General features: G+C 39.0%; 2 protein-coding genes and 1 long non-coding RNA gene across 17 annotated transcripts; 2 read left to right on the top strand and 1 right to left on the bottom strand.

Annotated features, from left to right (window-relative positions):
- The first annotated feature begins 13,163 nt into the window (after window positions 1–13,163).
- Window positions 13,164–31,512, top strand: SAMD9L (sterile alpha motif domain containing 9 like). Of its 14 annotated transcripts, none has more exons than XM_063814737.1 (7): window positions 13,164–13,386; window positions 14,434–14,697; window positions 15,547–15,678; window positions 16,056–16,203; window positions 16,750–16,857; window positions 24,575–24,770; window positions 25,590–31,512. In XM_063814737.1, exon 7 carries the CDS (start codon window positions 25,610–25,612, stop codon window positions 30,362–30,364), a length of 4,755 nt encoding a protein of 1,584 aa, XP_063670807.1. In that variant the 5' UTR covers window positions 13,164–13,386; window positions 14,434–14,697; window positions 15,547–15,678; window positions 16,056–16,203; window positions 16,750–16,857; window positions 24,575–24,770; window positions 25,590–25,609; the 3' UTR covers window positions 30,365–31,512. The 14 variants fall into 14 exon arrangements, with proteins under 14 accessions (XP_063670807.1, XP_063670806.1, XP_009451890.1 ...); XM_063814736.1 differs by having other exon boundaries at window positions 24,572–24,770; XM_063814742.1 differs by having other exon boundaries at window positions 13,189–13,386; window positions 14,434–14,492.
- Window positions 31,513–43,541: 12,029 nt separating this feature from the next.
- SAMD9 (sterile alpha motif domain containing 9) lies at window positions 43,542–62,078 on the top strand. Of its 2 annotated transcripts, XM_009453613.5 has the most exons (3): window positions 43,542–43,715; window positions 46,718–46,797; window positions 55,491–62,078. In XM_009453613.5, the coding sequence occupies exon 3, from the start codon at window positions 55,499–55,501 to the stop codon at window positions 60,266–60,268; it is 4,770 nt and encodes a 1,589-aa protein (XP_009451888.1). In that variant the 5' UTR covers window positions 43,542–43,715; window positions 46,718–46,797; window positions 55,491–55,498; the 3' UTR covers window positions 60,269–62,078. The 2 variants fall into 2 exon arrangements, with proteins under 2 accessions (XP_009451888.1, XP_001167273.1); XM_001167273.7 differs by lacking the exon at window positions 46,718–46,797 and having other exon boundaries at window positions 43,546–43,715.
- Window positions 50,432–119,742, bottom strand: LOC134810468 (uncharacterized). Its single transcript, XR_010158592.1, has 3 exons — window positions 119,585–119,742; window positions 118,618–118,698; window positions 50,432–54,780 (listed from the first exon to the last, which is right to left on the bottom strand). It is a non-coding gene; the product is annotated as an uncharacterized LOC134810468 (long non-coding RNA).
- Window positions 119,743–144,179: the final 24,437 nt, after the last annotated feature.

Here is a 144,179-nt window from a genome sequence, read left to right as displayed (position 1 = left end):
GAGATATCTTGCTTCACTTCCAGGATAATAAAGCTTTCTTTATCTTGAAATGGATCTGATGCATTTTTGTGTGGAATGCCATATCAGTAAATCACACATTCTGTAGTCACTCAGATGGTATGAGCTCTGGAGGTACTCAAGGCAGGGAAGACAAACACATATGCAGAGAGAGTATCAATTGTAGTAAGGATAAATTAGTCGAGGGTGGAAGAGGTCTGATATAATCAACCTACAGTTAAGTGCCTGGCTGTTATCCCTGAAAGATGGTGTCATATGCAGGCTCAGCTCTGGTCTATGCTATGCAGGTGGGCCAATAAACAGTGGCAGTGGCAGGGCCAATAAGCCAATTTTGTGAGACAGAGTCCCTGATATTGGGCACATAAATAACCTCCAAATCTATTATCATGGCCATCCATTCCAAGGCTTATTGTGCAGACACTGCAGTAGCTAAAGAGAGAAGCTGTTAACATCTGTGTGATGAGTTTCTCTTTGTGGTTGTCTGGTGTCTTCTCTTCAGTAGATGCTCTCCGGTACACATAATGTAAGACAAAGGGATCCACAAGGTGTGTAATCACTTCCAAAGATCCATTCATATGCCTCTTCCCCAGACTTACTTGTTTTCAATATTACATTTTGCTCCCTCCATGCCTCCTCTGCTCAAGGTTTTATTTATATCCATATTTCAGATTATTTCCCCCTCCATAAAAATCATGACCAACTGCACTGCTTGTAGCTCTGCCTGCTGGAGGGCTTGCCCTTCACCATTTGTTGTCAGGGTATCTGATGAGTGTGACTGTGATATGGCAACTGTCCATTTTTTTGTTAGCACCAACATATCGAACTGACCTACCTGTGAACCAAGCCTTTAGTTTCTACTTCTCTCAGTTAGTCATGAGGAATTCCTATTACACCACAAATATAATTTGAAGGAGAGGCAATAGTAAAACTGAGATAAGTGATGTGGAGTTCTGTGTCACCTCTTTATGTATTACTTGTGACCCCTGGACCTGCTCAGATATGATCTGAATGTGTCATTCCACCATTTGACAGATGGCTGTTGCATTTGCTTGACATCATGGCTCCTACAATCTGATAATATCCAACTCATGTTGGAAAACTCTAGTCACATAATCACTTGTGTTAGTTTGTTCTCACACTGCTAATAAAGACATACCAGAGACTGGGTAATTTATAAAGGAAAGAGGTTTAATTGACTCAAAGTTCAGCATGGCAGAGGAGACCTCAGAAAACTTACAATCATGGTGGGAGGGGGAGCAAATACATCCTTCTTCTCATGGTGGCAGGAAGGTGACATGCTGAGCAAAAGGGGGAAAAGCCCCTCATAAAACCATCAGTTCTCATGAGAACTCACTCACTATCACAAGAACAGCATGAGGGTAACTGCCCCCATGATTAAATTACCTTCCACCAGGTCCCTCCCACAACACATGGGGATTATGAGAACTACAATCCAAGATGAGATTTGGGTGGGGACACAGCCAAACTATACCATTTGTTATCTCATAGTCAGGCACTCCATCTCTTTTACAGCTCTTTTTTAAACATCAACTTGTTTTCTGCACAAAAGTCCTGCCATTACTCCAGAATCCTGGAGAATCTGCAATGTATTTCTCATATTAGGCCTTCCAAGGGACTCTGAACAGCATTTTAATCCACAATAAATACTTTGAGCATTATGGGATCTGCTGGGCCACATGGCCTGAATAGCAGAGCAGCTTACATCATGTTTTGAATTTTCTACAAACCTCTTTATTTTTCTGGACTCCACAGACCATAAGATCCCTAAAAACTTCATTGCTGTGATAAATTCCCAGACTCGTTTGGTATATCTTCTAACCCTTTCGCATGTGTTTATCCAAAGAATTCCGAGTACTTGCCACTTCCTGTCCTCTAGTCCAATTAGCATGATGTCATCAACATAGAGGACAGATAGGATGTTCAGTGGAATATCAACATGATTAAGGTCCTTGCAGACTATATTAACAGACTTAAGGTAGCCATGGATTGCCTGTATGAATATAGACTGCTCTCCTTCCAATGTAGATGCAAACTGTTTTTGATTGTCATTACTGATAGAGATTAAAATAAGTCCATTAACTACATCAATAGCTACACAATTAAGTGATAGCATTGATCTACTGCAGTGAAGACACCAAATCTGGCAGAGCATCTATGATTGGGACTACCACTTGGTTAAGTATGTGGTAGCCCACTGCCAATACGCTTGATTCATCTACTTTTGTTGGGGGAATACAGATGATTTGAACAGAGATTTATTAAAAGGATCATTACTTATTGCTTCTTTAACTTTTTGATAGTAATTCTCATTTCTGAAATTCTCAGGATGAAGCATTGCATCTGATTTACTGTCTTGACAGGAGGATATGGGGGCAATTCAGGAATTTCTACTTGGCCCTTTCTACTGTAATGGCTCTCATTCTGTATGTCATGGAATCAGTGTGAGAGTTGGCAAGCTGATAAGAATTTCACAATTACGTACTCGAGGACTAGAGAAATAACCATTGTGAGTTTGAAAATGCATTGGACCCACTTATGAGATAGACTTGTGTTAGAATTCTATTTATCTTCTTACTCTAAGCACCCCACTACTCTAACCAGAGGACTACAATAGTGTTTTAGATCTTAGGCATCAGAGTCAGCTTGTAACCTATATATAACAGCCCTCAAAAGGTATAGGTAATCCTGTACTTTTGCAGACTGAGGCAAATAAGTGCATGTCCCTTTGGGGAAAGATTGGGAAATTATTTATTATATTTACTTGCTGTGACATTGCAGAGGCCTTCCTCAAGAGAAAGCTCTCTTCAATCAATGGACTCTAGATCTATAAACTGGTTGAGATCTTCAAAACTGACTGCAGTATCATAATTTTCTAATATGTTGGCTGAAATCTGCTCTCCAGCTCTTTGTCTTTTTGATTATGCAAGTTTGGCTATACTTGTCATACTGTTTTGGCTGCCTGTGCATCTTATTCCTAGAAACGAACTGTGACCTCTTGAACATAACCACAGACCCCGGTCACCATTCTGGTCTTGCTGCTCACTATTATTGTTTCCATCTTGCTTCTTTATTTAAATGCTTCCCTTGGGAAATTGCATTTCCAGAATACATTCTCTAATGCAAATATCCATTTGTATGGATCCCAGTTCTTGCGTGTATCTCCTACTCTCTTTTTTATTTTATCATTTCTAATGTTTTTAGAGATGTGGTCTTGCTATGTTGTCCAGGATTATCTCAAACTCTTGGCCTCAAGCAAGCCTCTTGCCTCAGCCTCCCAAAGTGCTGGGATTACAGGCATGAGCTATTGCATCCAGCCATACCTCCTACTCTCAACCCTGGCCCTCAGCATATAGCCAGCACTGAGCTTGTCAAAGAGTCCAAGACCCTCTGCATCAGTACATTCCATATAGCCTTAAAGAAAGGAGTGCCCTCTTATCCTTAAAATAAGGAGTGTTTTATTTCTGGGAAAAATATGGAAATAGTGGGTTATCTGGGATCATGTAATAAATTTATTCTAAATTACTCTCTTTCCTGAGCTCTGTGACATTCTTCCAAGGCAGTTCCAGCATTTATTTTATTTTAAGATATTATATCTGGGCCAGGATATTAAATCCAGAGTCATGAAAAAGTGTCCACTTAGAAATAAATTTCCCCATTCATATATTCTGCCCATTTTCACATCACTATCCACTATTACATATGTTACCCTGGTTTCTGATGGTAAATATAAGACAAGTCTTGCACTTTGTAGGGTATGTTTTCTCAAGCTCTATTTTCCTGCTGAATCTATCCTGAAAGCTGGCCCCAGTTATTGGTCTGCAGGCAACGAGAGAAGATTGAGGCAAATCTCACAAATAAAAATAAGTATTGTCTTGTTCCAAGTGAAATCTCTACCAGTTCTCTTTGCAAGGAGAGGCCACTATCCTCTGATATGGGAAGAAGCTTATTCTACCAGCCCATAGGATTCAAGGCAGTACAGGTATTCCAGATTCAGACCTTCCTACTCATATATCTCCATCCCAGGTTCTAGGGCTCCACTGTTTTCCTATCACAGCCCTGAATGACATCAAATACTTACAGAGGTGTTACACTCATATAAAGTTGACTATGTAGCTCTTCTACCATTAAAATTAGATTCTGTGCCTGATTTTCAGTACAGTCTTGTCCAGGAGCTTCAGAATTTTTTTTTTATTTTAAAATACTACCATGTAGGACTTCTGATTTCACAGACAGTCTTGAGTTTATAGTTAGCTAATATAAACCTGTCATTTGATTTTTCAAGGCTGCTATAATCCAGTCCAATTTAGAATTCTTACACTGCTTTTTTAACACCATCTAAGTGCTGAAACTACAGCATAAGCCAATGTTTCACTTTCCTTCTGTGCCTCATGCTGATTGCATGTCAGGAATTTTCACCACCAAATTTACCATCACTACTATAGTCCTTACCACTTCCTGACCAGTTCCAGAATCCCATGTTGTGAATTTGCTTTCTGGGCCCATTTTGGTGCCAACTGTATTAGCCTCAGTTTCCTCCCCACCCCATCCCTACACTCCAGGAAACAGAGCTTGTATGCAGATAGTTTATTTTGGATTTGAGCCCAAGGAAAAGTAGTGGGGCCCTGGGGAAAGTGAAACAGGGAGGGGTGGAAAACCAATACAAGAAATGTGTTATTGCTCTGGGCCCAATCTTGCCAGGACCTACTGAGGAGGTGGACAGAATGCAACTAAGAATTTTTCTGAGCTGTGAAAAGGAGAAAAATTTTCCACCAGCTTCTGTCCTCTATTAGTCAACTGTTGGTTACCCCTGTGACTTTTTATGCTCCTCACATTTCCCAGATGCTCCTACATGAATACCACAGGGTTCCAGCAGTTGTCACCTATTGTTCCTGGTGCCCAAGAAGCCTGGAACATAAAGTGAGATGTACGCAGTCACTGAAGTAAGGTACTGTCAGGTCATATTTGCACAAAACTTGTTGTCACAGCAATGTTTATGATAAAAGATAGACAAAAAGAAGGTAAAGTGGGGCATAAAATGTCTTTGATACATATAATGTGCATACTGAGAAATGTTTTTCCATGCCTGGTCCTTCATCTGAATATTCAATGTCTTTCTGACTGTGGTTTATATTAGTTGCTGATTTCTGCCACACACAACCCGTATTTCCAACATGGTCCCAAGACAACAAATTTTACTGGAAGCTCTAGGTAATCTATACTTTTGTTTACTCAGCTAGCTAATGACATATTTTTAAAATACTACGGTGGCTCACACCTGTAATCCCAGCACTTTGGGAGGCTGAGGTGGGCAGATCACCTGAGGTCAGCACCACACCAGCCTGGCCAACATGGTAAAACCCCGTCTTTACTAAAAATACAAAAATTAGCCAGGCCTGGTGGCACACACCTATAATCCCAGCTACTCAGGAGGCTGAGGCAAGAGAATCGCTTGAACCTGGGAAGCAGAGGTTGCTGTGAGTCCAGATCATACCATTGCACTCCAGCCTGGGCAAGAGAGTGAGACTCTGTCTCAAAAAGTAAAATAAAATAATACAATTTCCTAGTGTTACTGTATTATTTGGTGTGAGTTTGGTCCATGATAATATCAAACTTAAAGATATTCTGTCTAAACTTCCCTCTTCCCAGAAGTCATTGGCATATTTACTTTCCTATATTTTCCCATATTTTAAGAAGTTTCATTGTATAAGCCTCAATTTCTTCGGCATCACTTTTTCCTCCTTTCTCTTCTTGCTTTTACTATGCCAGAAAAGTAAGTATATTGAGCCAGAAAACTTTAAGACATTAAGAAGTTAATTTTCACAGATTCCAATTTCACTTAAGAGAATCTATGCTTTTTAGGAGTCTTTGAATTGCAAATAGACATCTGTAGAAGAAATGGCTAATTGTCTCCCAGTTTCTGTTCTCCTGTGATATACAGCCATAAAATATTTAGCTGCACTGCTATATGTAACTGTGTGACTCCCAAATTTTTTGTGTCAATTTGAGTGGGCCATACAGTGTCCACATTAAACATTGTCTCTAGGTGTGTCTGTGATGGTATTTTAGCATCCAGAACTGGTGGACTAAATAAAGTTGATTGCCCTCCCCAAAAGGGTTGGATATCATCCAGCCTGTTGAGATAATGAATAGAACTAAAAGGAGCAGAAAGAGGAATTCACACCTTTTTTCCTTCCTCACTGTGGGTCTCTGGTTCTCAGGCCTTCAGACTTGCACTGAATTACACCACTAGCTTTCCTGGGTCTCCAGCTTACAGACAGCAGACTGTGGGATTTCTCAGCCTTCATAATCACATGAGCCAATATAATAAATCTCCTTATAGATAGATAATAGAAAAAATATATATCTAAGATTTCATATATAGATATATACAATATAGCTATAGATACAGATATAGATACATCCTATTGGTTCTGTTTCTCTGGAGAACCTGAAGTAATATAGATTTTGGTACTGAGAGTGGTTCTAGAGGAGTAGAATTTTAAGGATAAGTTTTCTGAATTGGTTCTTGGGTTTTAGGACGGAATTGTGTGAAAATGGAAGAGAAGTTTGGAAAAGAAAGAGGAAAAGTCATTCATTTTATTCCAGACATTCTTGCCCTGGTTGTACACAAGAACTACTCAAGGAGCTTTTAAAGATTATTGATGCTTGGCCCTATCCCTAGAGATAATTGATTGTCCAATAGAGTTCCTGAGCATCTGCTTTTTTGAGAGCTCCCCAGAGGTCAATGCACAATGTGGTTTAAGAATCACTGCTCTATTGTGGGGGGAAAAATGAGATTATAGAGGTAAAGATTAAGAATCACTGCTCTATTGTGGGAAAAAATGAGTTTGAGGATCTTGAGAATGGAGCATGTGAGAAAACCCATCTGATGGCTTCCATTTTGTCCATTACATAGGAAGACATTTCATCACATGAGAGTGATGGAGGTCAAAATTGACAGGGGATGCACAGTTGAGAATCTCCGAAATATGCTTATTGAGAGAGAAAAACAAAGCTAAATAAAACCTGGATTACTGGGCATTGTACATTGCCTATTTGAAGTTACATGCTTTCTGGCCTGGGAAATTTCTCAAATATTAAATTTATATATTTTTAAATACATATAGAAAAAAAAGAAAGGCAGTAAACAACAGGAAATAGATATTGTATTTGGATAACATAGGTTTTCTCCCTTCTTTGTATATTCTGTATTTTTTAAGTTTGAAAATAAACTTTTATTATAGTCACAATTGAAGAAATAATGATATTTAGCTTTACTGAGGTATAATTGATTCAGAAAAACATTGTACACATTTAATATATACATCCTGATATCTATAACCTCCAAAAAAAAGTTGTAGTTTTCAAAAGAAAATGAAATCAATGGTAAATCAGCAAGCAGAAATTTATTGGCACTGTATTAATTTGCCAAGGCTGCCATAACAAAGTACCACAGACTGAGTAGCTTAAGCCACAGAAGATTAAGTGAAGATTAGTAAGTGTTCAGTTTAAGAAAGCATTGAGTGAGCTTGTCTTGCATTCCTACACAAAAAGTACAACTGCAATATATTCCACAACAGCAAAGCAAAATAAGTAAAATCATTCCAAGTAAACTAAACAGGGAAGCTTTCCAAAAACTGGGAAGTTGTTGGAACCAAGTCGATATAGGGTCAACTGATAGTACATCGATGGCAGAGATATGAGTGTCTAAAGCTTTCACAGGCTAGGTAATAGTCTGGAACATAATAAAATCCGCCACAAACTTAAGCTGGCCCATTGAATATGTCAGAGCAACCCAGAAGTGGAGGAAAGTGGCAATTCTCCACCTACCCAACAGTTTGACTGATTATGTAGAGGCTAAAGTCTGTGCCCACTCAGTAAATAAGTTACTCTCTGCATGACTCCAACTTACACCCAAAAGTCGATTGTCAATCTATATTTTTCTGTAACCCTTCCCTTTCATTTCTTCCAAACAGGAGTCAGAGGTCACTGATTCACTCACAGGAATAAACAGGATCAGTCTCTTGTGTTCCACAGGTCTGTGGGACTTCGTAAGAGTCAGATTTAATTTGAGGTAAGTGGACCCAGCTGTTTATTCCCAGGAGTTTAGCTGCAGTTGGGCTACTAAGGAATTCATAGGGCTGAAGATGTGTTTTGGGTAATTGTTGCTGTGAAAGATGGGCCATTATCATTCTGTAAGCTCTTAGGCAGCACAAATCTGGGAATTATTTTCTTTAGTAAGAGCTTAGAAACTTCAATTGCCTTTTCAGACCAGATAGAAAAAGCCTCAATTCAACCAGTAAAGGTGTCAACGAATACTAATAAATAGTTAAACCCTTTACATTGGACTATCTGAGTACAGTCTATTTGCCAATCTTCACCAAGGTACATTCCTCTGTGCCGAACAGGCCTTACTAGAGGAGGAGGTAAAGATTGGTTATTTGGGTTATTCTGGGCACATAGTTCACAGGCCTGAGTCACCTGCTTTGCTGTTTTAAGTAAGTCTTTTCCTACAAAAAGCTGTGACATTGATTGATACAGGGAATCGCTTCCCAAATGAGTAGAGTCATGCAAATGCTTAACTATTTTCCAGTGATTAGCACCTGGTGTCAACAGTTTGTTGTCATTGATAAGCCAGCCAGAATGATCTTCAATTAAACCCTGACCTTCAATGGACCTTCAGTCCATTCTTCTTCCTCTTTAATATATCTTGGTTCTGTTATTATCATGGCTGGGGGCTCCTTTAACACTGTGGCCTTAGCAGCTGCATCTGCAAAGGAGTTTCCCTTAGTCACACTAAGGGAAGAGCCTCTTTTCTCAGCTCACTGCAACCTCCACCTGCCAAGCTTAAGCAATTCTTCTGCCTCAGCCCCCTGAGGAGCTGGGATTACAGGCACCTGCCACCATGCCTGGCTAATTTTTTTTGTATTTTCAGTAGAGACGGGGGTTTCACCATGTTAGCCAGGCTGGTCTCGAACTCCTGACCTCAAGTGATCCACCCCCCCCCCCAACTCCTAAGCCTCCCAAAGTGCTGGGATTACAGGCATGAGCCACCGTGCCTGGCCCAGAATTTCTAAGTGATGTTTTATAGGGGAACCCTTAGCAGTTAGGAGTCCCTATTCCTTCCAGATAGCAGCATGAGCATGAAGTATCAGGAAGGCATACTTAGAATCAGTGAAATGTTAATTCTTAAGTCCTTTCCCAAATGCAGGGCTCTAATAAGAGCTATTAATTCTGCCTTTTGAGCTGAGGTAGAAGCTGGTAAGGCCTGAGATTCGATTACCTGGTGTTGACTGTCAACGGCATACCCAGCTTTCCCATCTCCCTGGTGCACAAAGCTACTTCCATCTGTAAACCATACTACCTCAAGATTATCTAGAGGCTTATCCTTTAAATCTGGACAGCTGGAGTAAACTTGCAGCATAACTTATATACAAGAATAATGTACGATACTTGTGGGTTCAGGCAAATAGGTAGCTGGATTCAACATATGGCATACTTTAAGTGTTATATCAGGATGTTTAGCAACAAAGCCTGATATTTACTAACAGGAAAGAAGAAGGAGCAATTTCAGTCTGCCTTATGATTTCCAAAAGATAGTACTCTTCGCAGCTGAGTTAACAAATCCCTTCCCAACAAGGGGTGGGGTATTCAGGAGAAAAGCAAGGTCCCTGAAGAGCAGCTTAAAGGATAGGTAAAATGGCATCTATGGGCTTGTCATCTATCCCCATGGCCATACAGTTCTGGGGTGACAGAGACTCATTATAATGGGTCAAAACAGAATAAGCAACCCAGAAGGAAGTTAATGTTCTTACCTGCCACGTCAAGGGTTACCCAAGGCTTCTCCAGAGATAATAGCTAGTTGTCTGATGGGAGCTGTGCTGGAAGGTCTCAGACCCCGTCACTCTTGGGTTTGCCTGGCTATTTCAGCCATCGTTGCTTCAGGTGCCAATGGCTCCCTTCAGAGCACTGGGCAATCCCTCTTCCAAAGGCCAGTTTTCTTACAGTGTGCACACTGATTAATGCCCAAGGCACGGTGACTCTGACTTCCCACCTTTCAGCTTCCCTTGTTCAGGCCAAGAACCAGGAGGGCAACCCCATGTGGGAGGTAAGCTTAAGTCTGCAGCCAAGAGCTGCACCTTGTGGGAGGTCCTTCTTACTCCTTCTGCTTCCTCTGCTTTGTCCCTGTTATTGAAAACTAAAAATACCATATCCAAAAGCTGTTCCATATGGGAGTTTGGGGACCCATAGCTGCTTTTTCTAGTTTCCTATGGATATCAAGGGCAGACTGGGTTATAAAATGTACTCTCAAAAGGGTTTGTCCTTCCCTTGAAGCAGGATCAGTGTTAGTATATTTCCTAATTGCCTCAACTAAATGCCCTTGAAACAAAGCTGGATTCTCTTCTTTGTCCTGAGAAACTTCCTTAACTTTTTCATAGTTAACAGGCTTTTTCATACATTTCTTCATCCCTTCCAACAAACAAGTGACCATATGATCGCTCCTCCCCAAGTTGTCACTGCCCCTTTGATAGTTCCACTCTGGATCTTGATCTGGAACTGCTCTACCTCCTGCCTGATATGTATTATGGTTTGGGTTGTTAGCCAATGCTTCATCTGCATGAGCCCTAGCTGTCCCCAAAATGCATTGTTTCTCTTCCACTGTACAACACAGAGACAACAAAACATGCAGATCCTGCCAAGTTAACTATAGGTCAGAATTAATTTCTCAAATTCATCTATGAATCTTCCTGGGTCTTCAGAGAAATCACCAAACTTCTCTTTACATAGAGTCAAATCAGACAAAAAAAAAAAAGGGAACATGTACTCTCACAGTGCCTTCTTCCCCATTTGCCACCTCTCTAAGTGGACAAAGGTTTCCCTTTGGAGGTTGATAGGAGGCTCCACTAGGGGTAGTACTCACCAGGCTAAGTTCCTCAGGGAGTGGTGGGTATAGAGTGGGGCTAGACGGGTAAGGAGGAGGGGACAAAGGGTTCTCAAGGGGGATAGAGGGAGAAAGGACAGACACATCTGAACCTTCAGAGCTGACAGAAGGAGGTTCTGCTCCACCCAAAACTGCCTGCTGAACCAAGGGTGCTTGCATTAAAGGATCATCTAGTATGTCTAGCTTTTTTTCCTCTTTTCCTCTCATCAAACATGATTCACATTATCCAAATAACATAAGTGAGCTGAGTCATGAATCTTAGATAAACCACAACATGGACTTTGACAAAAATGTTGAATAAGGCAAGGGAAATGAAGAGGATTTAGATGGGAATGACCAGAGCAAGCAGGTTCTGGGCAATAGAGACAGTGTGGATTGAACAAGCAAAGCCAGTTTGCCTGAATGCAAGAAAGGAAAGAAGTGTTTTTAGTGTGCAAAATGAAACAAAACATCAAAGAGTCCCCTGATTTCCAACCTAGTGCTTCTCGATCACACCTAGTCGGCATAGCAGCAACAAAACATAACCTAATTTTATTGCTCATAGCTGTTGAATACCAAATCTCAATCAGCAATTTTAAAGACGGAGCCGTCAATGCTTTTTGTTCCCAATGTTTCAAGAGCAGACACATGGAAATCAGGAGGCACATAGGAAAAGAGTAAGTTAAAATCCCTAAGACCATTTAGATAAAGTCTCCTGAAAATGACAGTGAAACACAGACAGCAACCAAGAAATTGATTTATGCAGCAAGGAGGACAAGGCAGATTAATACAAAGTGCATAGCCTGCAGTGCCAAACCCTTTTTTAGCAGAGAGGGACTTTACTGAGAGGGCCCTCTAACCCCCTAAATCTGAGAAGGAACTCTAAACCTTTTAAATTGGTCCTCTAATCCGAGGTCAGTCAAGCATCTTTGCCTTTTATTAACAGGGGTCTCTAACTCACCCTGTCTTCGGAGAGACTCTAATTCCCCTAAGTTGGGCCTCTAACCCAATCCTATTCTTTACCCGGGTACCCCACCACTTACCCAAAGTCATCCAATCAGTGCTGTAGTCCATTTCCTTTGGGTTGGTGGGGAGGTTCTTCAGTATCGGTCCCTCATGGTTGCCAGAAATGTTACAGGATCAGGGTTCCAATCCAGACCCCTAGAGAGGGTTCTTGGAGCTCACGCAAGAAAGAATTCAGGGCGAGTCCACAATGCAAAGTAAAAGCAAGTTTATTAAGAAAGTACAGTGGTAAAAGGACAGCTACTCCACAGACAGAGTAGGACGTTCCCGAAAGTAAGAGGAGGAACACATCCACCCTAGGTACAATGCTTGTATATATGGGGAGATGTGTTTTGCTACAAGGGTTTCTGATAAAGAATTAATTTTCTTAATTAGTGTATTTTGCAAGAATCAATATTATTTTCTTTAAAGCAAAATTAAGAATGCCTTTGTTCTCCAGATATTGGGATATCTGGACACTCCCAAGTCAGGGTCTGCTTAGTAAATATTATTAATTTGCTCCCTTAATCATAAACATCTAGAGGCTAGGAATGCCTACCTTTCTGAGAAGGCAGCCCAGCAAGTCTCAGCCTCATTTTCGTAGCCCTCATTCAAAATGGAGTCACTCTGGTTCGAATGTCTCTGACATTATCAGGGTTGGTTTCTTCTGATGTCTCTCTCCTTGGCTTGTAGATGGCCATCTTTTCTTTGTGTCTTCACATGGTCTTCCGTCTGTATGTGTCTGTGTCCCAATCTCGTCTTCTTACAAGGACACAGTCAGATTCAATTACAGTCACTCTAATGACCTCATTTTAACTTAATTACCTCCTGAAAGACCTTATCTCCAAATACAGTTACATTTGGAGGGAGTGAGGATTAGGACTTTAACATATGAATGTTTGGGGGACACAATTCAACCAGTAACAGGAACTTAGATTGCACTGACATATTAATTTTCTCCCTGGTATTTCCATTCTCTTTGTCCTGTAGGTAGTTTTTTGGGTCACTGGGTTTTTTTGTTTGTTTGTTTGTTGTTTCCTTATTCCTTAACTCTTATAACTTAAAAATCTGCCTGGTAAACAGTTTCTAAGCAGTGGTTCAAATTTATTGATATTTTTGGTAATGTTATTGATTAAAAAACATTTCAGATCCTTCTAAACTCAAGAAAAAAGAATGTTCTAAAGCAAAACTGAAACTGTCTATACTTCAACTTCCTCCTGCTTCTCAACTGGCACTCTGACACACCCTCAGAAAGTCAGAGTACTGGGAGAACAGAAGACTTCACAATTTAATGCCTTAGTTTTTAAAAAAGGATCCTTACACTCATGTCTCCTAGCCATCAGAAGAGGAATGAGACAGCAAAAGTTCAAATGGCCTGTTTCAAGTTTCTGATATAAAACGATGACGTTTTCAGGAAAATCCTGGTAAGTAAACTGAATGATTAAACCTTTATTGGTTATGCTTTTGAGGTGACAGCTATTTTTTAAAACTTCAGCTGTACTTTTTATATAAATATATGTTTGTACATAAACGATTACTTATAAAAATACTAGAGTAATTAGAAAAATCAATGGATTAAATACATGTCAGTATATTTAACTGATAATAACTTTGTAAGTGCTCTTCTAAAAAGAAACATACCATTAAGTGTAATTAGGATAGTGGGAGGGTTTCTGATTGTGGCAGGCAGGCTTTGGAAAAGAGGATAGAGAAACGATGCAAACAGGGTCAGGAATTTAAGCACTGAAGATTCTAAAGGAACGTGTGATCTTGTGTAATTACACAAAATTCTGTCTTCATAACGTAAGATGTTATTAAAACTTTTACATTTTATCAAAGGTAATACTCTGCAGAGGCTAAATATTATTCTATTAAAGTATTTCATTCACATACATCTTATCCAGCAATCTGGTTGAAAACTAAGAAAAAAAATGCAAAGTGTTCTTCAGGAAAACGAAACTAACTTGCTTGTGTGGCTTCTGTCTGCCAGACTATGCGAGGAGGGTGTGGGTAGCTCTCCTGGGCTACAGCCAGATTCTGAAGTGTGTTTCCCCTACATCAGTTCTAAGAATCCTGCAGAGCAGAACACCTCCCTAGGGCATGGATATCAGCGGTGTTGCTGAGGGTCTCTCAAAGATGGGGTGGGCTTGTCCCTGAGAGTTTGCTGACTTGGAAATTCTTGCTGAACATCAAAGAGAGAAAACTGAAGTGTTGAGGATGCCAACCTGCAACTCCTTTGTCAATAACCAACGTTGCTAAAGATAAGATTTGTGTTCACAATAGTTTCAAAACAGGACACTGAGGGCCCCTAGAAAGCCAAGACTTAAGTCAAAGCAATCACAAAATTTGTCCACACTAATCATGGTCATTTTGATTGTTACTTAGTTCCAACAGCATACATCCAGATGCTCTTAAAATTGTACTGGCTAAAACAAAAGAAAAAATCTGGAGTCTGTTTTTTCCATCTTTAGCATTTCCAGAGAGAGACTGGCTGGTTAAATATCTGAAAGAGGACACTGGCTAAAAGAAGGTATTGCATCTCACCTGAGCAGATTGTGTCTGTGGAAAGTGTAAGCCCCTTGCCAGAAGAGCAGCTTCCCAGCAAAGGCAGAGGGTGAAAACAGCAAAGGTCTTAAGACACTGGGGACCTAGAGTCAAAAGGGACCTCCTCCAGGGAAAACGCTGTGTGAGAAATGGCCTCATTCGGTGACTGTGAGTGACACAGCAGAAAGTTGGTAAGGTGTATTCTGTAACTAGGGTATCTACAAAAACTGCAGGAGAAAATATATTCATTCGTTTTGCTTTCCTTTTGAAAAAAAAACTTCCTTTTCATTATTTGTGACCAGATGATAGAAGCTGGAGTTAGTTCTGGCCTAACGGGTAGCACAGTAAAGAGATTTCCCCAGATTTCTACCTGGAGTTCCAGCCAAGCGAAATAATTTCCCTAGGAAAATGAGGAAGTCCTTTGACCCACAGACATTGGTAGCTCAAGGCCTTTCAAATATTCATTACTTTTAACTACTCTAAGAAAATGTGTTACTCATTTAACAGATTTTTGTTAAGAAGCTATTATGTGCTAGGCAATGCCAGATAATGAACAAAATGTAAAGAAATTTGTCCTTATGGAGTGCATAGAATAATGGGTTGGACAGAAAATAAATAAATAGGTTAAAATATATAAAATATTTGCTGCTTGTAAGTCCTAAGTAGATAAAAAATGAAGCCAGAAGACGGATAGGAAATGTTGGGAGGTGGGATAAAGTTTTCAGTAGGCTGGCCAAACAGTGCCTTGCTGAGAAGGTGACATTTCACAAAAGATCTCAACAAAGTGAAAGAGTGAGCCCTGATGGTATCCAAGGACATTCCAGGAAGGGAAAACAAGTGTAGTGGCTGGAAACAGGGGCAGGTGCTTCCTTCAGGAAGCAACGAGGAGGTCAGGGGACTGGGCCAGATTTAGAGGGAAAAATAAAAGACCTAATATCAGAGGATTAGCAGGGTACCAGATTGTGTGAGGCCTTGTCAGATGGAAAGCCACAGACAGGGTTGGACACAACATTGATATAATGTTATTTACATTTTAACAGGGTCATTCTGGCTGCTTTTTTGAGAAGTCCCTGAAGAGATCAATAACAGCAAGAGGGAACCTGGCAAGGAAGCTATTCCTATAATCCAGGAAAGAGAAGAGGAAGGCTTGGACCAGCTGGTAGTGGTGTCAGGTAGTCAAATGCTGGGTATATTTTGAAGATACACCCCATAGGATTTGCTCTACATTGAATGTGGAATGCTGGAAGAGAGATAAAGTGTACCTGCCACATACTTTTTGAGGTTTATTTATTTTCTTAGAAGTAAGTACACAAAGAGATGCTACCTAGGAGAAGGGTATTCTTTTCACTATTCTTTCAAATTTTCTGTATGTTCGAACATTTTCATAGTAGAAAGTTAGGGGGGAAAATCTGTTTCATAAACATTTCCTCAGCAGCAGTCCAGTCTATTGCATTTTAATCGGTTGTGATATCATTGTTTTATGCAATACGTTCTCAACAAGTATATCCTCTGGCAAACTGAACAAGGACCAAGTCTGTTCTGCCTACAGCTCTGCTTCCTCATAGCTGCTTTCCAGAACGTGACTCTTGCAAATTATCAAGAAAGGGGAACTAATCTAAGGGATCCAGATCAAACAGCCTCATGAAGACTTATTTTATGTTTCTAATATAAAGATAGAAGTTTTCAGAAAAGCCCTGGTAAGTTTCTAATCATTAAAGTCTTGTTTAATCAACTCTCTTTAAAAGCTATCTTTAAAAACTAATTATAAAAAGTAAAACAGAACTTTGAAAATGAACATACTTGCAAGTGTGCATAAGCTATTTCTTATGAAACCATTTTAAAAGGAATGAGAAATATCACTATTTTTATATGAGAATCAATAGATGTAACTTGTGCTGATTGCAGAATTTTTAAAAAAGAAACTTTCCAGCAAGCATGGCGATGGTGCAGCATATTTCCAGAGGTGGAAAGCTCTGGGGGTGAGGCTAAAATACCTGGGTAAAACGTAGACCAGGAGATCAGGAATCCAAGCATACAAAACCGTGTAGAAAATTGTAGCCATGTGCAGCTATGCCATACTCTGTCCTATAAGTTACATTTAATTAAAGAATAAAATCCTCCAAGGTTTAGCCACCATTTTATGTAAGACTTTTATGCACAACTAGCTTGTATAGAGACTATGGGAAGAAATACATAATTTGAACTTGCACTTCAAGAAAATAAAACTAACTTTTGCTTTGCAGTTTCAGCTACACAGAGGATCAGAGCAGGGGTGGGCCTGCTGGGCTGCAGCTGGGATTCTGAGCATCCTTTCCTGGAGGCACGGAAAGTGAGTGAGTGAGCCCAGTGAGGTGAGTGAGCCCAGTGAGGCCCAGCCTCCTAAACATGAGGGTGAGCACCAGAGCTTGCCAAGGGCAGGCCAGTTTGATCCTTCCTCCTTAGTCCCTAAAGAGAGAAAAATAATAGTCCTTAGGCAGTAGATCCTAAAATTTATTATCTGTAGGAGATCCATTCCAGGACCTGCGCAGATACCAAAACCTGTACATGCTCAAATCCCTAATGTGAAATGGCAAGGTATTTGCATATAACCTATACACATCCTCCCGTGTACTTTGAGTCATCTCTAGATTAGTTATAATGCCTAATACAATGTAATATTATATAGTTGTTATACCGTATTTATTGTTTAGGGAATAGTGACAATGAAAACAAGTCTGTACATTTTCAGTACAGATGCAATTTTTTTTTCAAATATTTTCAATCTGTGGTTGATTGAACCCACAGATGTGGTACCCACTGATAGGGAGGGCCCGGTGTACAAATAAAGAGAACTCTGTGTTTCAAAATTATCCCAGAACAGAATAGAGTTAAGGTGAAGGTCTTCTGCCCAGCTCCAACCAGAGCAGCTACACCTTTATCCATGTTAGATACAGCGGTTTCAGGTGCATTTATTTGAAGAAGCAGAACAAAAACAAGCAATAGCTAAGACAACACTAGTTCTGGTCCAATTTTCCTATATTATAAGTGGGAAAACAGGCTCACTGAGAGGAGACATAATTTAATCGTGACATCATTTTTCTGATCACAACTCCTCCACCTTTATACACACTGTGTAGCTTCTCGCTAAACATGAAAGCCCTCATGTTTAAAATTATGCCTGCAGTCTAGGGTGTAAGGCTTAAGTCACAGAAAGAGCCAAAGGGTTATGTCAAAGCATTATTAAAGACTTTCGCCCAAATCATCGTCACCTGAATTAAATAACAGCTCCAACTACCTATGGATTATAGATCATATAAGATGCTTATAATTGACAGAGGGCAAAATTCACATGAATGTAATATTGAATACATAATAGCTTCAAGTTGTTAAATATATTCTCAGCTACCAACATAGGGGTGGGAAATGGTGGAATTCTGGCTGAGAAATATTTTTATGTTATACGTTATCATACTAACACATGATGTAGTAACAGAAGAAAAGTGAAGAAGCAGGTCGGTAGGTAGATGTGGTTTCAGGAGTTTGGAGAAGCTCTCTTTGGATTCCTTCAATTCTGCTGGTTTAAACAGGAAGCAAGGTGACCGTGGTGAGGAGGTGTTGTAGGTTTGATGAGAGAGGAGAAACGATGAAATGATCATTTAGGAGAATAAAAGAGTGATTAACGCAGAGAAATAGAGCATGGTAGCTGAGAGCATTAAGGTGGGACCAGTTATGGTATGGAGGGCCACTGTCCAGCCATGTTCCAGTCAGGGTGTGAAGGGCCATTGTCCAGTATACTCCAGTCAGGGTGTGGAGGGCCATTGTCCAGCCATGTTCCAGTCAGGGTGTGGAGTCTTTATCTTTGAACCATTGGGAAACCTCTAAGACAAGGTAAAGATAAAAAGACTCCAGGCTTGAGGAGCACAGATGCCAGTCACCCTATTTGAGAAGGGTGTTTCTATCTCCATGGTAGTTCCTGACAGAAGTCAATCAATAAAGAAGAAAGTGAGGGAAAGCTGTCATGCTGTCAGGTAACACAAAGACACAAAGACAATCCCTCTGCTATCCCCCATGCAACCACCCGGCAAACACAGTGTCTCTGGGCATGTAATGGTTGCTAAGCAGGAAATTCCTAAAACGCTGCTTCTTGTAGAGTGCTGGGGTCTATAAGAATTGCTGTAGCCACAGAAGAGAAAAATCTAGAGTTCTTCCTTACAGTATTTGGGGTGACCCAAAGAAAGGATGGGTAGCTTGAATTACTGAGAGAGGACACTGGCTAGGAGAAGATACTGCCTCACACCTAAACAGAGCCACTCTATGGTGACAGTAAGAGCATCTCCAGAGGAGGGTTTGTTGCCTAAAGCAGCAACAGCAGTTAAAACAGTGGAGGGTGACCCTGAAGCCCTGGGGTTCTGGCTTACTGAGGACCTAGGGTAGAAAGAGATCTCCTCCAGGGAAAACCCTATCTGAGAAAAATGCTCACTCAGGGACTGTGAGACACCAAAACCTGAGGAGAAGTGTTAGAAAACTGGAGCTTACAATAGGACGTCAAGTCTCTGTAATTTGCCTGTTAGATGAAGAATAAAATGTTTACTGCCTTTTCTTTCTGAAAAGTAAACTCTTTTCTTACTAATTATGACCGGCTAATCCAGATGCTGGAGTTGGTTTTGGTCTCATCGATGACAACATGAAGATATTTCGCAAATACAATTCAATTGTTTCACTAATCTAAAAATGTTAATTTCCTCATTCAACAAATATTTATTGAGTGCTTATTTTATGTCAGGCCCTGGTGATTCATGCATGAATGACAGGCAAAAATGCCTGTTCTCATGGAGGTTATATTCCAGTTGCTGACACAGAATGAGAAATATAATTAAGTGAAATGTATAGTACATAAATCTAAAGTGAAAACTTGAAGCAGGGAAGAGCAATGGAAAGTGCTGGAGGAAGGACTGAAATTTTAAGAAAGATGAGCAAGAAAGGCCTTATTGAATTTGAGTAAAGAGCTAAAAAGGTGAGGGTGTGAGCTGTGTTGGCATCTGGAGGAAGAGCATTCCAAGCAGAGGGAACAGGTAGTGCAAAGGCCTCGTGTAGCTGCATGGCTGGCATGTTTGAGGAACAGTAAGACAACTGGGCAGCTGGAAGGAAGTGAGCAGAAGTAATGAGGTCAAAAAGACAGTGGGGTGGACATATCATGTCAGACCTTATTTAAGGACTTTGCCTTTTACTCCATGCGAGATGAGAAGTCAGATAAAAGTTTTGAGCAGAGGACACTGACTAAGAGTCAGTGACATGATCACACTTACACTTTTGAACAGGACCAGGTTGGCTGTTGTGTTGAAAATAGAGTGAATGTCATGGTGGTGGGGCAAAGCCAGAGTCAGAGAGACTAGGTAACAAAAATAATCCAGGAAAGAGATGATGGCCTAGAACAGGGTGGTAGCAGTAGGGATAGTGGGAAAGGGTGGAATTATGGATATACTGTGAAGATGTGATTGAAAGTATTTGCTAATACAATGAGTGAAAAAAAAAGCAGTAAAAAATGCTGCCAAGGTTTTTGCCTTGAACAATTGACAAGTTCCATTAACTGATAAGACTGTAGGAGGAGCAAGTTTGGAGTGGGAGGGGCATATATCAGGAGATCAATTTTGGCGATGTTCATTTTAGGACTGTCATATATCTAGGTGAACATAGAGAAGGCAGATATATGGACATCATGGCAGAAGCCAGGGCCGATCATGTTAATTTGGAAGTCACAGGCATACAGATTGCGTTTAAATGCAAGATAGATGAGATTCACAGGGAGAAACTCTAGATAAAACTCTAGATAGAAAAGAGGCTAGGTCTGAGAGGCACGTCAACATTTAGAGGTGGAGAGTTAAGGAAGAACCAGCAGAGGAAACTGAGAAGGACTAGCCAGAAAAGGAGGAGGAAAAATCAGGGAAGGTAGTGTCCCAAAAGCCTGCAAGGGGAGTGATCCAAGGAAAAGAGAGCAATCACTTGTTTCAAGTGCTGCTGCTCTGTCAAGAACTGTCTGTAGCAATACCAAGTGCAATTTTAGTGGAGGACTGAGGCCAAAGCCTGATTGGAGTGCCTTCTAAAGTGAGTGGAAGAAGAGAAACAGGAAACGGAAAGTGTAGACAGATCTACTGTAAAGAAAAGCACAAATGTGGGGAAGAGTAGTTTCCAAAGAGTCTTGCTTAACATGAAAAAAATAAACATGCTTGATTGCTGAAGGAGATCTAGTAGATGAGGAAAGACTGAAGAAGCCAAATAGAGTGGGGACACTTTCTGGAGCAACTTCCTGAATAGGTGAGAGGGATGCAAGGGCTACTGCAAGTGGAGAGGTTGACCTCACTAGGCATGTGGGCAGAACATGCAGAGAACAGAAACTAACATATCATGTAGTAACAGAAGAAAAGTGAAGATGCACGTTGATGGGTAGATGTGGTTTCAGGAGTTTGGAGAAGCTCTCTTTGGATTCCTTCAATTCTGCCAGTTTAAATGGGAAACAAGGTGACCGTGGTGAGGAGGTGTTGTAAGTTTGATGAGAGAGGAGAGACAGTGAAATGATTGTTTAGGAGAATAAGAGAGTGACTACTGCAAGTGAAGAGGTTGACTAAAGCAGAGAAATAAAGCATGGTAGCTGACGGCATTAAGGTGAGACCAGTCATGGTATGGAGGGCCATTGTCCAGCCATGTTCCAGTCAGGGTGTGGAGGGCCATTGTCCAGCATTCTCCAGTCAGGGTGTGGAGGGCCATTGTCCAGCATGCTCCAGTTAGGGTGTGGAGGGTCATTGTCCAGCCATGTTCCAGTCAGGGTGTGGAGGGCCATTGTCCAGCATGCTCCAGTCAGAGTATGAAGGGCCATTGTTCAGCATGCTCCAGTCAGTGTGGAGGCCCATTGTCCAACCATGTTCCAGTCAGGGTGTGGAGGGCCATTGTCCAGCATGCTCCAGTCAGGGTGCAGAGGGCCATTGTCCAGCCATGTTCCAGTCAGGGTATGGAGGGCCATTCTCCAGCCATGCTCTGACAAGCTGTTGGGGACTGAGTGGGGACTGAGTGGGGACTGAGTGGTGGATGTAACTAGCATTGTAGTTTAACTATAGGAGTGTACCAGAGAGGAGAAAAATAAGTCATGATAATGAATAATCAAAGAAATATTAAGTCAGTAAAAGAGGAAAAGTGAAATATGAATGGAGTGAGGAAAAGTGAGACAGTAGTAGAATCAATAGATCGAAGGTGTTGGTGGTAAAGAAATACTTACTAGTGTTTGAGCACTAAAGGCAGTGGGCCTGAGGGGCAGGAGATGGTGGGGACAGGGAAGTGTTTGAAACAGAGAGGACGGAGGGCTTGTAGTTCTCAGTAACCGTATTTGTTGGCTAGAGCTGCCATAACAAAGTAGCACAGAGTCACTTCAACAACAGAAATGTATTATCTCAGAACCCTTGCAACTAGAAGTCCAAGATCGAGCTATTGGCAGGGAGGGTTCCTTCTGAGGGCTGCAAGGGAGAATTTCTTCCATGCCTCTCACAGTAGCATGCTGGCAATCTTTGGTGATTCTTGGCTTGTAGAAACATCACACTAACCTCTGCCTTCGTCTTCACATACTGTTCTCCCGGTGTGTAAGCAAGCCTCTGTGCCCAAGTTTCCCCTTTTCGCAAAAACCTCAGTCATATTGGATTAGGGTCCACTATAACTTCATGTCAACTAATTACATCTACAACAATCCTGTCTCCAAATAAAGTCACATTCTAAGGTGCTGGAGGTTAGGACTTCAGCGCCTGAACTTTGGCGTGATATAATTCAATCCATAATAGTAATGATAAGGTCAAGTATATGACCGTGGGAATAGAGGTGGGTTGATGTCAAGATAAAAGTCGATCGGGTGAGAGGCCATTGTATTGGAAGGATCAATGACATATCTATTGAGCCACCAATAATTATGACAGAAATGGTATCTGAGGACACAAGTGTCCTCTTCCCTTCAGCTTCCTACATTTTAATACAAAATGTATTTAATACAAAATGTATTAAAATGTCTAAAAACTGTATAAAATATATAAAAAGTAAGTATTCAGCAAATTTTCAAAGTATGAAATACCTTAAGACTAAGATTTAAAATACTATGGTAGTTATCTCTAATGACTTCAAAAAAGTTTTCATTAAGGATATGTTTATTAATAACTGCTTATACTATTGGTTTTATATAATGCTTGTGAAAAGGTGAGGCAGGGCCCCTCTGTCGGTCTTACCTGAGATGACACTTAGGGCCTCGGCAGGGGAGATGGGAAGATCAGGGGTGAGCCTACCGGGCTCCCAAGCTCCATCTGCCCTGGAGTACTCTATAGCAGGCCCAGTGCCCTGGCTCTGGGTGCAAGAGTAGGAGCTGCCCACTGCTGGAACAGCGCTATGTCATACCCCTTAGACCCACTAAAGGGGCCTTTGGCAGGTCCACCAAGTAGACTATTTCTTATTCCCTAACTCTGTCCCCCAGGCTTTCTCCCTCAATTGCCTCCCACGTGACTCCAGCAGTTCCCTTAACTTCACCTGCCCAATGTTCCCACTCTCTTCTTCCTCATATATCCTAGGCCTAGACTCCTTCTTGTGTCTGACTTCGTCAGTATAAACTTTTTTGAGTGTGTGTGTGTGTGTGTGTGTGTGTGTGACTTATTTCATTTTTTTATCTTCTCCAATGGACAATAAATGTCATGAACGAGCTTCACATCTGTTTTGATTATCACTGTTTTTCCTGAGCATGATGCCTGGTACATAATTGGTGCTCATTAAATATGTATAGAATGAATGAACAGATGACACTATTTAAGATAAATAACACATCGCTAGTTACAATATATGGGCTAATTTTTGTGGGACCCCCTAAGACCCACAAGTGACTTCTGTCTACGCTACAGATGAACTGAATTGATCATCTAAAATACGTTTATAGCGTTCATTGTGCCAGTTGCTCATGGTTCTGCTAATTGGCCCAGGACTAGTTGTGATCTGCAGACTGAAGCCAGAGTAAGTAAGAGAATTCGAGGCACTAAGACAACCAGGAACAGTTTTACCAAGGCAAGTGTAAGCTGCTAGGCTCAGTGGTTGCATGCCTATAGATGGGGTAAATCATCCTGGTGCAAATATGGTATTCACATCATAAATGTGTAGTGCAAGTTTCCTCTGTGGCCAATCACAGGGCTGCAAGCTGAAGCCCCAGTTTAGCTTATTCTCCATACATAACTTCAAGGGGACTTTCTGGTGAACTTTTCCAAGAAGCTCCAAGCACAGATGGTTCAAATTTGCAGTTTGGCTAGACTTTGTGACTGGCTGTACATTAAATTAAAAAAAAAAAAAACTTAGGTTCCTTAAACCTAAGGAACCTAAAAATTACAAATCATTTAAAACAGCAGTCCCCAACCTTTTTGGAACCAGGGACCGGCTTCATGGGAGACAATTTTTCCACAGGGTAGTGGGGGATGGTTTTGAGTTTATTCAAGGGCATTACATTTTGTGTGCACTTTATTTCTATTATTATTACATTGTAAAATATAATGAAATTATTATACAACTCACCATAATGTAGACTCAGTGGGAGCCCTGAGCTTGTTTTCCTGCAACTAGATGGTCCCATTTGGGGTGATGGGACAGAGTGACTGATCATCAGGCATTAGATTCTCATAAGGAGTGTGCAGCCTGGATCCCTCATATGCACAGTTCACAACAAGGTTTTCACTCCTATGAGAAACTAATGCCGCCACTGATCTGATGGGATGTGGAGCTCAGGCAGTAATGCAAGATATGGTGAGAGGCTGTAAATACAGATGAAGCTTTGCCAGCTCACCCACCAGCCAGTCACTTCTTGCTGTGCAGCCCAGTTTCTAACAGGCTAGAGACTGGTACTGGTCCAGGTCCCCAGATTTGGGGACCCCTAGTTTAAAATGCTTGTATTTTCTCTTTTTATAGTTTAGTCTAGTGTTTTTGTTTCATTTGATCCTTAATGTTTTTTTGTCTGTCCTTAAAATATTCTTTCTGATTTTCTGTTTACTTAAACCAATTAATTGATTTATCTTTTAAATTCTGATTCAGTAGGTCTAAGTGGGGGCCTGAGAATTTACATTTCTAGCCAGCTTCTAAGTGATGCTGATGCTGCTGGTTTGGAGACCACACCTTGAGAACCACTGCTGTTGGTCCTGTCTGCACAATAGATGCACCAAGGCAAATGTTTAGAAGTACTAATGCCTGAAAACCCCACCCTCACTCCCTCAACCAACTAATGCAGTCGCAGGTGTGGAATGCCAAGTAATTCTAATGTTTAACCAAGGTTAAGAACCCCTGTTCTAGGAGTCCAAAATAGGCAGCTCTTGCCATTCATCAAAGTACATAGTTGTAGGATCTTCATTAGCCTCATGTCAATAATTTAGGTGAAAATGGCTCTAACAAAATTAAAAACTCATACTATTTTTCCTATCTAGTTTCAGGGAGCCCAGCTTGAATTATAGCTAGTCTCTTTTGGTACCTTCTGAGAACACAAGAATTAGCCAATCAAATCAATTATCCTGACATTTTGCTACCACATTCCCCCAAACCCTAGCCTTGTGGCCTAACAGCTTGAGTTCCAAAAGAAAACAGATTATTTAACCAACTGCTCTGTTACTATGTAACAAAGATAGCCAGCTGTGGATTCCTATTCCTCAACCCACTTCTACCTATCCAGTTTCATTATTTTAAAGTTTATTTGCAATATTCCTATATGCTATGGAAACCAATTTCTATGTTACTTAAGATTCTGCTTTTAAGTCACAAAACCCCAACTTTCACCAAGTTAAGCTAAAAGGGAGAATTATTATAAGGCTAAAAGGTGTGTCACCAGTTAGCAGCTATAGCTTATTTCATAATTACAATTAGAGTCACCTAAGAAACAAGGGTATGAATTAGGATGGTAAAATAGCTAAAGTAAGTATCAAGCAGTTTTAAGAGTCAGCCTTGAGCAATATTATACATATATATATATGTATCTTCTGTATGATAATGTATACATAATTGTCTATGTGATTTTAAAAATAAAGTATAATTCTAAAATACCTATTATATTGCTTTTTGTCAGGAAGAAGTTGAAGCTTTGATATGAGTAAACAAGTATCTCTACCTGAAATGATTAAAGACTGGACGAAAGAGCATGTGAAAAAATGGGTAACTGAAGACCTTAAGATTAATGAGCAATATGGGCAAATTCTGCTCAGTGGAGAAGTAACAGGATTAGTCCTGCAGGAATTAACTGAGAAGGACCTTATAGAAATGGGGCTACCATGGGGTCCAGCACTTTTGATAAAACGTTCATACAACAAATTGAATAGTAAATCCCCTGAAAGTGACAATCATGATCCGGGACAATTAGATAATTCAAAACCATCCAAAACAGAACACCAAAAAAATCCAAAACACACCAAAAAGGAAGAAGAAAATTCAATGTCATCTAATATTGATTATGATCCCAGAGAGATCAGAGATATCAAACAAGAAGAATCAATTCTTATGAAAGAAAATGTGTTAGATGAAGTAGCAAATGCTAAAGACAAGAAAAAGGGTAAGCTAAAACCTGAACAATTGACTTGTATGCCATATCCTTTTGATCAGTTCCATGACAGCCATCGCTACATAGAACATTATACTCTACAACCTGAAACAGGAGCACTCAATCTCATTGATCCAATACATGAGTTCAAAGCTCTCACAAACACAGAAACAGCCACGGAAGTGGACATTAAGATGAAATTCAGCAATGAAGTCTTCCGATTTGCATCAGCTTGTATGAATTCACGCACCAATGGCACCATCCATTTTGGAGTCAAGGACAAACCCCATGGAGAAATTGTTGGTGTGAAAATCACCAGTAAGGCTGCCTTCATTGACCACTTCAATGTAATGATCAAAAAGTATTTTGAAGAAAGTGAGATCAATGAAGCCAAGAAGTGTATTCGGGAGCCAAGGTTTGTGGAAGTCCTTCTGCAGAACAATACACCATCTGACAGATTTGTCATTGAAGTTGATACTATTCCAAAACACTCTATATGTAATGATAAGTATTTCTACATTCAGATGCAAATTTGTAAAGATAAAATATGGAAACAAAACCAAAATCTTTCACTGTTTGTAAGAGAAGGGGCTAGCTCTAGGGATATCCTGGCCAATTCCAAGCAACGGGATGTAGATTTCAAGGCATTTTTACAAAATTTAAAGTCACTGGTAGCATCTAGAAAAGAGGCTGAAGAAGAGTATGGAATGAAGGCAATGAAGAAGGAGAGTGAAGGACTAAAGCTGGTTAAACTTCTCATAGGAAACCGAGACTCACTGGATAATTCATACTATGACTGGTACATTCTTGTAACAAATAAATGCCATCCAAACCAAATAAAGCACTTAGATTTTTTAAAAGAAATGAAATGGTTTGCTGTGTTGGAGTTTGATCCTGAATCTATGATCAATGGAGTGGTCAAAGCTTACAAAGAAAGTCGGGTGGCAAACCTTCACTTTCCAAATCAATATGAAGACAAGACAACTAACATGAGGGAGAAGATTTCTACTCTTAATCTTTACCAACAGCCCAGCTGGATTTTCTGCAATGGCAGATCAGACCTGAAAAGCGAGACATATAAACCTCTAGAACCACATTTATGGCAGAGAGAAAGAGCTTCAGAAGTCAGGAAACTAATTTTATTTCTCACAGATGAAAATATAATGACAAGAGGAAAATTTTTGGTAGTGTTTCTATTACTCTCTTCAGTGGAAAGCCCAGGAGATCCACTCATTGAAACTTTCTGGGCTTTCTATCAAGCTCTCAAAGGAATGGAAAATATGTTGTGTATCTCTGTAAACTCACATATTTATCAACGATGGAAAGATCTACTACAAACAAGAATGAAGATGGAAGATGAACTAACAAACCACAGTATTTCCACTTTAAATATAGAACTGGTAAACAGCACTATCCTTAAACTAAAATCGGTGACTCGGTCATCAAGAAGGTTTTTGCCCGCCCGTGGATCTTCTTCAGTTATCCTAGAGAAAAAGAAAGAGGATGTCTTGACTGCACTGGAAATCCTCTGTGAAAATGAGTGTACAGAGACAGACATCGAGAAAGACAAATCTAAATTCCTGGAGTTTAAGAAATCAAAGGAAGAACACTTTTATCGAGGTGGCAAAGTATCCTGGTGGAACTTCTATTTTTCTTCTGAAAACTATTCTTCAGATTTTGTTAAAAGGGACAGTTATGAAAAGCTTAAAGATTTAATACACTGCTGGGCAGAGTCTCCTAAACCAATATTTGCAAAAATCATCAATCTTTATCATCATCCAGGCTGTGGGGGTACCACACTGGCTATGCATGTTCTCTGGGACTTAAAGAAAAACTTCAGATGTGCTGTGTTAAAAAACAAGACAACTGATTTTGCAGAAATTGCAGAGCAAGTGATCAATCTGGTCACCTATAGGGCAAAGAGCCATCAGGATTACATTCCTGTGCTTCTCCTCGTGGATGATTTTGAAGAACAAGAAAATGTCTACTTTCTACAAAATGCCATCCATTCCGTTTTAGCAGAAAAGGATTTGCGATATGAAAAAACATTGGTAATTATCTTAAACTGCATGAGATCCCGGAATCCAGATGAAAGTGCAAAATTGGCAGACAGTATTGCACTAAATTACCAACTTTCTTCCAAGGAACAAAGAGCTTTTGGTGCCAAACTGAAGGAAATTGAAAAGCAGCACAAGAACTGTGAAAACTTTTATTCCTTCATGATCATGAAAAGCAATTTTGATGAAACATATATAGAAAATGTAGTCAGGAATATCCTAAAAGGACAGGATGTTGACAGCAAGGAAGCACAACTCATTTCCTTCCTGGCTTTACTCAGCTCTTATGTTACTGATTCTACAATTTCAGTTTCACAGTGTGAAATATTTTTGGGAATCATATACACTAGTACACCCTGGGAACCTGAAAGCTTAGAAGACAAGATGGGAACTTATTCTACACTTCTAATAAAAACAGAAGTTGCAGAATATGGGAGATACACAGGTGTGCGTATCATTCACCCTCTGATTGCCCTGTACTGTCTAAAAGAACTGGAAAGAAGCTATCACTTGGATAAATGTCAAATTGCATTGAATATATTAGAAGAGAATTTATTCTATGATTCTGGAATAGGAAGAGACAAATTTCAACATGATGTTCAAACTCTTCTGCTTACAAGACAGCGCAAGGAGTATGGAGATGAAACAGACACTCTGTTTTCCCCATTAATGGAAGCTTTACAGAATAAAGACATTGAAAAGGTCTTGAGTGCAGGAAGTAGACGATTCCCACAAAATGCATTCATTTGTCAAGCCTTAGCAAGACATTTCTACATTAAAGAGAAGGACTTTAACACAGCTCTGGACTGGGCACGTCAGGCCAAAATGAAAGCACCTAAAAATTCCTATATTTCAGATACACTTGGTCAAGTCTACAAAAGTGAAATCAAATGGTGGTTGGATGGGAACAAAAACTGTAGGAGCATTACTGTTAATGACCTAACACATCTCCTAGAAGCTGCGGAAAAAGCCTCAAGAGCTTTCAAAGAATCCCAAAGGCAAACTGATAGTAAAAACTATGAAACCGAGAACTGGTCACCACAGAAGTCCCAGAGACGATATGACATGTATAACACAGCTTGTTTCTTGGGTGAAATAGAAGTTGGTCTTTACACTATCCAGATTCTTCAGCTCACTCCCTTTTTCCACAAAGAAAATGAATTATCCAAAAAACATATGGTGCAATTTTTATCAGGAAAGTGGACCATTCCTCCTGATCCCAGAAATGAATGTTATTTGGCTCTTAGCAAGTTCACATCCCACCTAAAAAATTTACAGTCAGATCTGAAAAGGTGCTTTGACTTTTTTATTGATTATATGGTTCTTCTGAAAATGAGGTATACCCAAAAAGAAATTGCGGAAATCATGTTAAGCAAGAAAGTCAGTCGTTGTTTCAGGAAATACACAGAACTTTTCTGTCATTTGGATCCATGTCTATTACAAAGTAAAGAGAGTCACTTACTCCAGGAGGAGAATTGCAGGAAAAAGCTAGAAGCTCTGAGAGCAGATAGGTTTGCTGGACTCTTGGAATATCTTAATCCAAACTACAAAGATGCTACCACCATGGAAAGTATAGTGAATGAATATGCCTTCCTACTGCAGCAAAACTCAAAAAAGCCCATGACAAATGAGAAACAAAATTCCATTTTGGCCAACATTATTCTGAGTTGTCTAAAGCCCAACTCCAAGTTAATTCAACCACTTACCACGCTAAAAAAACAACTCCGAGAGGTCTTGCAATTTGTAGGACTAAGTCATCAATATCCAGGTCCTTATTTCTTGGCCTGCCTCCTGTTCTGGCCAGAAAATCAAGAGCTAGATCAAGATTCCAAACTAATAGAAAAGTATGTTTCATCCTTAAATAGATCCTTCAGGGGACAGTACAAGCGCATGTGCAGGTCCAAGCAGGCAAGCACACTTTTCTATCTGGGCAAAAGGAAGGGTCTAAACAGCATTGTTCACAAGGCCGAAATAGAGCAGTACTTTGATAAAGCACAAAATACAAATTCCCTCTGGCACAGTGGGGATGTGTGGAAAAAAAATGAAGTCAAAGACCTCCTGCGTCGTCTAACTGGTCAGGCTGAAGGCAAGCTAATCTCTATAGAATATGGAACAGAGGAAAAAATAAAAATACCAGTAATATCTGTTTATTCAGGTCCACTCAGAAGTGGTAGGAACATAGAAAGAGTGTCTTTCTACCTAGGATTTTCCATTGAAGGCCCTCTGGCATATGATATAGAAGTAATTTAAGACAATACATCACCTGTAGTTCAAATATGTTTATTTATATCTTTATGATTTTATTCTCTCTCTCTATTCTCATGGCACTTTCATAACATTATGGCTAACCTCTAATTACAGATTTTGCTTTTGCCTCCCTGAATGAATTACAAGCCTTTTTAAGATATGAAATATGCCTACCCGCAGAGCTTGGCACAAAGTGGAGTCAATCTTTTAATGTTTTAAATATGCATTTTCAGACTCAAATAATTAAGAAGTTTCATTGATATCCACTGGTCACATCATAACTGTTTATAGGGCAATAAAATCTGTGTTAAACTCAATTGCTTTTATAAGTTTTCTAAATTATTTCTTCACTGTGACAGCAAAGATTTAAATAAGATGAATGTAAAAGAGAAAGCTTATTGGACTCAAACCCACAGATCCACACCAGAGTTCTATTTACCTCATCTTGGTATCAATAAAAACTTATGTGGAAGGTAAATATATTGTTCCCCATCCTCCACATAACACTCTCCCCAACACACACACACACACACACACACACACACTCCTTGTACCCCTTGCCCTTCTCCCAGCTCATTGCTCCAGGAGAGAGAAGAGTTCAAAAAATAAAGTAATCATAAACTTGAACTCTCTCCATTCTCTTGTTCCCATCTACAGGTGAATCTCTTCCTTTAAGCCATTTTTGTCTCCTGTGAATACAGCCTTATCTCCACCTGTTTCTTAGATCCCATCTCCCCTGGCTTATTTTTTCCATTCATTACCCTCTTTGTTCCCTTTACTTCTCAACCTGTGCTATATACATGCTGTTCTCTCTGTTGAGATTGCCTTATTTCCATCTAACATTCTCTCTCCTGCTATTCTGATTTGTCATTCACAACTGAGTTCAAGAGTCACCTTCACCAGGAAGTCTTCATTGACCACCATCATTCCTGCCTGATTAGAGGGCTTCCTCATGGTAATATGTGTCCTCAAGTTTTCAGTGTCAAGGAATGCCATCCCAGAAGCTCATTCTCAGACGCACAACAGCCAGAACAGTCTCAAGCAGCATTCTAGAGCTTGGAATTTAAGAACTATGCATTGCGTATAAAGTGAAACATAGGCTAATATAGATTAAATTGAATATTGAATAAAAATATGTTTATTTATCCACATCTTTGTATCTCTTTGTAATGTAACTTAGATATTCTAGACTCCAAACCCAATTCTTCTTGTCATCAAGAAGTCTATGCTCTATCAGGGTTCTTCTGGCCTATATTTCTATGAATCTGGGCAACGCTCACATGGTCCAGAACATGTCCCTCTTTCTGAAAGCTGTGTCTGCTGCTGACCCTGCTCCAAACAGTTGCCTCCCTCTTCTGCAGTCCACCAGTCCATACAGTAACAGGATCTCCCAAGTGGCTATACTCCCCAAGTTGTTCATAGGCCTGGGGACATAGGCCTGATCCTATTTCTTTTAAACTCCCCTACTGGACTATAACATTTAGTAAGACATAACTAAAGGCTTGATGTAGAGAAAAAAGTTATAATGAAAGGAGGAAAAACTACTAAATATTCCTGCTAACCATAACTATCTTTAGAGTTAATAATTCTGACCCCACCACCAGGTATCTTAGAGAGCTTCCTTCTCCTTAGCCCCCATTTCAACAGCCATGCTATAAAGTGATCTTTTCTCATTCTTCTGAATGCAACAACCCCTAAACGTGAATGCTTGACTTAGAGAGTAGGATGCAAACCCTTTGATGCCCCCAGAAATAATTACATTCTTCCTGAAAAGAAATATAGTGTAATATGCAAAATGTCACCCCACCCTTAATGAGGAGAAGGTCTTACATTACTCTGCAGAGAAGTTTATGAACCTCAAAAATCTGAGACAGGTCTCAGTTAATTTAGAAAGTTTATTTTGCCAAGGTTGAGGATGTACATCTGTGACACAGCCTCAGAAGGTCCTGATAACATGTTCCCAAGGTGCACAGCTTGGTTTTATATATTTTAGGGAGACATGAGACATCAATCAATATATGTAAGATGTACATTGGTTCCGTCCAGAAAGGAGGGACAACTCAAGAAGGGAGGGAGCTTCCAGGTCACAGGTAGGTGAGAGAAAAACAGTTGCATTCTTTTCAGTTTCTGATTAACCTTTCCAAAGAAGGCAATCAGATATGCATTTTCCTCAGTGAGCAGAGGGATGACTTTGAATAGAATGGGAAGCAGGTTTGCCCTAAGCAGTTCCCAGCTTGACTTTTCCCTTTAGGTTAGTGATTTTGGGGGGCCCAAGATTTTCAAGATTTACTTTCCTTTCACATTTCCCCCCTTATCTTTTTTAAAATCTTTGGAGAAAGCATTTTAGAAGAAAATGAGTCTCTGGTCTCAGGATTCATCTGGCCTCTCATGGCTAAAATGGTTCATTCCTAGACAGTTAGGTCCCAAGTTATTAGGAAAGCTTATTTTTAGCAAGTTGAGAAGTCTCATGTCCTATGCAGAGAAAACAGGGGGAGAGAGAAAAACTACAAGATATAAAAGAACGATCCTGGTAAATCGATATAGGTCACATTACTCTGAAGCCCATATATCAGTAGGCAGGTTTGAAAGTGGCTTATGTATGTAAATAGGCTGCTGTTATTTCCTTTTGAAGTTTAAGTTATCTAGCATCAGGTCACAGGGCTTTACAAAAGCACAACTTAGTTTTCAGTGACTCCAAATGAGGAAGAATGGGGGGAAAAAGAAGGGAAAAAAATGAAAACATTATTTTGAAAACTTGTACCCAGGAAACATTAGAATTCAGCCCAAACTGTAGAAAATAACAAAAATTGAAAAATATTAGGCAAGACTAGAATCCAACAACAGGTGTACCATAGTTTTTGAAACATAATTTTTCTCTCTCCAGTTTCCCATTTTTACTAAAGACACATCATGGTAGGACCGATATGCTTTGTTGCACTTAGCCAGATTATTTTTATAAAGTGCAGCAAGAATAATTATTTTTCACATAGGCTTTTTAAATTGGCTTTGATGGAACTTTGTTCCATAGAAGGCATCTCAGATCAGCCTTTATTTTTTGTTTTTGGGGTTTTTTTTTTTTTTTTTGCGATGGAGTCTCGCTCTGTCACCCAGGCTGGAGTGCAATGGCGCAATCTCAGCTCACTGCAACCTCTGCCAACTGGGTTCGAGTGATTCTCCTGCCTCAAACTGCCCAGCCATGTTTTATACCATCAAATACCTATGAGTTGGGTGAATTCTTCTCCCCTTGAGTTCCCAAGATAACTTGGGGCCCTGGGCTTGTCATAAAGTGACATTCTTTATTTACCACAGGTCAGGAACCCTGTGCAGGGACTGTGTAGACAAGGTATAAGGCCAGTTTTCCCAAAAATCTTTTATTGGCTCTATAGGGCAAGTTTGATTCTTTAAATGAAAGCATGTCATTCCAGTCACAGCCTTGGTAAAATAACCAGTTTCTCCAATTGTGTCCTGTTACAAATGAAAACAAATTCTTATTGCACTTACATAAATAACTATACTGCCATAAATTAAGAATACTCAGAAATAGTTTCCAAATTCTGGAGAAATAAGGTAGAGAGAAACAAATATGCTCCAAATTTTGTTCGTAGGAGTATACTTATTTGTAAAAAGCTGTCAATAGCTCAAAATAAAAGTTTCCTTGACTCTGAAAAACAAGACAAAGGATCAGCAACATTTTTTCAAATTTTTTCTTTTTTTCTTTATAATACTTTAAGTTCTGGATACATGTGCAGAATATGCAGGTTTGTTGCACAGGTATACACATGCCATGATGGTTTGCTGCACTCATCAACCCATCATCTACATTAGGTATTTTTCCTAATGCTATCTCTCCCCTAGCCTTCCACCCATCAACAGGCCCCGGTGTGTGGTGTTCCCCTCCCTGTGTCCATATGTTCTCATTGTTCAATTCCCACTTACTAGTGAGAACATGCGGTATTTGGTTTTCTGTTCCTTTGTTAGTTTGCTGAGAATGATGGTTTCCAGCTTCATCCATGTCCCTGCAAAGGACATGAACTCATCCTTTTTTATGGCTGCATAGTATTCCATGGTGTGTATGTGCCACATTTTTTTAATCCAGTCTATCATTGCTGAGCATTTGGGTTGATTCCAAGTCTTTGCTATTGTGAACAGTGCTGCAATAAACATATGTGTGCATGTGTCTTTATAGTAGAATGATTTATAATTCTTTGGGTATATACCCAGGGTATATTGCAGGGTCAAATGGTATTTCTGCTTCTAGATCCTTGACGAATCACCACACTGTCTTCCACAATAGTTGACTAATTTACACTCCACCAACAGTGTAAAAGTGTTCCTATTTCTCCACATCCTCTCCAGCATCTGTTGTTTCCTGTCTTTTTAATGATTGCCATTCTAACTGTTGTGAGATGGTATCTCATTGTGGTTTTGATTTGCATTTCTCTAATGACCAGCAATTATGAGCTTTTTTTCATATGTTTGTTGGCCACATAAATGTCTTCTTTTGAGAAATGTCTGTTCATATACTTCGCCCACTTTTTGATTGGGTTGTTTGTTTTTTTCTTGTAAATTTGTTTAAGTTCCTTGTAGATTGTAGATATTAGCCCTTTGTCAGATGGATAGATTGCAAAACTTTTCTCCCATTCTGTATGTTGCCTGTTCGCTCCAATGATAGTTTCTTTTGCTGTGCAAAGCTCTTTACTTTAATTAGATCCCATTTGTCAATTTTGGTTTTGTTGCCATTGCTTTTGGTGTTTTAGACATGAAATCTTTGCCCATGCCTATGACCTGAATGCTATTGCCTAGTTTTCTTCTAGGGTTTTTATGATTTTAGGTCTTATGTTTAAGTCTTTAATCCATCTTCAGTTAATTTTTGTACAAGGCATAAGGAAGGGGTCCAGTTTCAGTTTTCTGCATATGGCTAGCAAGTTTTCCCAACACCATTTATTACATAGGGAATCCTTTCCTCATTGCTTGTTTTTGTTTTTGTCAGGTTTGTCAAAGGTCAGATGGTTGTAGATGTGTGGCATTATTTCTGAGGCCTCTGTTCTGTTCCATTGTATGGAATGGAACATATCTATATCTCTGTTTTGGTACCAGTACCATGCTGTTTTGGTTACTGTAGCCTATACTGTAGTATAGTTTGAAGTCAGGTAGTGTGATGCCTCCAGCTTTGTTCTTTTTGCTTAGGACTGTCTTCGCTATACAGGCCCTTTTTTGGTTTCGTGTGAAATTTAATGTAGTTTTTAGTAATTCTGTGAAGAAAGTCAATAGTAGCTTGATGGGGATAGCATTGAATCTGTAAATTACTTTGGGCAGTATGGCCATTTTCATGATATTGATTCTTCCTATCCATGAGCATGGAATGCTTTTCCATTTGTTTGTGTCCTCTCTTATTCCCTTGAGCAGTGGTTTGTAGTTCTCCTTGAAGAGGTCCTTCACATCCCTTGTAAGTTGGATTCCTAGGTATTTTATTCTCTTTGTAGCAATTGTGAATGGGAGTTCACTCATGATTTGGCTCCCTGTTTGTCTATTATTGGTGTATAGGAATGCTTGTGATTTTTGCACATTGATTTTGTATACTGAGACTTTGCTAAAGTTGCTTTTCAGTTTAAGGAGACTTTGGGCTGAGACGATGGGGTTTTCTAAATATACAATCATGTTATCTGCAAACAGAGACAATTTGACTTCCTCTATTCCTATTTGAACATCCTTTATTTCTTTCTCTTTCCTGATTGCCCTGACCAGAACTTCCAATACTATGTTGAATAGGAGTGGTGAGAGAGGGCATCCTTGTCTTGTGCCAGTTTTCAAAGCAAATGCTTCCAGCTTTTGCCTATTCAGTATGATATTGGCTCTGGGTTTGTCATAAATAGCTCTTATTATTTTGAGATACATTCCATCAATACCTAGCTTATTGGGAGTTTTTTGTATGAATGGGTGTTGAATTTTATCAAAGGCCTTTTCTGTATCTATTGAGATAATCATGTGGTTTTTGTCATTGCTTTTGTTTATGTGATGGATTACATTTATTGATTTGCATATATTGAACTAGCCTTGCATCTCAGGGATGAAGTTGACTTGATCGTGGTGGATAAGCTTTTCGATGTGCTGCTGGATTTGGTTTGCATTTTATCAAAGATTTTTGCATCAATGTTCATCAGGGATATTGGCCTGAAATTTTCTTTTTTTGTTGTGTCTCTGCCAGGTTTTGGTATCAGGATGATGTTGGCCTCATAAAATGAGTCAGGAAGGATTCCCTCTTTTTCTATTGATTGGAATTGTTACATAAGAAATGGTACCAGCTCCTCTTTGTACCTCTGGTAGAATTTGGCTGTGAATCTGTCTGGTCCTGGGCTTTTTTTGGTTGTTAGGCTATTAATTACTGCCTCATTTTCAGAAATTGTTATTGGTCTATTCAGGGATTCAACTTCTTTCTGGTTTAGTCTTGGGAGGGTGTTTCTGTCCAGGAATTCATCCAGTTCTTCTAGATTTTCTAGTTTATTTGCATAGAGGTGTTTATAGTATTCTCTGATGGTAGTTTGTATTTCTGTGGGATCAGTGATGGTATCCCCTTTATCTCTTTTTTATTGTGTCTATTTGATTCTTCTCTGTTTTCTTCGTTTTAGTCTGGCTAGTGGTATATTTTGTTAATCTTTTCAAAAAAACAGGTCCTGGATTCATTGATTCTCTAAAGGGCTTTTTGTGTCTCTATTTCTTCAGTTCTGCTCTGATCTTAATTATTTCTTGTCTTCTGCTAGCTCTTGAATTTGTTTGCTCTTGCTTCTCTAGTTCTTTTAATTGTGATGTTCGGTGTCAATTTTAGATCTTTCCCACTTTCCCCTGTGGGAATTTAGTGCTAAAAATTTCCTTTTAAACGCTTCTTTAGCTGTGTCTCAGAGTTTCTGGTATGTTGTGTCTTTGTTCTCATTGGTTTCAGAGAAGTTATTTATTTCCGCCTTAATATTGTTATTCACCCAGTAGTCATTCAGAAGCAGGTTGTTTAATTTCCATGTAGTTGTGTGGTTTTGAGTCAATTTCTTAATCTTGAGTTCTAATTTGATTGCACTCTGGTCTGAGAGACTTTTTGTTATTATCTCTGTTCTTTTGCATTTGCTGAGGAGTGTTTTACTTCCAATTATGTGGTCAATTTTAGAATAAGTGTGATGTGGTACTGAGAAGAATGGCTGTTGATTTGTGTTAGAGAGTTCTGTAACTGTCTATTAGGTCTGCTTGGTTCAGAGCTGAGTTCAAGCCCTGAATTTCCTTGTTAATTTTCTGATTCATTAATCTGTCTAATATTGAGAGTGGGGTGTTTAAGTCACCCATTATTATTGTGTGGGAGTCTAAGTCTCTTTGTAGGTCTCTAAAAACTTGCTTTATGAATTTTAGTGCTCCTGTATTGGGTGCATATATAGTTAGGATAGTCAGCTCTTCTTGTTGCATTTGATCCCTTTACCATTACATAATGCCCTTCTTTGTCTTTTTTGATCTTTGTTGGTTTAAAGTTGTTTTATCAGAGACTGGGATTGCAACATGTGCTTTTTTTTTTCTTTCCATTTGCTTGGTAAATATTCCTCCAATCCTTTATTTTGAGCCTATGTGTGTCTTTGCATGTGAGATGGGTCTCCTGAATACAGCACACCTATATGTCTTGACTCTTTATCCAATTTGCCAGTCTGTGTCTTCTAATTGGGGCATTTAGTCCTTTTACATTTAAGGCTAATATTGTTATGTATAATTTTGATACTGTCATTATAATGCTAGATGGTTATTTTGCCTTTTAGTTGATACAGTTTCTTCTTACTGTCAACGGTCTTTACAATTTGGTATGTTTTTGCAATGACTGGTGCCAGTTTTTCCTTTCCATATTTAGTGCTTCCTTCAGGAACTCTTGTAAAGCAGGCCTGGTGTTGACAAAATCTCTCAGCATTTGCTTTTATGTAAAGGATTGTATTTCTCCTTCACTTATGAAGCTTAGTTTGGCTGGATATGAAATTCTGGGTTGAAAATTCTTTTCTTTAAGAATGTTGAATATTGGCCCCCACTCTCTTCTGGCTTGTAGGAATTCTGCAGAGAGTTCTGCTTTTAGTCTAATTGGCTTCTCTTTGTGGGTAACCTGACCTTTCTCTCTGGCTGCCCTTAACATTTTTTCCTTCATTTCAACCTTGGTGAATCTGATGTATGTGTCTTGGGGTTGCTCTTTTCAAGGAGTATCTTTGTGATGTTCTCTGTATTTCCTGAATTTGAATGTTGGCCTATCTTGCTAGTTTGGGAAGGTTCAGATAATATCCTGAAGAGTGTTTTCCAACTTGGTTCTATTCTCACTTTTAGGTACACCAATAAAATGTAGATTTTGGTGTTTTCACATAATCCCATATTTCTTGGAGGCTTTGTTCCTTCCTTTTCATTCTTTTTTCTCTAATCTTGTCTTCATGCTTTATTTCATTAAGTTGATCTTCAATCTGTGATATCCCTTCTTCCACTGGATTGATTCAGCTATTGATACTTGTGTGTGCTTCACGAAGTTCTCATGGTCTGTTTTTCAGTTCCATCAGGTCATTTGTGTTCTTCTCTACACTGCTTATTCTAGTTAGCCATTCCTCTAATCTTTTTTCAAGGTTCTTGGCTTCCTTGCACTGGGTTAGAACATGCCCCTTTAGCTCAGAGGAGTTTGTTATTAGTCACCTTCTGAAACCTACTTCTGTCAATTCATCAAACTCATTCTCCCTGTCATTTTCTTCCCTTGCTGTTGAGGACTTGTGATCCTTTGGAGTAGAAGAGGCATTCTGGTTTTTGGAATTTTCAGCATTTTTGTACTGGTTTCTCCCCATCTTCATGGATTTATCTACCTTTGGTCTTTGACATTGGTGACCTTCGGATGGGGTTTTTGTGTTGACGTCCTTTTTGTTGATGTTGATGCTATTCCTATCTGTTTGTTAGTTTTCCTTCTGACAGTCAGGCTCCTCTGCTGTAGGTCTGCTGGAATTTGCTGAAGGTCCACTCCAGACCATGTTTGCCTAGATATCACCAGTGGAGGCTACAGAACAGCAAAGATTGCTGCCTTCTCCTTCCTCTGGAAGCTTTGTCCCAGAGGGGCACCTGCCAGATGCCAGCTGGAGCTCTCCTGTATGAGGTATCTGTCAACCACTGCTGGGAGGTGTCTCCCAGTCAGGAGGCACAGGGGTCAGGGACCCACTTGAGGAGGTAGTCTGCAGTCTGTCCCTTAATAGAGTTCTAGCGCTGTTCTGGGAGATCTGCTCCTCTCTTCAGAGATGGCAGGCAGGAACGCTTAAGTCTGCTGAAGTTGTGCCCCCAGCCACCCTTTCCCCCAGGTGCTCTGTCCCAGGGAGATGGGAGTTTTATCTATAAGACCCTGACTGGGGCTGCTATCTTTCTTTCAGAGATGCCCTGCCCAGAAAGGAGAAATCTAGAGAGGCAGTGTGGCTACAGCAGCTTTGTCGAGCTGCGGTGGGCTCCATCCAATTTGAACTTCCTGGTGGCTTTGTTTACACTGTGAGGGGAAAACAGCCTACTCAAGCCTCAGTAATGGCAGACACCGCTCTCCCCACCAAGCTCTAGCATCACAGGTCGACTTCAGATCGCTGTGCTTGCAGCGAGAATTTCAAGCCAGTGGATCTTGGCTTGCTGGGTTCCATGGGTGTAGGAGATCGGTCAGAGTGGTGGGAGAAACAATAGGGAAAGGAGCAGAACTTCTGAAAGGTCAGAAGGTTCTGCAAAGCTCCAGGGGAGAATAGCTGAAGGCAGCTGTTCTATATCCCTGAGGCAGAGGGCAAGGAGTAGGTACAAGTGAGTGTAGGGGAATTTATCTTAAACAGGTTCCTTTACTTATATTGACAAGGAACTGACCTTTAATCATCCATGTGTATGACATTTCCTGAAAGGGGAACAATAAATGTTAGTAACCTTCAGGTTGTGTTTGCTCCAGGTTTTCGACATTGTGCCTGCACTGAATAAAAGCAAGCAGCTCCAGCTTCTCAGGGCTGCTGCACTTTGGCCACTAAAGCCAGGCAGATCCCTAGCTGCTCTTACACTGCATACCTGTGTCTGAGTACCCCTTACATCCATCGCTCGGCCAGGGTCTGCAGGACAGACCTGGCACGTGGGAGTGGGATCCGCTGAGCTAGACCACTTGGCTCCCTGGCTTCAGCCCCCTTTTCAGGGGAGTGAACAGTTCTGTCTTGCTGGTGTTCTAGGCACCACTAGGGTATTAAAAAAAAAAAACTCCTGCAGCTAACTCGGTGTCTACCCAAATGGCCACCCAGTTTTGTGCTTGAAACCCTGGGCCCTTGTGGTGTAGGCCTCCAAGGGAATCTCCCAGTCTGCAGCTTGTGAAGACCATGGGAAAAGTGTAATATGTGGGCCAGAATGCACTGTTCCTCATGGCACAGTCCCTCACAGCTTCCCTTGACTACAGGAGGGAGTTCCCCAACCTCTTGTGTTTCCTGGGTGAGGAGATGCCCCACCCAGCTTCAGCTCACCCTCCATGGGCTGCACCCACTGTCTAACCAGTCCCAATGAGATGAGCCAGGTACCTCAGTTGGAAATGCAGAAATCACCCGCCTTTTGCATTGATCTCACTGGGAGCTGCAGATCGGAGCTGTTCCTATTTGGCCATCTTGCCAACCACCTCCACTGCATTTGTTATTTCTCTAATTGTGTTCTTCATTTCCAGAAATTGTGATTGTTTTTTATGTATGCTATCTATTTCACTGAGGAATTTTCCTTTCATATCCTGTAACATGTTTGTTATTTCTTTAAGTTAGAATTCACCTTTCTCTAGTGCCTTTTTGATTAGCTTAATAATAAACCTTCTGAATTATTTTCCTGGCAATTCAGAGATTTTGTCTTGGTTTGGATCTGTTGTTGGTGAGCTGGTGTGGTATTTTGGGGGTGTTCAAGAACCTTGTTTTTTCATATTACCAGAATTGTTTTTCTGGTTCCTTCTCATTTGGGTGACTGTGTCAGAGGGAAGATCTGGGACTCAAGGGCTACTATTCAGATTCTTTTGTCCCACAGGGTGCTCCCTTGATGTAGTGTTCTCCCACTTCCTCTAGGGATGGGACTTCCTGGGAGCCAAACTGCAGTGATGGTTTTTTCTCTTCTGGGCCTAGTCATCTAGCAGAGCTACTGGACTCCAGACTGGTACTGGGAAGTGTCGGCAAAGAGTCCTGTGATGTAATACATCTTCAGGTCTTTCAGCTGTGGATACCAACACCTGCTCCAGTGGAGGTAGCAGGGGAGTGAAGTGGACTCTGTAAGGGTCCTTGGTTATATTTTCGTTAAATGCTCTGGTTTTGTGTTGGTTGGCCTCCAGCCAGGAGGTGGCATTTTCAAGAGTGCATTAGCTGTGGTACTATAGGGAGGAAGCAAACTTGACCTAGGGTCGTCTAGTTATATATTCATGTTTCTGAGGCAGTGGGCAGAATATGTCCTTTGTCTTGCAACCAGGGCAGGTAAAGAAAGACCAACAGGTTGGGGCAGGGATAGGTGTGACTGAGCTCAGACTCTTATTGGGTGGGGCCTGCTGCACTTGCTGTAGGGGGTGGGGGTGTGGTTCCCAGGCCAATGGAGTTATGTTCCCAGGGGGATTATGGCTGTCTCCACTGAGTGACACAGGATACCAGGGAAGTGGGGAAAAGCCAGCAGTCACAGGCCTCACCCCGTTTCCACACAACCCACACTCCTAAAGGCCAGTCTCACTCCCACTGTGCCCCTGCCAACAACATCGAATCTATTTCCAGGCAGTCGGTGACCAGGGCTGAGAACTTGCCCCTGGCTATCAGCCTCCCTGCTGAGAAAGCAAGCAGACTCATGACTTTTCTTTTTGGCATCTCAGAGAAACTGCAGTGGCGATACAGTTCCTTCAAAGGGTCTGTGAATTCTCTTGGCTTTCCTGGTATGTTGCTGCAGTAATTCTTGAAGCAAAAGTTCACGATGTGAGTCTCCACATGCTGTCCTGTCTGTCCCAGCAGGAGCTGCAAGCTAGTCCTGCCTCCTCACCCTCACAGAACCACCAGAATAATGTTTGACCAAATATCTAGGCACTCTGTGGCCCGGTCAAGTTGACCCATAAAATTAACCATCACACTGGTCCCCATGCAAAGTGGAACCCAGGTTTTGGAGTTCAGGCCGAGGGTCCCCTTATGAGGAGGGCTCCTGAGGGTGATAAGTGTAATGGTCATAGCTAGGCTGTCCTTCATAGCCACTTTCTTTCTTCCTAAACCTCAGGATTTAAGAGCACTGGCCTGAAACCTGGATTTGAATCTCTGCCATGTATTAGTTATGCAAACTTTAGCCATATTATTTAATCTCTATGCCTCAGTTTCTTCACCTTTAAAATTGAGATAAAAATAATCTCTACCTCAGGAGATTGTTGTGAAGAGTAATTAAGTTAATATGAAACATTTAGAACAATGCCTGGTACATGGTAAGCGCCCAATAAATATTTTAAAATAAATGTTTTTAGATGTTTTCATCTAAAACCAGTGTGAATCAGTTGTGGGATGTGGAAACCAAAAGCTAATTGAGCACACACAATAAATATCAGTACTTGCTGTTAGTTTTTAAAATATCAGCTATTTTTGTTGCTCTCACTCAGGCAGTTTTCTCTCTGGCCCTGACACTGACCTTAGAAAAGATAAATCTCTACAATGTGACCATCAGGTCTGCTGCAGCCCTGGTCTGCTCTGCAATAAATGAATTTAGCATTTATTGGGGTGCTCAAAGAAGTCCTATCCCTGAAAGACATTCTTTACACTTTAGGAAAACAGGAATGGACAGTAACTCCACCCTTAAAGGCCAGTGAAATATTGACCTAGAGTATCTCCAACCTGGTGCTCTACAAGGCTGGGACTGCAATGTAAAATCATATTCCCAAGGGATCAGTTAAGCCAGAATATCCCACAGTTTGTCTATAACAAGACAATGGGGCTTTCTGCAGCCCTCAAAACTCTCAAGTGAGGAAAAATTGTTAAGCCTTCAGATTTTAACCAAGCAGACCAGAAGGTGGTATATAGCCATAGCTTATTAAAAAGCATTTCAGATAGAAAAGGCGGTGCTGTAATTTCAGATCTGAGAAATGAAACTGAAACCAAACCTACATTCTTCCTTCCCCAACCTCCCAGTTGTTAAACACGCCCTGCTGTTTCTGAGCCAATTAGAGCTTGTTGTGAGACAGAAGCAGAGAATACATAGACTTCCGTTAAAACCAGAATGAGGAAAATACTTTTCTCTAGCATCGTAGGAGGAAGAAAACAAACACATCAGATATTTTCAGCACTAAAAGAGATGGTTTTCCCCACATATATGTAAAAGAAATTTGCAAGACTACTGGGTAAGTACAATATCTATTATTAATATTGTTCTTACTATCTATAGCAGCATTTTATTGAATAGAAAGAAATATACTTTTCAATTAGAAGCTTCAAATATACCTCAAAACAAAAAATAGTATTCTAAGCCTAGAAATTCTAGACTATTTGTTGCTCTGACAGCAGTCTGCTTTATATTAGTTGAAAAATTAGTCATAACATTTCATGAAAGATGCAATTGAAAACTACAGACACTTTTATTGATGAACTCTCCCAAGGCATACAGCATCTTCAGAAAGAACAAACAGGCCAGGTGTGGTAGCCTGTAATTTGAGCACTTTGGAAGGCAAGGACAGGAGAATTGTTTGAGGCCAGGAATTCAAAATTAGCTTGGGCAACATAGCAAGACCCTACCTAGCAAGATTCCTACCAAAAAAAAAAAAAAAAAAGCTGGATGTGGTGGCACGCAGCTGCAGTCTAGCTACTTTGGAGGCTGAGGCAGAAGGATTGCTTGAGCCCAGGAATTGTAGGTTACAGTGAGCTGTAATTGTACCACTGCACTCCAGCATGGGCAACAGAGTGAGATACTGTCTCAAAAAAAACAACAACAACAACAACAACAAAAAAGGAAAGATAGATAAAGAACAGGCAATGAAAACTTAAAAGTACTTTACTTTAATCAAATACAACTTCCACCATCTACTCTAAGAAATAGGTAGCTTCCAGAAAACAAAACTCTCTGAGAGCTTCTCAGATATTGTTGTCAGATGACATATATAGGAAGACAGACAGACAGATAGACTACTATGGGAAGTCTTTGGAATTAAGGCAGCTTTATGTTCCTGGCAAAAATACTAGGTTTATGTCTAATTTCTCCCCAAAGCAAACAGTAAGATAATGCAAGACGGTTGGAGGATCACATTTCTGAATAAAGGTCTGACCTTCAACTCCCTTCTAGAAAAGTTAACAAACCCTACAGTTTAACACCAACCAGAGGTAAAAAATGTATGTGGGTTCAATCAGTAACAAATAGTGTTTCCTACTAAGATGCTCAGAACCAAATTTTCAGGTCAGTTTTTAAAGTATACGGAATCAAAACCAGTAATTTTAGGTACTAATTTTACTCCCTGATTTCACCTTTTTTCCCCCTACCCTTATTTAGCCTTCCCCATGATTTCTTTACCTAAGGGTTTTAATATATGTGTGATCCTATATTACTTTCTAAATTACCTAAAAAACATTTTGGAACGAGAGGGTATAAAGAAATCATTAATATGTAAAATATCTATGAACAGTGGCATAAATACCTATGAATGCTAGCATATATTTTCTCCAAGAGTGACATCATCAACAATTTTTTTAAAATAATGTATTGAAAGGCACAGCTATCAATAATCTGACAAAAGCTTTAGGGAAAGAAGTGTGAAAGTGTAACCTGTTCAATGACATTTGAAATATTCATAATGTCTCTAGTAGAGAAAACAGTCAAAAGTCACTTCTTTATTATTTGCTTACTTTCCCAACCAAATGTTCAGGCCCAGTTCTCCATCCCCCACACTCTTATATGAGAACCTGACTTTACGTTTTTACATATAATGGTATGTAGTTCTTGCATAAATCAAATAATCCATCTAATTCACCAGTCTCATAATCTAGTTTATGACATATCACCAGAGACTAAGGACTGTGTCTGTAAAACTGTGAAAGGTCCAAGTTGATGAAGGAAGTCAGGGAGACCCTAGGAAAAGGGTACTGGTGGGAAAAGGGTACTGGTGGGATGCGGCGAGATGGGGGATGAGAGCCATAGGTATGAGGCCTCAGGAGCCAGAGCACGCTAGCAGCAGAATAATCGGGGACCCCTGCTTTATGTGTTAAATAGTGTGGGTGCAACAAAAGTGAGCATACTTTCATAGGGTGGAGTAGACGTGACTCAGTAAATGGATACAAGAAAGTGACTCAGATAGAACGGTTACTAGACGAGGGTGTAGTCAGTTTTTAGACAACTCTAAAACCAGTATTGAATCAACACTGAGTGGGATGCAGAAGTCAAAAGTTCATAATCTGAGACTGCAATAATAAACACCTAGTAAAACTTTAGGACCTCACATGCCATTGAATTCACAATTATCCTTGATTCATAACACACCATCATCTTTTTTATGCAAGTATCTCTTTTATTTTATTCATCCGTTTTATTTTCTAATGTATTTTGGAGGCATTATTGGCTTTTTAAATACAGTATAACTTGTATACAATGAACAAACTTAAGGGTAAGCCTTTATGAAATTTTAATATGTACTTATCTGTGCAACCGCTAGCCATATCAAGATATAAAATATTTCCATCACCCCTTCCCAGAAAATATCCACCCCCCACATCAGTCTGACTTCTATGACAGATTACTTTTGCCTATTCTTAAACTATATAAGTAGAATTCTACAATATGTTTTCTGTTGTAACTGGCTTCTTTCACACAGTATGATGTGATATTCATTCATGTTGTTGCCTGTATCAGTACTTTAATAATTTTCATAAGAATTGCAGATCCAAAGAGTAGGTATATATTTAACTTCACAAAAACTGATAGTTTCTTGAAGTGGCTAAAACAATGTACATTCCCACAGACAGCATATGAGAGCTCCACTGACTCCACACCGTCACCAACATTTGGCGTTACCAGTCTTTAATTTTAGCCATTCTGGTAGGCATGTAGTATTATCTTGTTGTAATTTTACTTTGCATTTCCATTACGGTAAACATTTTGGAACACTTCTAATTGCACTACATTAGACCCGCCCCTGTGACTATGAAAATCCCCACTGGTTTTCCTCCTCCCGGTAGGCCAAGTCTAATCCTTAAACCCAACCCCAAATCAACAAATGCCCCCAAAGCTTACATAGACAGGGATCTTTCCTCTCTGGAATTTTAGTTCATCCAGTCCTTGTCATCTGGTCTATTGATGACTTTGTGATTACTTAAAAATATGAGTTTTGCAATTTTTCGGATTTTGTTCTCATTGTTGCAGTGGGTGAATAGGTGGCCTTTTGTGATCTCCTACATCACCCTGGAAGTGAGACTCCTTCGGTTTCTTCTAGAGTCAGTTTGGTAAGCTATATTTTTTCAGAATTTGCTCAATTAATCTCAGTTTTCAATTTACTCAGTTAAAGTTGGTTCATTTTTAAAGTTTCTAATATTGCTTCTTTGTGCCACCTTTCTTTTTTCTTTTTTGGTTAATCATTCCATGGATGTGTCAATTTTATTACTTTTTATCTAAACAGCTCTTGGACTTCACTGAGCCTCTCTTGTCATTTTGTTTTCCACTTTATAAATTCCTGCTCTTATCTTTATTTTTCTCTTTCTTCTTATTTCAGTTCTATTCTGTTATTCTTCTTTCAATTTATTAAACTGGCATTAGGTTCATGATTTTCAGTCATTCCTCCTTTTTTAAAAAACTATACTTTAAGTTCTAGGGTACATGTGCACAACGTGCAGCTTTGTTACATATGTATACATGTGCCATGTTGGTGTGCTGCACCCATTAACTTGTCATTTACATTAGGTATATCTCCTAATGCTATCCCTCCCCCCTCCCCCACCCCACAACAGGCCCCAGTGTGTGATGTTCCCCAACCTGTGTCCAAGTGTTCTCATTGTTCAGTTCCCACCTGTGAGTGAGAACATGTGGTGTTTGACTTTCTGTCCTTGCAACACTTTGCTCAGAATGATGGTTTCCAGCTTCATCCATGTCCCTACAAAGGACATGAACTCATCCTTTTTTAAGGCTGCATAGTATTCCATGGTGTATATGTGCCACATTTTCTTAATCCAGTCTATCAATGATGGACATTTGGGTTGATTCCAAGTCTTTGCTATTGTGAATAGTGCCGCAATAAACATACGTGTGCATGTGTCTTTATAGCAGCATGATTTATAATCCTTTGGGTATATACCCAGTAATGGGATGGCTGGGTCAAATGGTATTTCTAGTTCTAGATCCTTGAGGAATTGCCACATTGTCTTCCACAATGGTTGAACTAGTTTATAGTCCCACCAACAGTGTAAAAGTGTTCCTACTTCTCCACATCCTCTCCAGCACCTGTTGTTTCCTGACTTTTTAATGATCCCCCATTCTAACTGGTGTGAGATGGTATCTCATTGTGGTTTTGAGTTGCATTTCTCTGGTGGCCAGTGATGATGAACATTTTTTCATGTGTCTGTTGGCTGCATAAATGTCTTCTTTTGAGAAGTGTCTGTTCATCTTTCGCCCACTTTTTGATGGGGTTGCTTGATTTCTTTTTGTAAATTTAAGTTCTTCATAGATTCCAGATATTAGCCCTTTGTCAGATGGGTAGATTGTAAAAATTTTCTCCCATTCTGTAGGTTGCCTGTTCACTCTGATGATAGTTTCTTTTGCTGTGCAGAAGTGCTTTAGTTTAACTAGATCCCATTTGTCAATTTTGGTTTTGTTGCCATTGCTTTTGGTGTTTTAGTCATGAAGTCCTTGTCCATGCCTATGTCCTGAATGGTATTGCCTAGGTTTTCTTCTAGGGTTTTTATGGTTTTAGCTCTAACGTTTAAGTCTTTAATCCATCTTGAATTAATTTTTGTATGAGGTGTAAGGAAGGGATCCAGTTTCAGCTTTCTACATATGGCTAGCCAGTTTTCCCAGCACCATTTATCAAATAGGAAATCCTTTCCCCATTTCTTGTTTTTGTCAGGTTTGTCAAAGATCAGATGGTTGTAGATGTGTGGTATTATTTCTGAGGACTCTGTTCTGTTCCATTGGTCTATATCTCTGTTTTGGTACCAGTACCATGCTGTTTTGGTTACTGTAGCCTTGTAGTATAGTTTGAAGTCAGGTAGCGTAATGCCTCCAGCTTTGTTCTTTTGGCTTAGGATTGACTTGGCAACGTGGGCTCTTTTTTGGTCACATATGAACTTTAAAGTAGTTTTTTCCAACTCTGTGAAGAAAGTCATTGGTAGCTTGATGGGGATGGCATTGAATCTATAAATTACCTTGGGCAGTATGGCCATTTTCACGATATTGATTCTTCCTATCCATGAGCATGGAATGTTCTTCCATTTGTTTGTATCCTCTTTTATTTCATTGAGCAGTGGTTTGTAGTTCTCCTTGAAGAGGTCCTTCACATCCCTTGTAAGTTGGATTCCTAGGTATTTTATTCTCTTTGAAGCAATTGTGAATGGGAGTTCACTCATCATTTGGCTCTCTGTTTGTCTGTTATTGTTGTATAGGAATGCTTGTGATTTTTGCACATTGATTTTGTATCCTGAGACTTTGGTTTAATTGCTTATCAGCTTAAGATTTTGGGCTGAGACGATGGGGTTTTCTAAACATACAATCATGTCATCTGCAAACAGGGACAATTTGACTTCCTCTTTTCCTAACTGAATACTCTTTATTTCTTTATCCTGCCTAATTGCCCTGGCCAGAACTTCCAACACTATGTTGAATAGGAGTGGTGAGAAAGGGCATCCCTGTCTTGTGCCGGTTTTCAAAGGGAATGCTTCCAGTTTTTGCCCATTCAGCATGACATTGGCTGTGGGTTCGTCATAAATAGCTCTTATTATTTTGAGATATGTCCTATCAATACCTAGTTTATTGAGAGTTTTTAGCACGAAAGGCTGTGGAATTTTGTCAAAGGCATTTTCTGCATCTATTGAGATAATGATGTGGTTTTTGTCTTTGGTTCTGTTTATATGATGGATTACGTTTATTGATTTGTGTATGTTGAATCAGCCTTGCATCCCAGTGATGAAGCCCACTTGATCATGGTGGATAAGCTTTTTGATGTGCTGCTGGATTCGGTTTGCCAATATTTTATTGGGATTTTTGCATCGATGTTCATCAGGGATATTGGTCTAAAATTCTCTTTTTTTGTTGTGTCTCTGCCAGGCTTTGGTATCAGGATGATGTTGGCCTCATAAAATGAGTTAGGGAGGGTTCCCTCTTTTTTCTATTGATTGGAATAGTTTCAGAAGGAATGGTACCAGCTCCTCTTTGTACCTCTGGTAGAATTTGGCTGTGAATCCATCTGGTCCTGGACTTTTTTTGGTTGGTAGGCTATTAATTGTTGCCTCAATTTTAGAACCTGTTATTGGTCTATTCAGGGATTCAACTTCTTCCTGGTTTAGTCTTGGGAGGGTGTATGTGTCGAGGAATTTATCCATTTCTTCTAGATTTTCAAGTTTATTTGCATAGAGGTGTTTATAGTATTCTCTGATGGTAGTTTGTATTTCTTTGGCATTGGTGGTAATATCCCCTTTATCATTTTTTATTGCATCTATTTGATTCTTCTCTCTTTTCTTCTTTATCAGTCTTGCTAGCAGTCTATCCATTTTGTTGATCTTTTCAAAACACCAGCTCCTGGATTCATTGATTTTTTTGAAGGGTTTTTTGTGTCTCTATCTCCTTCAGTTCTGCTCTGATCTTAGTTATTTCTTGCTTTCTGCTAGCTTTTGAATGTGTTTGCTCTTGCTTCTCTAGTTCTTTTAATTGTGATGGTAGGGTGTCAATTTTAGATCTTTCCTGCTATCTCCTGTGGGCATTTAGTGGTATAAATTTCCCTCTACACACTGCTTTAAATGTGTCCCAGAGATTCTGGTATGTTGTGTCTTTGTTCTCGTTGGTTTCAAAGAACATCTTTATTTCTGCCTTCATTTCGTTATGTACCCAGTAGTCATTCAGGAGCAGGTTGTTCAGTTTCCATGTAGTTGAGCGGTTTTGAGTGAGTTTCTTAATCCTGAGTTCTAGTTTGATTGCACTGTGGTCTGAGAGACAGTTTGTTATAATTTCTGTTCTTTTACATTTGCTGAGGAGTGCTTTACTTCCAACTATGTGGTCAATTTTGGAATAAGTGCGATGTGGTGCTGAGAAGAATGTATATTCTGTTGATTTGGGGTGGAGGGTTCTGTAGATGTCTACTAGGTCCGCTTGGTGCAAAGCTGAGTTAAAGTCCTTGATATCCTTGTTAACTTTCTGTCTCGTGGATCTGTCTAATGTTGACAGTGGGGTGTTAAAGTCTCCCATTATTATTGTGTGGGAGTCTAAGTCTGTTTGTAGGTCTCTAAGGACTTGCTTTATGAATCTGGGTGCTCCTGTATTGGGTGCATATATATTTAGGAGAGTTAGCTCTTCTTGTTGAATTGATCCCTTTACCATTATGTAATGGCCTTCTTTGTCTCTTTTGATCCTTGTTGGTTTAAAGTCTGTTTTATCAGAGACTACAATTGCAACCCTTGCCTTTTTTCGTTTTCCATTTGCTTGGTAGATCTTCCTCCATCCCTTTATTTTGAGCCTATGTGTGTCTCTGCACATGAGATGGGTCTCCTGAATACAGCACACTGATGGATCTTGACTCTAACCAATTTGCCAGTCTGTGTCTTTTAATTGGAGCATTTAGCCCATTTACATTTAAGGTTAATATTGTTATGTGTGAATTTGATCCTGTCATTATGATGTTAGCTGGTTCTTTTGCTCGTTATTTGATGCAGTTTCTTCCTAGCATTGATAGTGTTTACAATTTGGCATGTTTTTGCAGTGGCTGGTACCGGTTTTTCCTTTCCATGTTTAGTGCTTCCTTCAGGAGCTCTTGTAAGGCAGGCCTGGTGGTAACAAAATTTCTCAGCATTTGCTTGTCTGTAAAGGATTTTATTTCTCCTTCTCTTATAAAGCTTAGTTTGGCTGGATATGAAATTCTGGGTTGAAAATTCTTTTCTTTAAGAATGTTGAATATTGGCCCCCACTCTCTTCTGGCTTGTAGAGTTTCTGCCAAGAGATCCGCTGTTAATCTGATGGGCTTCCCTTTGTGGGCAACCTGACCTTTCTTTCTGGCTGCCCTTAATATTTTTTCCTTCATTTCAACTTTGGTGAATCTGACAATTATGTGTCTTGGAGTTGCTCTCCCCGAGGAGTATCTTTGTGGCATTCTCTGTATTTTCTGAATTTGAATGTTGGCCTCCCTTGCTAGGTTGGGGAAGTTCTCCTGGATAATATCCTGAAGAGTGTTTTCCAACCTGGTTCCATTCTCCCCGTCACTTTCAGGTACACAAATCAAACGTAGATTTGGTCTTTTCATATAGTCCCTTATTTCTTGGAGGCTTTGTTTGTTTCTTTTTACTTTTTTTTCTCTAAACTTCTCTTCTGGCTTCATTTCATTAATTTGATCATCAATCACTGATACCCTTTCTTCCACTTGATAGAATCAGCTACTGAAGCTTGTGCATGCGTCACGTAGTTCTTGTGCCATGGTTTTCAGCTCCATCAGGTCATTTAAGGTCTTCTCTATGCTGTTTATTCTAGTTAGCCATTCATCTAATCTTTTTTCAAGGTTTTAACATCTTTGCAATGGGTTCAAACATCCTCCTTTAGCTCAGAGAAGTTTGTTATTACCAGTCGTTTGAAGACTTCTTCTCTCAACTCATAGAAGTCATTCTCTGTCCAGCTTTGTTCCATTGCTGGCGAGGAGTTGCATTCCTTTGGAGGAGAAGAGGTGCTCTGATTTTCAGAATTTTCAGCTTTTCTGCTCTGGTTTCTTCCCATCTTTGTGGTTTTATCTACCTTTGGTCTTTGATGATGGTGATGTACAGATGGGGTTTTGGTGTGGATGTCCCTTCTGTTTGTTACTTTTCCTTCTAACAGTCAGGACCCTCAGCTGCAGGTCTGTTGGAGTTTGCTGGAGGTCCACTCCAGACCCTGTTTGACTGGGTATCAGCAGCAGAGGTTGCAGAACAGCAAATATTGCAGAACATCACATTTTGCTGTGTGATCCTTCCTCTGGAAGCTTCATCTCAGATGGGCACCTGGCTGTATGAGGTGTCGGTCGGCCCCTACTGGGATGTGTCTCCCAGTTAGGCTACTCAGGGGTCAGGGACCCACTTGAGGAGGCAGTCTGTCCATTCTCAGATCTCAAACTCCATGCTGGGAGAACCACTGCTCCTATCAAAGCTGTCAGACAGGGATGTTTAAGTCTGCAGAAGTTTCTTCTGCTTTTTGTTCAGCTATGCCCTGCCCCACAGGTGGAGTCTACAGAGGCAGGCAGGCCTCCTTGAGCTGCTGTGGGCTCCACCCAGTTCAAGCTTCCTGGCCACTTTGTTTACCTACTCAAGCCTCAGCAATGGTGGACGCCCCTCCCCCAGCCTTGCTGCCGCCTTGCAGTTCAATCTCAGACTGCTGTGCTAGCAGTGAGTGAGGCTCCGTGGGTGTGGGACCCTCTGAGCCAGGTGCAGAATATAATCTTCTGGTGTGCTGTTTGCTAAGACCATTGGAACAGCACAGTATTAGGGTGGGAGTGTCCCAATTTTCCAAGTACCATCAGTCACAGCTTCACTTGGCTAGGAAAGGGAATTCTCTGACCCCTTGAGCTTCCTGTGGGATGCGATGCCCTGCCCTGCTTTGGCTCACACTCCTTGGACTGCACCCACTGTCCAACAAGCCCCAGTGAGATGAACTCAGTACCTCAGTTGGAAATGCAGAAATCACCTGTCTTCTGTGTCTCTCACACTGGGATCTGTAGACTGGAGCTGTTCCTATTCAGCTGTCTTGGAACCCGGCCCTGTGCTTTAGACTCGGCACCCTATGGCTTGAGGAGGTGACACTGTGTCCACATGCGTGTGAAGGGAGGACAGCTGAAGGTACATGCAGTCCCCCGGACATCACAAACTTTAGGGACACAAGTCACACCTGCGCGCACACACAGCAGAAGCCTTAGCCACACAGGTGCATGGCGAGGCACGGCAAGGCACGGCGGGCCACACCCATTCTTCCATTTTTATAAATACATCCAAGGCCATACATATTTCTCCAAGTATTGTAGACATTGTTCCTTACAACTCTTTATATGCAGCATTTTTATTACTGCTCAGTTCTAAATATGGATACCACTGCAGTTTTTTATTTTTTGAGTAAAATTTTATTTAAGATTATTGTAGATTCATATGTAGTTGTAAGAAATAATTTGATATTCTGTGTACTCTTTACCTAGCTTCCCCAATAGTAAAATCTTATAAAATTATAGTACAAAATCGCAACGAGGATATTGCCTATCTTTGCCTATTTTGAATTGATATAGCTATAAGGTATGTTGCTTATTCACTTTCTATGTATACCGTAGTTACATATGAAAAAAATAATAGCTTAAACCTTGGACCATGGCTCTGGCATCTTCATGTCTTGAAAGAAAGGTAAATCCTAATCCTGAGTTTGTATCTGCCACTAGAAAGTAATATTTCTGTGTATTATTTCATGAACACGGGCCTATATAATAATTTATCTGCCACCATTCCCCAGGCTGTCTCCATTATTTAATTTGATGTCTCCCATGATAAATGAAAGTTTAGTTCATTAAAATGTCTCACAATTTTGGATCATACTTAAAGCTGACTATTATTATTTGAATTTCATTTTTTCTAACCATTGCTATATTTCTGTAGCCTAGATTGACATTAATTTTTCAGATAGTAGTCTGCAAATTTGCAAACTAAATAATTATGCCACAAGTTATTGCTCAGGAATCAGCTCTTATTAATTATTATGTGAAAAATTAGTTTAATACAATAGTAGCCAACAAGTTCACTACTCAGCAAGCTATTCCAGATGACATGGAACAGAACAGCTCACAGACAAAATTAAGATGCTTGAAGGGCATATTTTTAAAAATCAATTAAAATAACACAACAAGGCCAGGCATGGTGGCTCACGCCTGTAATCCCAGCACTTTGGGAGGTTGAGGCAGGAGGATCACTTGAACCCAGGAGGCAGAGGTTGCAATGAGCCGAGATCGCGCCATTGCACTCCACCCTGGGCAACAAGAGCAAAACTCCATCTCAAAAAAAAAAAAAAAATTAAAATACTCAACAACACAACAAAGAGGTGGTCAACACATCTTGGGTAAGGAACAAGAAGGATAGAAGGATCTCATTACCTGAGTTGTGCAAGTTAATATATCTTCTCTCTTCCTCTCTGATGTTTCAGCATTCTCCACTGATTGTACAATTTTGAGAACCAGAGTTGAGGTCTGTTTAAAGGGTCTTGGCAGATGGAAGAGGTCCTGGGTCAATGACATACACTTGCTGTAATCAGAGAAATGCAGAGGGATGAGTATGCCTGGCCACAGATACAGGTCATTAGCCTGATAAGCTACTATGGATTTTACTGATGTTTCTTCAATGGAGAACACAAGTGATTAGAATGGGTGTCACCAAATAGGTAACCAAATTAAGACCTCAAAAACAGCAAATGCTTCATGTGTGTCTCATGAATATTTACTATTTGGTTCTTATATCCCTTTCTAACTATGCTTAATACTCATATGCTCTATTTACTTTATCTATGTCTATCATGGTGTATCTCACAAACTTGCTTCTGTACTTAGTTTCAAATATCCTTCTTTTTTCTCTTATTTTCTATAGCAGAATTGAACGTTCTTAAATAATACAGCAAACACACATTATAGCAAACAATCATTAATAAGGATAAACTATCTCTATATATACTGACTGGAAGCATTCCCAAAATTTACTTAGTGAATGAAGCAAGAGAATTATGTATAGTATGCCACAATTTATGTGGGAAAAGTGTGTTCATGTGTTTGTATTTGGTATTCTTTCTCTGGAGGGATGCAGAAGAAACTGGCAATAGTCACATTCTCTCAAGAGATAATTCATTGGCATATCCTTTTGAACTTTTTAAATTTTGAAAATTATGTATATATTATCTACTAAAATTGTTTCAAATTTTTACTTTTAATAATACTAAATAATTTTTCTTTTTCTACATATAGGTATCAGAATGGCAAAGCAACTTAACCTTCCAGAAAATACAGATGATTGGACAAAAGAGGATGTAAATCAGTGGTTAGAAAGTCATAAGATTGACCAAAAACACAGGGAAATTTTGACTGAACAAGACGTGAATGGAGCAGTCTTGAAGTGGTTAAAAAAAGAACATCTTGTTGATATGGGCATCACACATGGACCAGCTATTCAAATAGAAGAACTATTCAAAGAATTGCGGAAAACAGCCATTGAAGATTCGATTCAGACATCTAAGATGGGAAAGCCCAGTAAAAATGCTCCTAAAGACCAAACTGTGTCTCAAAAGGAACGTAGAGAAACTTCAAAGCAAAGACAAAAGGGTAAAGAGAACCCAGATATGGCTAATCCGTCTGCAATGAGTACAACTGCTAAAGGTTCTAAGTCACTAAAAGTTGAGCTCATAGAAGATAAAATAGATTATACAAAGGAAAGGCAACTATCCATAGACCTGACATGTGTATCATACCCATTTGATGAATTCAGTAATCCATATCGTTACAAGTTGGATTTTAGTCTACAGCCTGAAACAGGACCAGGCAATCTCATTGATCCGATACATGAATTCAAAGCCTTCACAAATACAGCAACAGCCACAGAAGAGGATGTCAAGATGAAATTTAGCAATGAGGTTTTCCGATTTGCTTCAGCTTGTATGAATTCACGTACCAATGGCACTATTCATTTTGGAGTCAAAGACAAACCCCATGGGAAAATTGTTGGCATCAAAGTCACCAATGATACCAAGGAAGCCCTCATTAACCATTTCAATCTGATGATAAACAAGTATTTTGAAGACCATCAAGTCCAACAAGCAAAGAAGTGCATTCGAGAGCCAAGATTTGTGGAAGTTTTACTGCCAAATAGTACTCTATCTGACAGATTTGTTATTGAAGTGGACATTATTCCACAGTTCTCTGAATGCCAATATGATTATTTCCAGATTAAAATGCAAAATTACAACAACAAAACATGGGAACAAAGTAAAAAATTCTCACTATTTGTGCGAGATGGGACCAGCTCTAGGGACATTACGAAAAATAAAGTTGATTTCAGAGCATTTAAAGCAGATTTTAAAACACTGGCAGAGTCCAGAAAAGCAGCAGAAGAAAAATTCAGAGCAAAAACAAATAAAAAAGAAAGAGAGGGACCAAAGTTGGTTAAATTATTGACAGGAAATCAAGATTTGTTAGATAATTCATACTATGAACAGTACATTCTTGTAACAAATAAATGCCACCCAGATCAAACAAAACACTTAGATTTCCTGAAGGAAATTAAATGGTTTGCTGTATTGGAGTTTGATCCTGAGTCTAACATCAATGGAGTGGTCAAAGCTTACAAAGAAAGCCGAGTAGCAAACCTTCACTTTCCAAGTGTATATGTAGAACAGAAAACCACACCAAATGAGACGATTTCTACTCTAAATCTTTACCATCAACCCAGCTGGATTTTCTGCAATGGCAGGTTAGACCTTGACAGTGAAAAATATAAACCCTTTGATCCAAGTTCCTGGCAAAGAGAAAGAGCTTCTGATGTCAGGAAACTGATTTCATTTCTTACACATGAAGACATAATGCCAAGAGGGAAGTTTTTGGTGGTATTTCTATTACTGTCCTCTGTGGATGACCCAAGAGATCCCCTCATTGAGACTTTCTGTGCTTTCTACCAGGATCTCAAAGGAATGGAAAATATACTGTGTATTTGTGTACACCCACACATATTTCAGGGATGGAAAGATCTACTTGAAGCAAGATTAATAAAACACCAAGATGAAATTTCAAGCCAATGTATTTCTGCTTTAAGCCTTGAAGAGATCAATGGCACTATTCTTAAACTAAAATCTGTGACTCAATCTTCAAAAAGACTTTTGCCATCTATTGGTTTATCGACTGTCCTTCTGAAAAAGGAAGAAGATATCATGACTGCTCTGGAAATTATCTGTGAAAATGAATGTGAGGGTACACTGTTAGAGAAGGACAAAAATAAATTCCTTGAATTCAAGGCATCAAAAGAGGAAGACTTCTATCGAGGTGGCAAAGTGTCATGGTGGAACTTCTATTTCTCTTCTGAAAGTTATTCTTCACCTTTTGTCAAAAGGGATAAATATGAAAGACTTGAAGCAATGATTCAAAACTGTGCAGATTCTTCTAAACCAACAAGTACCAAAATTATTCATCTGTATCATCATCCAGGCTGTGGGGGAACTACCTTGGCTATGCACATTCTCTGGGAACTAAGGAAGAAATTCAGATGTGCTGTGCTGAAAAACAAGACAGTGGATTTTTCTGAAATTGGAGAACAGGTAACCAGTTTAATCACCTATGGGGCAATGAACCGTCAGGAATACGTACCTGTACTGCTCCTTGTTGATGATTTTGAAGAACAAGATAATGTCTATCTTCTGCAGTACTCTATTCAAACAGCTATAGCTAAAAAGTACATTCGATATGAAAAACCTCTGGTGATTATCCTAAATTGTATGAGATCACAAAATCCTAAAAAAAGTGCAAAGATCCCAGACAGTATTGCCTTAATACAGCAACTCTCTCCCAAAGAACAGAGAGCTTTTGAGCTTAAATTGAAAGAAATCAAAGAACAGCATAAAAACTTTGAGGATTTTTATTCCTTTATGATCATGAAAACCAATTTTAATAAAGAATACATAGAAAATGTGGTCCGGAATATCCTGAAAGGGCAGAATATTTTCACCAAGGAAGCAAAGCTCTTTTCTTTTCTGGCTCTTCTTAATTCATATGTGCCTGATACCACCATTTCTCTATCACAGTGTGAAAAATTCTTAGGAATTGGAAACAAGAAGGCTTTCTGGGGGACAGAAAAATTTGAAGACAAGATGGGCACCTACTCTACAATTCTGATAAAAACAGAGGTCATCGAATGTGGGAACTACTGTGGAGTACGCATCATTCACTCTTTGATTGCAGAGTTCTCACTGGAAGAATTGAAGAAAAGCTATCACCTGAATAAAAGTCAAATTATGTTGGATATGCTAACTGAGAATTTGTTCTTCGATACTGGTATGGGAAAAAGTAAATTTCTGCAAGATATGCACACACTCCTACTCACAAGACACCGCGATGAACATGAAGGTGAAACAGGAAATTGGTTTTCCCCATTTATTGAAGCATTACATAAAGATGAAGGAAATGAAGCAGTTGAAGCTGTATTGCTTGAAAGTATCCATCGGTTCAACCCAAATGCATTCATTTGCCAAGCGTTGGCAAGACATTTCTACATTAAAAAGAAGGACTTTGGCAATGCTCTAAACTGGGCAAAACAAGCAAAAATCATAGAACCTGACAATTCTTATATCTCAGATACACTGGGTCAAGTCTACAAAAGTAAAATAAGATGGTGGATAGAGGAAAACGGAGGAAACGGGAACATTTCAGTTGATGATCTAATTGCTCTTTTGGATTTAGCAGAACATGCCTCAAGTGCATTCAAAGAATCTCAACAGCAAAGTGAAGATAGAGAGTATGAAGTGAAGGAAAGATTGTATCCAAAGTCGAAAAGGCGGTATGATACTTACAATATAGCTGGTTATCAAGGAGAGATAGAAGTTGGGCTTTACACAATCCAAATTCTCCAGCTCATTCCTTTTTTTGATAATAAAAATGAGCTATCTAAAAGATATATGGTCAATTTTGTATCAGGAAGTAGTGATATTCCAGGGGATCCAAACAATGAATATAAATTAGCCCTCAAAAACTATATTCCTTATTTAACTAAATTGAAATTTTCTTTGAAAAAGTCCTTTGATTTTTTTGATGAATACTTTGTCCTGCTAAAACCCAGGAACAATATTAAGCAAAATGAAGAGGCCAAAACTCGGAGAAAGGTGGCTGGATATTTTAAGAAATATGTAGATATATTTTGTCTCTTAGAAGAATCACAAAACAACACAGGTCTTGGATCAAAATTCAGTGAGCCACTTCAAGTAGAGAGATGCAGGAGAAACCTAGTAGCTTTAAAAGCAGACAAGTTTTCTGGGCTCTTGGAATATCTTATCAAAAGTCAAGAGGATGCTATAAGCACTATGAAATGTATAGTGAACGAATATACTTTTCTCTTAGAACAATGCACTGTCAAAATCCAGTCAAAAGAAAAGCTAAATTTCATCTTGGCCAACATTATTCTCTCCTGTATCAAACCTACCTCCAGATTAGTAAAGCCAGTTGAAAAACTAAAAGATCAGCTTCGAGAAGTCTTGCAACCAATAGGACTGACTTATCAGTTTTCAGAACCATATTTTCTAGCTTCCCTCTTATTCTGGCCAGAAAATCAACAACTAGATCAACATTCTGAACAAATGAAAGAGTATGCTCAAGCACTAAAAAATTCTTTCAAGGGGCAATATAAACATATGCATCGTACAAAGCAACCAATTGCATATTTCTTTCTTGGAAAAGGTAAAAGACTGGAAAGACTTGTTCACAAAGGAAAAATTGACCAGTGCTTTGAAAAGACACCAGATATTAATTCCTTGTGGCAGAGTGGAGATGTGTGGAAGGAGGAAAAAGTCCAAGAACTTTTGCTTCGTTTACAAGGTCGAGCTGAAAACAATTGTTTATATATAGAATATGGAATCAATGAAAAAATCACAATACCCATCACTCCCGCTTTTTTAGGTCAACTTAGAAGTGGCAGAAGCATAGAGAAGGTGTCTTTTTACCTGGGATTTTCCATTGGAGGCCCACTTGCTTATGACATTGAAATTGTTTAAGAGCCTGATATTCTTCCTCCAAGAATTTGATCTCAGTACCCACTTAATTTTTTTTAGACTCAAGATCTATGCTTTAAACTGGCAAGGTTATAGATACAGCCTCTAGCTCTTCAGATCTGTACACGCAGTATTTAATTTCCTCTTAAACATGTTATGAGTCCCACAAAGACAATAGTGAAAAAGGAAGGAGTGAGATATATGAAAAGTAGCAAATATGTTCCTTGGTTTGGTTAACATCATTGATGACAAAATAACAAGGAGCTATGACTGGAGTCAGGAGAAGTTAGTGTAATAAGCTGGCTACACAGAACCCCACTACTTACCAGGCATGGATTGAAGAAGACTGTCTACTCAAATGGCATTTAGACATTAGAATGTCTGGGAAAATATTTCTCAAAGACAGCAAAAACCTCTCAAACTGAGGAGCAACATTTATTCTTACTAAGCAGATCATCAATGTATCATGTGCTTGTCACTCAAGGATCTTCCAAAACAGAGGACCAACCAGTCTTCTGAAGGTCATGCCCACAGAAGTCATCAGACCTTACCAAAGTAGGTTGGAGAATTAGATTGCCTTTTCATGCAGTGAGAGTCAGTTAAGCAAAAATGAAATTTGTCTCTATAGCTAATTAGCTTATCAACTCCCCTCCAAACAAACAATTAAAAAAAAAACATATACACACTCAAATTCCACAAGCTAATGAACAAAAGGGACTCTTGTGAGAAGACTAATGAGTCCCTCATCCAGAAGATGCCAATGTACTGGCAGATTAACATACAACCTATGTTTTGAACAAAAACAACCAGCGATATGTAATCAAAATGTAATTTTCCCCTAATAAAATTATGGATATGGGCAGTCATCAATGGCTGCCAAAACCATTAAGTGGAAAGCTGATTAAAAAACAAAAATTTCTAATGGATTTATCAAACTGCCCCAAATCCTGATAAATATTAACATCACAGAGGAAGACCAGACATTATGGGCCTGGAAGTACTATAGGAGTGCACACATCACCCATGACATGGTCTTGCCAAATAATTAAACCTGAATTTGATCAGGTCTCTGGATCTTATTTGCAATTCAAAAGAAATTTTTAAAAAATCCTACTAACACCACCACAAATATGCAATCAGCAATATCCAGAAAGGGGAAATTCACAGGACAAAAACCTGGTTTTCTTTTTTGGTTTCTTCAACCAAAAAAGAAAGAAATTGCAAAGGACCAAAAAAATGTTGGGGAATCTATACATTATACGGGACTTAACAACTAAAGGGCAACATATAGACTTTAGATCCTAATTTGAGCAAAATCTAAAATCAATTATTAGGCAATCAGAAAAATTTGAACACAGACTAGATATTTGAGGATATTAAGGTACTATATTATTGAAGATTCCATGGTTATGTTTTTTAAAGAGTTCATGCCTTTTAGAGATACATACTAAAGTATTTCTAAATAAATGACATGATCTAGAATCAGTAATTTTGTGTTTGGGGTGTGGGGGTGGTGAAAGGGAAGTAGAACTGAAACAAGATTAGTCCTGAGTTAACAATGGCTGCAAGCTGGATACATGGAATTCAGCACACTTTTCTCCCTCTTACTGATTATGCTTTTGAAATTTTCTCTTGTAAAACATTTAGAAAACAAAAACAAAAAAATGTGATTTGTTTCTGTCTTCAAAATCTCATTAGAATTTTTTCACTGGAGGAAGATTTTCCCTTGCTTCTGCATAAAATTTTAACTCCATAACTTATAAGCTCACTCTTTATTGTTACTTTTTCATTGACAAATAAAAATTGTATATTATTTATGGCGTTCAGCCTGATGTTTTGATATAGGTATATACTGTGAAATGACTAAATGAAGGTAATTAATATATCCATCACCTCTCAAGCCTGCTTGTGTGTGTGATGAGAACATTTAAAATCAACTCTCTTAAAAATTTTCAAGTATACAATACATTATTATTAACTATAATCATTGTGTTGTACAATAGATTTCCAAAATTTATTCCTCCTAACTGAAACTTTGTACCCTTTGACCAACATCTCATTTCCCACTACCTCCCTCACTGCCCCTACAACCCTGGAAACCACCATTCAACTTTCTGCTTCTATGAGTTTAGCTTTTTTAGATTCCACATCCAATCTGAAATCATGCAGTATTGGTCTTTCTGTGCCTGGCTCATTTCACTTCAGCTCAATTTTTAAAATATAAAAGAAATCCTCTGGTCAAACGGAGTTTCAATTAGAATGTCCAGTCACGTTTTTCTCTGAAGCCACTTCCCAGTCTGCCCCAGGTTTCAGTTCACTCTGCACAGAATTGTCTCTTCTGGACTCCTGCCTTCCGGGGTGATTCTTTTGAACTCAAATTAAGCCAGTTTAGGCAGATGTTCTGTCCCCCGTGACCTGCCTTGGGGAACAGGAAACACTTACGGGTGTTTGTTCTGCCATTGGTAGGGAGTGAAGGTAATTTCCAGTTTGGGGAACAACATGTGTTGTAAATTCGGAGGGACACAGGTAAAGCGCTTCAAGTGAACCTTTTGAAGGCCCCCTCTCTCAAGGCTTGAGAGAAGGTTCTCATAGGGGTATGAGAGAACTTTCTCCAAAAGAACCTCTTCATAAGCCCTTATTTCCTCAATGACAGCAGTGGGCAACCTACAGCCTCTGGGACAAATCAAGCCTACTGCTTGTCTTTGTAAATAAAGTGTTATTGAAACATAGCCCTGCTCATTTGTTGAAGTATTGTTTGTGGCTGCTTTTGCACTACAACAACAGAGCTGTGTAGCTGCCACAGAAACCCTACGGGCCACAAAGTCTAAAACATTTACTGTCTGGCTCTTTACAGGAAAAGTTTGTTGACCCCCGCTCTATGCAGTTAACTCTTCTATTATGTCTTTATTATAGGTCAATTGTCAAATTGGTTCTTGAACGCCCTACTTTGAAAATATGCATTTTGGTTCATCACCTCTTTTGGTATCTAATTTTTATCATTTTAGAGCCAAAGTTAAATTTTAACATTTTTTAACAGGAAAAAAAGTCAATTTTCATATTATAATAATTCAGACCCACTTTTCCAAAGAACACCAGTGTAATAAATGTGTGTGAGTTTTCGTTCTGAAAATTTTAAAATTCCTGAATTGTGCAGGATCAATTTAACAGGCACCTTAATCTATCATAATTCTCTTTACCTATTTAGTTTTATATTTCCTTAGAACTACGAATTTGAGGGAAACACATTCAGACCATAGCATTCTACCTTTGACTCCCTAAATTTATATTCTTCTCATATGCAAAATACATTCATTCCATCCCAGTAGCCCCAAAAGTCTAACTTGTTCCAGTACCAGCTCCAATGTCTAAAGTCCAGAGTTTAATCTATATCAGTTACAGGTGAGACTTAAGGTATGACTCTTCATAAGGCAAATTCCTTTCCAGCTGTGAGCCTGTAAAATCAAACAAGTTATGTGCTTCCAACTACAATGGTGGGACAAGCATATGATAAACATTCCTATTCCAAAAGGGAGAAATAGGAAAGAAGATCCCAAGTCCCAAGTAAGTCCAAAACACAAAGCAAACAATATTAAATTTTGAGGCTTGGGAATAATCTTTTCTGACTCCATGCCGTGCCTTCTGCACACACTGGAGTGGAGGTTGGGCCCCCAATCCCTCAGACAGCACTGCCTTCATGGCTTTGCTGGGTGCAGCCCATGCAGCAGCTCTTAGGGGTTGAAGTCGAGTGCCTGAGGCTCTCTCAGGCTGGCACTGCACATTGCACACTGGTGGCTTTACAAGTCTGGGATCTCAGAGATCATCCTGCCTCCACAATTCCACTAAACATTGCCACAGTGGGGGCTTTCTGTGGTGACCCCAACTCCATAACTCTGTTGGGCATTGCCCTGGTGGGGCCTTTCTGCAGTGGCCCCACTCCTGCTGCTCCAATAGAAATTGCCCTAGTAGGGGCTCTCTGTGTAGCCCCATCCCTGTGGCAGCTCCCTGAACTTTTTATGACTTAATCCCCTCCTGAAGGCTCGACCTCTTAATACTATCACGAGGGTGATTACATTTCAACATATAAATTTTGGGAAGACACATTCAGACCATAACAGAAGGTGAGATTAAAATATTAATGATTTTCTCTTTCACAGGCCAGCAGTTCTCAATTGAACAGAACTCCTGAAGGTCTTTTCAAGTTGCACATTCTATTTCCCAATTCAGATACAACCTAGGGTGGAAAGACATCAGAATTTTTGTTAACTGTCCCTTTGGAAACCACTAATTAGGTCACTGTAATACACGATAGTTTCCAAACTCAGCGTTCAAAAAGAAAATGTTTATCAACAGTCCCAAAACAAATGGTAGCCTCAACAAAAGAAGTTTAGAAACTATAGCATGCCAAATTCTGCTTTTGGCTATTTAGGATGTGAAAAAAAAAAAAGAAAGAAAAAAGCTCTCAGAAAGTAATACCAAAGTGAAGATTATTTGACTTATTTCTCTAAGAACAATAAAATTATTTAATTCCTCATTATTTTTATATCCCTTGCTCCTCCAAAGGTCTCCCTGTTGCACAACTTAAAATGTGCTTAAAAAAAAAAGAGTTCATATACACTGAAATAATTATAGATTTTTCACTTTATTGTCAAGAAGCTAATCTCCAATTAAAATGTGTATACTATTGTTCTCTGTTCTTTTATGTATTTTTAAAACTTAAATATGTATGTACACCACCATCATGATATCATAGCCAAGTTTTAAATTCTATGGCATCCAATATGGCCTGAAAGTCATGCCTCACCTCTGAGAACACTCAGGAAAGTCAAAAGTGCATTTCCTTTCATTAGTGGAAGAAGGGAATTGTTCAGTTTGAAATCCAGAAATCCATCCTTTAATGATAAGCTATCACCATTTCTTCCTAGTTGAAGTAAATATAATCTAATCCCATATTTTAGTGATTCATTTAAGTTCATGCTCTTCAAGTGAAAATCCTGGCAAGAAACAGATGACACATTTAAAAGTAGTCCTTTGAGGAGAGTTTAATAAAGGAACTATTTTCAAAAGTGTGGAGAGGGAGTAGGGAAGTCTCAAGGGATAAAACAGTGCCCTCAGACTAGCTAGTAGGAGGAGCACCTACTATCCTTATTCCTGAAGGGCAAGAGAAGGGAACTGTTAGCAGGATGGCGGTGGGAGTAAGGTGAGGGCACTTTCTGGAGAGGACTGCTTAATAGGAACCGTGACCTTCAGTGGAGGGATGCAGCCAGCCTGAAGTGCCCCACAAGGAGAAAGCCCAGGGGAATAAATAATAGAATTTTACTCTTCTTCCTCTCTTTAATCTCCTGCCTGTGCTTCCCATTGGTTCAAATTCAACCAGAAACTAGAGGACAAGGGAGCCCACTGATACAGTTCATACCGATCAGCAAGGTATGGAAAAGAGGAGAGCGTATATGGAGGGACAAACAAGATATCCAAGCATGGTATCCCTGAAACTCTTTAATTCCTACAACCATCTCCAATACCCATTTAAGTTTGAAACTTAAACGGCATTGACACATGACCTTAAAAAGCAAATTTCTTTCACTATTCCAAAGTGATAACAGTGACATCTTAACTTGATTTTAGTCTTTGTCCATTCACCTGAACTTCTTCCTGTTTTTTAAGAAAGCAGTTGAAGAGGACTTACAGGGAATTATTTAATGGGTATATGCTTGAGAACTGATTTAATTTTGTCTTCGTTCTTAACTATTACTCCCAATACATATCTGTTTCCAATTTATGGAAGTTTTGTGTATGTTTTAGAAGAACTTTAAGCTCCAAAACAGGGGCTATCCTTTCAATCATACCTTGAACCATGTGGCAGGTTTTCAAAGGTGTGTGAACATGGTATGTAAACTGACCAAGGTAGGCAGTGAGATAGAGAGTTCTATCCCTTGTATCTCAACTGTGTTTTCTTGCACTAATGCTTTTATTATTACTATTAATTGTTGTTGTTGTTGTTGTTTTATGTTTGTAGATTATTTTTCTCATTCCCTTGGGAATGCTACAAAAAATTCTAAGGTTAACACTTTATCTCCCCTTTTCACCAGGTTTTTTTTCAATCTATTACTCCAGGTCCTTCGAGAAGCAGATACCAAGAAAGGATTAAATGTGTGAAGATTTTATTAGAAAGAAAGCCTAGGAGTAAAAATTGGGGATCTAGTAAGTCAAGGATGCTTCACTTCTCCTTCACTTGGGTCAGATTTTCATCCCAGTTTGATAGCTCTCTCATTCTTACCAGAATCCAATCATGCTTTCTCTCTCTCTCTCTCTCTCTCGCTGTGTGTGTGTGTGTGTGTGTGTGTGTGTGTTTATTTGGGAGATATAACAGTCTGTTTGCGAGAGTGACTCATATATATATATCACATGTTATATATATGTCACTCTATATAAGATGTGTGTGTGTGTGTGTGTGTGTGTGTGTGTGTGTGTCTTAGCTAGGCACAGTGGCTTGCATCTGTAATCCCAATGTTTGAGGAGGCTGAGGCAGTAGGATTGCTTGAGGCTGTGAGTTTGAGACCAGCATGGGCAATATAGTAAGACCCCTTCTCTACAAAAATTTCAAAAATTAGCTGGGAGTGGTGGGAAACACCTGTGGTCCCAGCTACTTGGGAGGTTGGGGTGGGATTATAACTTGAGTCCAGAAGTTCAAGGTTGCAGGGAGCTATGATTACACCACTGCATTCCAGCCTGGGTGACAGAGCTAGACCCTGCCTCTAAAATCATACATACATACATACATACAAAAGGAAGAAGAAAGTAGACAAAACCAGTCTACCAGATTCCAAGACTTATTATTTAGCTATAGTGATCAAGGCTGTGTGGTATTGGCAGAGGGACAGACATAATGGGATAGAATGGAGACTCCATAAATAAACCCACACAATAAGCTCAATTGATTTTTGACAAATATATGAAAGCAATTCAATGGGGAAAGGATAACCTTTTCAATAAGTGGTATGAAGCAATTAAATATCCATAGGCCAAACAATGAACCTCAACCTGAATCTCACATCTTTTTCAAAAATTAACTCTAAAAGAATCACAGACTTGAGATATATATAGATACACACACACACACACACACACACACACACACACACACACAGAGTCTGCTGGCTCCATTGCCTAGGCTTGAGTGTAGTGTCATGATCTCAGCTCATTGCAACCTCTGCCTTCTGGACTCAAGCAGTCCTCCCACCTCAGCCACCCGGGTAGCTGGGACTATAGGCACATGCCACTGTGCCAAGCTAATTTTTGTATGTTTTGTAGAGACAGAGTTTTGCCATGTTGTCCATGCTGGTCTCGAACTCCTGAGCTCAAGCAATTCACCTGCCTCAGCCTCCTAAAGTGCTGGGATTACAGGTGTGAGCCACCATGTCTGGCCTCACAAACTTAATTATAGAATGTTTAAATTCTGTAATTTGGAGAAGGAGGAGGAGCAAGATGGCTGAATAGAGCCCTCCAGCAATCATCCCCCTGCAGGAACAGCAATTTGAACAACTGTTCATATAAAAATCCACCTTCATAAGAACATAAAATCAGATGAGTGATCTTAGTACCTGGTTTTAACCCACTGATAAGGAAAGAGGCATTGAAGAAGGTAGGAAGGACAGTCTTACATTGCCTACACCACACCTCCCCGAACCCCAGCAGCACAATGTATGGAGATAATCTGTGTGTTTGAAGGAGAAAGAGCAAAGTGAGTGTGAAACTTTGCATTTGAACTCAGTGCCACTCTGTCACAGTAGAACACAACACCAAGTAGAATTCTGCCAGTGTCCATGAAGGAAGCATTTAGACTAGCCCTGAGTCAGAGAGAAATTCTCTGTCTCAGTGGGAGAAAGTTTAGTCCTGGCCAGCTTCACCACCAGCCAACTAAAGTGACCTGGTGATATGGTTTGGCTCTGTAGTGTAGAGAACCAAGGATAAACCTAGTCCTTGAAGGATTCACCACCTGCTGACTAAAGTGGCTGTGGGCCTTGAGTAAACATCAGTGGCCGCCAGGCAGTAGTGGCCACGGGCCTTGGGCAAGCACCAAAACTGTGCTGGTCTGGGAGACCATGGGCTTCAGGTACAACCCAGAGCAGTGCCTGCTGGGGTGGCCATAGGAGTGTCCATGTCACCCTTCCAACAGTTCCAGAAGGCCCAGTGCAGAAAGAGAGACTTTTGCTTAAGGAAAAGAGAGGGAAGAGAGTAAGAGACTTTGTCTAGGAACCCAGGGAATTCTCCTTTATCTTCCCCAACTCCACCAAGATTGTGTATCTAGGAGTCTGCAAAAGCTTCAGTGTTCTTGGGCTTAGGGCACTCCCTAGTGTTGAAATGACTGCAGTAACCACAGGCTTAAGTAGCAATACTCAATACCCTTTGAAATAATGAAAAACCCTCTCAAGAAAGACTGGCATGAACAAGACAAGACTGTGAATACTGGAATAAACACCTAACTTTTCAACGCCCAGACATCAACAAACATCCACAAGCATCAGAAACATCCAAGAAAACATGACCTCATCAGAAAGACTAAATAAGCCACCAGTGATCAACCTTGGAGTGACAGAGATATGTGACCTCAGCCAGGGAATTCAAAATAGCTGTCTTGAGGAAGCATGATGAACTTCAAGATAATACAGAGAAGGAATACAGAATTTTCAATCAGAGAAATTTAACAAAAATTGAGATAATTTAAAATTTAAACCGAAATTCTGAAGCTAAAAAATTTAATTGACAAACTGAAAAATGCGTCAGAATATCTCAACAGCAGAAGTGATCAAGAAGAAGAAAGTATTAGTGAGCTCAAAGGCAGGTTATATGAAAATATACCACCAGAGAAGAAAAAAAAAATGAAGTATGCCAACAATATCTAGAAAATAACCTTAAAAGGGCACATGTAAGAGTTATTAGCCTTAAAGAGGATATAGAGAAAGAGATTGGGATAGAAAATTTATTCCAAGAAATAACAAAGAATTTGCAAACCTATGAGAAAAAATATGAATATCCAGGTACAAGAAGATCAAAGAACACAAAACATATTCAAACCAAATAAAACTACCTCAAGGAGTAAACTAATTAAGTTTTCAAAAGTAAGGATAAAGACAGGATCCCAAAAGCAGCAAGAGGAAAGAAGCAAGTAACATGTAAATGAGCTCCGATATATCTGGCAGCAGACTTCTCAGTGGAAACCTTATAGATCAAGAGGGAATGGATTGACATATTCAAAGCGCTAAAGGAAAACAAGTTTTAAACTAGAATACTGTATCCAGTGAAGTTATCTTTCGAACATGAATGAAAAATAGACTTTTCTACATAAACAAAAATAGAAGAATTTAATCATCACCAGACCTGTCTTATGAGAAATGCTAAAGGAAGTTCTTCAATCTGAAAGAAAAGGATGCTAATGTGTAATAATAAATCATAAAACTCACTGATAAAATTAAGTACCCAGGTAAATACAGAATACTGTAATACTGTAATTATAGTGGATAAACCACTCATATCTTTAGTATGAATACCAAAAGGCAAATTATCAAAAATAATAACTACAACAATTTGCTAAGAGATAGACAATATAAAAAGACGTAAACAGAGACAATAAAATGTCAAAAAGTGGAGGGGATAAAGTGTAGAGTTCTTCAATTTTCTCTTTGCTTGCTTGTTTTTTCTTTTCTTTTTTGTGAACAAAGTTGTCATTAGTTAAATATAATTGGTTATAAGATGTTATTTGCAAGCCTCATAGCAACCACAAAGAGAACACCTATTTGATACACAAAACATAAAAAGCAAGAAATTAAAACATACTACCAGAGAAAATCACTTATACACAAAGGAAGACAGGAAGAAAGGAACAGAGGACTAATAAAACAACCAGAAAACAAAATGATAGTAGTAAGTCCTTACTTATCAATAATAACATTGAATACAAATTGACTAAATTATCCAATTAAAAGGTGGAGTGGCTGGATGAATTAAAAACCAAAACCCAACTATATGATGCCTACAACAAATTCACTTCACCTATAAAGACACACATACATGGAAAATGAGGGGATGGAAAAAAAGATATTCCATGTGAATGTAAACCCAAAAAAAGGTCAGGAGTAGCTATACTCATATCAGATAAAATATATTTCAAACAAAATCTGTGAAAGAAATAAAGCAGGTAATTACACAATGACAAAGGAGTTAACTCAGCAAGAAGATATAACAAGCAAATATTAGGGCCAGAGTAAAAGAGACAGAGAGACAGAGAGACCCCAATACAATAATAGCTGAGGATTTTATCACCCCACTTTCAGCACTGGACAGATCATCTAGACAGAAATCAACAAAGAAATATTGGACATAATCTATAATATACATCAAATAAGCCTAAGACATTTGCAGAACATTTTATCAAACAGCTGCAGAATATACATTTTTCTCCTCAGCACATACAACATTTTCAAGGATGTACCAAAATGCATCTCAAAAAATTCAAAAAATTTGAAATTGTATCAGGTATTTTTTCTGATGACAACGGAAGAAAACAGAAATCAATAACAAGAGGAATTTTTAAACTACACAAATACATGGAAATTAAATAATATGTTCCTGAATGACTGTTCAGCAAATAAAGAAATTAAGCAGAATAATTAAAAATTTCTTGAAACAAATGAAAATGGAAACACAATATACCACAACCTAGAGCACACAGCAAAATCAGTGCTAAGAGGGAAGTTTATAGCAATAAAGGCCTACATCAAAAAAGTACAAAGACTTCAAATAAACCACCTAATGATGCGTGTTGAAGAACTAAAAATATAAGAGCAAACCAAAGCCAAAATTAGTAGAAGGAAAGAAATAATAAAGATCAGAGCAGAAATAAATAAAATCAAGACTAAAAAGACAAAAAATCAATGAAATGAAAAGGTGGTTTTTATAAAAATAGACAAAATCAACAAACCTTTAGCCGGACTCACTAAAAACAAAAGGAGAGAAGACCCAAATAAATAAAATCAGAGATGAAAAACAGACATTACAAATGATACCACAGAAATTCAAAGGATCATTAAAGTCTACTGTGAGCAACTACATGCCAATAAATTGGAAAACCCAGAAGAAGCCAAGATTAAACCGTGAAGAAATACAAAACCTGAATAGACTAAAAACAAGTAATGAGATAGAAGCCATGATAATTGAAAAAAAAAAAGTCTCTCATCAAAGAAGAGCCCAGAAACTTATGATTTCACTGCTAAATTCTACCAAATATTTAAAGAACTAATATGAATACTCCATAAACTATTCAAAGACACAGGAAAAGGGAACACTTCTGACTTCATTCTATGAGTCCAGTATCACCCTGATACCAAGACTAACAAAGACACACACACACAGAAAGAAAACTACAGGTTAATGCATCTGATGAACACAGATGCAAAAATTCCCAAAAAAAATACTAGCAAACCAAATTCAACAACACATTAAAAATGTCATTCATCATGATCAAGTGGGATTTATCCCAGGGATGCAAGGATGCTTTGACATGAAAATCAATAAACATAATACAGAACATCAACAGAATAAAAGACAAAAACCATGTTATCATTTCAATAGATGCTATAAAAAGCATTCAATAAAATTCAACATCTTTTCATTATAAAAACTCTCAACAAACTGGGTATAGAAAGAACATACTTCAACATGATTAAGTCCATATAGGACAAACTCACAGCTATTATACTGAATGTGGAAAAACTGAAAGCCTTTCCTCTAAAATTTGTAACAAGACAAGGATGCCCACTTTCATCACTTTTATTCAATATGGTACTGGAAGTCATAGAGCAATAAGACAAGAGAAAGAAATAAATGGCATTCAAATTGGAAAGGAAGAAGTTAAATTATCCTTGTTTCCAGATGATATAATCTTTTTTATGTTATAGGAAGCTCTGCCTCCTGGGTTCACACCATTCTCCTAATGCTAATTTTTTTGTATTTTTAGTAGAGACAGGGTTTCACCACGTTAGCCAGGATGGTCTCGATCTCCTGACCTTGTGATCCGCCCGCCTCAGCCTCCCAAAGTGCTGGGATTACAGGAGTGAGCCACCGTGCCCAGCCCTGATATAATCTTCTATTTGGAAAAACCTAAAGACTCCACCAAAAAAAAAAAAACCATTAGAACTGATAAACAAATTCAGTAAAGTTGCAGAATATGAAATCAACATATGAAAATCAGTAGCATTTCTATATGCCAAAAGCAAACAATCTGAAAAAGAATCCAAGAAAGCAACCCTATTTATAACAGCTACAAGTAAAATACTGTAACTAGAAATGAATTTAAACAAAAAAGTCAAAGATCTATACAACAAAAAGTATAAAAAATTGATAAAAGAAATCAAGAGGACAGGAAGGAAAATATTCCAGGACATGAAAAAAGGAAAGATATTCCATGTTTATAAATTGGAACAATTAATACTGTTAAAATGTCCATGCTATACAAAGGTATCCACAGACTCAATGCAATCCCTATCAAAATACCAATGACATTCTTCACAGAAATAGAAAAAAACTATCCCAAAACTTATATGGAACCACAAAAGACATAGAATAGCCAAAGCAATCCTGAGCAAAAAGAGAAATGCTGGAGGCATCACATTACCTGACTTAAAATACTAGAAAGCTGTATTAACAAAACAACGTGGTACTGGCATAAAAACAGACACATAGACCACAGTGGACAGAATAGAGAACCCAAAAATTAATCCATACATTTGCAATTGACTCATTTTTTTAAGACACCAAGTACATACATTGGGGAAAGGAAAGTCTCTCCAATAAATGGTGCTGGAAAAATTGGATATCCATATGCAGAAGAATGAAACTATATCTCTATTTCTCACTATATACAAAAATCAAATCAAAAGGGAACAAAGACTAAAATGTCAGACCTGAAACTATGAAATCATTGCAAGAAAACATTGAGGGAATTCTCCAGGACATTGATTTGAGCAGAAATTTCTCAAGTAAGACCTCAAAAGCACAGGCAATCAAAGCAAAATGGACAAATTGGATCACATTAAGCTAAAAAGCTTCATGCAGCAAGGAAATAATCAGCAAAGTGAAGAGACAACCTACAGAATGGGAAAAAGTATTTGCAAACTATTCAACTGACAAGTGATTAATATCCAGACTATGTAAGGAACTCAAACAACTCAATAACAAAATAACAAATAATCTGATTTTTAAATGGGCAAAAGATCTAAACAGACATTTCTCAAAAGAAGATATGCAAATGGCCAGCAAATGTATGAATAATGCTCAACATTACTAAGCATCACATAAATGCAAATCAAAACCAAAACATGATATCATCTCACCCCAGTTAAAAGGACTTTTATCAGGCTGGGCATGGTGGCTCACACCTGTAATCCCATCACTTTGGGAGGCTGAGGCAGGTGGATCACTTGCGACCAGGCATTGGAGACTAGCCTGGCCCACATAGCGAAACCTCATCTCTACGAAAAAAAAAATACAAAAAAAATTTAGCCAGGTGTGGTGGTGCACACTGTAATCCCAGCTACTTGGGAGGCTGAGGCACAAGAATCACTTGAATCCAAGAGGCAGAGGTTGCAGTAAGCCAAGATTGCGCCACTGCACTCCAGCCTGGGCAACAGAGCAAGACTCAAAAAAAAAAAAAAAAAAAAGACAAAAAACAATTTTGGTGAGGATGCAGACAAAGGAGAAGCCTCATACACTGTTGGTGGATATGTAAATTAGTATGGCCACTATGGTAAGTAGCATGGCGATTCCTCAAAAAACTAAAAATAGAACTACCATACGATTCAAAAATACCACTATTGGGTATATGTCCAAAAGAAAGGAAATTGGTGTGTCAAAGAAATATCTAGACTCCCATGTTTATTGAAGCACTATTCTCAATAGCCAAGATGAGGAAGCCACATAAGTTTTCATCAACAGATGAATAAAGAAAGAAAATATATGGAGACATCTCCCTAATCTACCCAGAAGGACACAGCATTACAATACCACCTGGACCCAGTGGTGCAGCCACATCCCTAGTACCGAATCCCATATAGCACCTTATGCCCTGTGGAACAGATGGTCCTGTGCATCAGGGAAGTTGTCCCCCGAATATAGGGAGCCAAAACATGTACTCCCAAGAACCTGAGAGCCACCTGCCCAGAGCCACCTCTGTCAACACTGACCCTGACCCCTTCAACAGCAGGGCCACAAGCACCACTCAGGGACCCAAGCACTGCACTACTTGGGGTGTAACACCACCACCACCAGTAACTTCACTGCCTCCAGCAGCAGGGCCACCATGCATGCTGGCCAGGGTTTTAAGGATCAGCTCACCCAAAACCTGTTGCCACCACTGCCAGCACCCACATGTGCCACCCAGGGGTACAAAAACCAGCCCACCCAGGCCCATCACAACCACCACAACCACTGGTGCCTGAACATGCTACCCAGGGGCCTGAGGACCAGCCCACTCAGGGTCTGTCATCACCACCACTGGAAAACCCTCCCTTTCCAGAAATGGGGCCATCACACACCTGCGTGGGTCCCCCATGGTCCCAAGGACTGGCCTGCCCAGTGCCCCTGTCTCCATCAAAGCTGCATCACAACCTTCACAAATATCCACAGCTTAAGTCACTTAGAAACTCACAGACTGCACTGGTATTGATGATAGCCCAAGAGAACATACAAGGACTATACTACAGCCCCCAGGACCAAAGCCAAAGCACCCCACCCAACTGACACTATAGATACATGTATAGGGCAAAGTTTTTTCCTGCAAAAGCTACTCCATAAAATTGGAAGAGCAATTGTTACACCAGATGCACAGATATCAATGTGCATGACCAAAACAAAAAAAAGAAAAGAAAAGGAAAGAAAAAGCAAGGAAATATGACACCTCCAAAAAGGAACACAATAATTCTCTAGTAACAGACCCCAGAGAAATGAGAATCTATGAAATAACTGAAAAACAATTCAAGGTAATGATCTTAAGGAAACTCAGTAAAATACAAGAGAACACAGCCAATACAAAGGAATTGGGAAAATAATTCATAATTTGATGAGAAATTCCACAAAGATATTCTTTGTTGAATAATAATAAAAAGATAATAAGATAATAAATCTTTTTATTTAAAAGATAATTAAAATATAAAAGAATTTTTATTATTATTTTTAAATTTTAGATTTGGTGGTACACATGCTTGTTTGTTACATGGGTATATTGCACACTGGGATTGAGCATCTAGTGTATTCATTACCCAAATAGCAAATATTATACCTGATAGGTAATTTTTCAACCCTTATTCCCATCATACCCTCTCCCTTTTGGAGTCCCCAGTGTCTATTATTTCCATCTTTATGTTCATGTGTACTCATTGTTTACCTGCCTCTTAAAACTGAGAACATGTGGTATTTGACTTTCTGTTTCTGAGTTAGTTTACTTAGGATAATGGCCTCCAGCTCCACCCATGTTGCTGCAAAAACCATGATTTCATTCTTTTTTATGGCTGAGTAGTATTCCGTGGTGTATATATGCCACATTTTCTTTAATGATTCAACTGTCAATGGACACTTAGGTTGGTTCCATGACTTTGCTATTGTGAATAGTGCTGCAATGAACATACAAGTACAGGTGTCTTTTCTATATAATGATTTCTCTTGCTTTGAGTAAACACCCAGTACTGGATTTACTGGGTCAAATGGTAGCTCTATTTTTAGTTGTTTGATAAATCTCCATACTATTTTCCATAGAGGTTGAACTAATTTACATTCCCACCAACAATGTATAAGTGTTCCCTTTGCTCTGAATCCATGCCAGCATCTTTTGCATTTTGATTTTTTAATGATAGCCATTCTGACTGGTGTAAGATGATATTCTTATTGAAGTTTTAATTTGTATTTATCTGATAATTAGTGATGCTGAACATTTTTATGTGTTTGTTAGCTGTTTGTATGTCTTCTTTTAGGAAATGTCTGTTCACATCCTTTGCCTAGCCTTTAATGGGGTTGTTTTTGGCTTTTTTTTTTTTCTTATTGAGTTGTTTGAGTGAGTTCCTTGTAAATTCTGGATATTAGTCCTTTGTCAGAGGCATAATTTGTGAATATTTTCTCCAATTCTGTAGGTGGTCTGCTTACTCTGTTAATTATTTCTTTGTTGCTTATTTCTTTGCAAAAGCTTTTTAGTTTAATTAAGTCCTATGTGTCTATTTCTTTTTCTTGAAGTTGCGCTTGGGGTCTTTAAAAAAAATTCTTTGCCAAGGCCAAAAGAGTTGGCCTAGGTTTTCTTATAGGATTTTTACAGTTTCAGATCTTACATTTAAGTCTTTAGAATATTTTTCCTAGGTTTTCTTATAGGATTTTTATAGTTTCAGGTCTTACCTTTAAGCCTTTGAACATTTTGAATTAAGTTTTGTATGTGCTGAGAGACAGGGGTCCAGTTTCATTACTCTGCATATGGCTAGTCAGTTTTCCCAGTACCATTTATTTAATAGGGTGTCCTTTCCCCATTATTTTAGTTGACTTTGTCAAAGATCAGCTGGTTGTAGGTGTGTAGCTTTACATCTGGTCTCCCTATTCTGTTCCATTGATCTATATTTTTACACCAGTACGATGTTATTTTTGTTAATATAGATTTGTAATATAATTCCAAATCAGGCAATATTATGCTTCTGACTTTATTCTTTTTGCTTAGGATTTCTTTGGTTATTTGGTGTTCTTTTTGGTTCCATATCAACTTTGGGATTGTTTTTTCTAATTCTGTAAAAATTAGACATTGGTAATTTGATAGACATCGCATTGAATTTGTACATTGCTTTGGGCAGTACGGTCATTTTAATGATACTGATTCTTCCAATCCATGAGCACAGGAAGTTTTCCATTTGTTTGTGTAATCTTCAACTTCTTTCATCAGTGTTTTATAATTCTCCTTGTAGAGATATTTCATCTCCTTGGTTATATGTATTCCTAGGTATTTTATTTTCCTGTGGCTTTCATAAATGCGATTGAGTTATTGATATCATTTTCAGCTTGAAAGTTATTGGTGTATAGAAATGCTACTGATTTTTGTACTTTGATTTTGTATCAAAGTTGTTTGCTGAGTTTGTTTATCAACTCTAGGAGTTTTTTTTGGAGGAGTCTATAGGGTTTTAGGATATATAATCATTTCATCAGTAAACAGAGATAATTTGACTCCCCCTTTTCTAATTTGGATGCCTTTTATTTCTTTATCTTCTCTGATTGCTCTGGTCAGAGCTTCCAGTACTATGTTGAATAGGAGTGGTGACCGTGGACATTCTTGTCTTTTTCCAGTTCTTACAGAGAATGCTTTCAACTTTGCTCCATTCAGTATTAGGTTGGCTATGGGTTTCCCATAGATGTCTTATTATTTTCATATATGTTCCTTTGATGCCTAGTTTGTCGAGGGTTTTTATCATTAAGGGATGTTGGATTTTATCAAACACCTTTTTGGCATCTGTTGAGATTATCATATGGTTTTAGTTTTTAGTTCTGTTTATTTGATGAATCACATTTATTGATTTGTGGATGTTGAACCATCTTTGCATCCCTGGAACAAAACCCACTTGAATTATGTTTTTTGATGTGCTGTCGGAGTCAGTTTGCTAGTATTTTGTGGAGGATTTTTGCATCTGTGTTCATCAGGGATACTGGCTTGTAGTTTCGTTTTCTCTCTCTTTTTTTTTTTAATTGTCCTTGCCTGATTTTGGTATCAGGGTAATACTGACTTTGTAGAATGAGTTAGGAAGGACTCCCTTCTCCTCAATTTTTTGGAATAGTTTCAATAAGATTGGTCCCAGCTCTTCTTTGTAAATCTGGTAAAAATTGGTTATAAATCCATCTGGTCCTGAGATTTTTGGGTTGTTGTTGTAAGATTTTTTTTTACTATTGATTCAATTTCATTATTCATTATTGGTCTGTTCAAGATTCCTATTTCTTCCTGATTCAATCTTGGGGGGTTGTATGTTTCCAGGAATTTATCAATTTCCTCTAGGTTTTCTAGCTTGTGCACACAGAGGTGTTCATAGGGGTGTCTGATGATCCATTTGTTTCTTTTGTATCAGTTGTAATGCCCCCTTACTAATTTCTGCTTATGCTTATTTGAATCTTCTTTTATTTCATCTTGTTTAATCCAGCTAGTGGCCTGTCAATTTTGTTTATCCTTTCAAAAAATCAAATTTTTGTTTCTCTGATCTGTTATGCTGTGGATTTTTACTTTCAAACTTACTTAGTTCTACTCAAATCATTGTTACTTCTTTTCTTCGACTATCTTTGGGTTTAAATTGTTCTTGTTTTTCTTTTTCCTTGAGATTTGATGTTATGTTGTTAATAAGACATCTTTCTGTCTTGTTGATGTGGGCATTTACACCATAAACTTCCCTCTTAACACTGCTTTTGCTCTTTTCCCAGAGGTTTTCATATGTTGTGTCTCCACTTCCAATTGTTTTGAAAAATGTCTTGATTCTTGCCTTAATTTTGTTGTCTTCCCAAGGATATTTCAGGAGCAAATAGTTTAGCTTCCATTATTTGTGTAGTTTTGGAGTTCCTCTTAGTATTGATTTCTAATTTTATTCCACTATGGTCCAAGAAAATACTTGATATGATTTTGATGATTTTAATTTATTGATTGAGTGACTGATTTTAAGTTCTGGGATACATGTGCAGAACACACAGGTATGTTACAGAGGTACACACGTGCCATGGTGGTTTGCTGCACCTATCAACCCATCACTACATTTTAAGCCCCGCATGCGTTGGCTATTTGTCCCGATGCTCTCCCTCCCCTCGCCCCTCTCCAACAGGCTCCAGTGTGTGTTGTTCCCCTCCCTGTGTCCATGTATCCTCATTGTTCAGCTCCCACTTATGAGTGAGAACATGCAGTGTTTGGTTTTCTGCTCCTGTGTTAGTTTGCTGAGGAGAAGGGCTTCCAGCTTCATCCATGTACCTGCAAAGGTCGTGATCTCATTCCTTTTTATGGGTATTCCGTGGTGTATATGTACCACATTTTCTTTATCTAGTCTATCATTGATGAGCATTTGGGTTGGGTCTTTCTTACTGTGAATAGTGCCACGATAAACATACATGTGCATGTATCTTCATAATAGAATGATTGTATTCATTTGTGTATATACCCAGTAATGAGATTGCTGGGTCAAATGGTATTTCTGGTTCCAGATCCTTGAGGAATTACCATACTGTCTTCCACAATGGTTGAACTAATTTACATTCCCACCAATAGTGTAAAAGCATTCCTATTTCTCCACAGCCTCGCCAGCCTCTATTGTTTCTTGACTTTTTAATAATCACCATTTTGACTGTCATGAGATGGTATCTCACTGTGGTTTTGATTTACAATTCTCTAATGACCAGTAATGTTAAGCTTTTTTTCATATGTTTGTTGGCCACATAAATGTCTTATTTTAAGAAGTGTCTGTTCATGCCCTTTGCCCATTTTTTGATGGGGTTGTTTGGTTTTATCTTGTAAATTTGTTTAAGTTCCTTGTAAATTCTGGATGTTAGACATTTGTCAGATGGGTAGATTGCAAAAATTTTCTCCCATTCTGTAGGTGGCCTGTTTGCTCTGATGATAGTTTCTTTTGCTGTGCAGAAGCTCTTTAGTATAATCAGACCCCATTTGTCAATTTTAGTTTTTGTTGCAAATACTTTTGGCAATTTCATCATAAAATCTTTGCCTGTGCCTATGTCCTGAATGGTATTGCCTAGGTTTTCTTCTAGGGTTTTTAAGGGTTTGGGTTTTACATTTAAGTCTTTAATCAATCTTGAGTTAATTTTTGTATAAGGTGTAAGGAAGGGGTTCAGATTCCATTTTCTGCATATAGATAGCCAGTTCTCCCAGCACCATTTATTAAATAGGGAATCCTTTCCCTATTGCTTGTTTTTGGCAGGTTTGTTGAAGATAAGATGGTTGTAGATGTGTGGTCTTATTCTGAAGTCTCTATTCTGTTCTATTGTTCTATATGTCTGTTTTAGTACCAGCACCATGCTGTTTTGGTTACTGTAGCCTTGTAGTATAGTTTGAAGTCAGGTAGCGTGATGCCTCCAGCTTTGTTATTTTTGCTTGGGATTGTTTTGACTATACAGGCTATTTTTTGGTTCCATATGAATTTTAAGGTAGTTTTTTCTAGTTCTGTGAAGAATGTCAATGTTAGTTTGATGGGAATAGCATTAAATTTATAAATTACTTTGGGCAGTATGGCCATTTTCATGATATCGATTCTTCCTATCCATGAGGATGGAATTGTTTTCCATTTGTTTTTGTCCTCTCTTAATTCCTTGAGCAATGGTTTGTAGTTCTCCTTGAAGAGATCCTTCATGTCCCTTATTAACTGTAGTCCTAAGTATTTTATTATCTTTGTAATAATTGTGAATGGGATTCCATCCATAATTTGGCTCTCTGCTTGTCTATTGTTGGTGTATACAAATGCTTGTGATTTTTGCATATTGATTTTGTATCCTGAGACTGCTGAAGTTGCTTATCAGCTTAAGGCACTTTTGGGCTGAGATGTGGGGTTTTCTAAATATAGGATTATGTCATCTGCAAACAGAGACAATTTGACTTCCTCTCTTTCTATCTGAATACACTTTCTTTCTGTTTCCTGATTACCCTGGCCAGAACTTCCAATACTATGTTAAATAGGAGTGGTGAGAGAGGGCATCCTTGTCTTGTGCTGGTTTTCAAATGGAATGCTTCCAACCTTTGTCCATTCAGTACGATTCTGGCTGTGGGTTTTTCATAAATATCTCTTATTACTTTGAGATACATTCCATCAATACCTAGTTTATTGAGAGTTTTTAACATGAAGGGATTATGAATTGTATCAAAGGCCTTTCCTGCATCTGTTGAGAAAATCGTGTGGTTTTTGTCATTGGTTCTGTTTATGTGATGGATTAAATGTATTGATTTGCATATGTTAAACCAGCCTTACATCTCAGGGATGAAGCCAACTTGATTGTGGTGTATAAGGTTTTTGATGTGCAGCTGGATTTGGTTCACCAGTATTTTATTGAAGATTTTTGCATCAATGTTCATCAAGGATATTGGCCTGAAGTTTTCTTTTTTTGTTGTGTCCCTGCTGGTCTTTTGTACCAGGATGATGCTGTCCTCATAAAATGAGTTAAGGAGGAGTCCCTCCTTTTAAGTTGTTTAGAATAGTTTCAGAAGGAATGATACCAGCTCCTCTTTGTACCTCTGGTAGAATTCAGCTGTGAGTCTGTCTGGTCCTGGGCTTTTTTTGGTTGGTAGACCATTTATTACTGCCTCAATGTCAGAACTTGTTATTGGATTCAATTCAAGGATTCAACTTCTTCCTGGTTTAGTCTTGGCAGGATGTATGTGTCCAGGAATTCATCCATTTCTTCTAAACTTTTTAGTTTATTTGCGTAGAGGTGTTTATAGTATTCTCTGATGGTAGTTTGTATTTCTCTGGGGTCAGTGGTGATATCCCCTGTATCATTTTTTATTGTGTCTATTTGATTCTTCCTTCTTTTCTTCTTTATTAGTCTAGCTGAAAGTTCATCTATCTTATTAATTTTTTCAAAAAACCAGCTCCTGGATTCATTGATTCTTTGAAGGGGTTTTCATGTCTCTGTCTCCTTTGGTTTCTCTGTGATCTTAGTTATTTCTTGTCTTCTGCTAGCTTTTGAATTTGTTTGCTCTTGCTTCTCTAGTTCTTTTAATTGTTATGTTAGGGTGTCACTGTGAGATTTTTCTAGCTTTCTGATGTGGGCATTTAGTGCTATAAATTTCCCTCTTAACACTGCTTTAGCTGTATCCCAGAGATTCTGGTACATTTTCTCTTTGTTCTCATTGTTTTTAAAGAACTTCTTGATTTCTGCCTAAATTTCACTATTTACCCTAGAGTCATTCAGGAGCAGGTTGTTTAATTTCCATGTAGTTTTGTGGTTTTGTGTGGGCTTTTTAATCTTGAGTTTGTAATGCACTGTGGTCTGAGATACTATTTGTTATTATTTCAGTTTTTTTGCATTTGCTGAGGGGTGTTTTACTTCCAATTATGTGGTCAATTTTAGAGTAAGTGCCATGTGGCACTGAGAAGAATGTATATTCTGTTGTTTTTGGGTGGAGAGTTCTGTATATATCCATTAGGTCCATTTGATCCAGAGCTGAGGTCAAGTCCTGAATATCCTTGTTAATTTTCTGTCTTGTTGATCATCTAATATTGACAGTGGGGTGTTAAAGTCTCCCACTATTATTGTATAGGAGTTTAAGTCTCTTTGTAGGTCTCTAAAAACTTATTTTATGAATCTTGGTGCTCCTGTATTGTGTGTGTGTGTGTGTGTGTGTGTGTGTGTGTGTGTGTGTATATATATATATTTAGGGTAATTAGCTCTTCTAGTTGCATTGATCTCCTTACCATTATGTAATGCCCTTCTTTGTCTTTTTTTATCTTTATTGGTTTAAAGCCTGTTCTGTCAGAAACTAGAATTGCAACCCCTGTTTCTTTCTTCTTTCCAATTGCTTGGTAAATTTTCCTCCATCCCTTTATTTTGAACCTATGTGTGTCTTTGCATGTGAAATGGGTCTCTTTAATATAGCACACCAATGGGTCTTGACTCTTTATCCAATTTGCCAGTCCTTGTCTTTTAATTGGGGCATTTAGCCCATTTACATTTAAGGTTAATATTGTTATGTGTGAGTTTGATCCTGTCATCATGATGCTATCTGATTATTTTGCATACTCATCGATGCGTTTCTTCATAGTGTCATTGGACTTTGTATTTTAGTGTGTTTTTGCAGTGGCTGGTACCAGTTTTTTCTTTCCATATTCAGTGCTTCCTTCAGGAGCTCTTGCAAGGCAGGCCTGGTGGTGATGAATTCCCTCAGCATTTGCTTGTCTGTAAAGGATTTTATTTCTCCTTCATTTATGAAGCTTAGTTTGGCCAGATATGAAATTCTGGATTGAAAATTCTTTTCTTTATGAAGTCAAATATTGGCCCCCACACTTTTCTGTCTTGTAAGGTTTCTGCTGAAAGATCTGCATCTGCTGTTAGCCTGATGGGCTTCCCTTTGTAGGTGACCTGGCCTTTCACTCTGGCTGCCCTTAACATTTTTTCCTTCATTCTGACCTTGGAGAATCTGACGATTATGTGTCTTGGGGTTGATCTTCTTGTGAAGTATCTTAGTGAGGTTTTCTGTATTTCCTGAATTTGAATGTTGACCTGCTTTGCTAGGTTGAGGAAGTTCTCCTGGATGATATCCTGAAGTGTGTTTTCTAATATTTCAATCTACCTGTCTCTTTCAGGTACTCCAATCAGTTGTAGGTTTGGTCTTTTTACATAACCCTGTAATTCTCAGAGGTTTTATTCATTCCTTTTCATCCTTTTTTCCCTAATCTTGTTTGCCTGCCTTATTTCAGCAAATAGTCTTCAGTCTCTCATATTCTTTCCTCTGCTTGATCAATTCAGCTATTGATACTTGTATATGCTTCACAAAGTTCTTGTGCTGGGTTTTTCAGCTCCATCGGGTCATTTATGTTCCTCTCTAAACTTGTTGTTCTAGTTAGCAGCTCCTGTAACCTTTTATCATGGTTCTTAGCTTCTTTGCATTGGGTTAGAACATGCTCTTTTACCTCAGAGAAGTTTGTTATTACCCACCTTCTGAAGCCTACTTCTGTCCATTCATCCATCTCATCCTCTGTCTAGTTCTGTGCCCCTGCTGGAGAGGTGTTGCACTCATTTGGAGGAGAAGGAGCACTCTGGGGTTTTCAGCATTTTTTCATTGATTCTTCTTCATCTTCATGAGTTTGTCTAGTTTCGATCTTTGAAGCTGCTGACCCTTGGATGAGGTTTTTGTGGGAACTTTTTTGTTGATGCTGTTGTTGTTGCTGTTTGTTTGTTTTTCTTTCAATAGTCGAATCCCTCTTCTGTAGGGCTGCTGCAGTTTGCTGGGGGTTAACTTTAGGCCCTGTTTGTCTGGTTCACTCCCACGCCTGGAGATGTCACCTGAGGAGGCTGGAGAACAGCAAAGATGGGTGCCTGCTCCTTTCTCCGGGATCTTTGACCTCAGGTGGCACTGGCCTGATGCCAGTAGGAATGTTCCCATATAGGGTCTCTGTGACCCCTGTTGCAGGGGTTTCACCCAGCTGGGGGGATACAGAAAGCAGGACCAGTTTAACGGAGCACTTTGGCTGTCCCTTGGTGGAAGGGGTGTGATGCACTGGGGGGAAACCCACTTGTCTGGGCTGCCCAGATTCCTCAGAGCTAGCAGGAGGAAAGAATAAGCCTGCTGGTCCATGGAGACTGCGGCCACCCCTCCCCCTAGGGACTTAGGCCCAAGGAGATCAGAGTTCTGTCCTTGAGCCTCTGGCTGGAGTTGTTGGAGTTCCTGCAGGGAGTCCCAACCCAGTGAGGAGATATGGGTCAAGGTCTGGCCTGAAGAAGCAATATGGACATGGACTGCCATAGCCAGTATGCTGTACTGTGGGGAATATCTCTCAGGACCAAGCTGTCCAGCCTCCCTGGCTCCATCCAGGGTAAAGTGCAGCCTGGAGTTATAATGATGGCTGCCCTATTGATTTATTTATTATGACCAAACATATGAGCAAATTTGGAGAGCATTCCACGTAGAGGTGAGGATGTGTATTCTGTGGTTAGAATGTTCTATAAGTGTCTATAAGATACATTTGGTCTATTATCCAGTTTATTTGAATTCAGTTTATTTGTTTGAGGTTGTTTCAAAAATGGCAGGGTCCCAGGACTCCTGTTTCCAGGCCTGAGAAAGTGCCTGCAGCTTTTCCTGGTGTCTTGCCCTCTTAGCATCTCCCAGCCTCTCCCCATGTTAGCTTCAGGGCTTGGAAGAAACCAAGTGCTCTCCCTTGGCCTGGGTTGCATGGATTCCTAGTGGAAAGATGAGTCAAAGAAGGAGATTCTCTGTCTGTCTCATGTACAGTGGCTTCATGCAGTTTTATCGGCTGAACACTGTAATGAGGGTTGCTTGCTCACATCCCCTTTTCCAGGATCTGGGGTGTCCTTCACTACTCTGGTGAATTTCTATTTTCTTTCTTTAATTAAAAGCTCACAGAGTTTATCTTTACGCTCTATTTCACCATTTCCAAGTAACTGAGACATACTAAAAGCCAGAAGAAAGAATGTTTAAACTTGAAGACAGGTCTTTCAAAATAACCCAGTTAGACTAAAAAATAAATAAAATAAAATAAAAAAGAAGAAAGCCCACATGACACGAGACAGCATTGAACAGATTTTTGCATTTTGGAAATTCCAAAAGGAGACAAAATGGGAAAAGGCACAGAAAACCTATTTCATAAAATAACTGGAGACTTCCCAAGTATTGAGAGAGATACAGACTGCCAGATACAGGAAGCTCAAAAATTCCTAAAGAGATTCAACCCAAAAAGGTCCTCTCTGAGATATATTATAGTCAAAAATCAAAGACAAACAGAAAATTCTGAAAACAACAAGAGAAAAGTATCAAGTCACATCTATGGGAATCATTATCAGACCAACAGGAGATTTCTCATCAGAAACCTTACAGGCCAATATAGAAAGGGATGAAATATTCAAAATGCTGAAAGAAAAAAACTTGCTAACCAAGAAAACCATACCCAACAAAGCTATACTTCAGAAATGAAAGAGAAATGAAGCCTTTCCCAAACAAGCAAAAACTGAGGGAATTCTTTAGATCCACTAGATCAGTGCTACCAGTAATGATTAGGAGAATCCTACCTCTGGAAGCAAAAGGATGATATATACCAACACAAAAACATACAAAAGCATAAAATTTACTGGTAGAGCAGACACATGAAAGAGAAAGAAACCAAATATTATCACTACAGAAAACCATCAAACCACAAAGTAAACAGTAAGAGAAGAAAAGAACAAAACTATACAAACAATCCAGAAAATAATTAATAAAATGACAAGTATAAGTCCTCACCTATGAATAATAACCTTGAATGTTAATTGTTTAAATCTTTCAATTAAAAGATATAGACTGGCTGAATGGATTTTTTAAAAACCACAAAACCAAACTATATGCTCTCTGTAAGAAAATCACTCCATCTGTAAAGACACACATAGACTGAAAGTAAATGCATGGAATAAGACATTCCACACAAACAGAAACCAAAAGTATGCAGGAATAGCTATGTTTATATATGACAAAATAGACAGTAAGTCAAAAAGTCATAAGAAGACACAAAGGTAATTATATAATGATAAAGGGATCAACTTACCAAAATGATATAACAATTATAAATATATATGCATTCAACACTGGAACAACCAACTATATAAAGCAAATATTATTAGAGATTAAAAAGAGAGATAGGCCCAATACAATAATCGGGCTTCATTACACTTTTTAGCACTGGACAGATCACCTAGATGGAAAATCAACACAGGAACATAGGACTTAAACTGTAGTATAGAACAAATGAACCTAACAGACATTTACAGAACATTTCACCCAATAGCTGCAGATACAAATTCTTCCCATCAACCCATGGAACATTCTTCAGGACTGACAATATGTCAGGCCACAAAATTATTCTCAACTAATATTTTTAAATATCAAAATCATATAAAATATTTTCTCAGACCACAATGGAATAAAATGAGAGATCAATAACAAGAGGAACTTTTAGAACTATACAAATATATGGAAATTAAGTAACATGCTTCTGAACAACCAATGGGTCAATTAAGAAATTAAAAAAGGGCTGGGCGCGGTGGCTCATGCCTGTAATCCCAGCACTTTGGGAGGCTGAGGCAGGCAGATCACGAGGTCAGGAGATCGAGACCATCCTGGCTAACACAGTGAAACCCCGTCTCTACCAAAAATCCAAAAAAAAATTAGCCGGGCATGGTGGTGGGCACCTGTAGTCCCAGCTACTCAGGAGACTGAGGTGGAGAATGGCATAAGTAAAACCCAGGGAGGCAGAGCTTGCAGTGAGCCAAGATCACACCATTGCACTCCAGCCTGGGTGACAGAGCCTCCATCTCAAAACAAAAACAAAACAGAAAAACAAAAACAAAAACACAACAAAACAAAATAAAAAAACAGAAATTAAAAAGGAAATTTTAAAACTTCTCAAAACAAATGAAAATAGATACACAACATAACAAAACCTATGAGATATAGCAAAAGTAGTAGTAAGAAGGAAGTTTATGGCAGTAAGTGCCTCCATCAAAAAAGTAGAAAGGTTTTAAATAAACAACAACAGTGGAGCCAAGATGGCCGAATAGGAACAGCTTCAGTCTACAGCTCCCAGCATGAGCGACACAGAAGACAGGTGATCTCTGCATTTCCAACTGAGGTACTGGGTTCATCTCACTGGGGAGTGTCAGAAAGTGGGTGCAGGATAGTGGGTGCAGCACACCAAGCATGAGCCGAAGCAGGGTGAGGCATCACCTCACCAGGGAAGCACAAGGGGTCAGGGAATTCCCTTTCCTAGTCAAAGAAAGGGGTGACAGATGGCACCTGGAAAATCGGGTCACTCCCACCCTAATACTGCACTTTTCCAACGGTCTTAGCAAACAGCACACCAGATCATATCCCACGCCTGGCTTGGAGGGTCCTATGCCACGGCGCCTTGCTCATTGCTAGCACAGCAGTCTGAGATCAAACTGTAAGGTGACAGTGAGGCTGGGGGAGGGGTGACAGCGAGGCTGGGGGAGGAGCGCCCGCCATTGCTGAGGCTTGAGTAGGTAAACAAAGTGGCTGGGAAGCTCGAACTGGGTGGAGCCCACCACAGCTCAGGAAGGCTTGCCTGCCTCTGTAGACTCCAGCTATGGGGGCAGGGCATAGCCAAACAAAAGGCAGCAGAATCCTCTGCAGACTTAAATGTCCCTGTCTGACAGCTTTGAAGAGAGTAGTGCTTCTCCCAGCATGCAGCTAGAGATCTGAGAACAGACAGACTGCCTCCTCAAGGGGGTCCCTGACCCCCGAGTAGCCTAACTGGGAGGCACCCCCCAGTAGGGGCAGACTGACACCTCACACGGCCAGGTACTCCTCTGAGACAAAACTTCCAGAGGAACGATCAGGCAGCAACATTTGCTGCTCACCAATATCCACTGTTCTGCAGCCTCCACTGCTGATACCCAAGCAAACAGGGTCTGGAGTGGACCTCCAGCAAACTCCAACAGATCTGCAGCTGAGGGTCCTGACTGTTAGAAGGAAAACTAACAAACAGAAAGGACATCCACACCAAAACCCCATCTGTACATCCCCATCATCAAAGACCAAAGGTAGATAAAACCACAAAGATGGGGAGAAACCAGAGCAGAAAAGCTGCAAATTCTAAAAATCAGAGCACCTCTCCTCCTCCAAAGGAACGCAACTCCTCACCAGCAATGGAACGAAGCTGGATGGAGAATGACTTTGATGAGTTGAGAGAAGAAGGCTTCAGATGATCAAACTACTCCGAGCTAAAGGAGGAAGTTCGAACCCAGGGCAAAGAAGTTAAAAACCTTGAAAAAAAATTAGATGAATGGCTAACTAGAATAACCAATGCAAAGAAGTCCTTAAAGGACCTGATGGAGCTGAAAACCATGGCATAAGAACTACGTGACAAATGCACAAGCCTCAGTAGCCGATTGGATCAACAGGAAGAAAGGGTATCAGTGATGGAAGATCAAATGAATGAAATGAAGCGAGAAGAGAAATTTAGAGAAAAAAGATTAAAAAGAAATGAACAAAGCCTCCAAGAAATAAGGGACTATGTGAAAAGACAAAATCTACATCTGATTGGTGTACCTGAAAGTGACGGGCAGAATGGAACCAAGTTGGAAAACATTCTGCAGGATATTATGAAGGAGAACTTCCCCTATCTAGTAAGTCAGGCCAACACTCAACTTCAGGAAATACAGAGAACGCCACAAAGATGCTCCTCGAAAAGAACAACTCCAAGACACATAATAGTCAGATTCACCAAAGTTGAAATGAAGGAAAAAATGTTAAGGACAGCCAGAGAGAAAGGTCGGGTTACCCACAAAGGGAAGCCCATCAGACTAACAGCGGATCTCTTGGGAGAAACTCTACAAGCCAGAAGAGAGTGGGGGCCAATATTCAACATTCTTAAAGAAAAGAATTTTCAACCCAGAATTTCATATCCAGCCAAACTAAGCTTCATAAGTGAAGGAGAAATAAAACACAGACAAGCAAATGCTGAGAGATTTTGTCACCACCAGGCCTGCCCTACAAGAGCTCCTGAAGGAAGCACTAAACATAGAAAGGAGCAACCGGTACCAGCAAAACATGCCAAATTGTAAACACCATCGATGCTAGGAAGAAACTGCATCAAATAACGAGCAAAAGAACCAGCTAACATCATAATGACAGGACCAAATTCACACATAACAATATTAACCTTAAATGTAATGGGCTAAATGCTCCAATTAAAAGACACAGACTGGCAAATTGGATAAAGAGTCAAGACCCATCAGTGTTCTGTATTCAGGAAACCCATCTCATGTGCAGAGACACACATAGGCTCAAAATAAAGGGATGGAGGAAGATCTACCAAGCAAATGGAAAACAAAAAAAAAGCAGAGGTTGCAATCCTAGTCTCTGATAAAACAGACTTTAAACCAACAAAGATCAAAAGAGACAAAGAAGGCCATTACATAATGGTAAAGGGATCAATTCAACAAGAAGAGCTAACTATCCTAAATATATATGCACCCAATACAGGAGCACCCAGATTCATAAAGCAAGTCCTTAGAGACCTACAAACAGACTTAGACTCCCACACAATAATAATGGGAGACTTTAACACCCCACTGTCAACATTAGACAGATCCACGAGACAGAAAGTTAACAAGGATATCCAGGAATTGAACTCAGCTTTGCACCAAGCGGACCTAGTAGACATCTACAGAACCCTCCACCCCAAATCAACAGAATATACATTCTTCTCAGCACCACATCGCACTTATTCCAAAACTGACCACATAGTTGGAAGTAAAGCACTCCTCAGCAAATGTAAAAGAACAGAAATTATAACAAACTGTCTCTCAGACCACAGTGCAATCAAACTAGAACTCAGGATTAAGAAACTCACTCAAAACCACTCAACTACATGGAAACTGAACAACCTGCTCCTGAATGACTACTGGGTACATAACGAAATGAAGGCAGAAATAAGGATGTTCTTTGAAACCAACGAGAACAAAGACACAACATACCAGAATCTCTGGGACACATTTAAAGCAGTGTGTAGAGGGAAATTTATAGCACTAAATGCACGCAAGAGAAAGCAGGAAAGATCTAAAATTGACACCCTAGCATCACAATTAAAAGAACTAGAGAAGCAAAAGCAAACACATTCAAAAGCTAGCAGAAGGCAAGAAATAACTAAGATCAGAGCAGAACCGAAGGAAATAGAGACACAAAAAACCCTTCAAAAAAATCAATGAATCCAGGAGCTGGTTCTTTGAAAAGATCAACAAAATTGATAGACTGATAGCAAGAATAATAAAGAAGAAAAGACAGAAGAATCAAATAGACACAATAAAAAATGATAAAAGGGATATCACCGCAGACCCCACAGAAATACAAGCTAACATCAGAGAAAACTATAAACACCTCTATGCAAATAAACTAGAAAATCTAGAAGAAATGGATAAATTCCTTGACACATACACCCTCCCAAGACTAAACCAGGAAGAAGTTGAATCCCTGAATGGACCAATAACAGGCTCTGAAATTGAGGCAATAATTAATAGCTTACCAACCAAAAAAAGTCCAGGACCAGACGGATTCACAGCCGAATTCTACCAGAGGTACAAGGAGGAGTTGGTACCATTCCTTCTGAAGCTATTCCAATCAATAGAAAAAGAGGGAATCCTCCCTAACTCATTTTATGAGGCCAGCATCATCCTGATACAAAAGCCTGGCAGAGACGCAACAAAAAAGAGAATTTTAGACCAATATCCCTGATGAACATCGATGCAAAAATCCTCAATAAGATACTGGAAAACCAAATCCAGCAGCACATCAAAAAGCTTATCCACCATGATCAAGTGGGCTTCATCCCTGGGATGCAAGGCTGGTTCAATGTATGCAAATCAATAAATGTAATCCAGCATATAAACAGAACCAATGACAAAAACCATACGATTATCTCAATAGATGCAGGAAAGGCCTTTGACAAAATTCAACAACACTTCATGCTAAAAACTCTCAGTATATTAGGTATTGATGGGACGTATCTCAAAATAATAAGAGCTATCTATGACAAACCACAGCCAATATCATACTGAATGGGCAAAAACTGGAAGCATTCCCTTTGAAAACTGGCACAAGACAGGGATGCCCTCTCTCACCACTCCTATTCAACATAGTGTTAGAAGTTCTGGCCAGGGCAATCAGGCAGGAGAAGGAAATAAAGGGCATTCAATTAGGAAAATAGGAGGTCAAATTGTCCCTGTTTGCAGATAACATGATTGTATATGTAGAAAACCCCATTGTCTCAGCCCAAAATCTCTTTAAGCTGATAGGCAACTTCAGCAAAGTCTCAGGATACAAAATCAATGTGCAAAAATCACAAGCATTCTTATACACCAATAACAGACAAACAGAGAGCCAAATCATGAGTGAACTCCCATTCACAATTGTTTCAAAGAGAATAAAATACATAGGAATCCAACTTACAAGGGACGTGAAAGACCTCTTCAAGGAGAACTACAAACCACTGCTCAATGAAATAAAAGAGGAAACAAACAAATGGAAGAACATTCCATGCTCATGGGTAGGAAGAATCAATATCATGAAAATGGCCATACTGCTCAAGGTAATTTATAGATTCAATGCCATCCCCATCAAGCTACCAATGACTTTCTTCACAGAATTGGAAAAAAACTACTTTAAAGTTCATATGGAACCAAAAAGAGCCCACGTTGCCAAGTCAATCCTAAGCCAAAAGAACAAAGCTGGAGGCATCACGCTACCTGATTTCAAACTATACTACAAGGCTATAGTAACCAAAACAGCATGGTACTGTTACCAAAACAGAGATATAGATCAATGGAACAGAAGAGAGCCCTCAGAAATAATGCCATATATCTACATCCATCTGATCTTTGACAAACCTGACAAAAACAAGAAATGGGGAAAGGATGCCCTATTTAATAAATGGTGCTGGGAAAACTGGCTAGCCATATGTAGAAAGCTGAAACTGGATCCCTTCCTTACACCTTATACAAATATTAATTCAACATGGATTAAAGACTTAAATGTTAGACCTAAAACCATAAAAACCCTAGAAGAAAACTTAGGCAATACCATTCAGGACATAGGCATGGGCAAGGACTTCATGACTAAAACACCAAAAGCAATGGCAACAAAAGCCAAAATTGACAAATGGGATCTAGTTAAATTAAAGAGCTTCTGCACAGCAAAAGAAACTACCATCAGAGTGAACAGGCAACCTACACAATGGGAGAAAATTTTTGCAATCTACTCATCTGACAAAGGGCTAATATCCAGAATCTACAATGAACTCAAACAAATTTACAAGAAAAAAACAAACAACCCCATGAAAAGTGGGCGAAGGAAATGAACAGACACTTCTCAAAAGAAGACATTTATGCAGCCAACAGACACATGAAAAAACGCTCATCATCACTGGCCATCAGAGAAATGCAAATCAAAACCACAATGAGATACCATCTCACACCAGTTAGAATGGCGATCCTTAAAAAGTCAGGAAACAACAGGTGCTGGAGAGGATGTGGAAAAATAGGGACACTTTTACACTGCTGGTGGGACTGTAAACTAGTTCAACCATTGTGGAAGTCGGTGTGGCAATTCATCAGGGATCTAGAACTAGAAATACCATTTGACACAGCAATCCCATTACTGGGTATATACCCAAAGGATTATAAATCATGCTGCTATGAAGACACATGCACACGTATGTTTATTGCGGCACTATTCACAATAGCAAAGACTTGGAACCAAGCCAAATGTCCAACAATGATAGACTGGATTAAGAAAATGTGGCACATATACACCATGGAATACTATGCAGCCATAAAAAGTGATGAGTTCATGTCCTTTGTAGGGACATGGATGAAGCTGGAAACCATCATTCTTAGTAAACTACCAAGGACAAAATACCAAACACTGCATGTTCTCACTCATAGGTGGGAACTGAACAATGAGACCACATAGACACAGGAAGGGGAAAATCACACACTGGGACCTGTTGTGGGGTGGGGGAGGGGGGAGGGATAGCATTAGGAGATATACCTAATGTTAAATGACGAATTAATGGGTGCAGCACACCAACATGGCATATGTATACATATGTAACTAACCTGCACGTTGTGCATATGTACCCTAAAACTTAAAGTATAATAAAATAAATAAATAAATAAACAACAACACACTTCAAGGAAATAGAAATGCAAGAACAAACCAAACCCCAAATTAGTAGAAGGAAATAAATAATAAAGATCAGAACAGAACTAAACAAAATAAAGACTTAAAAGATCTTTAAGATCAACAAAACAAAAGTTTTGTTTTTTGAAAAGATATATAAAATTGATGATCCCCTGGCTAGTCTAAGAAAAAAACAGAAAAAAATAAACAAAATTGGAAACTAAAAGGGAGATATTACAACTGATACCACAGAAACTCAAACAATTGTTAAAGACAATTATGAACAACTGTATGTCAAACAATTGGAAAATCTAGAGAAAATAGATAAATTCCTGGATACCTATAACCCACCAAGATTGAACCAGGAAGAATAGAAAACCTGAACAGACCATTAATGAGTAGGATACCTGTAACCTACCAAGATTGAACCAGAAAGAATAGATAACCTGAACAGACCAATAACAAGTAATAAGATCAAATCAGTAACATAATTCCCCCCTAAAAAATAAGTCCAGAATCAGATGGCTTTATTGCTGAATTCTACCAAACTCACAAGAAACTAACACCAGTTCTCCTCAAACTATTCTAAAAAAAAAAAACGAAGAGAAGGGAATTCACCCTATCTCATCCTATGAGGCCAGCATTACCCTGACATCACAACTAGACAAGGATGCAACCAGAAAGAAACTACAGGGCAATATCCATGATGAACATAGATGCAAAATTCTGCAATGAAATCAATCCAATAATACATTAAAAAGATAATATACAATGAGCAAATGACTTTTATCCCAGGGATGCAAGGATGGTTCCACATACATAAATTAATAAATGTAATACATAATGTAAACAGAATGAAGGGCAAAAGCCATATAATCATCTCAATAGATGAAGGAAAAGCATTTGAAAAATTCAACATCCCTTCATGGTAAAAACTTTCAACAAATTAGGAACAAAAGGCATATATCATAACACAATAGAGGCCATATATGACAAACCAACAGCTAACATCATACTGAATGGGAAAAAGTTGAATGCCTTTCCTGTAAGAACTGGGGCAAGACAAAGATGCCCACTTTACCTTTCTTACTCAAAATAATGCTGGAAGTCCTAGCCAGAGCAATTAGGTGAGAGAAAGAAATAAAGGGCATCGAAATTAGAAAAGAGAAAGTTAAATGGTCCCTTTTTGCAGATGACATAATCTTATATATAGAAAAACCTAAAGATTTCATCAAAAAACTCTTATAACTGATAAAGTCAGTAAAGTTGCAGAATACAAAATTAGCATACCAAAATCAATAGTATTTCTATACACCAATAATGAACCAGCTGAAAAAGAAATCAAGAAATCAGTCCCATTTGCAGTACCTGCAAAAAAAGGAAAATACCCTAGAAATAAATGTAACTATGAAAGTGAAGGATTTCTGCGATGAAAACTATAAAACACTGATGAAATAAATTGAAGGGGAAATAAACAAATGGAAAGACATCCCATGTTCATGGATTGAAAGAATTAATATTGTTATAACAACTGTACTACCCAAAGCAATCTACAGATACAAAGCAATCCCTATAAAAATATTAATTATGTTCTTCACAGAAACAGAAAAAAAAAACCTAAAGTTCATATGGAACTACAAAAGACCCAGAAAATTCAAAGCAACACTAAGAATGAAGAACAAAGCTAGAGACATCACACCACCTGACTTCAAAATATATTACAAAGCTATAATAACTAAAACAACATGGCATTTTGTATAAAAACAGACATACAGACCAATGAAACAAAACAGGAAACCCATAAATAAATCCACGTTATTTACAGCCAACATGTTTTTGACAAAGGCACCAAGAACATATACATTTGGGAAAGGACAGCCTTTTCAATAAATGATGCTAGGAAAACTGGGTATCCCTATACAGAAGAATGAAACTAGACCACCATTTCTCACCATATATGAAAATCAACTGAAAATGGATTAAAGACTTAAATGTAATATTCAAAAATATAAAACTACTAGAAGAAAACATAGGTGAAACACTTCAGGACAGTGGCCTAGAAAAATATTTTATGAGTAAGACTTCAAAAGCGCAGGCAACCAAAAAAAAAAAAAATAGATAAATAGGACTATATCAAGTGTAAAGGCTTCTGCATAAAAAAACAAAATAATCAAATAGAGTGAAGAGATAACCTAAAATGGGAGAAAATATTTGCAAACTATTTACCCAACAAGAGTCTAATATCCAGAACATACAAGGAACTAAAGAAGTTCAATAGGCCAGGCACAGTGGCTCACGCCTGTAATCCCAGCATGTTGGGAGGCCGAGGTGGGCGGATCACGAGGTCAGGAGATCGAGACCATCCTGGCTAACACAGTGAAACCCCATCTCTACTAAAAATACAAAAAAATTAGCCAGATGTGATGGTGGGCGCCTGTAGTCCCAGCTACACTGGAGGCTGAGGCAGGAGAATGGCGTGAACCTGGGAGGCGGAGCTTGCAGTGAGCCGAGATAGCGCCACTGCACTCCAGCCTGGGCGACAGAATGTGACTCCGCCTAAAAAAAAAAAAGAAAGAAATTCGATAACAAAAAAAATCTGATTAATGGGCAAAGCATCTAAATAGATATTTTTCAAAACAAGATATGCAGATGCCTAAGAAGTACATGAAAAATACTCAACATCACTAATTATCAGATTAATGTAAATCAAAACCACAATGAGGTCATATCTCACCCCATTTAGAATGGCTCTTATCAAAAAGACAAAAAAAAAATGAATGCTGGTGAGGATGTGGAGAAAAGAGAATCCTTATACACTGTTGCTGGTAATGTAAATTAGTAGAGCCATTATGGAAAGTAGTATGGAGTCTTCTCAAAAAGATAAAAATAGTATTACCATATAATCCAGCAATTCCATGACTGTGTATTTATCCAAAGGAGAGAAAGTCAGTATATGGAAGAAATATCTACATCCTCATGTTCATTGAAACATTAGCCATGATAGCCAAGATATGGAATCAACCTAAATGTGCATCAATAGATGAACGGATCCAGTTAATGTGGTATATACATATAATGGAATACTGTTCAGTCATAAAAAGTAATATAATCCTGTTATTCATGGCTATGTGGATGACCCTGGAGGACATTATGATAAATGAAGTAAGTCAGGTGCAGAAAGATAAACACCACATGTTCTCAGTCATATGTGGAAGCTTTAAAAAGTTGAGCTAATAGAAATAGGGAGTAGAAATGTGGTTGTTACAGGCTGGAAAGGATAGGGTGGAGGGGAGGATAGGAAGAGAGTTAACAGATACAAAATTACAGCTGGATAGGAGGAATAAGTTCTAGTGTTCTATAGCACTGATGGGCAAATATGGTTAACTGTAATATAATCTACTGTATATTTTCAAAAAGCTAGAAGAGAGAATTTTGAATCTTTCCAAAACAAAGAAATGATAAATGTCTAAGGTGATGAGTATGCTAATTACCCTGATATGATCATTACACATTGTTTACATGTATTGAGATATCACTCTGTATCCCATAAATATGTACAATTATTACATGTCAACTAAAAATAAAAGGGAGAAAAATAATCTCTACTTGAGGAGAATTAAATAAATTATTAGGTTAAAAAAAATTTATGCTGAAAGAAAAAATACTATATCCAGAATTCTATATCTAGAATTCTATATCCAGTAAAAAAAAATAATTCCTCAAAAATGTATCCAGAAAGATACATTTTCTGGTAAATGAAATCTAAAATAATCCATAGCCAGCAGATTCAAAACTAAAAAAAAAGGGCTAAGAGAATTCTTCAGTCTAAAGTGAAATAATACCAAATGGAAATTTTGATTTACAGAACAATACAGAGAGCACCACAAATAATTTTTAAAATAGGTAATAGAGAATTTTTAAATATAAAATATTTTTTAAAGAAAATTACTTTTTCTAGCAAATACAATGACTAAAATACTGTGAGGTTTATAACATGCAAAAGCAAAACATAAAACAACAATAGTGCCAGGAGAAAATTCTCCATGGGTTTCTTGTGTTTCTGAAGCTGTTCTGAGAAGTGGCACTGACTTTGTTTGATCCAGAATATCTTCTTGAGATTATTTTTACAGTGAACAGTTTTGGAAATAGTGTCTCCCTCAGGAGGCTTGCTAACCATTATAAAAGATTCAGATTTCCTACACTTGGGATTGCTCTCCTAGAATGCAACCGACAGCATGTGCAAGTGTTACCTGGTCTTTTTCATGTTGCCCTTTAGGAATTGGAGTCTTAAGTCTTCCACTATGGTCTGTGAAACTACAGCAAGCTAACTTGTTAGCTTGCAAGTAATGTAAAATTTCAGACCCTCCACAGTGCTTGACACACAGCAAGAGTTGCACCGAAACAAAAGCTATGGTTGCTGCTCAAGCCACTTGAACATCTGTGTCAAAGGTCAGCAGGTAAGAGAGGAGTTACAGCAATGGGTATTGCTGCCATCAGGAGAGGTGAAGCTGCTGTTATACAGTGATAGCAGAGAAGAATGTTTTGCATGTAAGTGATATCTTTGGGTGAATCAGTACTCTCTTGCCAATTTTGACAGTAGATGAACAATTGCAGCAGTCATGGCCTGAGAAGGGCATGGTAACCAAGGATTCAGAACCCTCAAGGTTTAAGGTTTTGTAACACTGAGTTAGCCACCAAGACCAGCAGAGATGCTAGATGAGGGTGAGAAAATCTAGAATAGAGAGCAGAGAGGGAAGATTACGAGTATCAGTTTCAGTCCTAAGAATGCCTACATTGCAAGGGTTGTAGTTTGTCCCATTCGCTTTCCTCTTACTGGTTTCTAAAAGAGGTCTTCCAGAATCCTAGAAGATCTGCTCCTCAAATGAAGAAATAAATCCAAGCAGCTCAAGAGGTGGGCTGTAGTGAATGTTGTGATGTACCGCTGAAATCCCTTTGGGATCAAAGAGCTTATTTTCCCAGAAGCTGGGAGTGCTGCCAGAATAAATTATTTATTTCAGCTGAAAAGAGCCTGTATCCAATAATTGATATAGAATATAAAGGCTATGCCCCCCTCATCCCGACTCTGAACAACTCTCAGTAACCACCTTGTCTTCATTTTCCCATATGGTCAACTGAGGCTTTGTTGAGACTGAATTGCAGCCCAGCTTCTCCCTCTGCTCATTCTTGCTTTCGCTCCTTCCCTTCCACATGTGTTGATCCCAATCACCCTCCTTAACAAACTCCCTTCTATCAGAGTCTCAAAGTCTGCTTCCTGGAGGGCTGAACCTGCAAAATAGACCAATGGGACAGATTCAGCAGACCATAAACCAAGCCTCACATATATATGGATTATTGATTTATGAGAAAGGTGGAATAGCAGAACAGATTTTCCAATAAGTCATAAAAGGTAAATTTGTTATCCATGTGGAAAAAGTGAAATTGAACACTATATCACACTCCCTACACAAAAATCATTTCCAGGTGATTTAAAGATCTAAATGAAAAAGGTAAAATGCCAAAGATTTTAGAAGAATCATCATGAATCTGGGGTACATAAGGATTTCTTAAGCACCTCACAAAAAGCACTAAAGAGAAATATTTGTTATTTAAAATTAGGAATTTCTATACATTAAAAAATATCACATAAGAATACAGAGACAAGCCACAGAGAAGATATGAACAACCTATAACCAACAACTGTCCAGGGGCCAGATTATATAAAGAATACCTACAAATAAATGAGGATGAGGAAGATAAGCCAATTTTTAAAATTGATCAACTTGGCCAACAAAGACTTGAAAAAGTGATTAACCCCATTAGCTAATAATGAAATACTAATTAAAACTCTGATGAAATATAATTAATTAGATTGGCAAAGATAATTTATGTAATTTTAACTTTTATTTTAGATCAGGAGGTACATGTGCAGGTTTGTTACATGGGTATATTGCCTGACACTGAGGTTTGGGGTACAAATGATCCTGTCACCCAAGTAGTGAGCATAGCACCCAATCGGTAGTTTTTCAGCCCTTGTTGCACTCCCTGCTACCCTCAGCCCATGGACCCCAGTGTCTATTGTTCCTTTCTTTATGTCCTTGTTTACCCAATGTTTAGCTCTAACTTAGAAGTGAGAATATGCACTATTTGGTTTTCTGTTCTTACATTAATTCTCTTAAAAGGATGGCCTCCAGCTACATCCATATTGCTGCAAAGTACACAATTTCACTGTTTTTATGGCTGTGTAGTATTCCATGGTATATATGTACCACATTTTCTTTATTCAGTCCACCACTGTTGGGCTCCTAGGTTGATTCCATGTTTTTGCTGTTGTGAATAGTGCTGCAATGAACATATATGTGCATGTGTCATTTTTGTAGAATGACTTGTTTTCCTTTGGGTATATACCCAGTAATGCCATTGCTGAGTCAAACGATAGTTCTGCTTTAAGGTCTTTGAGAAATCTCCAAACTATTTTCCATAGAGCTGAACTAATTTACATCCCCACCAACACTGTGTTTAAGTGTTCCCTTTTCGCTACAGCCTCACCAGCATCTGTTCTTTTTTGACTTTTTAAGTAATAGCCATTCTGAGTAGTGCGAGATGGTATCTCGTTGTGGTTTTGATATGCATTTCTCTGATGATTAGTGATGTTGAGCATTTTCTCATGTTTGTTGTATGTCTTCCTTTGAGAAGCATCTGTTCATGTCCTTTGTAGATTGGCAAAATAGTTTTTTTTTTTGTTTTTTTTGTTTTTTTTGAGATGAAGTCTTGCTCTGTCACCCAGGCTGGAGTGCAGTGGCGTGATCTCGGCTCACTGCAACCTCCACCTCCTGTGTTCAAGCGATTCTCCTGCCTCAGCCTCCTGAGTAGCTGGGATTACAGGTGCGCACCACCACGCCCAGCTAATTTTTGCATTTTTAGTAGAGACGGGGTCTCACCATGTTGGTCAGGCTGGTCTCCATCTCCTGACCTTGTGATCCACCCGCCTCGGCCTCCCAAAATGCTAGGATTACAGGCGTGAGCCACCGTGCCTGGAGCAAAATATTTTTAAGCTGGTGATATTTAGCGCTGGTGCAGATATACAGCATTGGGAAGCCTCCCACTCTGATCATGGCAGTGTAAATTGATACAATCACTCTAGAAAACAGAATGGTAGTATTGTATAAGTTTGAAGATAAATATACTTTATCAGCCAGCAATTTCTCTCCCAACAATATAACCCAGAGCAGGGTTTGTCAAGCTCAACACTATTGACTTTATAGGTGTGTTAATTCTTTGTCATGGGTGGCTGTCCTGTGCGTCATAGATCGTTTAGCAGGACCCCAACTTCTACCTACTAGATGCCAGTAGCACTTGCCAGTTGTTACAATAAGAAAAGTCTCAAAACATTGACCAATGTCTCCTAGGAAGCAAAATCTCCTTAGTTGAGAACCAGTCTCCTGTAGCATCATTTCTAATTGCCGAAATCACAAAACAATCCAAGTGCTAATCAAAAATGAAATAAATTATTATAGTGTAGAACATACAAGCTCTAGTTACTTATATAGCAATTAAAAATTTTTTAATTAGATTCATTAACAATATAGGCCTTACAAACATTATATTGAGTGAAAAAAACACCTGTGTTTTTACACAGAAGAATATACATTATGATCCCATATATATTATATATTATATATAAGAAAAAAAAACAAAACTGTATGTTGTAGGGAACTTTGCATGGGCAGGAAGTAATGGAAAGCAGGGAAATGACTACCATTAAGGTAAATCTTCCTACAGGGGTAGGCACACTGGGAAAAACAGGACGTTTGTATTTTCTTGGTATTGAAATGTTCTATTCTTGATTCAGCTAGTAGTGAGATGAGTAGTATCTTTATAACTATTTTAAAACTATATATATAAGTGTAGTACTCTTTTCAGTACGTATATTTTGAAATTTTATAAGAAATGTTTAAATAGAAATCCTGTCTTGACTCATTTCTCCAAATAGCATATCCATGCCTTTCCTCACCTTTACAGCCCTTTATTGAAAAACTCCAAAAACTTACTGAAATTCATTGTCTGTCTTCCTTCTTTTCATTCTCTTTTGAACACGCTTTAATCTATAACCACTATTGCTCCATTGGAAATATTGCTATAAGATTGCTTCTCAGCAGCATTTAACACAAATGATCACTTCCTCCTTCCTGAAATATTTTCTCCACTTGGCTATCAAGACACCTCACTCTCTCGATTTTCTCCCAACCTCACTGGCTGCTCATCCTTAGACTACTTTGCTTGTCCCTCCTTATCTTTAAGAGCTTTTGCTGCCGTAGAAGCTGCAGCAAGTAAACTGGAAGATCTTCCTAAGATAACTGATGAAGGTGGCCACACTGAACAACAGATTTTCAATGTAGATGAAACAGCCTTCAAAAAGTCCATCCCTGGCTTCAAAGCTTCAAAAGACAGGCTGACTCTCTTGTTAGGGTTTGATGCAGCTAGTGACTTGAAGTTGAAGCCAATGCTCATTTACCATTCCAACAACCCTAGAGCCCTTAAGAATTGTACTATATCTACTCTGTCTGGGCTTTATAAATTGAACAGCAAAGCCTGAATGGCTGCACATCTGTTTATAGCATGGTTTACTGAATAATTTTAAGCCTACTGTTGAAACCTACTGCTCAGAATACAAAATTTCTTTCAAAACGTTACTGCTTATTGACAATGCACCTAGCCACCCAAGAGCTCTGATGGAGATATGCAAGGAGATTAGTGCTGTTTTCATGCCTAACCCAACAGTCAGTCTGCAGCCCACAGATCAAGGACTAATTTTGACTTTCAAGTCATATTATTTAAGAAATATATTTTGGGCCGGGCGCGGTGGCTCACGCCTGTAATCCTAGCACTTTGGGAGGCCGAGACGGGCGGATCACGAGGTCAGGAGATCGAGACCATCTTGGCTAACACGGTGAAACCCCGTTTCTACTAAAAATACAAAAAATTAGCCAGGCGTGTTGGCGGGCGCCTGTAGTCCCAGCTACTTGGGAGGCTGAGGCAGGAGAATGGCATGAACCTGGGAGGCGGAGCTTGCAGTGAGCCGAGATCGCGCCACTGCACTCCAACCTGGGAGACACAGCGAGACTCCGTCTCAAAAAAAAAAAAAAAAAGAAAGAAATATATTTTGTAGGGCTGTAACAGTCATAGATAGCGATTCCTCTAATGGAGCTGGGCAAAGCGATTTGAAACCTTCTGGAAAGAATTCACCATTCTAGATGCCACTAAGAAAGAATATATGTGATTCATGGGAGGAAGCTGAAATACCGGCATTAACAGGAGTTTGGAAGAAGTTGATTCCAACCCTCATAGATGACTGAGGGGCTCAAAACTTCAGTGGAGGAAGTAACTGCAGATGGGGTGGAAACAGCAAGAAAACTAGATTTAGAAGTGGAGCCTGAAGATGTGACTGAATTGCTATAAACTTATGATGAAACAGTTGAGGAGTTACTTCTTATGGATGAGCCAAAAAGTGGTTTCTTGAGATAGAATCTACTCCTGGTGAAGATGCTGTGAACATTGTCGAAATAACAACAAAGGATTTAGAATATTATTATACATAAAGTTAGTTGATAAAACAGCAGCAGTTTTAAAAGGATTGACCCAAATTTTGAAAGAAGTTCTACTGTGGGTAAAATGCTATCAAAGAGCATTGCAAGACAGAAATTTTTCATAAAAGGAATAGTCAATGGATGTAGCAAACTTCATTATCCCATTTTAACAAATTGCTACAGCCACCCCACCCTTCAACAACCACCACTCTGAAGAGTCAGCAGCCATCAGCATCGAGGCAAGACCCTCCACCAGTAAAATGATTACAATTCACCGAAGATTCGGATGGTTGCTGGCATTGTTTAGAAATAAAAGTATTTTAATTTAAGTATATACATTGGTTTTTAGACAGAATGCTACTGTCTAAACCTGCACTATCTCTGAGGTATGCCTGTAATTGAAAAAGAAGCTCAAATATATTTCATCAAAATATGTTTTTAGTATTTAAAGTTTTAATATTTATGCTTAATACTTATCAAAATAATTATTGTCTTGCTTTGACTAATTTTATACTACTAATAATAGTGCTAATAACTCAATACAGAATAAAATGTTTTACCTTCCAGTCTTTTAATCACAGAGAAAAAAATGTTTTTTAAAATTCTGATTTATAGTCTATTATGGAGAAATATGAAGATGATTGAGAAAATATTTTCATACATTAAAGGAATGCATTGGGATAAAACTCTGTGGAGTAAAATGGAAATGTGAGTGTAAGGAGAAAAAGGAACAATGTAAAATTTGACTATTTCAATAGAGCATCTTCATGTTTCTTTATACTGATGGTGGTGCTGCCTCAATATCTGAACCACTGTATTTTAAAATATTAATATTTTAATAAAGCAAAAACTATATCATTTTCTACTATTGAAATTTAAAGTAAAAAATTTTTAATGTTATCTTGAAAATGTTCAAGGAGGCCAGGCACAGTGGCTCACACTTGTAATCTCAGGACTTTGGGAGGCTGAGGCAGGAGGATCACTTGGCCTCCCAGGAGGTCAGGAGTTCAAGACCAGCCTGGGCAACATAGCAAGACCCCATCTCTACAAAAAATGTTTTTAAAAATTAGCTGGGTGTGATGGCATGCCGCTGTAGTCCTAGCTACTTGGGAGGCTCAGGTGGGAGGATCACTTGAACCCAGGAGTTTGAGGTTGCAGTGAGCTGTGATCACACCACTGCACTCCAACCTGGGCAACATAGCAAGACCCTGTCTCTAAAATAAAATGTTTAAGGAATTACATAGTTTTTCAAGATTATTTTAGGAGATGCATAAGCAAATGAGTCACTTTACAGAAATTCTCACATATGTGTACATGAAGAAATGTAAAATAACATCATTCTAACATTGCTTGATGAAAGGAAAACTTGGGGAAAATACTCAATGTCCATCAACAGGAGAATAAGTTGGAAAAAATGTACATATATAAATGTAATATTCCTATACAGGTATTAAAATGATCAGCCAGAAGTAGATGAATCAACATGAATGAATATCAAAAATATAATGTTAATGCAGCAGATATATTATTTATATAAACATTTTTTAATTTAAAACTGCTGAAATATATTGTTTAATTAGAAAATACAGAATAAAACCTTAAACCATGTATGGAATTAATAACCATCAAACTGATGAGAAAGATGAACTCTGGAGACAGAGGGAAATAGAATTGAGAAGAAATATACAGTCTTCAACTAAATCTGTAATGTTTTCTCCTGTTAAAAAATCTGAAGCACTTATAGCAGAAAGTTAGGTTTATTAAAATTTCATAAAGCTAAGGTGCGGGCACATAGGTCATCATATACTCATTTGTATATTTGAACTATTTCATAATAAAAATAGTATGAGATAAAATATAAAAGAAAACAGTGATACAATATATCCTAAAATGACAAAAGAAAGAATTTAAAAAATCAATCCAACAGATTATAGGGAAAAAATACAAAGAAAAAAACGGTGAATTAAAAACACAAAATAAGGTGGTGGAATATATCAATGATTAATTAGAATTAGATCTGAGTTTAAATGTTGCCTCAGACAATGGCAGTAACACATAGAATCCATTAGATGGCAGTGTTACTTTATATTTATTCTCATTTTTCAGCACGGTGGGTTCACGACTCAATGGCATTCAACGAATTAGATTTCAGACTCAATTAGATGCCGTTCTAGGTTTGACTCAAACATCTAATAATGAGTAAATAATAATACCTATAGTAACATTTTTAATGTGCAATACAAATATAAATTTTTATTACACAATAATTTTTAAAATCTCTTTCTGCATATTTTCCATTAATTATTCTTTAACTTGCTAAAGCAATTTTGTGTTATTCTATAGGCCCTTCAAGAGGCAGGCAAGACAGAAAGCATTTCCTATTGCTTTGGGAAAAAAAATAGGGTCTCTAAATTGTCTCTATACACATTTGCAATAAAGTTTGTGGCTCTTAGAAATACAGCCCTGTGACGTAAGCAATACATGGAATTAAAAGAGATCTTGAAAAACCATCTATTCTAACCCCCAGCATCTTGAAAACTGACAAATGGGGAACTAGTCTATTTTTAAAGATTTCAAGGAAGGAAATCATCAGTCAGAAAGTTCTTCTTCCCATCTAACCTAAATCCCTCCTGATGAAGTGTAATCCCATTTCCTGTAGTGTGGACCTTTCCAGTGAGGTTGAAGGACATCTGCAGTCCACAAACCTCATCTAAAGAATAACCCTTCACATCCCAGAATACGTGCATATTAGGCTCTTATGAACTATAACATGGATCTCAACAAGGCAGGTGTCTATGAGCAACTGTCAGTAAATTACTAATAGCCCAAATGTTATCATTAAGAGACTACCTCACAAAAGCCTGTTGTAAAGAGAGCCAACCTTGAAACAAACGGTTATGGAGTTATGACCTTGAAGTAAAGAGAGATGGGTTCTTATCTCCAGTAGCATTTTAGGTTACTTTAGGGGGTTCCATTAAATATAATCATGATTAAACACCTACTATGAGCAGGGTGCTTTCATTAATTCTTTTTTTTTTTTTTTCCTTAGGCAGGATCTCACTCTCTCACCCAGGCTGGAGTGCCACTGCACGATCATGGCTCACTGCAGCCTCGACCTCCTGGACTCAAGCCATCCTCCTGCCTCAGCTTCTGGAGTAGCTGGGAACACAAGCATGCGCCGCCACACCCAGGTTTGTTTGTTTGTTTTGTACAGACAGGGTCACATTATGTTGCCCAGGCTGATCTCGAACTCCTGGGTTCAAGGGATCCTTCCACCCCATCCTCCCAAAGTGCTGGGATAACAGGGGTGAACCTGGCCAATTAATTCTTTATAATACTCAAAGTCCTGGTCAATTAATTATTTGTAATCCTCACAAAAGGCCTGCAAGTTAGGAGTTGTTATTATCATCGTTACTATTATGATTCTAACTATTTTCCAAATAAGGAAACTGAGGCTCAAGAAAGTTAATTAGTTTGCCCAAAGCAAACAGCTGGTAGGAGACAGAGCTGGCTTTCATTCTTGCCTGACTCCAAGGCTGTACAGGTACAGTACACCACTGTTCTTCAAGTTCTTCTGGCTTTAAAGTGATAGGATAAATATATATACATATAATTTATTTATTTATGGGGTGGGGGGAGGGAGTTTTGTCCTCCAAGTCATTGTTCCTCCTTTAACATTAACGAGATTAACTGAAAGTTAACATTGTGTGTGATGATATGTGATGATCACTGATTCCGTTTCTAGCCTGGGGACAGAAGTACTCAGATATAAGGAAGTAATAACCTGAAGGTAAAGATCAGTATACATAAAAATGTTACCAAGGGAAGTTGTGGAATCGACTACTCTGTCTTTAAAAATAAGAAATATTCACTACCTTCTCAAGGTGCAGAGATCAAATCTATGGTCCATAGACTAGAGGGATCATTCTGCCAAGCCCTGAGCAATTCAGAACATTGACGATTAGATTGTCTTTGCTTCTGCATTTCAGAGACCTGCAGTCTCCCTTCCTGTTTCCTTCCTCTCCTTCCCCTCCCAGCTCTTCCTTTCCTTCCTCTCCCCTCCCCTCTCTTTCCTTCCTCCCTTCTGTTTTTTCTTCTTCCTTCCTTCACTTTCCTTTTCCTTCATTTCCTTTTGTCTTTTTCTTCTTATTTTCTTTCTCTCTTTCTTTCTTTTTTAAAGACAGGGTCTCACTCTGTCACCTAGGCTAGAGTACAGTGGTGAGATCCCGTCTGCAGCCTCCACCTCCTTGACTCAGGCAATCCTCCAATCTCAGCCTTCGAAGGAGTAGCTGGGACTACAGGTGCAAGCCATTCTTTTCTTTTTTAAATTACAAAACAACCACACATCCATTGAGAAGACAAATCAAACAATATAGGCATATAGAAAGCAAAAAAAAAAAAAAAAATGAAAGTTCTCACCACCTCTCCACACCCTCTCTCCAGGTGGTAACCACTGATAAAAGTTTAATGTGTATCTTTCGGGTCATTTTCTATGCATTCACAAAGAAAAAGGAAGGAGAAAAGCAGAGAAAAAGAAGAGAGAATGGAGGAAGTTATTTCAAAACAGATAATATTGTGTGCATTTTGTTCTGCAGCCTGCTTCTTTCAAACAAGACTGTCTTATAGACATCTAATATTTATATTTTCTTTTACCAGCTGCACAGTATTTGTTAGCATAGATGTGCCATAGTTTGTTAACTCTTCCCCTGTCAGTAGACATTTAGCAGTCTCTAGTTTGCTCCTGTTCCAAGATATGCTACGGTGGAATTTTTGTCCACGTATCTTTATACATTAAATATGAATATTTCTGTGGAACAGGTGTCAACAAGGGGGGTTGCTGGGTCAAAGGTAAGAGCAATTTGAGTTTTCACAGGCATTGTTAAATTGTCTTCCTAAGTGTCTAGGAAGTTATGCTTCTACCAGTTATTAGTTTAGCTTTCTTTTAAACATTTTACAAAAATAGAAACTATTATTATTTTCACAAAACAGACAAGTGGGAGCAATGACTAGAAAGTATACAAAGGCTTCAGGATCTTCATTTAAGAATACTTTTCACTCCCTTTTATCAATGCTTTGCGACATTGTTGCTTTTTCTCAAGGGGAAATAGTGGCATTCATGAGGTTTGTTTCTTGGCTTTGTGGGGAGGGGGGTGCTAAAATTAACATACAGTGAAAGTCACAAATCTGAAGTATACATACAAGTCAATGAGTTTTGGTAAATGTAACAGAGGATATTTCTATCACCTCAGAAAATTCCCATATACTCTCTTCAATAAATCCCAGTTTCCATGAATACCCTCCTGCACATATTTTTGTGGACATATTTTCTGTTCCTTTGGCTAAGTTTATAGGAGTAGAAATGCTGAGTGATAAGTGTTCTATGTTTAACTTCATAAGAAATTACCAAACAGTACCATTTTATATATTTATCAGCACTGTACAAAATTTCTAGGGGTTCCACAGTCTCACCAACATTTGATATAAAATGATATATTATTATAGTTTTAATTTTTATGTCCCTGATGATTAATGATATTTGAGCATTTATTCTTGTACATATCTTTTGAGAAGTATCTGTCCAAGCATTTTGTCTATCTATTACACTTCTTATTTGTTTTTCCAATTATTGACTTGTAAGAGTTATTTATGTATTCTCTATATAAATCCTTTGTAGGATATGGGTATTATAAATATTTTCTCACAGTCTATGGCTTACTGTTTTTAATTAATGGGTCCAATATTGTCCTATGTTTTCTTTTAGTAACTTTCAAGTTTTAGGTTTTAGGTTCAGATCTGTAATAAACCGTCTGATTAATTTCTGTATATTATGTGAGGTAGAAGCTGAGGATCATTTTTACTCTATGTTTACCCAATTTTTCCAGTACTGTCATAAAGACATAAGTCACCCTTATTTTATTATTTTAATGTCTATAGCAGGGGTCCCCAATCCCCAGGCCACAGACAGGTACTGGTGCGTGGCCTCTTAGAACCTGGGCCACACAGCAGAAGGTGTGCAGTGAGCGAGCAAGCATTACTGCCTGAGCTCCGCCTCCTGTCAGATCAGCGGTGGTATTAAATTCTCATAGGAGCACTAACCCTATTGTGAACTGTGCATGCAAGTGATCTAGGTGTATGCCCCTTATCAGAATTGAATACCTGATGATCTGAGGTGGAAGAGTTTCATCCCGAAACCACCCACTCCCCAATCATTTCATGGAAAAATTGTCTTCCACAAAACTGGTCCCTGGTGCCAAAAAGGTTGGAGACTGCTGGTCTATAGGCGCTATAGTTTTATTTTATTCCTGATATTAGTAATTTCTGCTTCTATTTTTTTTCTTGAATCAGCTTTGCTGGGAGTTTATAAATTTTATTACTCTTTCCAAAGAAACAACTTGTCAGCAAACTTTCGCAAGGACAAAAAACCAAACACCGCATGTTCTCACTCATAGGTGGGAATTGAACAATGAGAACACATGGACACAGGAAAGGGAACATTACGCACCGGTACCTGTTGTGGGGTGAGGGGAGGGGGGAGGGATAGCATTAGGAGATATACCTAATGTTAAATGACAAGTTAATGGGTGCAGCACACCAACATGGCACATGTATACATATGTAACTAACCTGCACGTTGTGCACATGTACCCTAAAACTTAAAGTATAATAAAAAATAAATAAATAAAAAAGATATATAAGATAATATCACCAAAAAAAGAAACAACTTGTGTCTTTTGTTAATTTTCTTTATTCTTTTCTATTGCATTGATTTCTACTTTTACATTTATTATTTCTATTATTTACATATAAATGGTTTAACTGAGTTTAATTTGTTCTTTTTGTAGTGGCTTGAAGTGAAAATTTACATCATTGATTTTACATCTTTCTTCAACTAAAATACCAGCTGGAGTGCAGTGGTCTGGCTCTGTCTCCCAGGCTGGAGTGCAGTGGTGCGATCTGGGCTCACTGAAACCTCCACTCCCCCAGCTCAAGCAATTCTTCTGCCTCAGCCTCCTGAGCAGCTGGGATTATAGGCATGTGCCACCACACCCAAAAATAAAAAGTTTTGTATTTTTAGTAGAGACAGGGTTTTGCTATGTTGGCCAGGCTGGTCTCAAACTCCTGACCTCAAATGATCTGCCCACCTCGGCCTCCCAAAGTGCTGGGATTACAGGAGTGAGCCATGCTCCCAGCCTAACTAAAATATAAACATTTCAAAGTGTATTTCTTCTAATAACTGATTTACCAGCATTCCACAAATTTTGATATGTTATATGTTCATTATCATTCATTTGGAAAGTTTCTCATTTTTCTTGTGATTTCTTCTTTAACCTACAGTTCATTTAGCAGTCTTCAAGAGATCTTATTGTAATTAATTTCTCATTTAATTCCTCTGTGGTAAGAAAACATATTTGTAAAATGCCAATCCTTTGAAATTTGAGTCTTGTTTTATGGCCCAGCATATGGTCTATCTTGATGAATGCTCTTTATGTACTTAAAAAGAATATATCTTCTGAAGTTACTGGTTACAGCATTCTGTGAATGTCAGTTAGGTCAAGATGGTTCTTAGTATCAAAGTCTCCCATTTTTTTGTTTTTGAGATGAAGTCTCCTGTGTCACCCAGGCTGCAGTGCAGTGGCGCAATCTCGGCTCACTGCAACCCTCCTGGGTTCATGCCATTCTCCTGCCTCAGCCTCCCTAGCTGGGACTGGGACTACAGCCGCCCGCCACCACACCTGGCTAATTTTTTCTTTTTTTTTTTAGTAGAGATGGGGTTTCACTGTATTAGCCAGGATGGTCTCGACCTCCCAAAGTACTGGGATTACAGGCGTGAGCCACTGCTGCCAGCCTAATTTTTCACCTAGTTATTCTTTCAATTACTGGGAGGGTGATGTTAGGTCTTTATAATTGTGGATTTGTTTGGTCCCCTCTTTAGTTCTGTCAGTTTTTGCTCCTTATATGTTGAAGTTTTATTATTAACTGCATATACATTTATAATTATTATGTCTTTCTGATGAACTGATCTTTTATCATTATGAAATGCCTTTAACGTCTACTAATATTCCTTTGTTTGAAGTCTGCATTTCTCTAGGGTGAACACAGTTACATCCCGTTTCTCTTGCTCACAGTTTGCATGGTATATATTTTTACTTTTATTTCCAACCTATCTGTATCTTTATATTTAAGGTGCATATCTGATAGACTGTTTATGGTGGAATCTGGCTTTTTTATATTATTTGGCAATATTTGTCTTTAGTTAGTGTTTAATCCATTTATGTTTAGTGTAAGTATTGATATAGTTGGATTTAGGTTTACCATTTTGTTATTTATTGTCTATTTACCCCATCATTTTCCTTTGTTTCTCCTTTCCTACATTATTTTTGCTTACTCACATTTTTATAGTATTCATTTTAGTTTTCCCATGGATTTAACTATACATTTTTGTATTTTTAAAGTAATTAGGTATTATAACACGCATTATTGACTTACCACAGCCTACTTAGAGTGAATGTTTGACCCCCTTATGTAAAACGTAAAAGCCCAGAAACAATAACATTCCATTAATTCCCAGTCACATGCTATATATCAACATATATTATAATGCCACAATGCAGTGTTTTAAATGTTGCTTTAAACAATGAGCTATGTTTTTTAAAAAGGAAGAAAAAATATTGTATATTTACCTACTTTTGAAAAAACATTTTTGGTGTTCTTTATTTCTTCTGTTGATCTGAGTTGGTACTTAGTATTATTTCCTTTGGTCTGAAAATGTTCTTTTAATATACCTTTAGCAGGTCAGCCTTTATCTTCATTTTTGAAGGATATTTTAGCTGGATGTAGAAGTCCAGATGGACACGTTTTATCTTTCAGCACTTTAAAGATGTTGTTACATTGTATCTGTCTCATCGTTTCTGTTGAAAAGTAGGTGATTAATTATATCATTGATCCCTGTATGTGATATCTTTTTCCTCTGACAACTTTGGCTAAACTGTGCCTAGATGTTTGTTTTGTTTTGTTTTGTTTTGTTGTACTTGCCTTGCTTGGGGTTTTCTGAGCTTTGTGGATTTATAATTTGATTTTTTTCCATTAGTCATCTATTATTTTTTAAATGTTTTCCTTTTCCCTGTCTTCTTTTTCTGGGAAGCCAATTTCATATATATTGGATTATTTGATACTCTCCCACAGGACCTTAAAGTTCACCTACTGTTTCACATAATTTTTCTTCTCTCTATTCTTCAGACTGGATAGTTTCTATGGATGTCTTCTAATTAACTAATCCTTTGCTCTTAAATTCATCCAGTAAATGTTATTTCAGACATTGTACTTTTTAGCTTGAAAATTTATATTTCATTCTTTTTTAGTTTGCATTTTTCTGCTGAAATATTCCATCTGTCCACTTATTATGACTATCTTATTCTTTAATTCCTTAAATAAATATATAATAGCTAATTTTAAGTCTTTGTAACATCTGAGTCATCTTGGGTCATTTACTGTTTGGTCACGTTTCCCCATTTCTTCATATGTATGTCTAGTACTTCTTTAGTGTATACTGGACATCATAAAGAATACATTATAAACTCTAGTTTCTGTTTTTTCCTCTCAACAGTACCGAATTTTGTGGTCCATGGCATTTAAATTACTGGCAGCTTACCAATGAACTTTTAGAGGCTTAATTTTATGCTTTGATGGGGTCTGTTTCCATTGTGTTATTAGTACTAAAGCAAATCTCTGGAATCTGATAACTAGTCTTTATAACTAAAGCATGAGTTTTCTAGAGTTTAAGTGGAAATCTTGAAAAACTACCAAGCCCCTCAAATTTGGCAGGACTCAAACTCTAAACTCTGTCTTGGTGCAGTGAACAACAGCTTAAAAATTTCTGTTCTGTTCTTTCAGTCTCTCAGCTACAGTTTTTCACTGGTCAACTTGGAGTTTCCCCTTCACACGTACAGTTCAGGGTCACCAAAGATTAGAGAGGAGATTATGAGCAGATTTGGGGCCTACCTAGCCCCACTGTGATCTTTCTCTCTGGGATTTTTACCCCTCAATTTCCAGATGTTGTGAAAGCTCCAAACACTATCCTTTGACTCCTCAGGTCAATAAGACTGTAGCTTTCTGCTTCAATTCTAGCTGTCCTGCACCAAGTGGAGTATAGAGCACCTTTGGAAAAATCAATAAATACATTGATTTTATCTAATATGGTTCCTTATTTCAAGGATCAAATTCTCTCTGGTTTTGGGCTGCTTTGTTGTCTCCCCAGTATGTTTCAATTGTTTTCTTTTAATATTTTGTCCAGAGTTCACAATTGTTATCTGTAGGAAGGGCAGTCTGATACAAACTACTGCAACACGACCAGAACCAGAACATATGCAGGCAACTTTTTCATTCTATTTCACTTAAGTAAAAAGTTTTGCACAGGTAGCATAAATTACAGCAAATTTGAAATTTTAGGTGAATCTTTTATTTTTGAATCACAGGTTTCCATTTCTAGATAATCATTGCTTTATTAAAAGGTAGATGCTCCAAAGAGAGAAATAAATGCTTGCCTTCCTTGAGACAATCTCAAAGGAAATGCCATGTCTGTTTTTTGTTTAATTTAGTATTTGTAATATAAAGAGGCTTAAGACCTCAGTCTTCTAAAAGTTTTCAACCTGAAAGATGTGAGTTTATTATTATCTATGTGGCCTCCCAGTTTTGCAAATAATCCCTTGAAAACCTCCCTATGGCTGTTTATGTAAATGAGAGATAACTCTGTTTTAATTCATTTCACTGGGTATAGTGTACAAATTAAGGGAAGGAGAGCCAGGTATAAGAATCTAGTGAGCTGGGAAATATGGGATGTTTATTTTGTAGGATGTGGTTTAGAGATTCCTGGTTGGAATGGCCCATACCATAAGAGTTCCGGGTGGGTGCCATGCCACACAGGAAACAATTGTAGCCTGCCCCTGGGAGTAAGCCAGAGAGCTAACAAATTCAGTGTGCATTGTAATGCTTCATCAACACGCCTTCTGCAGGGCCTGCCCTCTCTGCTGGGTCACTGACCCTTATAAGTGCACAGTCATGGCCACCGCCTGACAGGCATGAAAAGGAGACAGACAATGGACGAGAAGGAGACATGCACAGAGGGGGAAAATGCACTCATTCAAGGGATTTACTGGTCAGGGATGTCATGTCCTATGTCCAGTCCCAGAATGCATGTGGTGGTGTTTAAGCCATGCATATCTAGCTACATAAATATAAGGAATGATTATCATCAATATATGAACATAAAAATATCCCTGAGAATCATGATTGATTTTTGTGGCAGCACAGAACAATGTAGAAAGTAGTTTTGTGTTATAAAATTTTTCACCAATTTATAAAAGCTTTAGATCATTAAAATTGATTAGAGTGTCATACAGCCTGATTTCAAAGGCATTCCAGACTCCAGAGGCGGCATCAGATAGTGACCCGCAAGCTGGGGAAAAAAACATTGAATTTGGGTCCTGAATTTGTCCTAAAGGAGCTGTGCAGCCTTTGGCCATTTGTTGCAAACAATCAGGCTCCCATTTCTTCATCTGTATACGAGTAGGTGCCATCTTAGTATAATGATACCATTTCCCCGATATTTTAGGATTTCTGTGTTTGTTACTATTCCTTTGCATCCTGAGATGATTCATATAGTTTCTTTTTCAGGAAGTTTAGGAAACATGTTAACACAGTGATTTTCAAAATGAACTTCTGAAACCCTATGTATTTCCCCTGTTCAGTAAGACATACTGGTATTATTTTACATATTGGAATGCCATGTAGACTTTTATTTCTTTTTATTCCATTTTTAAAAGGAGTCTATTTCAAGTCAAAAAAAGCATTTGAAAACCAGTTCTGAAGGATGTTCCTTTTACCTCTGATGGTGTATGATTCTTGTAATGAAAAGGGGATGCATAAATTTGTATCTTTTATTAATAAGCATTTTTCAAAGGCTCTTAACAGTGATATTAAATTAAATGTCTCTCCTATTGATTCTTGATCAAAATAGTGTTCTTATAGAAAAACTATGTATAGCAGATGCATCTGGAAAGGGACATGTGTTCTGAGAACCCCACTCTAGAATGGGAGCACTGTTCTAGAGTACATATACAGCCTCTACCACTACAGAGATTGTCACACAGAGTGGTATTATCACACTGGGTTTGTCAGCATTTCATGGTTTCTAATGGTCTCCTGTGCTTATAGAGCCCAGGGGCATCTCAAAAATGGCATCTTGGCTGGCATTCCACCTCAAAGTGCCTAACAACCCATCTTGCTTCTTGAAGAACTTCTGCTGATTATCAGTGGTTCAGGAAATGTAATCTAATTTTTAACACAAACCAAACCCAAACATAATTACATGCTAAATATGTAGAAAGAACAAGCATATGATGCAGTTCAAAGCCAAATAAACGTGATTTCTATTTTTGATCATTGAAAAGTAATCTTTCTCACCACTGCCTTCTATAAATATAAGGTAATGTGTGTGAGCCACATGCAAGTGGGTTCCTAAATCCCACTGTATATTTAATATTTATAGTAACTTTCACTCAAGAATCTACTCCCATATGTGCTAGCAATCATTTTTCCACTTTGAAAGCGTGAAGAAATTATTCCCATTTTACAAAAGTAAATAAATTTAGTCCTGGAGAGGATAACATTACAGTTCATTTTCATGTATAAATGTCCTTCCCTGCTAGAGACTGAGCACCTCTATGGGAAAAGAGTGGTGTCCGATTAAATGTTAAGGTGAAAAGTCCAGTTCATCCTCTGGAAGAAAAGAATGATATGTCCTTGTTCATCCCTAAGCCTTCTGGGTTGGAATAACGATAACTGGGATTTCATGAGAACCTAGAAGAGTGATCTTGTTTAATGTATTCACTCCCAAAATACAAAGTTTCTGGACTACCCTCTAGAAGCTTTTATTCTGTTGTATACAAACTCATTATCATTCATACAGCCTAAAATTTCACATAATCATTTGCTGACCACTTTGCAGTTAGGCTTTTTAGATATATTTTTAGTTTGTTCTTGATTTCCCTATTTGTTTTTTTTTTCTTGCTGGGGAGAGGGTGAGACATATTGAAATTTAATAGAGATGATTGTTAGACAGAATTTTGAAGGAAGTGAGTGTACTCACCCCACCCACTTCATCAGGAGATGCTTCCTCTGTGAGGTGGGATTTGAGTCATATTAATTTGTCCCAGACCACACCAAAATTAAGCTGTTCACGTCTGAAACATTCCATGAGTTCAGTTGCGAGGAGGAATTTGTTCAGCCATGTTATGGATTCATATTTCTCTCCTCTCCCAAGAAGGTCTGGGTGTCCTTATAAGGGAGAACGCCTCTGTTTCCCACAGTGTGGAGAGCGAAATAAATACTCTCTCACAGTCAATGCAGAGGTAACTTTTTTTTAATGGATTAAAAAAAAAAAAAAAGCAGTTCTGAGAGTCCATCACTGTTTCAGCATCCCCATTCAGAGAGGGGGCTTTTGTCTCTCTCTCAGTGGGAGCTGCCATTTTAATGGGGCCTCCAGCAGGGCCTGGTTTGATGATGTGAAGTAGGCCTGGAAGAATCGTGGAATTTTTTTTTTTTAATTTAGATTTTGGTTAATTTAACCATACTGGCTTTCAAATGAACTGAAATGTAAAAGTGAATCCACGGTAAATGTCCCTCAGAAACTGCTACCAGATAATTTCAGCGATTTCTCATTTCTGAAGCTCTCTCATGTGAAAACCAATCCCTTGAAGTTCTAATAGGCATTACCGGCCGTCTACCCCCAACCCCCAATCTATTTGCAAAGATGAAAATCGGTAGAATTCATTCTTAAAAATATGCATACGCATACACAGACACAAACGTGCACTCCTAAATGCTAAATGAAAACATTGCTTTTAGCTGATTGCTGATGCCAAGCCAGGATTGGGATAGCTTTGTGGTAATTCTGGGGTTTCCCTTTTGCCTGAGTCATGAACACCACGGTACATGGAATGCTCCCCGACCCCAGAGCCTTGGGAGTGCCAAAGCTACTCCCCAAGCCCTCGCCCCAGAGGAGGATTCCAAAATCCCCCACAGCACACTTTCTAGATAAAACTGTTGCTCTCAGTAATGAGGCCACAGCCTGCAGAGCCAAACTGGCCCGCAGGCCGCTTTCTGCAGGCCTGGCGCCGGACCTGCTCTGCCCCCGCCCGCCCCGCAGCCCCCGCGGCCACACAGTGGCTGCGCCTGGCAGCTGCGCGCCCAGATGCCAACCGCTGGAATGTGTTTTATGTTCCCGCGTCTCTGCCTGGCTGGCCTCGGGGGAAGGCTCTTCCCTGGCCTCTCCGGCTCCGGCGCTGGGCTGCGGCAGCTGGGGAACCGATGTGCGATCATTTTACACATGAGCTAGCTGTTCACCCTTCCAGGAACTGTTTGCCTGCACTAATTCCGCGCAAGATGCACACACTGAGCCCCTTTGTAGGGCTGAAGGATGACAGTCTCTCCGGCCTAGATTGGTTTAGTAAATGACTGACTGCATGGACCTGAGTACCTGGGTATTCGTGTGTGTGTGTGTGTGTGTGTGTGTGTGTGTGTGTGTGTGTGTGTGTGTGTGTGTGTGTTGACTTAAAGGCGCTCCCTCTTTGCAGAAATAAATGAATTAACGAATTTTTAAAAAGAAGGTAGAACTAACGCATTTTCGAAAAAAGCAAACATCAGGGAATGTACAGTTTGTTACAACATATCTATCCATGATTCCATTTTGGGGGAATTTATATGAAGATATCCCACAATCAGGCAATCGCCAAACAAGAAAGCATCCTTAATTGAGTTGAAACTGGGGGTAAGGGGACAGAAAAATCGCCCCCATAAAATAATTTCAAATTCAGCCTTGTGTTTCCCAGTAATTGGGCTGTCTGAGGATGAGACTGGGAGTGGAAAAATCCAAGTCAGTCTTAGAGCTGCACTTCTCAAAAGTGGCTGCAAAGGCTTTGAGGTGGTCAGTGATTTGTGTTTATTTACAACAATGCTTTAATTAATCATATTTAATAAGATTTGATATCACTTCATCGGTGGCTAAGCAAAATATTAATTATGATTTAGTTTGTTGAATTACCACTATCAAGAACTTGGATGATGATTTTTTAAAAATCATTTTATCTCTCTGTGCCTTTTCTATGCTTCAGAAGTGACAATGGCATGTTTAAGAGTCTAGGAAACATTTGAGCCTGGGATGAAAAGTCAGATACCGAAGACCCAGTTGTACACATAATGCATTTTTAGAGAAGATACATAAAAATGGACATCCAGCCAGGTGTAGTGGATCATGCCTGTAATCTTACCACTTTAGGAGGCCAAGACAGGAGGATTGCTTGAGGGCAGGAATTTTAGACCAGCCTGGGCAGTATAGCAAGACCCCATCTCTACCAAAGAAAAAAGAGAGAGAGAGAGAAAGAGAAAAAAAATGGACATCACTTACAAAGTACACTCTCAATAGCAGATATGCTCTATCTTTAAAAAAAGTTTTGAATTATTAATGTATCACCTTCTTGTTAAAGAAAACAATACCAAAATGTTTAAAATTAAAAGTAAAAATTACCTCCATTCCCACTCCCCTGGAATAATCACTTACAAATCCAACAAGTATCTTTCCAGTCTTTTTAAACACACAAACACATATACTGTATAATATATATATGTGTATAAAATATATGTGTGTATTGCATATGCTTGTATACATGCAATATACATTTAATGTACCTATAGAGAGAGGATCGCTTCTTTTTAATGGGATCTTGTTAAACATATTGTTCTATAACTTCCTTTTTACTCAGAAATATAATCATGAATAGCCTTTAATACCAGTATTATATTATTTGTAGTGGCTCCATAATATTCCAGAATATCAGTGTATGGTGTTTTATTTAGTCCTTCCCATATTTATGGTCATTAAAGTTATCCCAAATTCTTCAGTAATATCAATAATGCTGCCATAAACATCCTTGCATATATATCATAAATTTTAAATATATATTTAAATGCAGCTGTTTTTGTTGTTGTTTTTTGTTTTTGTTTTTGTTTTTTGCCTCTGTGGAAACTGGAACTGTCAACTGAGAAGGGAAAGGCAGCACGAAATGAAGTATAAGTGTTGCATAAAGAATAAAGGCTCAAGTTGCAAAGCAGTGAGTTGGAGTTGGCTTATAGGAACAGAAAGCAGACTCATTAAAAATTGCATTTTGATGTATAATGTATTTTTTTCAAAGTCATGAGGCTCTATGTTCTCACAATGTCTTCTTTCAGATAACATACCTGTAGGTGTGCACAACTCTGTCTCCAACTTTGTAACTGAACTGGGCATGGAGTTGGGTTCACTTTGTAACTTTGAAATCTTGATGAGCAGCACAGAAGCAGTCATGGCTTCTCTGTAGCTAAGGAGACTGCAGTAGTTGCTACAACCAGTAGCTATATTTGGCTCTATTTCTCAAGCACTGAAATTGAAAATAAAGAAGTATTTTTCCTTCACTTTGATCTCCTTTCTATCTTGCTTTCTTTTATTGTATATTCTTTTTGAAAGTCACCTCACATTCTTACTGATTGGGTCTAGAGTCATTCCTTTATCCATTCACTTATTGATGTACATTGATACACGTACTGAAATACATCAAGTAGAGCTCATTTACCTTTATTATACCAGGAAAAAAAATCATCATTTACCATCTGGGGCCAATAAACCCTTTAAATTTTTAAAAATATTTTTAAGTCATTTTGCAAATAATTGATAGAAGTAAGAATAAGGGATAGTAAAAAAATGTTAGAAATGTTAATAAGAATTTAAGCATAGCAAATTTAAATTTTCCATATTTTCCTGCTTTTGAAGGTATCTATACTCAAAATAGACGATGTCTTTAAAATTCAACTAACTGCCATACCTATCATGCAGGAGCCTGCAGCATATCCATAGTGTAAATATTAATTCCTGATTTCAAATAACTCTTTAATAGGTTTTAGCATATTCATGGTTCTGCTCTGTTTGGCCTTATCAAAATGTGACACATTTGAAATTTTTAACAAACCAGAATTGTGTTGGCATTGTCACAGGATTCTTAGGGTATTGCTTCGCCAGCCGGAAATCTCTGTGGCCGGTGGTGCCTTTGCCTAAGTTTTGCTTGGGCCTGCTGGGCCCACTCAGCCTGGCAGGCTGCACTCAACTCGTGCTACTGGCCTGGATCCCATGCCTGCCAAGGGTGAGCAGAGCGGTGAGGGGTGTGTGGGTAAGTGTGGTGTCCGGCCACTGCACACAGCCAGGCATGCTGGCGGCAGTGGGGGCAGGGAACTCCAGGAGCCAGCACAGGTGTCGGCTCCCTGCAAGGCTGCAGCTGGACCAGCCTTGCATACTGCATACTGCGAGCAGCTTCCACGGCTGGCACCAAGGAATGCACTGGTGCCCAAAAACTTGGAGACAGCAGGAATTGCCGAGCCCCAAAGGAGGTGTCACAGCCCTGGCTTGGGGAGCTCCCAGGTCTGAGCTCCCCAAAGGGTCGCATTTCTTCTCTCCTTGTCTCTGCTGTCCTTCTTGTTGCCTACAATGTGGCGAGCAAGGGGCATGTTTCAGCCCTGTGTTATAGCTCTGTTGACCCTGCCATTTGGTGGGTCCCGAGTTCTTGTCTTGCATCCAGGAAGAATGAGGTACATGGACAAAGGAGGGTGAGCAAGGCAAAGCAGGAGCTTTGTTGAGTGATAAAACAGCTCAGAGGAGACCCACAGTGGATAGCTCCTCTCCACAGCCAGGGTGTCCTGATGAGTGTTCAGCTGTCAGCAGAGAGGAAACCCTAGGGTGGATAGTTCCTCTCTGCAGCTGGTCATCCTGTCATCTTTTTTGAGTCTGGCTGAATCTGGGGGTTTTACGGACTTCAGAGGAGAGGAAGTATGTGCTGATTGGTCCATGGGTGACCCAGAAAAAGCACTGTAATCTCCTACCCTGGTCTGTGGGACTGGCAGCCAGGCCCCCAGGCTTCAGGCTTTCTCTGGCTTGAAGGTGAGGTTCCACTGGGGACCCGTCCCTTTCGGCCCAGGAGCCTGTCTGCCTCCTACTGCTGTTCATGGCACCCAGACTGTTCATGCCGAGGGGCACCTGCAGGCCAATGCAAAGCTGTCCTCAGCACCCCCTTTGGCCTCCCTCTTGTGTTTGTTTGCACCCAAGGTCTGGTGGGGGCCAAGGCAGCAGGGGGCTGGCATGTCAGCACTGCCCTGAGCTTGTAGACACCCAGCCAGGTTGCCACAGCGTCCAGGCTGGGCCTCAACTTTGCTGCAAGATCAGACTGGCTGCCAGCAGTGGGGAGAGGCCAGGGAGCAGGAGCCTGTGGGGGAAGAGGGGCTTCCTGGGACCCTGAAAGCACAGAGATGCCAAGATCTGCAACCATGGCTTGGGCAGCTGCAGCAGCACCTGGGAGGGTGGGGATCCTGCCTGCTTCCAGCCCCCAAGGACACAGGGATGCCTGGGTCCGCAGCCCCAGCTGCACCTCCCCCACTGCAGCTGGCATCATGGCAGTGGCTGCTCCAGACAGGCCACCACTGCCATCAGCATGAAGACTGACATTTTCTTTGCTCCATAAGTGCCAAAAAATTTTATTTCTGGATTTATGAACACCAGTTAAAATAATCCAATTAATTTTTTATTTCTATATCTTGTATTTTCTTCCAGTAACCTTTGTAAACACACCTGCCTTCAGAACTCATTTGCTAATAAACCACATGGAATAAATTTTGAAACAATTTGAAACAATAAAAGATACTCAACATCTTTTCAGCAAAACAGAGTGGTTTAAGTTCTTATTGCAAAATATTTCCTGTTGAATGACTAACTGGATGAGAATACCATATTTTCTTTATTTATTTAGAAATGAATTGTTCATTCATTGATTCTTAAGTATGGGAGAAAAAAGTATACCCAGATTATTGTCATCTGAGGACTCATACCTGAGATTTCACTTCTCTGACCAATTTACTATCATCATTATGGCGTAGGAAGCTGATACCTGTCTCTTTGCATTCTTTTTCTGTTCCATCGAATAATACTTTCCTCTATCAACTTATTTTTCTTTGCCATTATGGGAAGAAAATGGAAATTTTTAAATCCTCAACTGTGTTTAGTCTTTAAAAAGACTGCAAAAATGTATCTCCATACTTCTCTTATTCCCTACTTTTTAAAAATGCAATACTTTGCACAACCCAAAAAGAAAACTAAAGCTTGATGCCACCATGATGATTTATTTCCTTCCAGGAGGTTTCATTATTCTTCCATTTTCTTATTATTTTAATCTTTTTAGAAAAGCAGAGTTGAAAACAATTAAATAGCAATGCTAACATCATTCCTAGCAAGTGGAAAGAGCAAAACGGAAAAAATAGGCTCATGAAGATTTCTACCATCCTATCTTGTAATTACCATGCAGCTCCATTGGATCCTGTATAAAGCTTTATACAGGCAAAACCCTGTCTCTACAAAATATTTCTTAAAAATTAGCCAGGCATGGTGGCACACACTTGTAGTCCCAGCTACTTGAGGGGCTGAAGTGGGAGATTCACTTAAGCCCTAGAGGCAGAGGTTGCAGTGAACCAAGACAGCCCACTGCACTCCAGCCTGGGCGACAGATTGAGACTCTGTTTCAAAAAAGAAAAATAAGTAAATTTTTCCTCAGTTCTTTGGAATAATAAAAGACATCAAATATCTTTAAAAATAGTTACAAATAAAAACTCAAAAATAAAACGAGATGCAAGAGGTCCTGATGATGTTCTGAAGGTTAAGGTAGGAGGTATTCTATGGATCACATCATAGCCTCTTTTCCAGGTCATGCAGATTCAAGGTGAGGCAACTGACTAATGAGGAAGGTACTGAACCAATGCTTCACTTCAGACTCTTAAAGAAGGAACGCTAGCTAAAGATGGAAGTAGTGATATTAACAATAGGCGTTCAGAAATAATTTTGAAATTTCATGTTGAATTTAATCTTCTGTATTTCAATAACCATTTAACACAAGAGAAACTGCTATGAAAGTTAAATAGCTTACCTAAGGTCAATTAAATGAAATATCCTGATCCTCAAAGCTAGGGACACTGTATGAGTTCATTCAATAAACATTTACTGACTGTCTACAATATGAAAGAGACTGTTTCTGGATAGCATATGTAGATACCTTTCAAAATGGGTTAAATCTAAGTGAAAGTATTCCAAGAATGTCCTACTTGAGAATGATGTCAGTTTTCCAAACTTTAGGTCTCTAACTTTAAAAATGGCCTTTAGAAAATTCCTCACTCACCAAAATTGTTAATTGAGCACAACTTTCACTTTTCTTGCTGATTTTACCCTTACCACCTTTTCTTTAGTCCTCACACAGTATAAGGTATAAATACATGCATTTCTCCCCTGGATTGGTAGACTTATAACTTGCTTTGCTCCATAAAGATTTCAGGGGTCATACAATAAATGCATTTATATAGCAACATAAATCAAACTAAAACAAAAAAGAAAAAGTGGTAAAGATTTGTGCAGAAACCTAACTTAAACCAACATAAGCAAAATAATAATAATAGATGTTTTAATTTGGAGCAATCACATGACACATTGGAAAGGGCAGAGATTCACATCAGCCTTAAGGACAACTGTAACCAGGGCTTTAAGTAACCCCTGCATCTTGCTGCAGTCTCTGTTTTGCTCTGCTTGTCAGTTTCATTCTTGTTCACCCAGACTGATTCTTTCCACGTGGCAGGAAACACAGCTATTCACAGCAACCGGGTTTTTATATTGCATTGCTTCAGCTCAAGTCTCTGGGTTTCTATCTGCCTATTCTAGGAAAGGCTCTAACTGTCCTAGCTTGAGTCAGTCAGTCACCAATCTCTGATGCAAATATTAACACCTGTAGTCTCAGTCAAAGCCAGAAAAAAAGAGACTATGACTGATCCAGTTTGGATTATGTACCTGCCCATGTAGTCAAGTGCTTATCCATGAACCAATTAAATATAGCCAAGGAGCAGGATCATGTTATACAAAATGGCCACTCCCACAAAAGCCAATCAAGAAGGGATTTACCAGATAAAGTGATTGTGCTAGGAACACAATTTTGAAGCTATCTACTATAATAAAGTAGGATAAATTAATGGTAACAATGCAATTAAAGCCAGGAGTTAAGGTGGGGCACTTGCTTCACACACACAACATTTCATTAATTCAACCTGCTGTTCAAAGTGGGGATAGGGAAGAAAATTAATACAGAGAAGACTCACCTCTATGCTACTTTCAACTCCTCCATGGTGGTTATGACACTAGCACTGTTGAAGGCAGAACTTCAGGACAGGCCTTCAATTGGCCTCATGTAAAACTGAGAAAAGTCAGTAATATCCACATCACTATAGAGCCAATAGATGAGCTGCCTCAGCAAAATAGATGAGTTGAATCTCTCTAACTCATACTGACCCCAAGCACTCTAAATCAGTCACTCGGCCTATGAGGCCAGCAGAGGACTGGGATCCTTGCCCAGGTCCCATCAGCTTTCCCCAGGAAGAGTTCTCTACAGTCACATCTGAAGCCCAAAGAAAGATCAAGGAACCTGCTTTAGCCCCTCTGTCACTCAGCCTTGCCTATGGCTATCTCTAGACTATGATAGTTTTTGTAGTCGACTAAATTTGCTCCTAAAACATGAGTATTAAGGGTGATAAACCCACATTTGGTCAAAATCCAAACAACCAGAAAGTTCAGATAATCAGAATTGGTCTTATTGTCTAAAAATGATTGATATCGCAAATTAATCTTTATTTGAAATTATCTAAGTAATATTATATTTTAAGAACATTAAATATTATGTGTAATTTTATATATTATAATTACTTTTATATTGAATCTATATTATTTCTTCATATATGTTGCATATATTTATATATCTTTTTTTATATATATGTTTTTAACTTTTAGGTTCAGGGGTACATGTGCAGGTTATATAGATAAACTAGTGTCATGAGGGTTTATTGTATAGATTATTTTGTCACCCCAGCACTAAGCCTAATACCCAATATTTATTTTTTCTGCTCTTCTCCTTCCTCTCACCCTCTACCCTCCACCCTCAAGTAGGCCCCAGTGTCTGTTGTTCCTCTCTTTGTATCCACGTGTTCTCATTATTTAACTCCCACTTATAAGTGCAAACATGTGGTATATGCTTTTCTGATCCTGCATTAGTTTGCTAAGGATACTGGCCTCCATCTCCATCCATGTTCCTGTAAAGGACATGATCTAATCCTTTTTTATGGCTGCATATTATTCCATGGTGTATATATACACCACATTTTCATTATCCAGACTACCATTGATGGGCAATTAGGTTGATTCCATGACTTTGCTATCACAAATAGTGCTGCAATGAGCATATACATGCATGTGTCTTTATGATAGAGCAATTTATATTCCCTTGGGTATATACCCAGTAATGGGATTGGTGGGTTGAACGGTAGTTCTTTTTTTAGCTCTTTGAGGGATTGCCACACTGCTTTCCACAATTATTGTAAATAAATACTCCCACCAGAAGTGTATAAGCATTCCCTTTCCTCTGCAACCTCGCCAGCATCTGTTATTGACTTTTTAGTAATAGCCATTCTGACTGGTGTGAGATGGTATCTCATTGTGGTTTTGATTTGCATTTCTCTAATGATCAGTGATATTGAGCTTTTTTTCATGTGCTTGTTGGCTGCATGTATGTTGTCTTTTGAAAAGTATCTGTTCATGTCCTCTGCCCACTTTTTAATGGTTTTTTATTTAAGTTCCTTACAGATGCTGGATATTAGACTTTTGTCAGATCATACTTTGCAAAAATTTCCTCCCATTCTGTAGGTTGTCTGTTTACTCTGTTGATAGATGCTTTTACTCTACAGAAGCTCTTTAGTTTTCTTAGAACCTTCTTACCAATTTTTGCTTTTGTTACGATTGCTCTTGGCATCTTCGTCATGAAATCTTTGCCCATTCCTATGTCCAGAATGATGTTGCTTATGTTGTCTTCCAGGGATTTTACAGTTTTGGGTTTTACATTTAAGTCTTTAGCCCATCTTGAGATCATTTTTGTATATGGTGTAAGGAAGGGGTCTAGTTTCCAGCTTCAGTCTTCTGGATATGGCTAGCCAGTTATCCCAGCACCATTTTTTGAACAGTGAATCCTTTCCCCATTGCTTGTTTTTGTCAGCTTTGTCAAAGATCAGATGGTTGTAGGTTTGTGGCCTTATTTCTGGGCTCTCTATTCTGTTCCATCGGTCTATGTGTCTGTTTTTTTTTTTTTTTTACCAGTACCATGCTGGTTTTGGTCACTGTAGCCCTATAGCATAGTTTGAAGTTGGGTAGCATGATCCCTCCTGCTTTTTCCTTAGGATTGCTTAGAATTTCCTTGACTATTTGGGCTCTTTCCATATGAATTTTAAAATAGTTTTTTCTGGTTCTGTGAAAAATGTCATTGGGAGTTTGATAGGAATAGCACTGAATCTGTAAATTGCTTTGGGCAGTATGGTTATTTTAATGATATTGATTCTTCCTATCCATGAGCATGGAATGTTTTTCCATTTGTTTGTGTAATCTCTGATTTCTTTGAGCAGTGTTTCATAACTCTCATTGTAGAGATCTTTCAGCTCCCTGGTTAGCTGTATTCCTAGGTATTTTATTCTTTTTGTGGCAATTGTGAATGGGAAAACATTCCTGATTTGGCTTTTGTCTTGTCTGTTGTTGGTATATAAGAATGCTAGTGATTTCTGTACTTGATTCTGTATCCTGAGACCTTGCTGAAGTTGTTTATCAGCTGAAGGAGGTTTTAGGCTAAGACTCTGGGATTTTCTAGATATAAAAATCCTGTCATCAGCAAACAAAAATAGTTTGACTTCCTCTCTTCCTATTTGGATGCCCTTTATTTCTTTCTCTTGCCTGATTGCCCTGGCCAAAACTTCTATGTTGAAGAGGAGTGGTGAAAGAGGGCATCATTGTCTTCTGCCAGTTTTCAAAGGGATTGCTTCCTGCTTTTGCTCATTCAGTGTGATATTGGCTAAGGGTTTGTCATAGATGGCTCTTATGATTTTGAGGTATGTTATTTTAATACCTAGTTTATTGAGAGTTTTTAACATGAGATTTTACTTTTGTTGAAAGCCTTTTCTGCATCTATTGAGATGACCATGTGGTGTTTTTATTTCTGTTTATGTGATGAATCATGTTTACTGATTTCCATATGTTGAATCAACCTTGCATCCCAGGGATAAAGCCTACTTGATCATGATGGATTATCTTTTTGATGTGCTGCTGGATTCAGTTTGCAAGTAGTTTGTTGAGGATTTTTGTTTCAGTGTTCATAAAGGATATTGGCCTGAAGTTTTGTTTTTTGTTGTTGTTGTGTCTCTACCAGGTTTTGGTATCAGAATAATGCCTCATAGAATGAGCTGGGAAGGAGTTTCTCTTCAGTTTTTTGGAATAGTTTCAGTAGGAATCGTACCAATATTTCTTCGTACATCTGGTAGAATTTGACTGTGAATTCACCTGGTCCTGAGCCTTTTTTGTTAGTAAGCTACTTACTACTGTTTCAATTTCAGTATTGGTCTGTTCAGGGATTCAATTTCTTCCTGGTTCAGCCTTGGGAGAGTGTATGTGTCCAGGAATTTATCTATTTCTTCTAGATTTTCTAGCTTATGTGCATAGAGGTGTTCATAGTGGTCTCTGATGATTATTTGTATTTCTGTGGAGTCAGTGGTAATAGTCCCTTTGTTATTTCTAAGTATGTTTATTTGGATTTTCTCTTTTTCTTCATTAGTCCAGCTAGTAGTCTATCTTATTAATTTTAAAAAAAAACAGCTTCTGGATTCATTGATCTTTTGAATTTTTTTTGTGTCTCAATCTCATTCAGTTCAGCTCTGATTTTGGTTATTTCTTGTCTTCTGCTAGTTTGGGGTTGGTTAGCTCTTGCTTCTCTAGTTCTTTTAGTTGTAATGTTAGGTTATTAATTTAAGATATTTCTAACTTTTGATGTGGGCATTTAGTACTATAAGTTTTCTTCTTAACACTGCCTTAGCTGTGTCCTGGATATTCTAGTATGTTGTATCTTCGGTCTCATTAGTTTCAAAAAAACTTCTTGATTTTTGCCTTAATTTCATTATTTATCCAAAAGTCATTCAGGAGCAGGTTGTTAAATTTCCATGTAATTGTATAGTCTTGAGCAATTTTCTTATTCTTAATTTCTAGTTTTATTGTGCCATTGTCCAAGAGGGTAGTTAGCATAATTTCAGTTCCTTTGCATTTGCTGAGGACTGTTTTATGTCCAATTGTGTGGTCAATTTTAGAGTATGTGCCACGTGGCAAGGAGAAGACTGTATATTCTCTTGTTTTTTGAGTACAGAGTTCTGTAGATTTCTATCAAGTCTGTTTGGTCCAGTGTTGAGTTCAGGTCCTGAATATCTTTGGTAATTTTCTGCTTCTATGATCTAATACTGTCAGTAGGGTATTGAAGTCTCCCACTATTATTGTGTGGGAATCTAAGTCTCTTTGAAGGTCTCTAAGAATTTGATTTATGAATCTGGGTGCTCCTGTGTTGGGTGCAGATATATTTAGAATAGTTAGCTTTTCTTGTTGGATTTAACCCTTTACCATTATACAATGATCTTCTTTGTCTTTTTTAAAAACTTTTTTTTGGTTTTAAATCCATATTTTTTCTAAAATTAAGATTGCAACCCATGCTTTTTTCTGTTTTCCATTTGCTTTGTAGATTTTTCTTCATCCCTTGATTTTGAGCCTATGGATGTCATTGCATATGAGATAGGTCTCTTGAAGACAACATACCATTGGGTCTTGCTTCTTTATCCAGTTTACCATGCTGTGCCTTTTAATTGGGGCATTTAGCCTGATTACATTCAGGGTTAATATTGATATGTGTGAATTTGATTCTGTCATCATGGTGTTAGGTGGTTATCATGCCAACTTGTTTGTGTGGTTGCTTTAAAATGTCACTGGTCTGTGTAGTTAAGTGTGTTTTGGTAGTGCCTGGTAATAGTCTTTCCTTTCCATATTAGTGCTTCTTTGAGAAGCTCTTGTAAGGAAGATCTGGTAGTAACAAATTCCCTCAGCATTTGCTAGTCTGAAAAGGATCTTATTTCTCCTTTGCTTATGAAGCTTAGTTTAGCCAGATATGAAATTCTTGGTTGGAATGTGGATCATGAGGTCAGGAGATCAAGACCATCCTGGCTAACATGGTGAAACCCCGTCTCTACTAAATATACAAAAAATTAGCCAGGTGTGGTGGTGGGCACCTGTAGTTCCAGCTACTCAGGAGGCTGAGGCAGGAGAATGGCGTGAACCCAGGAGGCAGAGCTTGCAGTGAGCCAAGATCGTGCCACTGCACTCCAACCTGGGTGACAGAGCGAGACTCCATCTCAAAAAAAAAAAAAAAAAAAAAAAGAATCTTGAATAAAGGCCCTCAATTTCTTCTGGCTTGTAAGATTTCTGCTGAGAGGTCCATTGTTAGTCTGATGGGCATCCCTTCATAAGTGACCTGCCCTTTCTCTCTAGCTGTCTTTAACATTTTTTTCTTTCATGTGACAGTGGAGAACCTGATGATTATGTGTCTTGGGGATGCTTCTTGTGAAGTATTTTGCAACAGTTCTCTGCATTTTCTGAATTTAAATGTTGGCCTCTCAAGCTAGGTTGGAGAATTTCTCATAAATGATATCCTAAAATATATTTTTCAAGTTGCTTCCATTTTCTGCATCTCTTTCAGGAACACCAATGAGTCATAGATTTGGTCTCTTTACATAATCCCACATTTCTCAGAGGTTTTGTTCATTCCTTTTCATTCTTTTTTATTTTATCTTGTCTGTTTTATTTCAGAAAGCCATTCTTCAAGTTCTGAGATTCCTTCCTCAGCTTGGTCTGTACTGCTGTTAATACTTGCAATTGCATTATGAAATTCTTGCAGTGTGTTTTTCAGCTCCATCAGGTCATTTACATTCTTTTCTATACTGACTATTTTGTTTGTCAGCTCCTGTATCATTTTATTGAGATTCTTATCTTCCTTAGAATGGGTTTAAATGTTTTCCTTTATCTCAATTATCTTCATTCCTTACCATATTCTAAATTCTATTTCTGTCATTTCAGCCATCTCAACCTGGTTAAAAACCCTTGCTGAAGAATTAATGTGGTCATTAGAAGGAAGCAAGACACTCTGGCTTTTTGAGTTGTCAGAATTCTTGTGCTGGTTATTTCTCATATTTGTGGGCTCACGTTTCTTCAATCTTTGAAGTTGCTGACCTTTAGATGGTTTTCTTAATTTTCTTTTATTTGATGACCTTGAGGGTTTGATTGTAGGTTCAGTTGACTGGCTTCATTTCTGGAAGATTTTAGGGGGGCAAGCCTCAGCAGGTGACTCCTGGACTATGTGCTCTAATTCTGGGGGACTTATGTAGAGCCCTGGCTTTGTTCTCTGGCTCCTGGAGATTAGAAGCCTGCTGTACTGGAGGGCCTGAGGTATTCACAGACCACTGGGCACAACACTGCAATGAGTGGTGTCAGCTAAAGCACTTTGTAGGGCAGTGGCAGTGGGATTTGTCCTCGTCTGTAAATAACAGCTGCAGTGGCAATGGCAGTGTGGTGGGGTACACATATATCAACTGCAGCAGGGTGCTGGCAGGCACTGGGGTGCCAGCCTCTTTGCAGGTGTTCACAGCAACAGTGGAAGCAGTACAGCTTGGGAGGACAGGGCATCCCTTCAGGCAACTGTGCACACTTTTGCGCTGGTTGTGGTGTTAGCAGGGGGGCAGGGTGCTGGTGGGAATAGGACTGTGTGTGCCCTCTGTGCATTCATGCTGGTGGTGATGGATACTCAGGTTGGGGGCAAGTCTGCTGTTTTTGTGCCTAGTTTCATGCCAGGAGCAGTATCAGTGCAGGGGTGGGGCACTGGTGGGGCTGGCAGGCTCTGTGTCTGTCAATGCTCCAATGACAATGGCAGGAAGGTGGTATGTTAGTCAGGGTTCTCTAAAGAGAGAGAGAGACAGACAGACAGAGAGGAGTTTATTAAGTATTAACTCACATGATCACAAGGTCCCACAATAGGCCATCTGCAGGCTGAGAAGCAAGGAGAGCCAGTCTGAGTGCCAAACCTGAAGAGCTTGCAGTTCAATGTTCAAGGGCAGGAAGCATCCAGCATGGGAGAAAGATGTAGTTTGGGAGGCTAGGCCAGTCCCTCTTTCCACATTTTTCTGCGTACTTATGTTCTAGCCATGCTGGTAGCTGATAAGATGGTGCCCACCCAGATTATGGGTGGGTCTGCCTTTCCCAGCCCACTGACTCAAATGTTAATTTCCTTTGGCAACACCCTCACAGACACACCCAGGATCAATACTTTGTATCCTTCAATCCAATCAAGTTGACACTCAGTATTAACCATCCCAGGTGGGTTGAATGGGGACAGGGCACACTCACACCAGCAGCAGTGACACAGCAGGGTGTACATGGACATGTACTGGCAGAGAAAGAAGGCAAGGTCCACCCAGGCATGCATGTGCTGGCAAAGCAATGGGGGTGGCTGGCCGTGGGTGAACGTGTTCAGGCAAAGCACCATGGGGAAGTGCGGTGGGGGGTGGGCACAGGTGGGCTGGTGTGTGTCCAGTGGGTGCAGCTCTGCTGGAGTACTCTGCTGGTCATGGGTGGTCCTCCAGTGCAACAGCTATGACACAGGCCCCCAGGGGGTGCCTGGGGGCTCCAATTCAAGCAGATACAGCCAAGCTTCTGGGCCCCAGAGAGGCCAGCAGGCCAAGGGGTGCTCAGGTGGGACTGGCCCCATCTCATGGGCAAGACCACCCTGCAGAATTCAGGTCCAACAGTTATCCTAAGGGCTAAAGTCTCCTTTGGGAGCCAGTAGAACTGAGGGGCATGGGCATCCCTGGCTGTGCTCCACTATAGACACTCCCACACCAAACCCTCTGGGCTCTGCACTGGCTGGAGTTCTGGCCCTACCACTTCTCAAAGCAGCTCTCCCCACCACCCACTGTGGTCATCAAGAGGTCTCCTCCTGCCGGGATTCCAGAGGCCTGTGGAGAGGGCGGGTTGCTCCTTGCCTGTTCAACTCACCCTTTTGGCAGGAATCACTGGGGGCCAGGAATGACAGCCAATGCATGGTAGCCCCGTGCAGCATTTCCAGCTTCCTCCTGCTTCAGCCCAGCATTTGTGTCTTCCCTCTGTCCACTCTCGATTCCTTCCCTCTGAAGATCTGCTAGGAGTGTGCCAGTCTTCCCAATGTTCTGGTCCCTCTGCGGGAGATGTTCCTCCTGGCTGCACCTAGTCGGCCATCTTAGAGCAGGAACGAGCCTTTCTTTTGACCTAATATATGTATAATATATATATTATAAAATATATTATATATTATATATTATTAAAAATATATTATATATTATATATATTTAAAATATATTATATATTATATATATTTAAAATATATTATATATTATATATTATTAAAAATATATTATATATTATATATTATTAAAATATATTATATATTATATATATTATTAAATATATATATATATTTTTTAGAGATGGAGTTTCGCTCTTGTCACCCAGGCTGGAGTGCAGTGGCGCGATCTCAGCTTACTGCAAACTCTACCTCCTGGGTTCAAGCAATTCTCTGCCTCAGCCTCCCAAGTAGCTGGGTTACAGGCACCCGCCATCACGCCCAGCTAATTTTTGTATTTTTAGTAGAGATGGGGTTTCACCATGTTGGCCAGTCTGGTCTTGAACTTCTGACCTCATGATCCACCTGTCTCAACCTCCCAAAGTGCTGGGATGACAAGCGTGAGCCACCACGCCCAGCCGACTTAATATATGTTTTTACTACACGTTCATTTATTATAATATTTCTGTTCTCTGATAGACTCCTTGAGGATAGAAACTATGTTTATCTTACTGATTCCTTCAGGATAAGCTTCTAGCAAAGTGCCTGGCACATAGTAGGTGCTCAATAAGTATTAATATTAGTTTGACAGATAATTCCTTTGCAAAACCAATCATAGAATTAGTGTGTAACCAAATGTGGTCAAAGTCCACAGACATAGGCAATAAATTTTAAATTCATTATTAATTAATTTTTAAATTGTTTGAATTTTTGCTAAAGTGTGTATTAATTATATTTATATAATAGAAGCATTTTTTAAACTTTTTACCATTCTCTGTGTTATAAAAGTAGTTAAAAAATGAGCGTACAATAAATCCTTGGTTGTATTAGGCACTGCTTTAAAAATGTGCTCTGCTAGATATGTTAAGGTACAAAGTGACTATTTAGAAAACTTGATTATTAGAAACAATTTCTAATTGAAAGCAAAGAGATAGTGCTTCTTTGCAATATAAAAACATATGCTTTCTGCCCTTTCACTCCAGATTCGTAATGATATACAGAGTCTCTCTCCTCCTGGTGGGTCTGCTTTCAGAAAGAGCTTGAACTCTCTTCTTCATAAGCCACCTTGGTGCACCTGAAGGGCCGGGAACATCTTAAATCAGAATTCAAAAGGCTGGAGGAATTGCACGATAAATGTACAAACAAAACCCGGTGGGCCTAGATTTGTTACAGTCTCCCCATTTCCTCCACCCCACGTAAAATTTTGTGGTTCTTGTAAACGAGCTGCCTCACCTCAACTCATTTTGTTCTTAAGCCTCCCTTATCTATCCCTCCTCCCTTTACCTACCCACACCCACATAGACACACACACTGGCACAACTTCTGATTCCCAGACATATCAGAAACTGTTCTGCTTTGTAAGTGATTCTTTAATGCCTGGTTCCAGCCTCATGAATAGAACTAATGGCTAAATTTCCTAAATCTTTCTACCAGGAGCCAGATCCCTTTCTAGAGACTCAGTCCCTGAAACCTCCTCCAAGAGGCAACCCCCACCAATTCCAGCTTTAGAATTGCCGCATGTACAGGACATGAGCCCTCTCATTATGGAATTGTGGTTAGAAGGCTTTCAACCTATATATTTCCTTAGATTTTCTGACCTAAATTACAGAGAAGAAATAATTTCTTTTCTTAAACTCCTGAGTGACAAGATACATTTTGTATTAGGAGATTAATCAATATTCATTTAAGAATTAATTAGCCTATAACAGCTAACATTTCTTAAAAGCTTACTATGTACTGAATGGCTTATAGAAATTGTCGTATATAACCCCCACTACGTGCCTGTGTATTACTATTATCCCTATTTAGCACATTATTATTTAACAAACCTTGGCATAGGCTGATTGAGTAACTTGCCCAAGGTCACACAGCTAGGAATTGGCAAAGTTGGGATTCAAACCGAGACCTTTGGACTCGGGCCCATGACCCTAACCACATCCAAAAGAATGAATGAAAAGTACATTTAGCCACACTGTCCCATACTTGGATCCTCACTTCTATGACAACCTGGATTGACCTCCCACCCTCCAGAAAGATCACCTCAACTCAGCAAAGAAGTCTTTTGTGATGGAGAGTACATCCCCACGTTTCTAATCCAAGGTCTAGAAATTATATCAAAGGTGAAACTGGCCTCTCACATTGTTTTCTGCGTTGGACAGAAGTGGAAAATAACAGATGATTGTCGGCACATACTTGAAAGCAAATGCCATATACTTCCAGGACACATCCAAAAATCTTACAATGTTTAGTTGTTTTCGTCTGTGTGTGAGTCTGAATACAAAGTATTATATTTCAGTGAGCCTCTTGCTATAGGATGTACCTGATCTCTGAAGCCCACTCTCTTCCCAGCATAAACAGTCCTGATATCATCCTAATAGCATTCCTAGTATAAAAGTCCATGGGCCCTGTGGGAGCCTACAATAGGCAGGTAACCAGGTCCTGAAGACCCAGGCATGAGTGTCCCTCATTCATGTGGGACTTTCTCATGGGAATCCATCTCTTACTCTTCTCTGCTGCACCAAAGCCTGATTATTCTTCCCTTTCCCTGTTGCCCTTTGTCCACCCTTCTTCTCCTTTTTTTCTTGCAATCTAAGGGTCAGATTATTATGAGGTTTTGTAGTTTTGTCATAAAAATGTGATTCAAATTTGCTTCAAGAGCTGGCTAATTGTTTTCATAAAATAACTTAATCCACATCCTTTTCAGATTCTAAATCAGAAAATAAATCATAAGCCATTTTCAGATAAAAGGCAAAATCTAAGCTGCCAGGACTGTCACCCATAAAGATTTGTGTGCCGCCACTTGGTTTAGTGGAAAAAGCTCAGGGCTAGAAATTCAAATACTGGTTCTTCTGCCTGCCAGTAAATGACATTAACCTCTCTAAGCCTCAGTTTCCTCTGAGTAAAATGAGCATAAAAGCCACATCACAGAGTGATGTCGAGGATTAAATGAGACTGAAAGAAAAAAATCTCTTTAAGTGCTCCTATCACACAGTGCCACATAAGCACCACAGGAGAAGGAGCTGTTAGTACTTCTGTGTTCTAAATCCTTTAAAAAAATTAGCAGATTTGGAGAATAGTTAAACTACATATTGTACAAGATTTAGTAGCCCTTCAAAAGTTTCAAAGATTTTGTTTAATTTATAAGAAAAGTTTGTTTTTATATAATCTCTTTTTAGGATTTCATTTTAGGTGAAATGTGGTAGTCTCATGCAAAGCACCTAGTAAAGGTTTAAATAATTTTGTAAGCTTTTTTGTAATTATATTAGCTTTTTGTATTTTCTAACTTATTAATAGAGGGAAATAGAAGTACATTCTTTTGATTGCTGAAGAAGAGAAATTTTTTCAATAAAATTATCAAGAAAATAGCCAATTTCCTCTTTTCTAGGATATCCATTTTTATGGAATGATCCCAGTGCTTAGTCAAGCCATAAATGGATATTTTACTGAATTTGAGCCTCAGCTGCTTTAGGGAGCTAGTCTGCAATCTCGAATCTCAACCAAGAGGTCATTTGATCTTAGAGCTGCTTGTGTGTGATTATTTTCAACCTATTAGAATGCTCTTTTACTTAGAAATTAAATTACCTTTTTTTATGTTTTAATCCATATTCACCATCATTCCTCCCAATCTCCTAGTTCCCCTAAAACTCTCTTATCCCCCATTCCCACCAAACTATAAAATGGAATGTAGTAATTTGTGAACATGAAGATGCCTAACGTTTACTTTCCCACCCTACACGGTTGCCAGTATTTAACATTCCACCATTAGCCTTTTTTTAATTTGTAAGATTCAAAGTTCTGTGAGTGCAGAGACAATATCAGCTTCTAATGCTACCGTACATATACGGCATGCTTACCACAGTGCTTCACACTCAGTAGGTGCTCAATGAAGGTTTGCTGAATGAAGGGAAAGCTTTTAGCCTTCTTTCATTTAATCACGCAGATACCTTCAGAAACATAGAGTCTGCAGATCCATCAAATGTACCTTAACTGACTCAAAGTATTCAAATGCCACCATGTACCACAACCGTGCTATCTCCTTCCTATAATGCACTTAGCAGCTACGATGAAATTTGTTTTTCTGATGCTTTTCTGATAGCAGGTTTCACATGCAGGGAGGGAGAGGATGTGTGTGGGACATGGGACATCATGGGAGGGAGAACCATACAAGAGAAAACCAAGAATAAGAACAGCTTTCTTTTACCAAGTCTTAACTAGGTGGCAGAACTATCTCATTTGACATTCATGCCAGCATTTTGAGGTTATTTCCATTTGTCAGATAAGGAAACTGAGGCTTATGGATGTTAAGGAACCCTCAGGGTCATACAGCTAATAGGTGGCAAGGCTATACTTTGAAATGGTTTTCTGACCCCAGATCCTTGTCTCCGGCCACAGTGCTTCTGGCCTTTACTTCCCCCAAGGGACAGAGGGCTCCCTAGACAAGGTGAAGTGGGGGTAGAAGCACGGAAGAGTGTGAACTGCTGGTGCCATGAGACCAGAACCTCATCCACCGCATAACGCTGTTCAGAGCAGGCTCTGTTCAGGAAGAGAGGTAATTAATAGTCACAGAGTTTAATTATGCAGTTTCACTCTTTCTAACTAAAAGTCATTTGGGATCTACTGAGGATATTAGACAACATGTTCACTCTTAGGGGCTCATAACTATACTGTGGAATTCATGCAGGAAATAGCACAGGTCCTGAGATTTAGAACTATTTTGGCAAATACATATTAGCTATAATATGAGAACTATGTGACCCCCACCTTTGAGGTTAACTCCGCTGCTTACTTCAGTGGTTTCCTAGTTTTCTAAGAAAGCAACGGACAAATGCTAGAACGCTATCTGTGTGTAGGGTAGCACTCACAAGATGTCCCACGCTGTCCACATAGGTGCTGAGGCTTTAAACCAGGCCAAAAAATGACTGCATTAAGAAGTGGACCCCAGAAGCAGAGAGGCCTTTCTGCCTAGTGAGATGCAGACATACTGAGACGTGAAGCCAGCTAGGCTTCTGGGTCTGGTGGGGACTTGGAGAACTTTTCTGTCTAGCTAGAGGATTGTAAACACACCAATCAGCACTCTGTGTCTAGCTAAAGGTTTGTAAATGCACCAATCAGCACTCTGTAAAAACACACCAATCAGTGCTCTGTGTCTAGCTAAAGGTTTGTAAATGCACCAATCACCACTCTGTAAAAATGCACCAACCAGTGCTCTGTGTCTAGCTAAAGGTTTGTAAACACACCAATCAGCACTTTGTAAAAACGGACCAATCAGCACTCTGTAAAATGGACCAATCAGCACTCTGTAAAATGGGCCAATCATCAGGATGTGGGTGGGGCCAAATAAGGGAATAAACACTGGCCACCCAAGTCAGCCGCGGAAACCCACTTGGGTCCCATTCTACCTGTGGAAGCTTTGTTCTTTCGCTCTTCACAATAAATCTTGCTGCTGCTCATTCTTTGGGTACGCACAACCTTTATGAGCTGTAAAACTCACCGCGAGGGTCTGAGGCTTCATTCCTGAAGTCAGCGAGACCACAAACCCACCGGGAGGAACAAACAAGTCTGGACATGCCACCTTTAGGAGCTGTAACACTCACTGCAAAGGTCTGCGGCTTCACTCCTGAAATCAGCGAGACCACAAACCCACTGGAAGGAAGAAACTCCAGACATGTCTGAACATCTGAAGGAACAAACTCTGGACACACCATCTTTAAGAACTGTAACACACACTTCAAGGGTCCATGGCTTTATTCTTGAAGTCAGCGAGACCAGGAACCCACCAGAAGGAATAAATTTCAGACACAATACCAGGCATGGTTAATGCACCAGTGGAGCTCATCCCAGGAGTTGGTTTGCGTGAAAGTTTGAGTCTGAAGAACCAGAAAAAGGGAGTAGGCTTTTAGAGGAAGAGAAATAGACAGAATAACGTGGTATGTGCCGTGGGTTCTAGTTCCTCATCTCAGCCCCATGGATTCATTTCTGGCTCTGTAGAGAAAGGCAGAAAGAAAGTGTTTTCCTGAGGAACTCTGTGAGACAGGAGCCACACTGTTTGAGGCCTAGAGAGAAAGTGTGACAGCCAGCTGGGAGGAAGAACTGGTCTCCCCGTGTCCGGTTGGACACAGCAGCATTCTCACTTTGAGGGCTCTAGGGAAAGCCACTCTGCCCTTGCACCCTGATGACTGGCTGCTTGAAGGGCCTCGAGGGGGCTCCATCCCAGGCAAGGGCATCAGTGCCCACAGGTGGGCAGTGGCATTGGGATGATGGTACTATTCAATGCCTTCAAAGGTGGCTGAAATAAACAGAGAAGCTGTAACAAAATCATATGAGGATATAGGGCGTGGAGTGAGCTCCCTTTAGATGCCTTTAAGACCCTCTGCAAATAAATAGGTGAGACTCCAGTGTTACTACAGATCCTGTGTTTGGAGGTAGTTGAAAGAGTTAGACACCTTGAATGATTACTCAAAATGTGACTCACAAAGGCTAGTATTGTCAGGAAAAAGAAATTTTATGCCACCAAAAATGAAATTTAAGAACCATGAACCCATTCATGACAAATAGTCTAGACTCTATTGCTTCTTTTTCACCTCTCTTATCAGTTCCCACTGGTTTTGTGTGGGCCTTTCTCCTTCTCTTTTTCCTGACTATCCACACTTCAGCTTTCCTTTATGATTGATGTATTGGACTTCTGCTGGTTTGACCTTTCCCTTTCTAACACAGTTGACCCTGCAGTAGCCTACCCCATCTCAGGGTAAGCACCTCTCAGAAGTAGCCTCATTGCTCCACCCAGCTTTGCCTGCCTCTCAACACGTGGAGTCAGAGAGAGGAAAGTTCTTCCTGCACACAGAGGTTTAGTGAAAGCAGACAGTGAGTAACTAGACCCTCCGCATAAATATAAAAAATAGACATCTGTAGTTTACATGATACATACTTCTAGGTTAAAGGACAGTATATTATAAACATAAATGGCACTTTTAGAGCAGCATATTGAAAATATTGTAATTCCTAACATTGTAAAACAAGACTGTTTGAAGTCTCCTAAAGGGAGAACCATCTGTGGGCTTATGACATGAAGCAGATAGAACAGCATCTGAGAAGGGCTTAAAAGTTTTTCTTCCTGATATTGCCATCAATTCAATCATCACTTGAATAGTCTAAGAAGAGAAGGGTGTTTTCAAATCCTAAGGTGACACAGCATTTAGGAGGCACCATAGAAATGATGGGGTCCCTCAGAATTCACTCCAGTGACTGATGGTCAGTTATGTTCCAGGCATGTACATCATCTCATGGGTTGTCACATGTAACTTTAAATCCCACTCAGGGTACAGTGGTTACGAGAACCAAGGTTTTTCCCTCCTACTTTCTTCCTGATGTCACTATTCCCATTACTGTTCAATACAATATTGTTTTAAAGTATTTGTGTAGTCTTCAAATGGAAAGAAATAAAATAAGCAAATAATCTCGCCCTTTTATCAAAAGAAACTTCAGCTCTGTAAAACTTAGATTGTGTGTTTTAAAGCACAGCAGCCCAATGGAACAGAACAGAGCCCTCAGAAATAATACTACACATCTACAACCATCTGATCTTTGACAAACCAGACAAAAACAAGAAATGGGGAAATGATTCCCTATTTAATAAATGGTGCTGGGAAAACTGGCTAGCCATACTTAGAAAGCTGAAACTGGATCCCTTTCTTACACCTTATACAAAAATTAATTCAAGATGAATTAAAGACTTAAATGTTAGACCTAAAACCATAAAAACCCTAGAAGAAATACCATTCGGGACATAGGCATGGGCAAGTACTTCATGACTAAAACACCAAAAGCAATGGCAACAAAAGCCAAAATTGACAAATGGGATCTAATTAAACTAAAGAGCTTCTGCACAGCAAAAGAAACTATCATCAGAGGGAACAGGCAACCTACAGAATGGGAGAACATTTCTACAATCTACCCATCTGACAAAGGGCTAATATCCAGAATCTACAAAGAACTTAAACAAATTTACAGGAAAAAAATCAAACAACCCCAACCAAAAGTGGGTGAAGGATATGAACAGACCCTTCTCAAAAGAAGACATTTATGCAGCCAACAGACACATGAAAAAATGCTCATCATCACTGGCCATCAGAGAAACGCAAATCAAAACCACAGTGAGATACCATCTCACACCAGTTAGAATGGCGATCATTAAAAAGTCAGGAAACAGCAGGTGCTGGAGAGGATGTGGAGAAATGGGAACACTTTTACACTGTTGTTGGGACTATAAACTAGTTCAATCATTGTGGAAGACAGTGTGGCGATTCCTCAAGGATCTAGAACTGGAAATACCATTTGACCCAGCCATCCCATTACTGGGTATATACCCAAAGGATTATAAATCATGCTGCTATAAAGACACATGCACACGTATGCTTATTGTGGCACTATTCACAATAGCAAAGACTTGGAACCAACCCAAATGTCCATCAATGATAGACTGGATTAAGAAAATGTGGCACATATACACCATGGAATACTATACAGCCATAAAAAAGAATGAGTTCACGTCATTTGTAGGGACATGGATGAAGCTGGAAACCATCATTCTGAGCAAACTATCGCAAGGACAGAAAACCAAACACCGCGTGTTCTCACTCATAGGTGGGAATTGAACAATGAGAACACTTGGGCACAGGTTGGGGAACATCACACACCGGGGCCTGTCGTGGGGTTGGGGGAGGAGGGAGGGATAGCATTAGGAGATATACCTAATGTAAATGACCAGTTAATGGGTGCAGTGCACCAACATGGCACATGTATACATGTGTAACAAACCTGCACGTTGTGCACATGTTACCTTAGAACTTAAAGTATTTAAAAAAAAAAAAAAAAGCACAATACCTACTAACAGCAGCATGGGCCCCTGAATGAGTCCAGAGAGGCGTTGGTATTTACATTTTAACACACTCCACAAGTGATTCTTATCACACTGAAATTCAAGAACTGCCCCCAGAATATTCTAATTTTACTATTAAAATATGAGAAAATGCTCCACAAACACTATTATTATGTTCCTTGTATAATCTTGGAGGTTGAAATGAACAAATCAGGGCATTTGTTTTTTGTTTCTGGGGTTTTGTTTTTTTGTTTTACCTTGTTTTTGAAAAAGAGTGAAAGATATGTAAATAATTCAAGAAGAAATCACGTATGATAAAGATCTAAAGAAATGAGTTATACATTTTTTCCCAATCAGGGATTAATATGATAGGACTCACACATTTTCACAACTGGATTAGGCCTATTCTGTGGCATCATCCAATTAAAATTTGTGAGGGAAAGGATTACTTTGTTGGAAAATCAAACCAAAACAGCTTCCAAATATACGTACTTGCCGTCAGACATAATGCACAAAACACTATTTAGGCAAATTCACCAATGGACACTGTGTACTACAACTTTTTTTTCAGTAAAGCCTCTTTGGACTAGATCAGCTCATAGCAGTTTGAAATGGAATGCCCAAACATTGGAACAGCTGTGCTATAAGTAAAATATCTTGTTACATTTTTGTTAACCAACCAACTATTCAGAATGTCTTGTCAGTGTGTCACACAAACATATAAAGTCCTGTAAAACTACTCAGAATCTACTAAAATCCAATAAACAGAAGTGGATACTTCCTTAAAGATGGTTCCCATTCAATCCTGAAGCACTTCCTAACATCCTTTGCTCAGTTTTGCAGAGTAAATCAGCTCTTTGTATATTTTTTGTTTTAACACTGGGCTACAGCTAGCCTCAGAAGCCTCTCGAAGCCCCCTGTGATGGCCTGGACTGTCCCTGAGTCCCACCAGATCTCAGACCTTTCAGTTTTCCTCTAGAAAACAGTCTTATTACCCCATTTCAAGTCCAAAAGATTTAGGTTGCTCTCTTAGAAGGCTCCTAGGAAGATGTATGACTACCCAGGTAACTCAGTCTAGTCGTGAGACTTCCTGGGTAAAAGACCCTGAATGCACAGTCTATTAGTCAAGCCAGATCTAGTCCCTTCTTTTCAGTCTTGAGGTAACTGTAACCCAGTGCAGAAATCCCTAACAAGGGCTTTGCAGACAGGCTTCACTGATTCCATAACATGCTTGAGATTATGTGTGAAGACTTCATATGGAAGTGTATATATGCATTTCCCTAAGGAGGTTTCTACAACTTTCTATAGTTTCTCAAAAGGGCCTTTGACATTTAAGATTATGACATTCTCATTGAAGGGGTGAATGCAATAGATTTAGAATTTCTCCCTTGTATTTATTGGCCTCCTTCATACTTTGAACATTCACTTCTTTGTGTCATGTGTACTACCTGTGTACTGAGAAAAAAGTAAGCAGCTTCCCTTTTGTAGCAGAAATTGGCTTCTCCTGCTAGTAACAGAGACCGTGTCACAGTGGCTCAAACAAATGAGGAATTTATTCTTTCTTGTAAAAGAAATCTGAGAAAAGACAATTCAGAGTCTTTATGTGGCCAAGAAGATCCCATTAGAGATACAGGCTTCTATCTTTTCTGCTCCAACATCCTTAGCACTTAGCTTTGTGTCTTATGATGACAAGAGAGCTGCCATCTGTCTATTTTTCTTAAAAGGAAATTTCCTAGACTTTCCACCAAATAAATTTGACTTTACATCCTATTCGCCAGAACTTAACAGCAAGGAAGGTTGAGAAATAAAAACTTTAGATGGGCAACTTATGTTCCCCACCTCACCCTCCAAAAAATCAGGCTTTTTTTTACTAAAGAAGAAAGAGAAAATATATTCAGTAGGCAACTAGGAATCTTGTATTTTTTAGATGGAAACAGACGTCAATGAAGTAATTTTCGGCTTAGAATTTTTTGGGCATTCTATCTGTTGCCACACACCACTCAGTGAAGAAGGGAGGACTTCCTTCCTGCCACTGTTCTGTTTTTCTCAGTCCTTGGGGGGAAAATGATCTAAGACCCTGTCTGTCATCAAAGAATTCCTTTGCTTTTCTTCCCTCACTGTGGCTACACTCAGTCCTTCCTTGGATTTACCTTGAGCCTTCCTGGTAAGCTGAGTTCATTTTATTGAAGCTCAGCTCAGCCTCAGCTCATAGCATGGGTGGGAATCCTGAACTCCGTATGTCTTTCCATATTCTGTCTCACTTACTATGATTTACATGGTGTACCAGAGGGCTGCTTTCCTGTCTTTTGTGAGAAAAACACCCAGAACCCCATTTGTTTTTCTTCCCCTTGAAGGATTCTGATTTATTACCCAGAATGAGTTCTCAAGATGACATCAGCCTGTCCTTGAGAGCATGGTGCATGTGTGCTCCAGTAGTCAGTTGGGGCAGGACTGTTTTAAAGCCAAATACCTCTGTATCCTCGAGCAAATCACCCTGTTCACTAAGCCACCGTTTTCCCATAAGTAAAATGACAGTGATGGTATCTACTCTAACGATAGAGAGGTGAAGCTTTTGCACCTGAAAGGT

Source organism: Pan troglodytes, chromosome 6 (genome assembly GCF_028858775.2).
Source record: "Pan troglodytes isolate AG18354 chromosome 6, NHGRI_mPanTro3-v2.0_pri, whole genome shotgun sequence".
NCBI lineage: Eukaryota > Metazoa > Chordata > Mammalia > Primates > Hominidae > Pan > Pan troglodytes.
Note: the sequence above shows the minus strand (reverse complement) of the source record. Positions and strands in the feature narration are given on the sequence as shown.

What these genes read in the sequence shown, in the direction of transcription:
- SAMD9L (XM_009453615.5), top strand. Translation starts at nt 25,610, where the DNA reads ATGAGTAAACAAGTATCTCTACCTGAAATGATTAAAGACTGGACGAAA.
- SAMD9 (XM_009453613.5), top strand. Translation starts at nt 55,499, where the DNA reads ATGGCAAAGCAACTTAACCTTCCAGAAAATACAGATGATTGGACAAAA.